The 144,179-nt window shown below is 38.2% G+C and overlaps 5 protein-coding genes across 6 annotated transcripts in view; 2 read left to right on the top strand and 3 right to left on the bottom strand.

Moving 5' to 3' along the window:
- Nucleotides 1-33,464: 33,464 nt before the first annotated feature.
- LOC110153606 (gap junction delta-2 protein) lies at nucleotides 33,465-96,968 on the bottom strand. The gene is made up of 2 exons (XM_020917516.2): nucleotides 96,898-96,968; nucleotides 33,465-34,311 (listed from the first exon to the last, which is right to left on the bottom strand). Exons 1-2 carry the CDS (start codon nucleotides 96,966-96,968, stop codon nucleotides 33,465-33,467), a joined length of 918 nt encoding a protein of 305 aa, XP_020773175.1.
- A 14,784-nt stretch (nucleotides 96,969-111,752) lies between these two features.
- On the bottom strand, nucleotides 111,753-121,153 carry nop53 (NOP53 ribosome biogenesis factor). Its single transcript, XM_020917497.2, has 12 exons — nucleotides 120,911-121,153; nucleotides 119,491-119,567; nucleotides 119,264-119,366; nucleotides 118,957-119,147; nucleotides 117,618-117,673; nucleotides 117,434-117,529; nucleotides 116,132-116,233; nucleotides 115,866-116,039; nucleotides 114,425-114,600; nucleotides 113,895-113,961; nucleotides 112,965-113,041; nucleotides 111,753-111,980 (listed from the first exon to the last, which is right to left on the bottom strand). Exons 1-12 carry the CDS (start codon nucleotides 121,114-121,116, stop codon nucleotides 111,920-111,922), a joined length of 1,386 nt encoding a protein of 461 aa, XP_020773156.1. The 5' UTR covers nucleotides 121,117-121,153; the 3' UTR covers nucleotides 111,753-111,919.
- Nucleotides 121,154-121,626: 473 nt separating this feature from the next.
- LOC110153601 (histone H3.3A) lies at nucleotides 121,627-124,005 on the top strand. The gene is made up of 4 exons (XM_055147899.1): nucleotides 121,627-121,784; nucleotides 122,792-122,929; nucleotides 123,022-123,175; nucleotides 123,259-124,005. The coding sequence occupies exons 2-4, from the start codon at nucleotides 122,802-122,804 to the stop codon at nucleotides 123,385-123,387; spliced, it is 411 nt and encodes a 136-aa protein (XP_055003874.1). The 5' UTR covers nucleotides 121,627-121,784; nucleotides 122,792-122,801; the 3' UTR covers nucleotides 123,388-124,005.
- A 350-nt stretch (nucleotides 124,006-124,355) lies between these two features.
- On the top strand, nucleotides 124,356-126,400 carry LOC129407277 (histone H3.3A). Of its 2 annotated transcripts, none has more exons than XM_055147900.1 (4): nucleotides 124,356-124,498; nucleotides 125,241-125,378; nucleotides 125,471-125,624; nucleotides 125,708-126,400. In XM_055147900.1, exons 2-4 carry the CDS (start codon nucleotides 125,251-125,253, stop codon nucleotides 125,834-125,836), a joined length of 411 nt encoding a protein of 136 aa, XP_055003875.1. In that variant the 5' UTR covers nucleotides 124,356-124,498; nucleotides 125,241-125,250; the 3' UTR covers nucleotides 125,837-126,400. The 2 variants fall into 2 exon arrangements, with proteins under 2 accessions (XP_055003875.1, XP_055003876.1); XM_055147901.1 differs by lacking the exon at nucleotides 124,356-124,498 and adding an exon at nucleotides 125,010-125,108.
- Nucleotides 126,401-142,648: 16,248 nt separating this feature from the next.
- Nucleotides 142,649-144,179, bottom strand: part of LOC110153592 (homeobox protein otx5-like) — a 2,175-nt gene continuing 644 nt past the window's right edge. The window contains exons 2-3 of the mRNA XM_055147707.1: nucleotides 143,636-143,787; nucleotides 142,649-143,278 (exon numbers count right to left, since the gene is read on the bottom strand). Of these exons, the coding sequence (XP_055003682.1) occupies nucleotides 142,649-143,278; nucleotides 143,636-143,787 (782 nt within the window). The remainder of the gene's footprint in view (nucleotides 143,279-143,635; nucleotides 143,788-144,179) is intronic.

Raw genomic sequence — 144,179 nt, 5'->3', positions numbered from 1 at the left:
ACATAATTGACAGTATCATGAATGGTCTCTGCATCCGAGAGTTCACAGCGAATGCTCTTTGACCCCCATCACTCACCATCTGTCTGGACTCACTCCGGGCTAACTCTGCACAACTGCACAATATTAATGTCCGCATGAGGGGAAATGAGTTGAATGTGGAATATCTCTACTTAAAAGTATTATATTACACAAAATGGATTCTGGTGAGCTTTAAGACATGTTATTATGTGTGTTGTTTCATTCACACATGCTATTATTAGTCTGTCTATATCTCCAAAACTCAAAATGCTCCTTTTACCTTTTGTTTAGAGATTGGCAATTCCAGGGCTGAGATTATCCAAATAATTCTAGTGAAGGTGTAGGATGTTTTAAAACACAGAGGAGCACTTTCTGCATTACCACATGACAAAAGCATGTTTTTCTTTTTATGCAACTTACGCTGGTGCCTTAACTTCTTGGGTTCTTTTGAAAAACAGTACAGTAAAGTATATTTACCTTGCTGACATGTTTCGGCTGCTGCTGCATCTTCAGAACTGTCACCGGTGTTGGTGGTGACGTGTCGCATATCAGCTGTTGTTATTTCCTGTAGGCGTGTTCTTTGGAGGAGGGTGTCCCAGGTGTGTGAAAGGAGGAACGCTCACGGTTAATGTTGTCCGTGCCTCGTTTTCTGATTTCAGTGTCCTCCCTGATCCAGTGTTTGAACTTGTTGTTTTCCAGTCCAGTGACCTGTGTCCCATCCCAATCCATAATGTGCTTATTTCTTTTACAGTGCTCCGATATGGCGGATTTTAGGTTTTCCTGTTCTGCTTTGTCTTTACTGTATTGTCTTTTAAAAAATCCAAGAAGTTAAAGCACATAAGAAGACAAAATGAACATCTTTGGTTTGAGCTGGTGCTGTCTCCTTGTCTTTGTAGGGATAGGTAAGTTTAATGAAACACTGTGGAACATTCCAGGCAAAGCAACAAAATATCTACAGAGACACACAGGTGGTGAGCTTTTCATCAGAAAAAAAAAAAGAAAAAATGCACAGTGTTTTATAAGGACGATTACAGGAAATAATAAGGAAAAATGTTAATAATAGGAAAGTAAAGGTGAGTGCTTTATACTGGGCGTACACTATGCAATTTTTGGCCCTTTTTGAGGCGATTTTTCACTCATGCGACAGTTTTTGGCATCGGACCGAGCATTGGCTTAATCATGTGTCGTGCTTTGTGTAGTATACATGGGGTAACAAGAACTGGTTAATACCTCATGACCAGCTCCTGATCGGCAGTCGCAGGTCGCAAGTATATCAAACCTGTTTGAAATTCAGTCGCCTCTCGTGAGGGTTTCGCTCTTGTTGAAGTAGTTCGTATAGTGTGAGGACTTGAATCTTGAGCTGTGAACGTTTCAACCCTGCGACTTAGTCTTATTTATTATTTCTTATTTTATTAATTTGTAAAGGGACAGCACATAAGAACATTAAAAATATAAATATGTAAAGATTATAGCCAGCGTAGCTAATTTCCATCTTCAGTCCCTCGGCAGGTTGATGTGAAATCATCTACAGGACAGAGAAAAGTACAATCAACAACAATCACACAAAAGTACATAAAACCAGCACACTCTCTATACATACGACACTCTTATTATACATACAAATTAATTTCAAACAGTTCATTTGAAGTTCAAAGTCAAGAGTTTAAGAGTTAAACCAAGTCGTACAGTTTGAGCTGGGGCTGAGTGAAATGATCGAAAATATCGCACAGTGTCTGTCCAGCATTAGTCAGAGGTGCTACAAAGACTCAAGGCTGCAGAGGTCAATGAATTATGACAATGTAGCTTGGAAAAAAGATACAGAAACTATAGTTGGAAATATGAAAATAAAGAATATTAATACATCTCCCATGGTTTATTGTTTTGAATGTAATATTTCTTGCAGTGTGGTTGTGTTTGTGTCTCTGGGCTATGGGGGATAGTGGTGGCAGACTGGCCCAGCTCTGTCCTTGCTCGTGGCTCCTTTGTGTCCTCGGTGATTCAAAGCGCTGGAAGGCTGAGCTAGCATATGCTAACCCAGACAGCAGAGTAAAAGTCAAGTGTGGAGCTGTCCCCCGAAGAGACCGCTCCATGTGGTTACAATGACGAGCTAATTCGCGTCCTTTGGGGTGACATGTTTTAGGGTCTGAGATGCTGGCACGCTATGTGAAAATGACAGGTTTGTTTTTTCTTAACTGCGGGGTTGGTAAGAAAGTGTTTTGTCAATGATGGGCACTGTTGAAATCTTCTCTACATTGATACTGAGATACTTTATTGATCCCAAGGGAAATTTTGCTGCAGCCACATTTCCGCTGTTCTTTCAGTGGCCTTTGTGGCTCAGTCAAAGATCTCAATGCAGTTTAACCGAAGAATTGGTCAGGTAGAGTCAGCAGATCTGTGTCAGGGCAGTTTGAGGAGAGGAAGTGTACCCAGGACAAAAGTGCTCCTGCTCTGTGTCCTGTAGCGTCCAGAGGGAAACAGGTGAACACAAAAAGAAAGGCCTTATTCTTACTTCACTCTGGTGTTTCAGTTGGGGATAAAATGGTCCATTACATCATACTTCAGCTAATGCCTGTAAAAATTAGTGTACTAGTGTGTCCCAGGGTAGTGTGTAATGACTGTCTTGTGATGTCATGTAGTGGTACGTTTCAAGTTAACTCCTACCTTTTGCCTTTTGTTCAGCTGGGTAATTCCAGGGTTGGGGTTATTTATGGAATTTTTCGCCTTTGGTATCGCTCTTTACATACAACTACCGTATTTTTGGACTACAAGGCACACCAGATTATAATATGCAATATCAATAATGTTGAATTCTGTCATCTATTTTCATACATATGACGCATTAAGTGAAACAAACGGATGACACTTGAGACTGATCCTTAGTGCAGACATCCACGATCCATCAGCAGATCATGATGTAATTCGCCCGGTGTTACCTCCCTGAATGTGTATTATGAATGTGAATGTGGATAATTTAAGTTTTTTGTTTTTTTTTCCTATGAGGAGGACTCAAATATACACCTCTAGAAATAGCAAAGAACTCAAATTGAAATACTGTTATGGGTTGATTCTACTTGACATTTTGAGTCTTAACTACTGCTGTAATTTCCCTCCATGTTGCTGTAATTCACTGGAGTATGGGTTTAAATGTATAATGCATATCCCTGGAGCGGCCTGATCCTTCATAAGTAATCTATGTGGACCTATTTAACCTTCTCGTCTGAGCTGAGGTCACCGCTGCATAAATCACATGAACAGCTCCTCCGCTCTGAGTGGAGGGGAACAGCAGCTGACTTACGTCCATCTGTCCACTCCGTCCACCGAGACCGACCCTCGCCTTCCCCTTCCTGCCCTCCTCGGTCCACTTGTACCCTCTTCTACCTTCTTCTACCCTTCTCTGCCCTTTTTAGACCTCTTTAGCCCCTTAAACTGTGTCTGCCAGATTTGTATGCTTCTCTAAATAAGATCTAATTTGGCATGTTGTAAATATAAATTATCGTTTTACACCAATCAAGAAGAAATTTGTGAAGAAAAGTTGGAAATAGGTTGAAGATTAAGGGAAGTTTGGCACAATTTACTCAAGAAACAAATTTTTTTCAGATACTTTAAACATGACTTCCAACAAAATAAACGTGTTTTCTTATATTGCCATTTGTCAAATAATAATTTCTGTGTATATTAGAGGAGTTTTGGCAAGTGAAAATGGTTTCTAGGTAACAGTTCTGAAATTTACTAGTATGATGTCATGATTTCCAACCAAGAAGTCAAATTTTATTACAAATCTTAATCTTGTAAAATCTTAAACATAATGATCTTAGCTGTGTTTAATAAAATGAGTAGGCCAGTCTGTCAGGCTCTTTAACTGCACATGGGGCAGTTTGGGCTTCGAGCTACAGAAAGACGCATGAGTAACAAGGGAGGAGGTCACGATGACAGTAGCTTGATTCTTCATCATCAATTTCCATGCGACCAATTTCCCCAAAAGGCTCGAATTCAAACTGAAGATGCGTCTGAACATTTGCTTGTCAGTTACAGATTTTGAAGCATGATATAAATGATAATATTGAAACTATATGCCACTGACACAAAACAATAGACAGTATAATTAGAAGTGATTTATTCAACCTTCTGCAGCTCATATCTTACATTACTACATTAAAAAAGCAAAATCTTCACACTATTGCAAAGAAAATGTATAGATGATAAATACTGTGCCCAAAAATACTTTATATTGTCAGCTTTCATATACTGAACGATAAGTCTGATCTACTCTCATTAAAAGTGGAAACAAGTGACAAAAGCTGCTCCTAAGAGGTATGGATTCACACAAAGTAGACTGAGCTTTGTTTGGTCTTAAGCCAATATTTGATTTAGGAACGTGTAATAAAGTAAAACATCATCGTCATCTACTTGTCTCCATGGAAATACTAAATAAGTTTAATGGCATACTATGGAGTATTCTCACTGGAATAAAGAAAACTACACTAACAAACCTGGTATAATAATAAGGATACTGAGCCAGGGATAAAGTTTAGGTTATTTATTCAACATGTAAAGTTGAGTGTAAAATCCCTCAGTCGTCCAGGTAGAATCCAAGAAAAAGGAGAAGTTCAATTTGTCAACTGGACAAAAGTTTATTTGGTCGAATACATTTTCACAGCTCATTCAAGCTGTAACAGAACTGAAGAAGCAGCTTGGATGAGCTGAGAAATCTATTGGACCAAATAAACTGTTGTTCAGTTGACAAATTGAACTTCCCCTTTTGCCATGTAAAGTTGAATTAACTTTGGCCAAACGCACAAACACGTGGGTCCAGCAATCTAACAGGCCTCCCAAGGAAAGTGACATGGAAAATGACACCGGCCAACTACACATATAATGATAATAATAATAATAATAATAATAATAATAATAATAATAATAAATAATAATAATAATAAATAATAATAATAATAATAATAATAATAATAATAATAATAATAATAATTCAAACATAAAACCAAATGACAAGTCTAAACCAGGCTTAAACCAGCCCTAAAACCAGATTTAAACCAGGACTAACCCAGACCAAAACCAGGACTAAGCCAGGTCCCACTCTGCAGTAAATCTTATACCACTTCTTGGCCCCATCCCAGTGTTTGAGAAGCGCTGTCACACACAGAGTGGCAGAGGCAGGGGGCTGTTAAAGAGACAAATAGTGTCTTTAAAGCCGTAATGATGCGGATTACATAAGGACAGAAGGAGGAGATGGATGGTCCTCTCAGCTGTGTGTGTGTGTGCGCGCGTGTGTGTGTGTGTACGTGGAACAGGAGGGGGCAGTGAAGGGGGATTTCAATGACTGCACTGTAAAAAAAATAAAATCTAGCATAGTTAAAACAATGCCATGCCTTGATTTGTATGATCTTGCATTACACATCTAACATAACATAACATAACATAATAAATAATCAAGAACATTTCATTTTTCTTGGCATTTAAAATAATATTTTAATTTTTTTTTTTAATTCAAACATGCACTGCAAAAAAATTAAAAAAAAAATAAAAATCTAGCCAAGTTAAGATGACTTGAATTAAGACAATTTTATTATGATTTAAGTAAATTTCACTTGGCAAGTAAAATGATCTGCCAGTGGAACGAGACTTTTTGCACTTAAAATATGAAAATACATCTTACTACACTTAAAATTAGAAAAACAACAACTTTTGGCACTTAAAATAAGAAACAAAATATATCATCATAATCACTGATATCCTGATTGTGATGAATATTTAGGCTGTGGGAATTTCAGAAATTGAGGAATATTGTGGACCTCTAAAAACCATTAAGCCACTGTGTGTTAATAGATTTTGCAGTTAATAGATATTCATTTTTTGGAGTGTGGAGAATCCATAGACCCTGCACGTGTTTATATATGTATTTGTGTGTGTGTTTTACATGTGTGTGTGTGTGTGTGGTAGTCATGTCTGGACAGAGCTCTGAGCAGACATAGTGCAGTCTCCTGTTCAGAGCTGCTGTCTCTCATCCTCCGTCCCTCACGCCGTAACATTATGTAAGAAACCCTGGACCATCTGTAAAACATGCTCCTCACTCCGGCCTGGATCCAGCCAATGTACACACTCACAATTTGATGGGAACATTTGTAAAGAACAAATGGAGTGTGACAGAGGACTAGAGAACTTGGAAAAAAGGAAAAAAAAATCTGTTACAACATATTGAAAATGGTAGTTCGTGTTCTGCATCCCAGTTCTGACAATTAATGTCTCTCCCTACTCTTCATCCCCATTTTACTCTGCTATTCCGTCAAAAATGTAATCTGAGGCTACCATCCCCACCATTGCCCCACCATCGACTGGTTCTCCAGGTCTCGTCCATAACCGTCTGGCTCACCGGTGACAAACTGGAGCATCCAGAATTTGAGAGGTAATTGCAGATCCTTCTCTGTTCACTAATAGTATCTGTGCAGATTCTGTATATTTGTTGGGAAGTCCGAAATGGAAATGATCCGACATGTTTGTTTCTGTGTACTGTATGTATGTGATGTAAATGCGTACATGACGTGAGCAGATCTGACCAAAGTTTTGTGTCTTGAGCAGTGTAGACAGAAACACTACGGCGAAGCATATTCAACTTTTCCACTCTGGAGGCTGGTTTCAGATTTTTGCATTTTTAAGCCCCAAAAACGCCATCACCGTCTAAATGAAAGGCACTTCTGATAAAATATTTTGACGTTTTGACGTCTCCATGGAGATAGTTAAGTTTAATGCCTTATCACCATTGATACAAGCAGGTGACATACGCTCCACCAAAGAAACCTAAAGAAAACAGAAACGAAAGAGTAGAAATGTGTGTGTGAAAATCTAACATTATTTTAGCCAGTCAGAGCAAAACAACTGAGAGGAACTGTACTTCATCACTCACTACAACATTAGTACTTTTTTAATTTGGACAATCTTCACTTTTTTAACTTCATATTTGACTTTTTAAAATGTATTATTTTATTTAAATGGCCGGCAGTTGTAAAAAAGTGAGCCACATTATGGAGTCAGTATCAAGTTCAAGTCATATTTAAAAGTCTCCTGTAAAACCAATGGCGTGATTTTGAATGAGTTTTAATCTATTGTGTGTAACTTTCTAAATATAGAATCAGAGCAGAGTCAAGTCTGAGAAGTTTTGACAAGACAGACCCAACAATACTGTCCCTGAAGCGTCATCAATCATTTAAAATGGAGGAATTTTACGTTGGAAAGAACAAAACGTACCAGTTTTGCGAGATACGCTCCAAAAATCATGTCGTCTCTTATTAAATATAATGGGTCAGTGTTCTTCATTTAAACTGAATGTTAAAGGTGCAGTGTGTAACTTTTTGGTTAAGGGTCTGTCACCTGCTTGTTTCTATAGAAATGTCACTGCTCTGCCTGGAATGTTTCACAGTATGACATTAAACAGCTCTACCTTACATGTATTCAATTACAAGTGGTTTTATAGCTGAAAAATACCTAAAAAAAACAGACATTCTGAGTTCTTTTTAATGCCGTACTGTGAAACATTTCAGACTAAGCACTGACAGCTCCATGGAGAAAAGCTTTTGAAGGACAGTTCACCAGGAAATTTCCACAATGTGTCTTTAAAGCCCCTGTACGTCACTTTTTCCCCAGATATATAGCCTTTTTTTCTTTTCATTTTAAGTATTTTTTTATTGCATCCTGATTGTGTGCGGGCTTGCCTCTCCACAAACCCGACTCTTATTTGGCCTAGAGGAGGGCCTTCTCCTGCACGTATCCATGGAAATGCTGTTCTCTCAGCTATAATATTCCACAGTATGACTTAAAACTTATCTATCATGAAAAATGTTCCAAAGTGTATCCGTGGAATTCTGCAGGTGACGTACCACTTGCAGAAAGTTACATACTATACCTTTAAATTAATATGTACCTTTGTAATAGATTATCAATATAAAATGTAATGGCAAAAAAAGACATAACACGTTTATTTAAAGTCAAGAATTCACAACATTTTACTGTGGATTATAGTGGATTATTGTAGTATTTTTTTCATCTAGTCTTATGAATGAGTGTATTTGGAGGATAATTCTTTAAAGTGGCTGTTCCTGTGCAGCACTCTGTTCACTGGAGACATTTGAATGGGCTGGTTGTAAAGGGCATGTCAGGTTGGATATGCCATGTTTTGCATTGCATCACGTTGTGCCATTTCAGGCCTATGTAACAGCATGAAGGTCACGCAACAGGGTCAATAAGAATGCCAAGTACAATGTGTTTCAGATTAGCAGCAAAAAGAAGTACTTTCACATACAGTTTACAAAGCAAGTAGTATCAATTTAACAGAGCGCTGCTGTGAAATATAGGCTGTACAGAAATAAACGGAACTGATGAAAATTGAATCTATGATAAGAGACACAGTAAATTTGAAAATGAATTATAAAGAGTGGATAAAAATAGCAAAAATGTTTTTTTGTTTTTTTAAATTCTAATTCTTATTTATTTTATTTGTAAAGACACAGCACATTTTAATGAACATTTAAAATGTAAATATGTCAAAATTATATCCAACGTGGCTAATTTCCATTTTCAGTGCTGGGGAAGGAATACAAAAGAATATGTAACACCAACACACTAGTCACAATAGAAACAATTCATTTCAGAGAGTTCATCTGAAGTTCGAAGTTAAAGTTCAACCAACAACCACTCAATATAAAAAACTGAAAATTAAAAAACACAGTGACATATTTGACCATTGAACAAACACAGTTTCAAAGCTTTAGAAAATGCTGCCAGTGTTGAAAGCTCTCGTATGAGCATGTACCATGTTTGACCTGCTCGATAAGCAAAAGAATGTTTTCTAAATGACTCAGAGCAGTCACCTCTAGAGCTTGTTAAAAAAAAGATTTACATTTGTGGTTGATTTTATTCTCTTCACTCCTCAAACAAAACATTTGAAGGCATGTTTTACATTTCTGCTTGCAAGACTATCACTATCAGAATAATCACTCTAAAAATACATATAAAGTAAGTCTTTATTTATATAATGCTTTTCACAGACATATGTCACAAAGACACTTTACAGAGCATTTATAGATTCATTCTTCTTTTTCTCCACACTCGGTGATGGTAAACTACTATTGTAGCCACAGCTGCCCTGGGGCAGACTGACAGAAGCGCGGCTGCCACGCCAGTCGGCGCTATTGGTCCCTCTGACCACCACCATCACTCACACACACACCACTTTCATACTAGGCAAAGTGGGTCAAATGTCTTGCCTAAGGACACAACAACAGTTTTCTGTGACTGGCACCCCACTGTGGCACCTAATTTTCCCAGGGGTGTCCCATCCAAGTCTAACCAGGCCCGGCCTTGCTTAGCTTCTGAGATCTGACGGGATCAGACTTTGACAAGCCGGTATGACCATGGATATGGTATAGTATATTAGAAGTGTAAAAATTAACCAAAATATATTGTATCGTCAAAAGTCTCTCAATAATATCGTGGACCATCACAATATATCGAGACACAAGTTTCTTTCCTTAAATTCATTGTTATGGTGCAGCAATAGACAGACAGAACTACATCGACTATGATCCTTTGCTCCATTTTGGTGCAAACTACATGAAGAAATAACAGTTATAAGCACTTTTAAATCTTAGTTCTTTGGGTTAAGTCTTGTCAAGGCATTTTAAGAGGAGAAAGTAGCATATTCACAATTTTGTTAGCCTCCACAAAATACCGCAATAAATATCGTACCATGAGATGTATATCGTGAAAATATCGTACTGTGAGATTTGGATATTGTTACATCCCTAGTGTGTATATATATATATATATATATATATATATATATATATATATATATATATATATATATATATATATATATATATATATATATATATATATATATAATACTTCTGTAATTACTGCCCTCTCCTTTCAGACTTTTTTGGAAATTTTAGTAGTAGAAGAATAGTAGATGACTCTCTGTATTATGTTACAGTATTATAAAATAATTTAATTTTGTCTCAAGTAATGCCCTATGCTTCTAGTACTTCCTAAATCTGGGAAAAAATATATGTTTAAAAGTATATTGTCAATGTTATTTTATTGTTTGAATGATACAAACACCACCAAGGCGATTCAATTTCACCTTCTTTTTAAACCTGAAATTATTCCAAGTACCCCCTGGTAAGAGCTCAAGTACCCCAGTGGTCCCCGTACCCCTGATTGAGAGACATTTAAAGGACTCATATTATGCTATTTTCTGATCTATTTTAAAATTTCTTGTCAAAAACAGACCTGGAGTTTTGTTTTGTTTCATTCACACCTGTTTAACATGCAAATCCTGCATATTTACTGAGTTCTTCTCTCAAACTGAAAACACTTCGTTCAACCTTGTGATGTTAATGTGGTCACACAGGAAGTCCTCCATTGTGTTTTTAAACTCAGGACAACTTCACTAGAATCATTTGGATGATTTCAGCCCAGGAATTCCCAATCTCTACTGAACAAAAGCTAAAAAATTACCTGGAAAATTACCACTTCATGACATGACAAGGTGGAACAGAGCAGTTTGAGCTTTGGAGATGTAGACAAACTAATAATAAAGGGTTACCCAAAATGCGTGAATGAAACAAAACACAAGTCCTGGTCTGTTTTTGAAGAGGTAACAGCATTCTAACATGATTTAAAGCTCACAGGAGTCAACTGTGTGTAATATAGGAGCTTTGAGGAGCAGCATATATGTGTGGCGAGTGGACATGCATGTATACGACAGCACAGAGGATGCAGTCACGAGGCTTACATGTGAACAGGAGGCATCTCTCAGGGCTCCTCTGTTTAAAGTGTCATAGGCCTGGCACACACTCCTGTTTATATTTAGGTCCAAGTGCTGTGATGAACAGCCTGAGACCAAGAACCAGGACTTCAGAAGGATTATCTGTGGACATGGAGCTCTACGTCTGTCTACTGCTTTACAATATATGTCCCATTAATATGTTCCATGTACATTATTTCTCCTGCCAACTTATAAACCAACGTCTGATGTGTTTTATTAAAGAAAAAATATAGACAGAGTATAGAAGCATGCTGGTTGCCAAATATGAGACTATTTTGGATATGGTACATTCGACACACAGACGTATTATGCTTGTGTCTGCTCTATAGTTATAATCTATGACACATTGTTGTTTTGGACATATATTGACCTAAAATAACTTAATAAAAGAAACATGTCTGTTGAATTCAAGATTGGAAAACTGTGGTGCCCACTGAGGTAGAACAACTCACTGTTATGTAACAGATAACTGTATGTTTCTGTCAATCATCCTACCATCTTTGCACTGTTTTTCCTTATGACCTCTTGTATATAACTATGATATACTGGATTTAAATGACAATATTTCAGTTTTTACTTACTTGTACATACATTTATATAACTATGTCTTATTTAACACCAGTCTCTTGCTATTTTTTTTATTATTAGCAGCTGATTCCAGTCATCCCAGTCCCGATCGTGGTTTGAATAGTCCATAACTTCTTGGTTCTTTTTAAAGACAATATAGTAGGAGATGTTTTTAACTTGTTGACATGTGAAAAATCCCTCAGTCATCCAGGCAGAATCCATGGCAGAAGGAGAAATTCAATTTGTCAGCTGGACAAAAGTGTATTTGGTCGAATATGTTTCGCAGCTCATCCAAGCTGCTTCTTCAGTTCTGGTCAAAATGCTGGTGACAGAAACCAGTCCACCCAAAGGACAAAACACCGAGTGACAAACAAAGCAATGTGGTCTACTCCATTCAGTGCAGTGCAGACTGCAGTGAATGCTACATTGGAGAAATAAAACAACCACTTCACAAGAGGATGTACCAACACAGACGAGAGAGCAACACAGGACCTCATCCTGCTGTACATCTCCATATAAAGGCCTTGGGCCACTCCTTTGAGGACAGTGAGGTACAGGTCTCAGCCAGAGAAAAGAATTGGTTTGAGAGGGGAGTTAAATAGGCTATTTTTGTTAAGAAAGAGAATCCTTCTTTAAACAGAAAAGGAGGACTCAGACACCATCTATCTCCTATTTACAACTCCATCCTCAAACCTAAATCAAAACAAACAAGAGAACAATAGAGATCGCCAGGTCAGGTCCAGAGGTGTGGAAAGCACCCATTATGGCCATGAATGATTATGCTAATGAGACCCCACACTTGCACTGGGTGTGGAGCCCACACTCAGTGCAAGTTCAATAGGCCTAACTAACTAACTAACTAACTAACTAACAGAAACTGTAAACAAGTAGGCGTGTTAGTTTCAGTGTAGTTTCAGTGTAGTTAGCTCCTCCCTTCAGACAGATATAAGGAAGTGTCCAGCAGTGTCTGACCAGAGTGGAAGAAACAGCTTGGATGAGCTGTAAAACATATTCAACAGAAATAAACTTTTGTCCAGTTGACAAACTGAATTTCCCCTTCTGCCAACTTGTTGACATGTTTCAGCTGCTAGCTGCAAGCCATCTGCAGAACTCTCACTGGTGAGAAAAAGAACCCAAGAAATAAAAGTAACGCACAAAAGAAAACAAAATGAACCTGTTTGGATTTGAATAAGTCAGACTAAGTTGATCTATAAGCTTGAAACAATAGGCTGTCATTGTATTTATATTGTTTTATTAATAGCATGGGCCAATCTTGTGTCAGTAATGATATGTTGGAATACTGGGACCTGCTTCTGACCGCTTGCTGGGTATAAACTTACTGCGTTATATCTATGTTAAAATGTTGTTTCTTCATCACAAATATACCCAGAGAAGTGTTTTGTTTCATTCACACATGCTTAACACACAAACCCTGCATATTTAGACTGAATTCTTCTCTCAAACTAAAAACACTTTACCGTATATGTAAAACAGAAAGTGCTGCACTGTGTTTTTAATCTCCATACACCGTCACTACAATCATTTGGATAATTTCAGTCTTGGAACTTCCAATCTCTACTAAACATAAGGTAAAAAGTAGCTGCTAACTTGAAAACTACCGCTTCAACACATCACAAGGTGGAACAGAGTGTTTTGAGATGCACTGTATGTAGATAGAGTAATAATAGAGGATTACTCAAACATGTGTGAATGAAAAAAAAAAACACAACTCCAGACATGTTTTTAAGGCATTAACAACATTCTAACAGGGAGTAAATTTTGCGTAATATAGTAGGACCTTTAAGGAGGTTTGAGCACATACTTTTACACACATTTTAGAGTACAAATATAAGAAGTATTGTCCTCCTGTGTCCCTCTCTGAGCTGTGGTGAGGGGTTCTGTGAGGCTGGTGGTCGATCGGCGCATGCCCCTTGGATCTGCTCCTTCCTGTTAGCGTACGCATCACTTCCTCTCCCAGCCCAGAGCGAACGAGCGCCTCTCTCTCTGACACAGTTACACAGAGACACGTTTTACTGCTTTGTTCTTTGCTCTGCTCCTGCGTTTTTAAGCAAACACGGTCACTTCGCCATCGTCATTGAAGCTGCACTGTGTAACTTTTCAGATGGAGGGTCCGTCACCTGCTTGTCTCCATGGAGATGATGTTGCTTTGTCTGTAATGACTCGGTATTAAACACATTAAACACATCCATCTTGCATTTACACAATAATAATGTTTTTTATTGACCTAAAAATTTGAATTCTTACTGTGAATGTGCTCGTTTCTCCACTGATGTGACATGTAACCAGGCCCTGTGGCGTCGCTGGCTGTCTCCATAGTGATAAATAATTGTAATGCAACACTGTGGAACATTCCAGGTGACATCTCAATGAAAAAAACAGGTACAGACCCTCCACTAGAAAAGTAGAAACATTTGGTTAACTATTGAAGAACAGGTACCATGCATATGTGCTACAGCTGTGCCACTGAGCAGTGCATCAGAACTGAAGTTATTTTTAATGCAGACGTGTTTTCTGAGTTGAAATGTGTAGAATCCTTCAGTCGTCCAGGTAGAATCCACGGCAAAGGAGAAATTCAATTTGTCAACTGGACAAATGTTTATTTAGGAAAACGTTTTGCGGCTCATCCAAACTGCTTCTTCAATTTTTCAGTCCGAAGTTTAGTTGAAAATGTAAATGACTAAATAGAGAAGATTGGACATGGCACTATAATGTACTGAGTTGTATACTGCACTATACTATGGGGAAAAAAGAAACATCAAATTTGGTAAAACAAGATCCCACTTCTACCAACACTCTGTTTTTAATGCACCACAATATAAGCAGTGTTGGGGAGTAACAGATTATATGTACCAGAGTTACGTAATCATGAGTAACTGTATTCAGTTACAGTTACTGTTTCAGTGAGTGGTAAATGGATTACAGTTACTTGGTTGAAATAAATGGATTACATGGCGGTATTTTCCTGTTTTCACATTTTGGGCTATTCCCTTTTTTTTTTTTTTTTTTTTGTTTGGTAATTTTACTCATTGCCGGACACTAAACTAGGCCTAAACTAGGTCTAAACCAGGTCTAAACCAAGACTAAATTAGGACTAAACTAGGTTTAAGCAGGTCTAAATGAGGTCTAAACCAGGTCTAAACCAGGACTAAACCACGACTAAACCACGACTAAAACCAGGTCTAAACGAGGACTAAACCAGGCTGCGCGGACTGTGTTTCCTCCTTTTCTATCAATAATATTTTTAATACGGTTAAGTAAAGTCTGGGCTTTTCATTGTCTTTAGCAGACAAAACTTCTTATGTGAAGATATCCTGGTCTTCTCTACAGCAAATCAAGTAATCCAAAGTATTCAGATTACGTTACTCACTTTAAGTAATTTAATGGATTACACGTTACAAACTACATTTTGGGGTATGTAATCTGTAATCTGTAAGGGAATACATTTTAAAAGTAACCTTCCCAACACTGAATATAAGGCATACATACCGCACACAGCTGCACACTGGAAAGAAAACACACACATTTTACATTGTCATTTACCTTAAGGTATTTTGTGTGCATGAAAAAATGAAATGCTTTAAACACCAATTTGAACAACTCATTAAGATAACGTTTGCCTCTTTCCATTTATATTCATATGTATTATCATCAGTATGAATAATCTGCATTGCTGACGCTGAAACTCCCACACACTTACAGAACACACACGCAATTTGCACACACACACTTCACTCTTTGTCTACTGTGAAGTGTATGCATTGTATTGTATTATACCTATTGTCATTTGTTATGTAACCTTCCCAACACTGTTCATAACTCACCGTACGGGAATTTTCCTGTAGTTATGTCAAACTTAACGCTGTAAATCTTATGCGTTTGAGCAGTGGGATGGTGTTTCCAGACTAGTATACCACAGTATATGAATATAATCAAATAAAAGCCACATGACCGTAACAAATATCGAGCTGTTACACTGAGAGCGCCCCCTGCAGGTTTGGAGCACGTTGCGTTTTTTTGTTTTGCAGGTGTTTTCTTTTTTTAGTTTTCATTGTTTTGTGCCACCCTAGTAGTATGCCCTTTTCAAAGTCACTCGTCTACTTTTCCATTTCAGTCACTCCACCTCTCTCTCATCTGTCTCTCTCAGCCCCCCCCCTCTCTCTGACACTTCTGTTTAACAACTTGAAGGACTGTTCATCATCATTTACATTTCAGAGTCTGGCTCAGTCTCTCAGCACTCCAGCTCTCAATAAAGACATACACAACCCTCACAACAGTTCCCTCTCTCCTCTCTCTCCTCTGCTGTCATCCTCTCCTCCTTCTCAGCTGCTCCCCCTGCTCCCCCCTCCCCCTCCCTTCCCTCTTCTCTCTCTCTCTGTCCTCTCTCTCCTCCCTTCCCCCCGCTCTCTCCTTCTTTCCTCTCGTCTTTCCTCCTCTCCTCTCTCAGCTGTTCTCCCTGCAGACAGAGCAGAGTCAGTCAGGCAGAACATTCCCTCGTGCACACATACATTTAACATCTCAATTTATACCGCATTTTATCTACCAAAAGTATTTCTCTGTAACTTCACACATGAATGTTCAACAGTTGGTCAGATCTGTGGAAAGGCGAGTCCACTCACAGTTAAGAATGCAGATTTTGAAGTCAATAAAAGCTCATGTTACTGAGTAAATGCAACGTAGACATGTTTAAAGCCATATCGGGACATTCCAGACAAAACAACAAGATCTCCGTGGCAACAAGCAGATAGGGGAAGCACCACCGGAAAAGTTACACAGTGCACCTTTAACAAGAAAGTATACAAAAAACCTATTGCTAAAAAGTCTGAGTTAGTCTAAAATCATGATCCATATTTGAACCATCTGATTTTCTTTCTTACATGTGTTGAAAGTTGGCAATAATATCAAAAGCCTGCTATTTTGAACTATTATGTCTTTATGTTACACAAGTGCCATGCCGGGTTGAAAGAAAATTCAAAGAAAAACAATTGCTGTGTTTCTAGTTTAGCCTGAAGCGCTCTTTTGGTCCCTCGGTCTCCTCCTTCGAAGCATTGCCTTAGGACCTGCCTGACAGTGTTTTTTTGAATGCTTTATGCTATTTTAATTTTAAATGATTATGTTTATGGCAAAGTACTGAAGCAGCTCATTTAGGTTTAGAAATACTCGGGCAGTGAGGGCATTCAGTTGAGTAAAAAAAAAAGAAAAATTGAGACATTGTGGTTTTGAAAAGGGAAAAAGACAAAGCAATGGCCCTGTAATATTTGTATGTGGATATGGATAAGATGTAGATTGGAAACTTTAAATCTGATTATCAACTTTTAGCTTTCTACCATGTTATAACATTGATTCCTTATTAAAAACATGCCTGACGTGGTTTTATATGTCATTCATGCATGTTTCAGTAATATAGTGATCTCTTCTGGGCTCTATTCAAACCCTCCTTACAGTGAGCTATAAGATTCTGTCCAATGCTCTGCCCACAAGCCTATGTCACCCACACTCCTACACGAAAATTCTCTTTAAAGATACAAAAGCATGATGCAAAACAATACACTACACAAACTTGATGTGATGTGCAGTAGTTTAAGTTTAGGCACAATGTCTTGAAACACATCAAAAGTCGTGGGCCTGTCCTGGCCACAGCACTGTGTTCTACACTGAGCTCACGCCTGAAGTCATGTCATTTTGACGCAAGAAGCCCCCACACTGTTTAGTTTTGTAGTTCTTTCACTTCTAAGGCAGGATTGCAGAGTTAGTGTAAATCCACAGGTGCTTAAAACACATTTGCACCTATAAAAATTGAAAACACTTTTAACTTTGGTATTGAACTTGATTCCAAATGTATTTTGTACAGGTCCACAAGCCCTACTTGCAGAGCAAAAAATGGCACTGATATCTCTTGTAGTCTTGTAGTTTTCCCACAATTTCACTTTTTAATTAGCGGGATGCATGCTGATTGTAATGTAATAGCGCTCTGAGGGGGGAATGACTTAGCACAGAGAGCAAAGGGAGGGGGGACATCCATCCATCCATTTTCTTCCGTTTATCCGGGGCCGGGTCGAGGGGGCAGCAGCCTGAGCAGGGACTCCCACACATCCGTCTCCACACACACTTCCTCCAGCTCTTCCGGGGGGATCTAAAGGCGTTCCCAGGCCAGCCGAGGGGGGAGACAGGCATTAAAAATGAAGTGAAACTAATTAAAGATGCTAATATGTTGCCTTCAGTGAATATAGCATTTTCAAAACAATAAAAAGTAACATGGTGATCTAAATATGTTACTTGTAGGAGTGTAACAATATCCAAGTCTCATGATATGATATTGTCACGTTATAAACCTCACAGTACAATATTTATTGCGATATGGTGGGGAGGCTTATGATTAGGGGTGTAACAATATCCAAATCTCTCGGTATGATATTTTCACGATCTACATCTCACAGTACGATATTTATTGCGATATTTTGTGAAGGCAAACAAAACTGTTAATATTCTAGTTTTTACTCTTAAAATGCCTTGACAAGACTTAATCCAAAGAATTAAAAGTGCTCAGAACTGTTATTTCTACTTGTAGTCTGCATTGAAATGGAGCAAAGGATCATGGTCTATGTAGTCCCCTCTGTCTTTTTAGCTATTGCTGCACCATAACTCTTAATTTAAGCATGTAATTTGATATATCGTGATGGTCCACGATATTATTGTATTTATTTGTTAGCAGTTAACACCCCATTGAAGTAAAATGCCTTGTTTTTAAAGGTGCATTGTGTAACTTTTCTGCTGGAGGTGTTTTGTTGCACAGAAACACCTTAAAAAGCATCCAGAGAACTGACCTGTAACTTGGCCTGGTGGTGTCATCTACTTGTCTTTATGGAGATGGGTAAGTTTAATGCCATACTATGGAACATCTCTGTGAAGACATGCAGCTGGCGCACTCTCTTTTACTTTTTCAACCAATCATTACAAGTAAATTTTGCACTATTGAAACACATATACACTCTTAATGCCCAAAGACTCATATCGAAAACAGTTAGGTCAAAAGTTTACATTGATCCTTCTCCACTCAACTCTTCATAACTCACCGTACGGGAATTTTCCTGTAGTTATGTAAAAATTAACGTCTTAAATCTTACTCGTTTGAGCAGCTGGATGGCGTGATCGGGCTCTGATCCGTGAAGTATGGTCCAGCTACTACCGGCCTGTGCGTTAGTGATAAATGGGGAGGTATATGGAAAAGGCATATGAGGTGATTTACCAGCGGATTCTTGTATTGATCCAGCGCGATAGGAGCAGTGTTCAGTAATAGCCCGGGTGCTTTAGATGGTAATAGACCTGATGATAAGAAATAAGGGAGGGTGACATTGGCGGGCGCTGGGTGAGAGTATAGCTATGAAGAGGAGGGGGTGCTGTTAAGATGAAGATGAAGGTTTCTGCAGGGGGTAATGGTGATGATATCTGATATGGTGTAAATGGGAGGGGAACCTTAGGGCAAGGCTGAGTGATTAAAATGGTAATGGAGACAGAGTAAGTGAGATATGGACAAATGTTTTTATATCTAATACAGTCTTTATAGGCCAAATTAGCTTGAGTGATGAATAAATCTGAATAAAACATAGCTTAAATGACCATATCAAAGCTTGTACTGACTTGGTGCACTTCAAAAAACAATATAAAAATCAAATCTTACAGAAATCCCTTGCAGACTAAATCCATTGACTTCACAAATAAAGCACAACTATTAATAACTAAATACATGCTTTTCTTTAACATTTTCTTTAACATTATCTTTTATTTTGATATGACTATAAACCATAAACTTCTGAGCGTTCGTGAACATTATTATTAATTTGTATGACCATAAACAAAACAAAAAATCCTCACTTTTTTCATTCTCACTGTGCTTTATTTTGCACGATCATAAACAATAAACTTTTGTGCCTTCGTTAACATTAAAATTAGGTTGTACGACCATAAACGGCAAAACAACAACAACAAAACTGGCATCTTTAAAAAAATAAAATAAAATGACGATAAGAACTAACAGTCAGGGAGTCAAAACTCTCAAAAATGGGTTGAACCTGACATGGTCTGCCATACTTTTTATTTGTGTTTTTTTTTTTTTTTTTGTCAACTTTAGGACCAATGATTGAAAGGTCTGCTCTCCCGGGAATATCGTGAAAAAAAATTTAGTGTATGTACCCTTCATTTTTTTATAGAAAATTTTGAAAAATGAAAAATTTCCTGAAATCCTCAGTGGGTTGGGTAAGTTGCCAATAAATGCATTCCAGATGCAAAGAACACACATGGTCACAAGATTCAGTGAAAAAAATATTCTTAAAACACATTTCTATATGATTTTGGCTTAATTTAATGCAAAAAATAAGGTGTTTTCTCACTTTTCCCCAATATTTTCATTTACAAAAAAAAGTGATTGAATTTCTGTTCGAGTATGGAATAACCTGAATGATGATTTTTTTAAAAGTCTAACACTGCAGAAGCCTTTAAAAAAGCATTATGTTTTGAAAGATATAGAGCTCTAGAATGAATGAATTATGCATTAAATTTAGTTTTAATTTATATTTGTAAATTTGTAAATGCAAACTTTCTGTTGATACATTGCTTTATTTTTTGGAATTCTGTCATTGTTTAATAGGTTTAAGGCATTATAAGTACTTTTTACTTCAGCCTAAATGCTTTCGATCATGATCCACGGGGTTGTAGTGTATATTTCTTGTTTTATTTTGTAGTGCTGCAAAATGACCAAATAAACCACTACTACTAACATACGCTAATTCAAGTCTAAATCATATCTCAACTGGGGTTAAATCCAGGATACTTGTGAATCCAGGATTAATGTTTTTTTATACTTTATGAATGAAATAAATAATAATAATAATAAAAGACACAACTCCAGGTGTGTTTGTGACAAGGAAACATTAGAACACACATAAGAAAATTGCGTAATATAGGCCCTTTAAAAGAAACACGACAATATAGGTGTGTACTATTCTAAAGCCTATGAATCACCCCATTTACTAAATAAAGATCTCCTAACATTTTGCACCTACAGCACCTATTACTGCATTCACACATTAATAAAACTATATGAATGTATGTAAAATTGAACATAATGACAAGTATGATTATGGATGTTGTAGGCTGTGTTTTGGTTTGAGGAAATGACATGGAGCCATAGCCATCTGCTGACACATTAATCCTCACTGTGCTTTAGAGATATTACCGTCCGGCTTATCACCACGGCAACAGGCTCTCAATCCAGGTCTGCATCACATGACCTCAGAGTCCAGCGCTGGGATCATGTGACCTGCTGGGGGGAATGTGGGTGGGGCTTGGGCACATACATTAATGCAGCACTTCAAATGATTTCCAGAGGACAGGCTAAAAATAAAGAAATAAATTCAGGAGGAGAAGCTTTTAGTCATGTTATTATGTTGTTACACCACGAGAAACATACCTGGAGCTGTGTTCTGTTTCATCACACATTTATTATTAGTCTGTCTACATCTCTAAAGCTCAAAATGCTCTGTTCCGCCTTGTGATGTCATGAAGCTGTAGTTTTGAAGTTAACAGCTCCTTTTACCTTTTGTTTAGTAGAAATCAGAGAGCACGGGGGTAGTAAAATATATTAAAACAACTGGGGTAATATTTACACTGAAATAACATAATTCTGTGAGAACTACAACTTATATAGCAATGGACAAAATGAACTTATTTTACTCATGTAGTCAAAGTATTGTGTTTAATGAGTCAGTTCTATTATATAATCACCAACACGTTTTAAGAGTTTTACAGTTGCTGCTCACAAACCCAGAAATACTGTGTAATACCAAAGTCCTTCTGGATACAGCTACATATTTGGGTTGGGGCAGTAGCTCGGTTGGTAGACCGTTTGTCCACTGACTTGAAGGTTGATGGTTTGAATCCCACTCTGGACATAAAACATCATTGTCTGAGCAGTCAGATCCACAGATCCACTTGGCAGTGTGATTCCAGTTCCCACAGATGAATGCTGTTGTTGTTTCCTTGGGCAAGACACTTAACCCACCTCACCCCCAGCGTCTGTATACACTGGTGTGTGTGAATGGGTGAGTGGTTTCTTGTTGTAAAGCTCTCTGAGTGCCTTGAAGGTGGAAAGTGCTGTATAAAAATGTAAATGGTAAAATTATTCTATAGCGCTTTTCCACTGTCAAGACTCAAATTGCTTTACAACAAAGATCCACTCACTATTCACACACACATTCACACACACATTCACACACCAGTGTACACAGACACTGGGGGCAAGGTGGGTTCAGTGTTTTGCCTAAGACCTGCCAACCTTCAGATCAGTGGATGAACACTCTACCAACTGAGCTACTACTGTCCCCTGTGACTATTTATTATGCATCAGTAAATATTAGACATATAAAATTTACTTAATTACTTCATCACAGCATTGCAATTAATTATGACAATATTTTAAATATTTCACTTAATTTATTTACATAAATATGACTTCTAACTTTAAAAAATGAGTAACAATTACTCAGTAAATTCATGTCTGTTAATGGTGGTGGTAAGTGCATTTTACTTCATACTGACAAGTAAATTGTACCTAATATTACAGCAGTAAAATTTAGCTTAAAAAGTGCTAGTGCAAATTGTTTTTTGATAGATTAAAAAAAATATATATATTATTATTTTTTAGTAAATCTTGTTTTTTTGTTTTAGTAAATCTTGTTCTTTTTTTCAGTGCAGGGTTTGTGTATTAAACATGTGCAAATGAAACAAAACACAACTCCAGGTTATATATCTTTTTTGCCTGTTTCATTCTCCTGCTACTGTACAACCGTGGGCTTGCAACACTAGAATTTGCTCACTGTGGGACAAATAAAGGTTCTCTTATCTTAATCTTTAATATTTCCAGAAGACTAGTTGTTTGTGTACACTTCTCTGACATTGTTTATCAGATTGGAAACTCAATCACGCTCCTGGAAATTCGATTTAAGTGGAGCTGTTCCAGGTTCGCTCCAAATAGAAAAATAAAATTAAATAAAGAGAAAATAAAATAAAGGAATTGACAGTTTCCTCCGCACATTCACACAGTTGGGTTTTCATCATAGAGTCTGGAGGAGTGTTTGAAGATAAAGGATTTTCAGTCACAGGTGAATAATACAGTGCAAATGTCAGTACGCCCACTCATTACTGCAGAAGTAACTGTTCTATATAAAACCTATCAAAGTACACGTTAGCTATGGGGTATTTATACATGTTTTGAGTGCACTGGCAGAAACAACACAAATAAAATACAATATGAATAAAGAATGGTAACAAATCTTTGAGATAGCCTAGTCCAGTCATATTTAATACACATGGGAGCTGCTAAAACGGAGTTAAATGCTTATTTCTGTTGTAATACAGTGAGATCTTAGCTCTAGTCACTTAGAGAAATGATCAGGTTCAAAATGTGTGATTCATATTCCATGGCAAAGTACATCGTTATTATTAGGGAAAATGTCTCTTGCCCCATCATCCCATTCTCCAATCTGAAAACCACCTATAGGACAGTGGTTCTCAAATATTACCAATACAGCCCAAGATAATTGGATTCTTGAGTATCCCATCAAATCTAAGTTTGGGCTATATCAGTCCTCAAATTAGGGCTAATCAAGGTCTAAAATGAGACCAAAATGGTAAGGCAGGTCTAAATAAAAATCACCTCAAAGAGGACAAAAACATTAAAGGTCCTATATAACGCAAACTCTTGTGAGTTTTAAGCCATGTTATAATGCTGTTACCTCATCAAAAACAGACCTGGAGTTGTGTTTTGTTTCATTCACACATGTTTGAGTAATCCTTTATTGTTATCTCCAAAGCTCAAAATGCCCTTTGTGAAGTTATGAAGTGATGTTAAACATGTGTGAATGAGACAAAACTCAACTCCATGTATGTGTTTTTATCTAAATAAATCACAAAATTAAGACTGCAGAGGGTTCATCGTACCACAAAGAGCAGCTTGTGTACTATTCCACAGTTTGAGAAACACTCTTCTAATTGACTGAGGTAAAATAAATAAAACACATGAAAAACACATGGTTGAATTTGTAACATTCAAGGTTTAATTCAGTCTTTACATACAGTACACCAGTCATAAATATACAAACCTTCAACAGAAGGCCATAGTTACACCATAGAGTCCTGTTTTACATCGTACAGATGTCACAGATGTGCTGTGGAAGCTAAGCTCACGTCACCAGGTTTCAAAATAAAGTAGTTCCTTTTCCAATCCCTTTAAAACATGAAGCACAAATATGTCGCCAAATATTGGCTAATCTCCACTGCTCCCCACTCTCCACGCACACCAGGGTCATGATCAGGATGGGTTTAAGTGTTTTTATTTGCATCTTTAGTGTATATATTGTAAATTCCAAAGAGTGATTTTTAGTTTTATTCACTTTTAAGCTGCACTTTCCACATCTGTCAAAGAGACTACTTGCTAAAAAAAAATCACTCAAATCAGCTAACAAGCTAAAAAATAAATACTACTACATCCTACATAAGTACTTCCACTCTTTTTACATAATGAGTGTAAAGGCAGCTTAAAATATCAGGACTGAAACGTGTATGACAACAATTGCAATTTAATATTGTCAGGAGCTTTGGCAGTAATAATAAAGCATGTTTAGTGAATTTGGATTTAAAAAGTTTGGTTTAACCTGTTGCTTAGATAATTAGAAAAGGCCATTCACGACTGAGATTGTGTCACAAAACCACAGATGGACCACCGGCGGCAGAGGAGAGGAGGAGCAGAACACTTCAATTCACAACATTTATATTCGGGACACGAGGGGCACATTTAAATACACTTTGCATATTGAATATTTTTTTACTTTGAATGCAAAATCCATCACCCAATTTCATCTGTGGTCAATGTAAGCACAGCAGTGTTTAGTTTCAAGTCATGTTTCTTTTTTAAATGTATATGGCTTTTCATATCGTAGTTTTCATAGTAATTAGACAAAAGCCCTTGGGTGTGCTGTTATACCAAAAGCAATAGGGCTACATGGTGTCTATCTTATTCTAATAATCTTAAAGAACAATAATATAAACAACTATCTGATTGTGATGTCCATTGTATTCAGCTTGATTCGTGTTGTATTCCTGAGGAGTCCAATTTCTCTGCTACGATTTCAGTACAAAATTAGTGAAGAGTTTTGATGAGAATGTGCTACAGTCTTTTCTTGGGGCCGTTTACACAAAAATGCTTGGCAGAAAATATCTTAAGGCCGGAGAACGTTTCTAACAGCATACAGGAATATTTTTTCTTGAAGTAACAGCTCAGTGAACATTTTGGTTCCTTTTCCCACTGTGAGAAATTCTACAAGCGACAAAAGTTCTACGCTGACAATATAAAATGATTTGAAGATTTGCGTTTCTTGCACCGCTCCTAAAACTATACATGACCAAAAACTGTATACAGAACTGGACTAAAGGAGTGCAGTGTTATCCATAGTTTTTGGCTCCAGTCAAATGAAGCTCACTGAAGCTGAAAGTTATATGAGCAAATTTGGTACAGAGTTCCATATCAGGAATTTATTTACAGACAAATCTATGGGAGAAAAAAAACTCTAGGATCACATAGAGCGGGTTAAAACGAGCATTTAAAGAAAAAAGTAATGAGGATCACTGCAGAAAGAGGCTTTTTTAATGTAAAGTCAATTGGAGCGCCGCCATGAACACTTCCTATTGAGAAGCGTGGTTAGTAGGGATGTAACAGTAACCAAAATATCGTATCATCAAAAGTCTCACAATAATATCGTGGACTGTCACAATATGCCGAATTACAAAATCTTTGCTTAAATGCATGGTTTTATAGTAGCAATAGCTAATAAACGTTGGAAACTACATATCCCGGTGCAAACAACATGAAGAAATATGTTTTTGACTTGAATTCTTGAGATTCTGACAGTAATAATTCACACCAAAATCTTGTCAGGGTATTTTAAAAGCAAAAAATTGCCTTATCTACAATATCAGCCTCTCCAAATATTGTATCATGAGATGCTTAATGTGATAATATTGCACCGAGAGATTTGGATATCGTTACATTCCTAGTGGTTAGATATGTCCATTTATAAATACAGTCTATGTGCATGACTTTTTTGTTTAAATTTTGTGTCTATCCTTTTAAAATACCAGATTTTGTACACTATTTAATGTTTTGTCCATTCAGTTATACTAACTTTAAATTGAACCTTTTAATCAGATCGCACGCTCTGACAGTTACTCTTTAAGGTATTCTTACTTGAGTAGTAGTTTTCCCAAATACTTTTAACTCTTATTTGAGTCATTTCTTGGACTGCTTGAGTCATATTATTTTGAAATAACGTATCTCCTGAATTTGTCTACTCTACCCACCTATGTATACTACGAAATCACTACTTTTGCATGTCACTACTTCAATACACCTAATCAGAGTTTAATCAGCAGAGCAGATATACTGTTTTAATTCATCATCAGGAAAATTATTCGGATGCATTTGACCCTTAAACCAACGCTGCTGGGGCCACCTGACAGGAGCAGGGACCTTCTTGCTGTGAGACATAGGTACTAACCACTAACCACTGTGCCGCCAACAGTTTAGGGTGTCATTATTTGTAACAGAGATATCAAATAAAAATACCTTTTTTTTTGTTTTTGTTTTTTTTCTACAATACGTTTAAAAGTAGAAAAGTACTTTTGCTTAAGTCAAATTTTTAGGCATCTATACTTTGCTTAAGTACATTTTAAAGTGGACACATTTAATTTTTTCTTACTAGATTTGAGAGCAGGTGTCTGTACTTTCTTCTCCACTACATTTTTTAACCGGACTGAAAAGTAAAACTATTTTTTTCATTTTCATTGTCTGAGATCTTTGGGTAAACACTAATATACAAATAGAAACATCAAAAAAAAAATTCTGTTGAAGAAAATTCAGCACAATTCTGTATCAAAATCAATACTTTAGAAGCCTTATGAGAAGAAATACTATCTGTACTTTTACTTAAGTAACAAAATTGAGTATTTCCTTTACCACTGATGTGAGGACACTACTTAAATATTTTCATTTTCTGCAGTTGTTGTGTAAACGACCCCTTGGTGGAATGCCCGTTACTAACAGTCAAGTGTAGAAGGAGACCTGGGTTGCTACATCGTTAGTTTCGTGTGGACCACTAGGGGCAGTATGGTGTCCTGGGGCAGTTTTACGCTGGAGACATAAGGGAATGTCATTGGACTCTTGGCGTTATCGGGTGGCTCTTCGACGTTGAATGGAAAGAATGCTGATATCTCTTATAAAAGGGTTGATTTTTATGTTAGTGTGACATAAAAATTCAATACAAAAATCAGCAATAATCAAAATTCAGCATTGGTTTCTTTCCTGAGTCTGTTGTTAGTGACTTTTACCCCATAAAAACCTGTTTTTTTATATATATATTTGTGTAGTAGATTTGTAAAATATCGGTCATTGATTGTGCTGGGGACAACCCTGGAATGTTCTGAACTTGTATGGTGCCATCCTTTCTCCTCGGTTTTAGAGTACCCTGTGTTTTGACGTATAGTTAAGTCAGCAATTCTCAAACTATAAAGCCACTGTACTGTGAATATTGAGATTTTTGTGAATGAAATCAAATGGATATCAATTGTAACCACTAAATCGCGTCCAAATTTGACTTTTAAGATTCACTGCGTTACATTTCTCCACCACCTGCTTGTCTCCATGGAAATGTTATTTCTTTGTCTAGAATGTTCCACAGCATTAAACCTATCTATCACAAGGGAACACACATTTACAGCACTACGCTACATTACAAGTCAGATCTGTGGACAGGTACCCCATTCACAGATGTAATTGTTGTATTTTTGAGCAATAAAATCACAGATTATGAAAAAATTCTCAATGAAAATGTCAATAACATGTCCGTAGAAACAAGCAGGTGCCAGAAAAAGTCGCGCAGTGCACCTTTAAATAAATAAATGTATTTATATAAAAAAATAAGACCAATTCAGGACTAAGTAATTTAAAAAAGTAAAACCAGAAATGTGCCAGAAGTAACCCAGGACGAAACTGGCCTTGCAAGACAATTTCTGGACAAAAATAAGAGTTCACATAACAAAACTTAAACATTTATAAACAGATTGTGAAAATTTAACACAATAATAATCGGAAATTTTGAAAAATACTTAAAATTAAATTAACGTTTTCTTTTATGTGAAACACTTTGGTCGTCTTAAGTTGTTTTAAATATGCTTTTTAAATAGACTTGAATTGAAAACCAAGCTATTTCCAGTGCAGATATATTGGCCCATTCACTATCAGAGATACTTGGACCCCAGTTTGAGAACCACTGACCGTCTGACTGTTTGGCTTTATAGACTCTTAAGCATCTTTTACAAGACATTATAAAGGTATAATACATATATGAATGTGCAAATCTCTGAGTATAATATCTGGACTTTGACAGAGAGACTTGAGTAGGTAGTTTACATAGAAATAGAAATGACTCTTATAGAATCCTGGCTCTTGGTAAGTTAACACACACTTGGCATAAAGACGCATTAGCTTTGCTCCAACGTTGGACTTGAAAACATGTTATATTAAGAAAAACATAGAAACATGCTTTGTCTAGCCATTACACATGCAGTTCTTAAAAATGCTCTCAAATCAATATAAAATTTGCATATCACTTTGGCAAGGGAAGAGATATACTTTTCTGTAATATTTTCTATACATTAAAAAACATTTGTTCTTTTACATAAAACAAAAAAAAAATCTTTCTTTTTTTGATATGTCACTGCACAAAGAGCAACAGACAAGAAAATGAACCCACAAGTCAAAAAAGAGAAGCAAATGAGAAAAGAAGTTGCATAATTTCACATCAACAAACAGAAAAGTTAAGACCTCGGGGAGTGGTGGACTGCAGGAAAACATCTGACTTCGTTCAGTGATTAATATGAAAATGTATTTTAATGCGGTGTAGATTATTGTGTGTGTATTCTGAATATTTTGACACAATATTTGAATAAACTAAGGGCCCGTGTTAAAAAATGGAAATCGAAAACAAATCAATTTCACAAAATATGGTTAGACCTCCCTCATTCCAGACAAGGGATCTTCAACTTGGAGCTCTCCACGCCCTTTCAAGTAGCTCGCCAAGGAATTTCTGAATTATACATATTGTGCTGAACTTTGCGCACTAATAAATGGATAAAGGTTTATGTTTTATAGTTATCAAGCTGTTTCCCATCTAAGGCTTTCCTATGCCCAATTTCTTGTAACCACTAAAAAAGTAGCTCTTTGGCATTTTCTTTTTGTAAAGGTAGCTCACCAGAAGCAAAAGGTTGGAGACCCCTGCCCCAGACACTTCCTCCAGCCCAGGGTGTAACAGTGATTTCTATGTAAGCTATGGGAAACAAGAAAAGTTAAACATGTCCCAGTCTCTGATAGTTTAGAAACTCAAATCTCAGTTTAGTGAGTAATTACCTTGAAGATAACTAAGTTCAAATTTTGTGGAACATTCCAGGCAAAACAACAGCATCTCCATGGAAAAAAGCTGGTTTAGGACCCTAAAAATTATTATAAGATTATCCAATACCTAACCAGTGTCCTAACATTTTTAAATATTTGCTTTGTGCACATAACCATGCATCCTAAAAGATAATGCTATACACATTTTAAAGGTGCATTGTGTAACTTTTCTGGTGAAGGGTCTGTCAATGTTTCACAGTTTAGTACTTAATCATTCTATCATCTTGGAGACCAAATTAGACCAAATTAAAGGTCAGATCAGTGGAGAGGCGACCCAGGCAACAGTCAGAATGCCTTTTTCTTGGTATTTTTGAGCTATAAAACCACCTGTAATTTAATAAATGTAAGGCAGAACTATTCATTGTCATATTGTGGAACATTCCAGGCAGAGCAATGACATATCCATAGAAACAAGCAGTTGACGGACCCCCTACCACAAAGTTACTCAGTGCATCTCTAAATTGCATCTTCTATCTTACATCTTCTATCTCACCATCTTTTCATGACAGTTCTCCTTTACTTGCAGGTGCTCTGGAGGTTGGAGACTCCCATTGCCTTAAATAGAGTGCTGTTGGAGTACCGTGTGCAGATTACATCAGGACAGGACATTGGCTTGGCCTTAAGTCTGAAGGTCACTCCTTAAGCCCTGGGTTAATAATGGGACTAGCTTCTATTATTAGTCTCTCTGTGGCGTGCGCTGGTCTCCTACTTTTTGTCCTTCCAAGCGCAGACAATTAAGACTATAATGCAATCTAAGTGTTTGTTTAAGCAACTGTGCATGTCATGGAGATGATAGTTCGAGGCAGTTAACTAATCTATAGTGCTTGATATATGGTTTTGAACACACTTTTGACTACTTAAAGGTGAATTATGTAACTTTTCTAGTGGAGGGTCCATCAAATGCATTTCTGCGTTGTCTGGAATGTTTCACAGTATGGTATTTAGCTTTTCTATCTTTACGGATCAAACCAGATCGAGTTACAGGTCAGATCTGTGGAGAGGCGACCCCACTCACAGTCAGAATGTGTTTTCCTTGGTGTTTTTCACCAATAAAACCACCAGTAATTGAGTAAATGTTTAATGTCATACTGTGGAACATTCCAGGCCAAGCATTGACCTAGAAACAAGCGAAAAGTTACACAGTGCACCTTTAAATATATGATGTCACATTTTTCTATTTAAATAATTGATGTTAACATATATATTTAAATTAGATCACCTTAAAATCTGAATTATTTAGTTTGGATCATCATAAAAAATGAAATGCGGGAAAAAGCGTATTAAATTTGGACAAATTTGGCCTTACATCAAATCCAGTGATACGGTTTACATTTCCCTGGTCCTATAACATATTTTTGGTCAACTTTGGGTAACAATAATAAAAAGAAACACTGAGCGGAGGTTGTGGGTTCATTTCTGTCAAACCTTGGTATGTTCATTTGCATCTCTTCTTATGTTTACAGTGCTCTAACGTCCTTACATTTCCTCCTACACTGTGTAACCAACCCAAGGCTGATAGTAGCAGTGATAAACCCGAGAAAAAGAATACATTATTGGAAAGTGTGTCATTCTGAACATATATTTGTAGAGCTGTATATTCCTACAGTCTACCACTCTCCCACTCATCTTTTGTAATCAAGGTGCAACGCTTTTCAACGCCATTTTTTCTTCCCGTCTCTTTGAGTTATCATTCCTTAACATTTCTCTTACAAGGCATGCATGTTGAAATCCAGTCTGGAGAAAGAAATATGCAAACTGTAGAAGCCATTGAAATTCAGAAGCATGACTGTCCATAGAGAGCTACTACTCACAATGTACACAGCTCGATCATCCAGCAATGTCTCTTCAAGTAAACATGCCTTATCACATGGGCTCACAGGCCGAAACCAGCTGGGGCTACGCAACAGAAGCCGCCGTTTTCTCAATAAACATCCAGGTTTTTGCCCATAAAGTTGGAATATGTCGTTTTCTTCTTGATCAAATGTCACACCTCTGCTCACCCACTGTACCAGATTATAGAGTGACAGAGGAGCTCATTCTCCAACAGGCTCAAACGGTGAGAGATAAAGGACTACATTCATACTATAATACTCCCTACGACTGTGCAACAACTCACCCTTATGTAACAGATAACGCTATGTCCGGTCAATCATTAGTTCATCTTTGCACCGTTTCTCCTTTCTATATATATTTTTTATTTTTCCTTATCAATATAGGCTACATTTATATAATTATCTCTTTTTTGACACCTTTCACTGGTTATTATATTGTGGTGTGTGAGCTACTGTGTGCAAATAATGCGTCATGCCCTTATGCATCAATAAAGTTAGTCTAAGGTTACATTCAGACTGCAGCCTGAAGGGACGTAAATCGGATTTTTTTTTGCCCCAATGCGACCTGTATCTGATCTTTTAATGACAGTCTGAACGACACAGACCTGATTTTTTCAAATGCGACCCAGGCCACTTGAAAACTGATACATATCCGATCTTTTGACATGCGACTTCAGGCTCGGAGTCTATTCAGTGGAGGGAAAGCGAGGTTAGCGGAACCGGGCGTTTTTTGAAATGATTCCCAAAGAAATGACTGAGTGCAGCTACAGGTGGTTCTGGCTCCAATGTCAATAAAAAATAAGGAGCCTGTGAGCCAAATACAAGGAGGCTAAAGACTCAAACAAACGAAGCAGTCCTGGACGTGTAACCTGTCCATTTTATGAAGAACTGGACAGTATTTTGGGAGACAAGCCCAGCGTTTAGGTGACTTCCGTAAACACTGAGCATGCTTGCTGCGTGTGACGTCATCGTGTCCTCCAGTGTGCATGCGGAACACTTTTGGGGTGTTTAAAGTCCACACTGGAGATCACATAGAAGTCACATTTAATTGGAAATGTGAATGATCTTGCAAAAAAATTTGATTTCACAAAAAAAATCTGAATTGCACATTAAGTCCTGCAGTCTGAACATAACCTCAGTCTAATAATGGTTTTCAACTGGGTAACAGTGCAAATGAGAAATAGTAAGGTCAGTTTTAAGATAGATTCCCTCTTGTTGGTGGGCAAATTCTCAACCCACTACTCCACTGTCATCCAACTATAAATAAAACAAAAAATGTGTTCAAATATTGCAACTTTAGGGGCAAGTAATATGCATTTTTAACATATATAGTATCTAGTCATATCTGTTGCATAGCTCCAGCTTTTATACACTATATAACATATCTGACAATCGTCCGCTTTCTGCTTTTTATATTCTGTGAAAAAAATCAATATAATATAATAAGAAAAACTTTAAAAAAGACAAAAATCATGTTTATACATTTAAAAAACAGCAATATGATTCCTCCATCACCCTTATGATAAATAATTTGATATATTCTAATGGATAAATAATATTACCATGATAGACCTATACCTTATTTCTTTAAACTATACTTAAATATCTCAAGGATGGCACCATTGTTTTCTCAAAATAAAAACTAAAATTATAATAAATTTTGATATATTTCTATAAAATTTGAGTAGATGTAATAAAGTGATGTGATTCCTTCTATAATTTTTTTCTTCTCGTGACTGTCTCTTTATTTCTGAGTTTGGCTTGTGCTTTAGAAGACGCCATTTTGTTCATCAGTTCCTCTCCGAGATTTACAGAATCATTAGCGTAGCCCAGGCTAGTTAGCATCGGCCGGGCTAGTTAGCATCACCAAGCGTCGCCCAAGTCCGTCAGCAAAGCCTGGAGGTGTAAATAGCTGCCAACCACATAGGGGACAGAGCAAGGCGTGAGAAACGAACGGCAGATGTTTATGGTATTCCTCATTTTGCTTGTGTTAACGTCGCCTTTTGCCAGGACACCAAGCATAAACAAGATCCGTTCCCACTATTTTGGCTTGGGCCCTGGACAGTGTTCCAGTACACGATGACACTACTCAGATCTGTCTCTTTTAATTTCTTTCTTTTTTTTTTTTTTTTTTTGTACATTTTTGACTTTGGTCTTTATTTTTGTCAACGAGGGGAAGCAAACGACAAACAAAGCAAGTCTTCTCTACATCCTGTGCGGTTCGTTGCTACTCAGTCCCCCTTTCGAAAAAAAAAGAAAAACAATTTGTGATCCTTCCTGGTGCTGACAACTCTTCCGTTGCGTTGTAATAATGCTGTAACTCTCTATGTCTTCTGGGACGCGTCAACCCCAACTGTCATGTCTTCCCAAAGCAACGAAAAACAGGATATACTTTTTATGTCTTTCGATCTTTATCACCCCGTTGAAAAAATACAGGGCTGATTCTTTTAAATGAATATGGCAGTGTCTTCGCCTGTTCACAAGTCTGTAATGTCTCTTGCTTTATGGCTTGGGTCACTCTTAAAAGTTCATTTTTCTCCGATAACAAAAAGACATCCTGATCGCGACCCTTTTTACTTGTAGTTTTAGAAAATCTCTCTCTCACATTCACTCAAATACATAATAAATTTGGTCAGACATAAGCTGATTCGCTTGATTGCGTACGACCTAAATTGGGTGGTTGGGATAAGTGAGCCATATCTTTCTTCCTGATTTCGCAAATGGACTTCCTCCTCGCCTGGACGCCCCGAATCGCCGCCTTAATCTTCCTCCATCCCAAATGGTTCAGCTCGGCCAAGTTGAGCACCACGCAAATCCCGCTCACCGCAAACATGAACACCAGGAATACCGTTTTTTCCGTCGGTCTGGAAACGTAGCACTCCACCTCTTTGAGACAGGGGTAACGGTCGCATTCGAAGATCCCGGGTACGCTGAAGCCGTACAGGAAGTACTGCCCGGCCAAAAATCCGATTTCGAGCGCGTTCCTGAACACAACTTGGATAATGTAGAAACGTGATATCCCTTCTTGTCGCCTGACTTTGGAGCTCTTCCCGTGGGTGAGGCCTCTTGGTGCGTTGGGAATTTCTTTCACCTCCAAGCAATCTGGTTCCTCTTTTCCACCTCCGCCATCTCCACCGTGCTGAACCAAAATTCCATTAATGTTGCGCAGCTTCCTCGGCCCGTCTCTGCCGTAGTCTCTCTCCATGATTGGATAGAGGAAGGAGTAGCGCCGATCCTTTTGTTTGGCCGACTGGTGAACCGAATACGTAATGAAGCATAAACTAGGGGTGCATACGAGGATGATTTGAAAGACCCAGTAACGGATGTGAGAGATGGGGAAGGCTTTGTCATAGCAGGCCTGGTTGCATCCGGGCTGGAGGGTGTTGCAAATGAACATGGTCTGCTCGTCCTCGTAAACGGTCTCTCCGACGATGGCCACGATAAGGATTCGGAAGATCACCACCACCGTCAACAGGATCCTGGAAGACAAACAAAAGAAAGGGCACGTGGAGGTTAATATAAGAATGAGAGCGCACGTAGAGATGTCCTAAGATATCCTTCGAAGCACGGGAGATAACAAACCCAATGCAAACCTGGTTAAAGAGTAATACAATTGCTTTAGCATAAGGATGGTTTAATATATTTTGTTGAGCAGATACAATATCTGAAATTCTTCTCCTCTCCATCTCCCTTCCTCTCATCTCCTCTCTTTCCTTTTCCTCCTCTACCTCCCCCAAATTGGGTGTTGTTGTAGCCAATTACCAATATCTGAATAGTTTAAAATCCATACTAAGGACCACAAATCTATGTTAAGTTATATTACAATTCACATATGAAATAGGTTTTGTAAAAACAATGACAACATGTTTTTATCTGACATATAAAACCAACTAACCATAACCAATAAAGGACTTTTTATAATATATTATAATATTTTTTTCCACTTTTTTACTCTATCACAGTAGTTTTTATACAAGCATGATCATTTGCAAAAATATTGAACTATCGATATATAGTATCGTTTAATGTGATGATACAGTATCGATATCGTGGGCTACTGTACCAATATATTGCCAAGAGTAGTTTTTGGTATATTTTACAAAATTATTTTGTTACAGCTACAGTTTTGCTGCTTGTTCAGAGGAAGGAAACTCGTTTATGCAACACATTTGACATTTTCACTGTTTTGATGATTAAAATGTTAGTGTTTCATATGAACTTTGCACAAAAAGTGGTTTAACAAAGACTTTTCATATCACAGCTATGATTTAGACTTTATTTTTTATTGAACCATATCAAATGGATTTGAAATATTTCATACTGAATTGAAAGTGCACTGTATCAAGATGTGTACCGTATCTTCAACTTCTTAATGATACCCTGCCCTAATCTTCTGTTAGCTTTTGAGCTTTATCCTTGAGGAGCACCTGTTTTGGACTTTAACTAAAAAAAAAATCCACTGAAGCTCTCACTCCTTCCATTTTTTAATATAATTTCATTTGTTGCTTGATTGTGTAAACGCTCTTCTAATTCTGTTTTCATTGGTGTGTTCAAAAAGACAAATCTGTTGCTTCGAGGACAAACTGGGAATGAAATATGGGCACACAGACTGGGTCATTGTAGAAAAACATATTGTTGTGAAATATCGGCTCTATTTTGTATATGTATATCGAACTGATACTGATATCTGGGGAAATTCTCCAATTTCCCATATGGCCAATAACCGATAACTTGGAGCAAAACAGGGGCACACAGCCTGATTCATTGAAGAAAAACATATTGGTGTGAAATTTTGACTCAGTTTTGCATATGTGTACGGAACTGATACTAATATCTGGAGAAATGACCGATAACCCATTCTTAGATATTCCCAAGTAGGTTTACTGGCAAAATGACGCAGCTTTGCAAACACAATCTGGTAAATCTTAGCCCAAATGGATGCTAAACCTCTTCTTTTAAACAAAGCATGTAATCTTAGCCATACTGCGGTGTTTGAGTAAGAATTGAAAAGATTAGTGACAGATTGAACAATTCACCATATTATGCGTCAATGAAATGATGACTATATAAGATGTCCTTCTCAACAACAACAAGTTAAAAGATTCCATTAACTGGGTTTTTACTTTATTCAGACAGCTGCATTGATTTCTTCAAGAATGTGTTTCACAAGTCTGGTAAGGTTAGAAAAAATATGTTTCATTATTCATCGTCTACTTATTATAGGATTCAAGGTTTTCAGAGCCATTATGAGCAGCTATTAAATGAGGTAGACTGGTATTCTGAAAAATGTGCAATTTATTCACAGTTTTTATGGGGTTATGGAAGAAAAAAAAAAAGCATTCACACTTTTAATCACTAAAACACCTAGTCTGTCCTCACATTTAGCATTAAGATCTGAAAATATAATTTAAGCAACATTGTAATAAACCTAAATAAAATAAAATTTGGGGAGGAGGGTTTGCAACTTGTTTGTCTCCATGGAGATTATATTACTTTTCTAGTATGACATTCAACTTAAACCTTACATTTATTACAGTTACAGGTGTTTTTATTGTGCATAAGTTCAACAAAAGCATGCTTTCAAACTGTAAGCAATGTAACATCTCCACAGATCTGACCTCTAACTTGGCCCAGACAAGCACTTAATCACAAAATTCTTGCAAAAACTGTAAAATATATTCTGGTAAAACTCAGCGAAAACCTTTGAGTTCTTTATATCCATGACAACCGTGTAGAGTAGCTTAGACAGTGAGCGACAGCGCACGAATAAAGGGATTACTGATGCTGACTGACACTGCTTCTGGCCTCTATGAAGAAAATGAAAAAAAGATGATTCATTTTTGTGTGGATCAAGACAACTATATAAACAGAGGAGCTTTAAAGAACACTGGGAAATGTTAAAAGTGCACCGTGTACTTTTTCTGATGGAAGGGCCTGTCACCTACTTGTCACCATGGAGATGTTACAGAATGTTCCACAGCATGAAATTAAATCTTTTATTACCACATTTTTTCGCATGGTTTGGGTGGTCCTGCGACTTATACTCCAGTGTGACTTATATATTAAAATTTTCAGACTGACAGTCGCGAGAGGCTCTAGGCTTGTGTGTCAGTATCTAGTACGACTATTACTCCTGTACCACTGTCACTTCGCACTCTACTGTGCATGTCTCCTGTAGAAATAGCCACTGTCTTGCTGCAAATAGTGAAATATTCAGCCAAAAACGGTAATTGAGAAGTAGAAAGAAAGTTTGGAGCGAGAAACTTATGAGGGACTTGACGGAAAGCGGGGATGGAGAACACAGCTTTACAGCAACCGGGCAGGTGCACCATGTAACTTTCCTGGAAGTCACTGAATGAACTGACAAAACCTGAACTTCAATGACAATCGAAACCATCCTGTCAGGATTCAGAAAGGCCGGAATAATTCTAACTGTGTTACATTACGTATGTTACGTTAACATATTAACGCCTATTCAGTCTGTTGTTCTGTGTTCTATTGCTATTACTATAACTTGCCTTTCAAGATGAAATGTCGGTTCCTGGTCTCTGATTTTACAAAATACATTTCCCCAAAAAGTGCGACTTATAGTCCGGTGTGACTTATACATGTTTTTTTCTTCTTCATTGTGCATTTTTTGGCTGGTGCGATTTATACTCTGGAGCGACTTATAATCAGAAAAATACGGTAAGAGCAAATGTTCATATTGTGAGTGAGGTCGCCTATCCACAGATCTGAGATGTGACTTGGCTTGTTGGTGTCATCTGGTTGCTGCTAAGTTCGGCAGACAATGCAACAACCCAGAGTGAAACAAAAATCAAACATTTCCCTGGAGACAAGCAGATGGCAAACCTTGCACTGGGAAACTTATGCCATGCACCTTTAAAATATTAAGAATTAAAAACCTCACACATAAAGTTTTAAGTACAGGTCAAGTCAGATTGTGAGATAGGGTCAATAGCTTGATCAAGGACTACTTTTTGTGTTCCTGGTTTGAAATTTTCTACTAATTTTAAGAACTTGAGTCATCAGGTTCATACTATTTTTGTTTTTGCAGAGTAGTGTTCTGACAGGCCTGTATTTCTTTGATATTACAAACACCATAACCGGAGCACAGCTTTGTTTACGTCTCCTGCTTCCTGCTTTCAAACACATTCTTGCCTTTGTTCATTTCTTGTTCTCTTCAAAACTCATATATTTTTTACAGCGAGAACTTCAGAAGGCAGTTTTTTGTAGCTGTTTTTGCTTTATCTCCAACCTAAGTGACAAGATAACACGTCTGAAAAGGCTTGAAGCACAAATTTGGTCCTATAAATTGCAAATGGACTCTTGTGAGCTTTAAGCCATGTTAGAATGTTGTTACCTCATCAAAAACATACCAGGACTTGTGTTTTGTTTCATTTGAATTTCACATTTCATTTGAGTAATCCTGCTTTATTAGTTGGCCAACATCTCCAAAGCTCAAAATGCTCTGTTCTGTTTTAACTTTAGTTCAGTAGAGATTGGCAATTCCCAGGCTGAAATGATCCAAATGATTCTAGTGAAGGTGTATGGACTTCAAGAACACACTGGTGTGCAGAATTTTTGTGTTAAACATGTGTCAGTGAAACAAGGTAAGGTATGTTTTTCATGTGGAAACAACATTATAACATAGGTCAGAACTAGCATAATATAGGCTCTTTAACTATTCACGGTATGATATTATCACAATATGCATCTCACGGTACAATATTTATTACGATATTTTGAAGAGGCTAATATAATTGTAGATGGGACACCGTTTTGTTTTTAAAATACCTTGACAAGATTTTGGTGTGAATTATTACCATTATAATCCCAAGAATTCAAGTAAAAAACATATCTCTTCATTGTCTGGAAATCCAGAAGGATATTTCTCTGTATTTGTTATACAGCTCCATATCCACTGGTACAGCGATGAGTCTGGATTCATCCAGGCAATTCTCTTCATGTTGTTTGCACTGAAATGAATCATGGGATATGTATCTTCCATTTTCCATCAACAAAACAATAACACACAGCATAGCACAGCACCTGCTATTCCCCGTTGGACCATTTGACAACCACACTCACATCTCCACGGATCTCCCACAATCCACCTCTCTCTAATCACCCTCATTAATTCTCATGATAATCTTATAAATAAGTTTGATTTATCGCCGCTATCTCCGTGTGAAGGACCCCGGCTGGCTGCTATTACACTGCCTGTCTAAAACTGACCTCATTACATTTCTCATGGATTTATGGATTTTGCCTTCATACAAGTCAATAGACAGTGACATATAAAAATGACGTTGGACGTAGTGATGACTGCACAACATAGAAGAGAGCATTCATTTTAACACAAAGGCCGAATGTAGATGGAAAATATCCACATGTAGGAGAATATATATTGGTATAATGAACACAATCCAGTTTGTTACTAAAGGGCAGTTGCCTTGAACTTGAGCAATAATGTATGCAGATATTAACCTATTTACATACAACAGCAATGATTCATTTAATGAGCTATAGACTGAATTTATGATCCAACAATCCAACAAAAAAGTCACGTGATACTTCCTTATAGTTCCTTATAAATGGTCATTGTATTATATATGATTATCTGGAGCAGCATTCTGAGGACCTTTTCCGTTCAAAGCTACACTATTTTATGTTCAATTGCTAATCACCATGGCAACAGTCCTTATTTTTTATCATCCTCAAACCCACGGATAGATTTAGCGTTAGCATTAGATTGCAAATAATGAAAAAATGGAGGTAGTTGACATGTTCCAGAGCATTAACCACTAAGCTCTGAAGGTTTAGCCAATTATTACTAATGATCTACAATCTATATTTAGTGTGACATTTACTATGGAATATGCAGTTCTTAATAATACTACATTATCTGGTCTAGAAATGACAGAAGTGTGGTGAACCTTACAGTTTGTCAATATGCTCATTCATCAGTCACCATAAAGATTAAGAGGTGAAGTCATATATTTAACCGACGCCGCAATAAGGATCATTTAATCTACATGAATTACTGGAAAGGAAAATGATTTAAAAATAGGTTATTAAGCAAATTGGACTTTTTGCGCTATAGGAACCCACCTTATGGTTAGAAGTAGGTCCGGGTATCATTAAGAAATTGCCGATACGATACATAGGCTACGATACAATACATATCTCGATACAGTGCACTTTCGATTCAGTATATTTCAAATCAATTTGATATGGTTCAATAAAAATAAAGGCTAAATCATGTCTGTGATAGCCCACGATATTGATACTGTAACATCGCATTAAACAATACGATATATTGATATTTCGATACATTTGCACACCCCTAGTTAGCAGTGTGCACCCACTTTTGATCTATACAAGAGCAGGATACGAAACAATACACTATAACTTCACAAATTTCAAGGATCTATATTACATAAAATTGACTCTTACGAGCTTTAAGATATGTTATAATGATGTTGTTACCTCCTGAAAAACATGCCAAGACTTGTGTTTCGTTTCTTTCATATATGTACAAGTAATTCTTTATTATGAGTCTGTCTACATCTCCAAAGCTCACAATGCTCTGTTCCACTGTGTGATGTCATGAAGCCTTAGTTATCAAGTTAACAGCTACATTTTCATTTCATATAGAGATTGGCAATTCCAAAGGCGTATGGAGTGTATTAACACCTAGAAGCACATTCTGTATTACCACATGGCTTCACAAGGTGGAACAGAGTGTTTTCTTTTTAAGGCTACATTTATATGATGACAGTCTGAACAGAAAACGTAAAAGTGATGTCGTGTCTTCACTTTTTATTTCGAATTACATGAGCATTTTCGGGAGGAAATCTGCGTGCATATGGTGCAAAAGTGTGTCAGATTTCCTCATGTCCCGTACATGTTTATGTCACATACATGTACGGGACGTGAGGAGATCTGACCGAAGTGTTGCATCTTAGACAGTGTAGACTGAAACACTACGAAGGAGCGTATTCAACTTGGTTTCAAATTTTTGTGTTTTTAAGCCCCCAAAAGGTAAAGCTGTTTAATGTCACACCGTGGAACACTCCAGATTAGAGTAATGACATATCCAAAGAAACAAGTCATAGAAGTGTAATGTAATACCCTCTCTTTAACAGTATTCATACATGCACAGCATTTTGCTCTATTTCAAACCCCCTTGCCTCCTAATATTTCGATATTGAGATTTGGCTGCAGTGTGTGAGGGGTAATCCACCAATCACAGCGAAGCATCGGGTGGCGTGCGGCACAGATGTGGAGTCAGAGGCCAGCCTTAATCCTTTTCTGTGTCTGCTGTACCTCTCATCAAAACCACAGAGCCACCACCGTAATGAAAAGTCCTGCCGCCTGAAGCGCCACCTACGATTGGACTGGGCTGCGCGGTATAGAAGGGAGGGAGGGGGGGCTTGAGGAGAGGGTAAAATAAAAGCAAAAATATGAAAATTGAAAATGCTTTTGCCCTTGTAGTGACTCTATTAAGGAGCTTAGCGGGGAGAGAATTCACAATGCCAGAGCGAGGCTGTATGAGCACGTGCATGGAAATCACATAGGGCCAATACAATTCTGTGCATGGTATCTAAGCAAAAGGAATAGTGGAGACTTGTGGGAGTTAGTTAACATTGTGCACTGAATGACATTATTGTAAAGGACTATTTAGAGTGTAAGTTAAAGATATGGACTGTCCAGACTCAAAAATAATATAATTCTCAATGGAAAATGGTAAATATTACAGTACCAATACCAGTTTTTACAGTATCAATTTGTAACTTCTCTGAGATGCTATTGCTTTGTCTGGAATGTCCCACAGTATGGCATTAACCTCCTCCTTGGAGACAACCAGGTAAAGCCAGAGGTGGCACTACCATTAGGTAAAAGTCGGCAGATGCGTAAGGCCCCAAAACTTGGAGGGGCCCCAACCAAGTGCTACTAATCGATGAGGCCTCAAAGTAATTTGATTTTTGCTCAGTATGACATTAAATGAGAGTAGTTTACTTTTAAACAATAATCATAAGAAAAATAATCATAATCATCATAATGTAATGTATGTGTAATGTGCAAAAAAATAAAACTACTTTCAGTTATGTTATCTAGTAGGTGACTGAATCCAATCCATCATAATTCAAATAAATAGACATGTGCATGTCTCAAGAACAATGGGGGAAACAGACAATAAATATTTTAAAGTAAACAAAACAAAACTGAAAAACAGTGCATTGTAGTGAGGTCCCCAAACTCAAGTTTGCCTTGGGCCCCCAAATTGCTCACTCCGCCACTGAGTAAAGCTACCAGGCCAAGTTACAATTCGAATATTGGCTCAAGCATCCTCCAGCTCCAGTCCTCCCCTTCTCTTGGGCTACACACGATTGACCGCTGTGCCCGAGAGAGGGGGGACGTTCTCACCGCGTCACGCACTGTCATGTGTTGAGGTAGAAAATCAGCATTCTATATCATACTAAAATGAAATGTGAATGTGGCGAGGCCAAATGTGAGGGCTTGTTAATGTGTGAAGGGGCACACATTTTTTTCAGTGTGTAATATGAATATAATCCTCATTTGCTTGCAGCAGCTTACTATGAAATCATATTCATTTTTTTCCCCTGTTCCTCATGTCCTATTGCATTTGTAACTGTTGATCTGGGAAGAAATGTTAATTATTTAGTGCCTGCTTGCCATGAACATAATCAAATCAGAATACTTGCTTATGCTCAATATGAACAAATGTGTTGAGATATACTGTAACTTGTAATTAATACAATATAATGAAAACAAATGTGTGTGTGTGCGTGTGTGTTTTTTTTAATTCATATGTACTTAAATTAACTAACTTAGTTTCATAAAGGGTACAATACAGTTCACATCTGTGGAAAGTGGTGATTCTGCTCAAGGAAATAATGTGAGCAGGATGTTTTCCAATGTAATTTTTGAAAAAGAAAACATGTAATTCAAAAAATGCAAACTAGAAAAGACTAATGTTATACTGCGGAGCACTTCTAGTAAAAGACATCACATAGTATTTAAGGCTGAGCTGGTTCCAGGAAGGAAAAGATTAAAAAGACGAGAAACCCAAATGCCTCGAATCTGTAGTGCAGTTCTAAATGAAAAGTGGTGAGCCCATAGCGATAAGGACAGAGGCCATAACGGGAACACCATCAAAATCTCATCACAGAGAAAGAATTATATAATGCTATCTAAAATCTTTCACATGTGCTGTTCTAATCTGACAACGCAGGATTTCTACATTTTTTTGGTGTAGTTTTAGTAATTCCATCAAATAGATTAAGATTATCACATATACAATATCCATGTCCCCACACGTGTTTGCTATTTGAATTCTATTGTTCAATGTATTTAGAGGTTCAGGTGCTACCTACTTGTCTCCATGGAGATTTAGTGCTTGGCCTGGAATGTTCCATGGTACGACTTGAAACATTTCCATAGCATTTAGCTCAAAAATACAATAATTCTTTCTGTGAATAGTGACGATTCTTCACAGATCTGAATTGTAATGTAGCGTAGTGCTGTAGGTGGCAGACCCTCCACTACAAATGTTACATGGTGCTGCTTTAACAACTGAACGTGTTTTTGGTGCTAAAAATGACTTGGAAAAAAACACATTCTTACTGTGTGTGGCTTCTGACCTGTGACTTGGCCTAGTGTCATCAAATGCTTGTTTCTGTTGAGATATACTGTATGTTTAATGCCATACTGTGGAATATTCTATAGGCAATGCAATAACATCTCCATGGAGACAAGCAGATGGTGGATCCAATACCAGAAAAGTTGCATATTACACCTTAAAATGTCTGGTTAAGGCAGTCAAAATCAAAGCATGTCAACAAGTTAAAATGTCTTTTAAAAGAACTCAAGAAGTGAAAGGTCCTATATTGCGCAACATTAACTCTTGTGAGTGTTGTTTGAGTAATCCTTTATTATTGGACGATCTACATCTCCAAAGCTCAAAATGCTCTGTTCCACCTTGTGATGTCATGAAACAGTTATTAAGTTAATAGCTCCTTTTTAACTTTAGTTCAGAAGAGGGGTGAAATTATTAATGATTCTTGCAGAGGTCCAAGGACCAAGTCGCTGTTTTGCAAGTCTCAAGTAAGTCTCACGTCTTTGACCTCAAGTCCGAGTCAAGTCCCAAGTCAAATACAGGCAAGTCCAAGCTGAGTCTCAAGTCACTGGCCCATAAGTCCAAGTCAAGTCCAAGTCATCTGCTTTGAGCTTCAGGTCATTTCAACTCTTTAAACCAAAGTACCAAATATAGCTTAGAATTTAGCAATTTATATGCATTTTAAACTAAATTGTACTTAAAAAGTCATGGTATATTTATGTATGAGTATTTATATAAAAGTTGTAAATGTTTTGACAAAATCTTAGTGTGAATCATGACGGTCAGAACAAAAATAATTCAGATTTAAAAGTGCTAAATGAGTTTGTTCCTGTGAAATTAATCACTGCATTTATCAACTGTAAGAGAAAAGTATTTTATAAAAACATATGTATTTAGGAGAAGCATCAAGTCTTCTCAAGTCACAGGCCTCAAGTCTGAATCAAGTTCCAAGTCGAGTCCCAAGTCGTAGTCCATTTTATCAAGTCAAGTCCTGCAAGTCCCCACCTGCAAGACCTGCAAGTCTCCACCTCTGGATTGTAGTTAAGGTGTATGGAATTGAAAAACACCGTGGAGCACTTCCTGTATTACCACATGACATCACAAGGTGGAATAGAGTGTTTTCTGTTTGAGAGGGTCTGTGTGTTAAATATGTAATGAAACAAAACACAACTCCATGTCTGTTTGTGATGAGGAAACAACATTAGAACATAGATTAGAGAACAGTGTAATATGAGCTCTTTAATAAACAATATTTTCGTGAAAGTCTGAGCAGTATTGGAGCACATTGTCTTGATCTGTTCCTTCTCCTCATTCGGATTCATCGTTTAGCTAACCTTTGTTCACACTAAAACAGAACACTGATGCAGAAGACAGTTCTATGCAAATCCTTCTCGTCACTGAGCCTAGATATAATTTCCTCGCCACTGTGCATGTTTAATTTTGGCCAATTAATTGCGAGCCTTAATGAGAGCTTAGTGTGTGTCAAAGCCCAGTGCAAGAGACCCACTGTCAACTCAAAGAGAGAAAGAGGGCAGGAGGAGAGGAGAGAAAAGAGAAAAGGAGAGAAGAGGAGAAGAGAAGAGCAGAACAGAGTAGAGAAGAAGAGAGGAGAGGAGAGGAGAGAGGAGAGAAGAGAGAGGAGGAGAGGAGAAGAGAGAAGATAAGATGAGAGGAGAGAGAAGGAGAGGAGAGGAGAAGGAAGGGGAGAAGAGAGAAGAAGAGAGGAGAGAAGAGGAGAGGGAAGAAGAGTTGAATAGCGACGAAAAGAGGAGAGGAGAAGAGAGGGGAGGAGAGGGAAGAAGAAGAGAGAAGAGGAGAGGAGACAAGAGGAGCGAAGAAAAGAGGAGAGACAATAAACAAAGAGAAGAGGAGAAAAGAGGGGAGGAGGAGAGAAGTAGAAAGATGAGGAGAGAAGTAGAAAGAAGAGAAAAGGAGAGGAGAGAAGGGGAGAAGAGGAAAGGAGAAGAGAGGAGAGGGAAGAAGGTGGCAGGAGAGAGAGGAGAGACAATAAAGAAAGAGAAGAGAAAAGAAGATAGGAGGAGAGGAGAAAGAAGAGAAGAGGAGAGGAGAGAAGAGGAGAGAAGAAGAGAGGAGAGACAATAAAGAAAGAGAAGAGGATAAAAGAAGGTAGGAGGAGAGGAGAGGAGAAAGAAGAGAAGAGGAGAGGAGAAAAGAGGAGAGACAGTGAAGAAAGAGAAGAGGAGAAAAGAGGGGAGGAGAAGAGGAGAGAAGTAGAAAGAGGAGAAGAAAGGAGAGAATAGAAGAGACAATAAAAGAAGAGAACAGGAGAAAAGAGGGGAAGAGGAGAGGATAGAAGTAGAAAGAAGAGGAGAGAAGAAGAGAGGACAGTAGCGAAGAGGTGAGGAGAAGAGGGGAGAGACAAAGGAAGAGAAGATGAGAAAAGGGGAGGAGGAGAGGAGAGAAGAAGAGAGGAGAGGAAAGACAATAAAGAAAGAGAAGAGGAGAAAAGAGGGAAGGAGGAGAGAAGAGAAGCGAAGTAGAAAGAAGAGAAGCGGTGAGCATGGAGACCAGCATGGGAGGAGGCATCGTATGGAGCTGTTTGCATAGAGTTTTTGCATAATTACACAGAAAGAAAGAAACAGCAGTCTGAATCAGAATCTTGTACCTGGTTTTTACATTTTTTTTTATAATAAATTCATTTTTAGGTCATTAAACTATAAGGAACAAGTAAAACAGCAAGAAAAGCAAATAGATTTAGCTGAAGATTGGTGATTTGACTTCTGACTGACTTCCATGTTTTTTCAATTCCTATTTAAAGATGCACTGTACAACTTTTCAATTTTACTGCGAGACCACTTCACAGTAAAATTGCATGTTTTCAAGGATTTCAAGGATTTTTTATTCCACGAGAAAGGGGCAAAGATGTGTGTAAGCAGTGAGGCAGTGCTGATATGTGTGCTAATGTGTCAGCCATCTGTAGATCCGAACATATGGAAATGACTGGCTGCTTCCACTGCGCCTGAATAATTGGTCTAATCAGAGCAGAAAAATAAAGAGTGAAAGCGAGTTTGTTATTATCTTGCCATATTTTAAAGGGCCCATATTCTGCTATATTCTGATAATGATGTCATGTGGTATTAGAGGAAGTCCTCCATTGTGTTTTGAACTCCATAAACCTTCACTAGAATCATTTGGATGATTTCAGTCTTGGAACTGCCAGTCTCTTCTGGGAATCATTCAGACGTTGCCGATACGATACATATCTCGATACAGTGAGCTTACGATTTGATACAATTCAATAGGATATATTTCAAAACGATTTGATAAGGTTCAATAAAAAATAAAGACTTAATCGTGGTTGTGATACTAAAAGTCTTTGTTAATCCACTTCTTGTGCAAAGGGAATATGAAACACAAACATTTTAATCATCAAAAAATGTCAAATGTGTTTCATAAATGAGTTACCTTCCTCTAAACAATCAACAAAACTGTAGCACTGTAAATCATTTTGTAAAATGTACCAAAAAATACTCTTAGCCATATATTGATAGAGCAGCCCACGATATCTATACTGTATCATCACATTAAAAGATACATTATATTGATATTTCAATATTTTTACACACCCCTAATGAACAAGACATCAAATGTAGCTGTTAACGTGAAAACCATTGCTTCATGACATCACAAGGTGGAACAGAGCATTTTGAGCTTTGGGGATGTAAAAAGACTAATAATAAACGATTACTCAAACATGTGGGAATGAAGAAAAACAGGACTCCAGGTCTGTTTTTGAGGAGGAAATGGCATTCTAACATGGCTTCAAGCTCACAAGCATATATTTAGCATAATATAGAACCTTTCATTTAAAAATATGCATGTATGCATGCATATAAATCCATGCTTCATGCTACAGTACAAGAGATTCTGAAGTGTAAGCAAAAGAAAATAGCATTCAGACCTTTGCCAAGGCACTGGTCATATCTCACAATGGTACAGACAGCATGCACTATATACCTGCATACATTCACGATATGTTGGTAACTTTTATAGGCCGTAGTAGTAGTAGTAGTAGTAGTAGTAGTAGTAGTAGTAGTAGTATAAAAATGCTTAATTAGCCTGAAAAAAGGGTTTAACCACTTAAGTTTATTACCCTCAATCATAAAATATTAATTATTAAACACGTTGTTCATTATAATTTAGGTCTTTTGTCATGTTTTATCAAGGCTAACCTGGTGTTGTCATTAAAAAGCAATAAAATATACTTAAAATAAATACATGCATACATTTAAAGATGCACTATGTAACTTTTAAGTTGGGGGTCTGTCACCTGCTTGTTTCTGTGGCGATGTCATTGCTCTGCCTGGAATGTTCCACAGTATGACATTAACCTTAACGCCGACCATCACAAATATGCAACAAACTGTTTGGATCAAGATGGCGGCTGCATTCCCCCAATACAGTACCTGAACCTTTGGCAAGCACTTGTTTGTAGTTGTCACAAATTTGCAACATATTCAAATTTCTATTTATTTGTTTTTTTGCTATAGTCAAATGAATAATCTCAACTTAATTTACTATCTACTTACAGGCAAAAACACACACAAAACATGTTTTTATATACATCTACACTGCAAAAACTAAAATCTTGTTAAGTTAAGATGACTTGAAATAAGAAAGTTTTATCAAGATTTGAGTAAATTTCACTTGACAAGAAAAATTATCTGCCAGTGGAATAAGACATTTTGTACTTAAAATATGTAAATGCATCTTGCTGCACTTACAAAAAGAAAAAAACAACAAATATTTGCACTTAAAATAAGAAAAATAATCTAATGGTGCTTGAATTAAGAAAAACACACTTAGTCCATTGGCATATCTGCTCAAATAAAGTAAAATGTTCTTAATTTAAGCCATTATACCTTACCTAGATATTACTTTTTGAAGTGTATATAAATTCTACTATACATTTATTCAATCACAAGTGGTTTTACAGCTCAAAAATACCTTGAAAAACATGCATTCTGACTGTGAGCGCGGTTGTCTCTCCACAGATCTGGCCTGTAACTTAGTCTGGTTTGGTCTCCATGAAGATAGAAAGGTTTATTATTACACTGTGAAACATTCCAGACAAAGGAACAACATCTCCACGGAGAAAAGCGTTTGACAATTAACAGTAAAGCGAGGAAATACATTTGACCATTTACATCTTAAGACGTTCAACTTACATAACACCGCTTTGCTGATGCTAACCCGGGAATTGGATAATGACTGGCCTTTTGAATTGGATTAGCGGTTTCCTTTTACAACTAGTTTTCTGTTTACTCCCACCGCTGTTGCAAACGATCCCTGAACATCCTCTGAGCTCATACCCGGAGCTATCCTCAGTGTCAACTTTTCAGCTAATTTTACACTTTCTCCACAAACTCTTGGACATCTGTTCCGCCTCCCACTAAATTTATTATCTTGCGCGCAGCGGGACGGGAGCTCGGTGCACGTAATTAGCTGTGCATTTGACTTAAGGCTTTTAACATGCAAACAAGAACACAGTGTTTTTTATTTTCTTCTGGTGGACTCCTGGTTTCTCCGTGGCACGCGTCTCTCTCTCTCTCTTTTTCTCTCTCTCTTTGCTGTGATTTTCTGCCCCTCGCCTGTTGCCGTGGTAACTGGCAGCAGGAAGTGGAGAGGAGGAATAGAGGAGGGGGTTGTGTGGGGTTTCTGGGGGAAGAAACCTCAGCTTGATTTTACACAACAACATCTCATTATTACTGTATTATCTGGGAAAGTGTCTTCAAAAATTTATGAGAATTTATCCAGAATCAAAAAAATAAGTTCAACAGATCAGAATATGTGAGAGAAGAAGAAAAAAATACTATGAACATGAACAGAAACCATCCAAATTGTGGTACATGCAGAATAAAGGAAAAATGCTATGGTATTATACAGGGTGTCCCAAAAAACTGACTTCATTTTGTATCAGTTCTAGTTGAAATAACCTCAAATTTTCATAGAATGTATAGAAACAGATCAAGATTTTATATGTAAAGTTTTGTTTTTGTTCTATTTGCAGGTTGAGCCATTTCATTCACTTCCAAAGAGAAGTCATTTTGCATCTTGGAACATGCTCGAACACAATCCTTTAACCCGACATAAGTCTTCTCTTGACATAATTTCTCAGGTCAGTAATGTTGGCAATTCTTATTGAAATAACCTCAGATTTTCACAGAATGTATAGAAACAGATCAAGATGTTATATGTAATGTTTTGTTTTTGTTCAGCTTGTAGGCTAAGCCATTGTGTTCACTCCCAAAAATATGTAATTTTGCATCTTGGAATATACTCACACACATATGTAATCCTTTAGCACGACATAAACAGCCTTCCTCTTTAAATTGTTGGTACCAAGTCCAAATTTGTTGCCAGTTGGTGAAGTTTTTTCCAAATTTTTTAATTTCTTGGGTGACTGTGTGCGAGCAGATTCCAGACACAAAAGACTCAAAATGTCTTCTCTTGACATCATTTCTCAGGTCAATGATTTTCGAAATTCTTGTTGAAATAATCTAAAATTTTTCATTCACACAGAATGTATAGAAACAGATCAAGACTTTATATGTAATGTTTGCAGGTTGAGCCATTTCATTCACTTCCAAAAAGAAGTCATTTTGCGTCTTGGAACATGCTCGCACACCATCCCTTAGCCCAACATAAGCAGCCTTCCTCTTTAAATTGTCAGTACCAAGTCCAAATTTGTTGTCAGTTGGTGAAGTTTTTTCCAAATTTTGCACTGAAGACATGATGGGTGACTGTGTGTGAGCAGATTCCAGACACAAAAATCACAAAATGACTTCTCTTTGGGAGTGAACGTCATGGCTCAACCTGAAAACAGAATAAAATAAAACATTAAATATAAAATCTGTACAGAAGAAACAAAAATGTGGCTGTTTGCTGCAGGTGTTCCAATTAGTGAGAGCAGGTAGAGGGTGCTCTTGGAAAAAGGATCATAACATAATAGAAATAACGAAATCCATGCACTCCAAAGAATTAAAACTCACACAAGGAAAAGTATAGTTAAAAGGCCTTTATTTCGACCACTTAAACTAAAATCTTGATCTGTTTCTATATATTCTGTGAAAATTTGAGGTTATTTCAACAAGAACTGTGAAAATTATTGGCCGGCGAAACGATGTCACATTTTTTGGAACACCCTGTACATATATTACACATGCCGGTGACATCACAGGGTCAAGTCATACATTTGACTATAAAAAAAACACCTGTAACTGAATAACTGCAAGATAGCTAACTATACTGTGGAATATTTCAGGCAACGCAAGATAAAAACACCCAAGAATGGCTAAGAACAAAACACTGGACTGTTCTGGAGTGGCCTTCTTCTCCCAGATCTCAGTTCTCTTGAACATCTGTGAAATGAGCTGGAAGTTCCAGCCTGGAACATGCTGTCTGGAAAAGGCACCCTTCAAACCTGAGACAACAAGAACAGTTTGCTCACGAGAAGTGGGTCAGAATACCTGTTGACCAGTGCAGAAGTGTCATTGACAGTTACAGAAATCATTTGTTTGCAGAGTTTGCCTCAGAAGGTTGTGCAACAAAATATGAGATTAAGGGTACCACCATTTTTATCCAGGCCAGTTTCATTATTTTGATTTTCTAACGATTCTGTTGAACCACAGGTGAAAAGCAATAGGACAATTTTCAGTACATTTTTATTAATTATTGCTTTTATTAGTTTCAAGTTATTTCAGTGACCATTGTTGATTTTTTTTTCATTGCCAGAGGGGTACCAACAATTTTGTCCATGTATGTATATATGCTTCTTTATAGACTGTATAAAGGGGGTAGGGGAGTGTGACGTAACCCATAGCTCTAGCTCCAGTCAAATGAAGCTCATGAGGATAGCAGTTACAGATGAGAATTTAGAGACATAAGAATTTATGGACAAAATAGAAAAATAAAAACCATGATCATGTAGAGCTGGGCACTACGGACATTTTAAAACCAGCATCTAGAGAGAGATTCATTCATTAGAACAGTCAATCCCCACACACTGGTACATGCATGGACATTTGGACATTTGTAACACAGGGAGGACACACAGTCACATCCTAGACATCATCTGTAGGCTATAGTGCGATGCTTGAACTCTTTGAAACCTTTGAGGGAAGCCATTGCACCAGTTTTGAAAATAATGTGAGCTATGATTCTTTTCTTGTTTCATGTTTAAAATATACAGATCAGTCAAAGATGGCATAGCAGTATGTACTTCTGCCAACGCACTAAGTCTGTGACCCAACTTGGACTCATATTCCAAGAAGAGAAGCTGGGAATAAATAACTACAAAGCGACCGTGGTAATGTCATAACAAAATGTATAATCAAACCAAACAGTCTGAATAACATCGTCTCATACTCTGATATTGTGTTTACGAAATTCTCAAACATGAAGTCATCATTTACCCAACGGAAACCTTGATTATTTACATGATTTGGGCTAATGAACTAATTCCATTTCTTAAAGGTGAATGTGCACGTTTCTGGTGGAGGGTCTGCTACCTACTTACACTGCAAAAACTAAATCTAGTCAAGTTAAGATGACTTGAATTAAGGCTACGTCCACACATTTGTTTTCTTGCGGGCTGAAAAAAATTCGCCTCCGCACACGTGTCGGATCAATAAATATTCACGTCCAGACGACAATGGAGCACTGAGTGAAAACAATGTAATACATCTGCCACACCCTGGCGACACCCTGGGTCGCAACGTCATCGTTTTCCAAAAGCTGCAGTTTGCTTGTCCACACGACAATGCAATGCCAGCATGCTCAGATTTCTCCACTCTGGAACCTGTTCTCAAAAAACACCGTTTTCACCCACCCAAAACGCTGGCTCTGTGTGGATGAAATGCCAAAACAAATACAAACTTCACCGTTTCAACCAAAAAACAAGATTGATCACGATTTAAGTAAATTTCACTTGACAAGTAAAATGATCTGCCAGTGGAACAAGACTTTGTGCACTTAAAATATGAAAATACATCTGGCTACGTTTAAAATAAGAAAAACAACAACTTTTTGCACTTAAAATAAGAAACAACATCTAATGTTGCTTGAACTAAGAAAAACACTTATTCCACTGGCAGATAATTTGACTTGCCAAGATGAATCTACTCAAATAAAGAAAAATCTTCTTAGTTTAGGTCTACATATTGTTTTTGTTTTTTTTCTTCAGTGTGTCTCCATGGAGATGTTATTGCTTTGCGTGGAATTTTCCCTAGTAGCATTAATTCATTACTACGGGGGTTTCTATTGCATAAAAATACAATAATTCCTTCTGTGAATGGGGCGACTCTCCACAGATCTGACTTGTAACATAGTGTAGTGCTGTAACCTGCTTGTCTCTCTTGTGATAAATTTCTTAATGTATTTTAATCTAGTTCACTCTCTACTGTGGAACATTTTAGACAAAGAGACAAGCAGGTGACAGACCCTCCACTAGAAATGTTACACCGTGCACCAGATTTTAAATATTTTTCAAAGTAAACTACTCAATACTAACTAATGGTATTTACCTTATCCAGACTTCACTTCGTTTATTTTACACACCTAATGTCCCGTCTCCTCCTCGTTCTCTCTGTCCTTCTGTCTTATGGGTGTCAGTGGGTGATCTGAGTACAACACCCCAGTGGCTTTGACAGATCTGGCCCTGTCACCTAAGATGTGGACCGACACTTGTCATTCTCTCTCTCTCCTCCCTCTCTCCTTCCCTCCCTCCCTCTTCCTCTCCTCTCCTCTCTCCTCCTCCTTCCCTCTCTTTCTCTTCCAGCTCTGATTCCTTTGGCTGAGTTCATCGATCGCTCGCGGGTCACGATGGGTCACTTGGCAACAAAATGTATTTAATCTGACAGTGCGGTCCTTGGAGATGCTAGACACACACGCACACACACACACACACACACACACACACACACACACACACACACACACACACACACAACTCCTTCAGTGTTTTTTCAGACATACATTTCCTTGAGAATAACCCGGTCAGACTTCTGTCAAATACTTAAAGGTGCACTGTGTACTGTTTCTGGTGGAGGGTTCACCACTTTAACTGCATGTTGTTGTTTTTTTTTTAAAATGTTTTACAGTATGATATTTAATTTAACTATCTCCTTTGAGACGAGCCGGCCACATTACCAGGCCAAGTTACAGGTCAGATCTGTGGAGAAGTGGACCTGCTCATAATAATGTTCCTTGTTTTGCGGTAGTGTTGAGAAATAAAAACACTTGTGGTTAAAAAAATACAAGTCATATTTGTTTAAAGCCATACTTGCCATGTTTACATGAGAGCTTTAATTCAGAACAAAAATGAATTCGGCTTGAAAAAGACGATATAAACACTTAATTCCAAATGAAAAGGATTGTTCGAAATTAAACTTAATTCCGAGGTAAGTGGGTGGTTTATTCTGATTTTAAAGCCAAAATAATTCTTCCTCAATCATGTAAACGTTTATTCTTCTTAAAAATAATTCCGGTCATTCAGTGCCTGCTCTTTGCGCCACCCTTCCTACACGATCTGAACGATCCAGCTTCACCGGTCCTCACTTCAGACTTTCATCCACCGCTCTTTGGATTTGTGAGCGGGATGTGGGAGTGGGTTGAGGTAGAGCAGCGCTTCCCTTCTCCTCCTCAGCTCATATACGTAAAGTGTGATGAGAGAATTCTCCAGTTGCTGCATAATTATCATTGGAACAACTGCAAAAACGTAACAACAAACCGAGATGACAAAAAGCCGGTAGCAGCCAAGCCCCGTGGTCTCAAAATGGCCGCCTATTCAAGTCAATGGGCCGAGCTCAATGGCGTATGATTCGAAATTCGCCTTTTAGCCCGGTGAGGTACTTCCGGTGGCTGTGGACCGATTGAGCATGTGCAGTGGTGCTCTTTTCTCCCGCGGGCACACATTAATGCACGTGAACACACGCATAGAGCGCAGACTAATGTATCACGTGATCGCTTTGACTAATCAGAGCGAGAGGAGCTAGAGCGGAGCATTATGATTATAAAGCGTTTTTTTAAGACAAATGAAGGATTTTGAGCTGAGAAAAACTTTATGATCTAAAAATAGGTAAAAATTCCCAAAAATCCGATATTTTTGAAAGTTGTAGGTGCCCTGTCAGACGAACACGAGCAGTTTGTGATTACATTGCGCTCTATGAGAAAAATCCTTTCTCGGCCCATGGGATTTTTTCAGCTGAAGTACCAGTGAGTGACCGCTACATCAACTGGAGGCAACTACAAGCAGAAATACTCTATCCAGTTATTTTAATAGATCCACGGTAGCAGCTGAAGTGTGTGTTTTCTTCCAGTAGGCGTAATTGTGTTTCTGTTCCTGTCCAATCAGAACCTATCCCAGCCCCGCGGCGTTGAGCGGAATTAAATAAAGGTGATTTAATGTGTTTTTCATGTAACCCTCACTTTGGAATTCATTATTTCCATGTAAACTCAAAGGAGAATGTTTTAATTCCGAACTAAATGTAAACGTGGTCACTGTGGAACATCCCAGGCTAAGCAAAAACATCACCATGGAAACTAACAGATGCCTGACCCTCCATCAGAAAAGTTACTCTCTATAGACTCTAAATACTTAAATAACTACATTGTTCTTTTTGTTGTTATAGTATGTACAAAAATAGCAGTACAACTTCTCGTATCCCTCTAGTGTCCCAAAGCATACTGACCTCCTTGCTTTCTCAGCATGTTCTATTTTTAGTCATTTCTATTATTAAAACTAAGCGATTCTGTCCGCGTAGTACTTTTGATCTGTCTTTTCTTATATAACAGTGTCCCTTGAAGCTGCCGGTGCGGGCAAGGTGGCCGTGCCCGATAAAGGTCTAAGCAGTGGGGTAGAGAACAGCCCACTCACTCCTTCTGTCACTGGCCCCGAGCACCACATCCACCTAATGTAATACAAGAGTGTCTATGTGAGGATATGTGAAGGTTTGGCAAGGCACGTGGGGACTCAAATCTGTTCACAGAGACAGTTATAGGAAGTTGTTTTCCTGTAGTTAAATATGGGTTCAGTTAAGGCTGGTCAAGGAAGACTCCATAAAATAAATATACAGTAAGTCTATGCAATTTCTTCACAAGATACATGTTTATTATGGCACGTGAGGGCTCAGTTATTCAACCTGTTATTCTTGTGCGGACCATAAATTGCATAAAGAAGTGGACTAAGCAAGTGTGATGTCACCAGTAGCATTTGGCTCCACTAAAAGGAAGATTGTGATGCTAACAGTTATGCCGGCCATATACTGTGCAATATTTTTGATAATTTCACTCAGCCCCAGCTTAAACTGTACGACCAAATCACAGGGTTTAAAAGTTCCCAGCTCACGATTTATATTCTCACACTATACGAACTACTTCAACAGTGCAAAACCCTCACGAGAAGCAACTGGATTTCAAACAGGTTTGATATTCTTGCGACCTACGAAAACCAATCGAGAGCTGGTCGTGAGGTATTTGTGATGGAAATTTATATTGTGGAAAGATTTCTCTCAGTCTGTCTTTGTGTAAATGAATGTGATTTCTAATTGAGACCCATACCAGTCATTAGTAGGTGTAACGGCTCAGCAGACACAACTGTCCACACCCTGAGAAAGCCCTTTGTTGTCTTAGCTGTCCTCAAATGCATGTTAAGTTTATTAGCACAAGTCTGTGAAAGTCACTCTGCTTTGATATGTATGTAACTTGTATTTCTGTATAAATACTCAGATGCTGATGCTCTGGAAGATACTTGGTGGAGATTCTCTGGCCTAGGCCCTGTCCATATCTGCTGTAACAAGAATAAAACTCTAGTCTGTATTCCAAAAACTCATCGGGCTTCACAAATGGATTAATTATTTATCATCAAGAGATACATAATTTTTTGCACAACATATTCATCGGTTCTCGTTACCCCATGTATACTTCACAAAGCACAACACATGATTAAGCCAAAACTCGGCCTGATCCCAAAAACTGTCGACTGCATGAGTGAAAAATCGTCTCAAAAAGAGCCAAAAATCTCACAATGTACGCCTGGCTTTACAGGAGAGAAATTGGAGCCAGGCTCTATATTATGAATATATTAAAAAAAACACTAGGATCATGTAGAGCCAGTTAATGCAAGACCAAAATGAAAAGGCTCACCGCAGCAGAGAGAGGAGTGACAATATTCCAATGCAAGTCAATGGGAGCCAGGAACAGTAGGAGCCGGAAGAGCCGGCAGAGGATTGCGAACTTCCTATTCTGAGTCTACGGTGGGGAACTACTGCAGGTTAAATATGGGTTTCAAGAAAGACTCCATAAAATAAATGTACAGTAAGTCTAGGCAATTTCCTCAGAAGACACATACACTTGATACACCTGTGAGTGTTTGTGTTCAGAAAGACAGTTATAGAAACCCGCTATCCTTGTGAGGACCTACTCCAGGTTAAATATAGGTTCAGTTAAGAAAGACACCATAGAATAAATGTGCAGTAAGACTATGCAATTTCCTCACACGACACATAAAACTGATGAACCTGTTTGTGTTTGTTTGTTTATCAAGGGACGTGAGGCTTTAAATCTGTTCACACAGACAGTCATGGGGACCTGTTATACTTGTAGGGACCTTCTGTAGGTTAAATATGGGTTTGGGGCTGGGCTTAGTTAACTCAGAGTAGTATAAATCCTAGCGCCTCAAGCCAGTTCCATCAAATTGAAAATGGTTTCTGGATAAGAGCTAGCATTAGGTTCCTGAAAGTAAATGTAAGTCTGTGTAGTTTCATGGTATAACACATTCTGAAAGGTTTAATCATGGACAGTGTTTTTGAAATCGAAATGTTTCAACAAAGCATAATGGTCGCTTCATAATTGCTTGGGGGATTACACTGACAAAAAATGGATGAAATGTCTGAGTATTTATGTGTAACAAATGATGTGAGGACTCAAATGTGTTCATATTCAGGAACCTGTCTTATTTGTGGGGACCAAAGACTTAAAAACAATCATACAGTCATTTTAGAAGTTGTTCTTTTAATCAAGTAGTCTGGATACGGTTAAATCAAAGGAGATTTTAAAGGTTCTATATTACACAAAATTGACTCTTGTGAGCTTTAAGTCATGTTATAATGTTACCTCATCAAAAACATACCTAGAGTTGTGTTTTGTTTCATTCACACATGTTTGAGTAAGCTTTTATTATTAGTCTGTCTACTTCTCCAAAGCTCAAAATGCTCTGTCTCACGGTGTAATGTCATTTAGTGGTAGTTTTCAACTTAACACCTACCTTTGAGCTTTTAATTCAGCAGAGATTGACAATTCCAGAGCTAAAATGATCCAAATGATTCTAGTGAAGTGTATGGAGTTTAAAAGTACAATTAATTACTTGTTGTATTACCACATGACATCATAAGGAAGAGTGTTTCTGTTTGAGAGAAGAACTCAGAGAAGAGAAGAGCTAAATGAAACAAAACACAACTCCAGGTATGATTGTGATGAGGAAACAACATTATAACATAGATCAGAAAACAGTAGGGGTGTAATGATATCCAAGTCTCACGATACAATATTGGAGTGTAACAATATCCAAATCTCTTATGATATTTACGCAATATTTTCACAATATACATCTCACGGATACAATATTTATTGCAATATTTTGTGGAGGCGAACAAAACTGTTAATTTGCTACTTTTTCTTCTTAAAATGCCTTGACAAGACTTAATCCAAATAATTAAGACTTAAAAATGCTTAGAACTGTTATTTCTTCTTGTAGTCTTCACTCAAATGGAGCAAAGGATCATGGTCTTTGTAGTTCCCTCTGCTATTGCTGCACCATAACTCTTAGTTTAAGCAAAGAGACTTGTAATTCGATATACTGTGATGGTCCACGATATTATTGTGAGAACTTTGACGATATGATATCACAATATTTCGGTTATTGTTACATGCCTAGAAAATAGTGTAATATGGGCCTTTTAAAATGCTAAATACTAAACTTAGCATTCATTCAACTATATTCTAATGTTTTTGATTATGTTTTATAGTGTTTTTTCAATGTATGTTTGCATATGTTGCCAGTAATATAAAGTTTATATGATGGATACCGAGCTGTATATATATAACCAACATGCAATTCATTCAAAAAGCAAGATTACAACATGCAGTATTTTCCTTGCCATGGAATACAGCATTAAACTTGAATAAAACATGGTAAATGCAAAATGATAAAACAAATCAGTACACCTATGAAGGCACAAGGTCTGTTTTCTGTTACTTCCTGTTATATGGCACCATTTTGAAGATTTTCCATCAATCAAAAAGTATAATATTTTGTTTTAAATCGTTAACTGCTATGGCAATGATCCTGGAACTTCATCATAGGGTAAAATAAGAACCACTCACATATTAACAGACTGATTAAAAAATTGCTTAAGGACCCCACCTACAGTATATATGTTCTCGAAAACCGTTTAATACTATTCCCATACAGTTTGTGAGTAGCTTTAATCCTTGAATTGGAGTGTTACACCTTTTAAAAGTTGCAGTCGAGCTGGTGCTTGTCTGTTCTCTCGTGATAAACACACCTCTGCACATGTGCACCAGTTTTAATCAGACTCTGCTCCAGATGTTACACACAAAGCCGATTGTGTCTGACATTGGCCAACATCTCGTTTACTATCTCTCTCTCTCTCTCTGTCGCTCTCTTTATCTACCTCTCTATCTGTCTCTGTCTTTATCTATCTCTTTATCTGTCTCTATCTGTCTCTATATCTGTCTTTCCATCATTTTTACTTTCTCTTTCTCTCTTTGTTTCCCCACTCTTTCTCTCTTTCTCTAAGTCTCACTCTGTCTGTCTCTTGCTGTTTCTCTCCCTCTCTATCTGCCTTTGTCTCTCTCTATATATATCTTTTTGTCTCTCTATTTGTCTCTATCTCTCTTTACCTATTTACATCTCTCTCTCTCTCCCCCCTCTTCATCAAGCTGACTCTCTATATATCTGTCTCTTTATCTGTCTTTCCATCATTTTTTTTACTTTCTCTCTCTCTTGATCAATTTTTTCTGTTTTTCCTTCATTTCTCTCTCTATCCTCCTGCATCTTCCCCCCCCCACTGTCTCCCCCTCTCTTTCTCTAAGTCTCACTCTGTCGTCTCTCTCTTGCTCTCTGACCCTTGACCTCTCCCTGTATATCCCCTCCCTCTCTCTCCTTCTTTTCTGTCTCCATCGCTGTTTCTCTCACTCTTTCTCTCGCTGTTTTTCTCTTTATCTATTTCTTTATCTGTCTATGTCTGTCTCTCTCTATCTATCTCTATCCCTCTGTATCTATCAATATCTCTCTCTCTATCTATCAATCTGTCTCTATATATCTGTTTCTTTATCTGTCTTTCGATCATTTTTACTTTCTCTCTCTCTTTGTTTCTCTATTTCTCTCTGTTTCTCCTTCTTTTCCCTCCCTGTCCTCCTCCATCTTTTCCCTCCCTCTGTCAACCTTCTCTTTCTCTCTTTCTCTAAGTCTGTCTCTCGCTCTCTGACCCTTATTGCCCTCTCCCTCTTTATCCCCCCTCTCTTTTTCTCTTTTCTATCTCCATCGCTGTTTCTCTTCATCTCCCTGTCTCTCTCTTTATTTAGCTCTCTCTCTATCTGACTGTCTGTCTCTCACTATCTATTTCTCTCTCTCTCTCAGTCTGACTATATATCTGTCTCTTTATCTAGCTTTCCCTCATTTTTACTTTATATGTCTCTCTCTTTGTTCATCTATTTTTCTCAGTTTCTCCTTCTTTTCTCTCCCTATCCTCCTCCATTTTCCCTCCCACTGCCTCCCTTCTCTTTCTCTCTCTCTCTAAGTCTCACTCTGTCTATCTCTTGCTCTCTGACCCTTATTACCCTCTTTCTGTATATCCCCTCTCTCTCCCTCTCTCTTTCTTTTCTATCTCCATCGCTCTCTCTCTCTTTATCTGTCTCTCTCTCTATCTATCTGTCTGTCTGTCTATCTATCTCTCTTTCTCTTTATCTATCTACATCAATTTCTCTATCAATCTCTATATATCTGTCCCTTTATCTGTCTTTCCATCATTTTTTCTTTCTTTCTCTCTTTCTTTCTTTCTCAATTTTTCTGTTTCTCCTTCTTTTCTCTCCCTATCCGCCTCCATATTTCCCATCCCTCTGTCTCCCCTCACTCTCTCTTTCTTTTGTCTATCTCCATTGCTGTTTCTCTCCCTCTCTTTCTATTTCTCTCTCTCTCTCTCTCTCTCTCTCTCTCTCTCTATATATATATATATATATATATATATATATATATATATATATATATATATATATATATATATATATATATATATATATATATATATATATATATATGACTCTCTATCTGTCTTTCCATCATTTTTACTTTCTCTCTCTCTCTTTTCTCTCTCGTTGTTTATCTATTTCTCTTTATTTCTCCTTCTTTTCTCGCTCTATCCTCCTTCATATTTTTCCTGCCTCCCTTTCTCTCTTACTCTGTCTCTGTCTCTCCCTCTCTGATCCTTGCCCCTCTCCCTCTCTATCCCCTCCCTCTCTCTTTTTTTTCTATCTCCATCGGTGTTTCTCTCCCTCTCTCTCTCTCTCTCTCTACCTTCTCTCTGTATGTCTCCCTCACTCCCTCTCTGTCCCCTACTTAAGCGTAATGTTTTTTTTTTGTTTTTTTTATGTGCTGGAGCCTGGTCGAATCAGGTAACTTTAAACACACCCGGGTTTGTTTAAGTTCATTCGCGTGAACCCGTTCCCTTACAGATGTGTTCTAATCGGATGAGCACAATTTGGGACACACTGTCTGATGTGGGAATTTACAGGGCACCGACGCTCACCCTAGGAATCTTATTTGGTCAAGTCGCAACAACATTTAAAACTTACCGGCTTCAAATCCTCTATTACCACACAAACAAATGGATATTGCTGATAAAACACTTAGAATAACACTCATTCTTACAGTGAGTGGGGTTGCCTCTCCACAGATCTGACCTGTAAGAAAGATAAAAACTCCAACAGAAACTTAAATTACACACTTTTAATGAACCAGATGCAATTAACTTTAGTTCACGTGTTAGACTATTTAATAAAACATCGTAAATCAACGTAAACTATATAAAATAAATGTAATAAATATCTTTTTCCAAGCATATATACAGGTATTATGTGACAATAACATGTATAATGGTTGAGTCTTTGTATAATCCTGCATCTGTAAGCTGCTAAAATGGATTTCTAATAATAGTTTTTTTTTTTCCAATATGACCGTCTCCCTGTATTTCAAGCTCAGAGGTATTTAAGTGCAGTACAGAGGAATGTTTATATCTGTACTCACGCGACAACGGGAATTACCTCCGCCATGCGATGTAAAACAATGCAATACACACAATAACGAAGAGTATAAATTCTGTCAAAATAAATGAAATAAATGCAATTGGTCATATAGAATAGCAAGAAATGTACAGTATTTGAGCAAAAATTGTCCTGTCCTAGTATCAGACTGTATATATAAATGGACATAGTTAACCCAGTAGCCGCGATGTTCCAAATAGGAAGTGGGCATGGGGGCACTTCGGGTTATGTCAACTTTTCAATTGACTTTACATTCATGAGTTTCGTTATTGTGGTCTTAAAATGTTCGTATTAATCCACTCTAAATGATCTCTGTGTTTTATTTTTGCTGTTTTGTCCGTAAATCAGCGTTGTAGTCATGACCGCACTGATTGAGACCAAGACCTGTCCGAGACCAAAGGGTCCAAAGACCAGGACAAGACCAAGACCTCTGAGGGTCGAGACGAAGACAAGACCAAGACTTTTAAAGGTCAAGACCGAGACAAGACCAAGACCACGGCCCACTGAGACCAAATCAAAACCATCTTTGGCATTTCCTACATGTATTTGTATTTTACGGTTATTTCGGCACATATGTATTAATGTTTTTATGAATCAGTTTGATCTGGTTAATGTTCATTTAGGCTTAAAATAAGCCCTCTCACCCACAGTTTGAGAACCGCTTCTTTAATCCCACTTCCAGTGGCACTTTATGGAAAACTGCTTCAAAGTGAATCAAGTGAGTTTTTTCAAGTTCATAACAGTTACAGTTACATTATTTTACTGGTTTTGCAGTGGTATTTAACAGCCTCTGCACATTTACCTTGTCGAGTGTCAGACCTCGAGTCCAAGACAAGACCGAGCCCAAGCGCCAGCAAGACCAAGTCCAAATGTGCTTAAGTCCGAGACAAGACCGCAAAAAAGACCGGTCTTGGTCTCGAGTACTACAACACTACTGTAAATACATTCCAATTCCTTATGGAACTTAACTCCCAATTTGTCCGTAGAGCTGCAAGTCTCAATGAGCTTCATTTGACTGAAGCTGAACGCTGCAGGTGACATCACACTCCCTTAGTTCTTTATACAGTCTATGCCCAGTAGGTCATAATATGAGGTCCCTTGTGTGCTGCCAGCATCTAATTACAAAGTGTGTTATTGTCTGATAATCAGGAAAGGCACATTAGCATGCTAGTTGTTGCTACTATTTTTGTGACTCTGAAACGCTCATCGTGGTGAATAACTAAGATGTTCGTAATAGGCTATGAAATAAAAGAATAAAATGTAACTTTGAACCACTGAAAACCAATAAAAATACTAGTTCTGTTTTTCCTTTTTTGAAGACAGTAAAAATCTAGTACAGTGCCCTATTATTGATTAAAGATTGAAAACGTCATCCCAGAGGTGTCGCCCGTTTCGTTTGTGCCACAATTGTCTCCGTGACGATGTGGATATGTGACAGTTACCCTGGCAACACTGCTAAACCTCTATTTTTGTATATAAATAATAAAATAAAAATACTAACATATAAAAATAGACTTCTTAAAACCGGATCCTGCTCAATTGCAGGGACTGAAATGTGACAGAAATAGTTGCTATGGAAACTCAATTGAATGCAGTGGTTTTGAGGCGCTTAAAAAAACGTGCAAGAGAGAGGCGAAGACAGAGACAGTGTGAAAAGCGATGTGAATGTTCAAAGCAAAGTAAACTTTAGTCCCCATACTATATTATTCTACATATATGTAGAGCTGCTGAACAGTCTGTTTTGCAAATGTATAATTTATTGAGATAATGCAATAGATTGTAATTCCACAAATTCCATAAAATCTACATGTTATTAAAAAAGAATGTGTATAAAAGAAGCAAAATATAAGACAATAATGTCATAATGGCCTACTCAAAGGTGCACTATGGAGGGTCTGCTACTTGCTTGTCTGCATGGAGATGTTATTTCTTTGTTATTTCTTCGCCCTGCATTTGTTCAATCACAGGTGTTTTACAGTTAAGAAAACATGAACTCTTCCCACGTGCATGCTTGCTTCTCCATAGATCTGACCATTAACCTGTCTCCATTGTGATTACTGAGTTTATTTCCGTACTGTGGAATAATCAAGGCAAAACAGGAATATCTCCATGGAGACAAGCATAAAAGTTACACAGTGCACCTTCAGTGGATTGGGTTGGATAGTTATAAAACAGTTAGTGTGCATTGTGCTAGGATTTTTTTGACATATAATTTAATAATTAATCATTTTAATTAAGTTTAGGGTTAGGGCTAGGAACAGGTCATTTGGTTGAGTGGCTTTGGAACAGGTTTATATAATAAAATAATATGTCCAATAGTCTTTCACCTGCTTGTTTCTATGGATATGTCATTGCTCTGCCTGGAATGTTCCACAGTATGACATTAAACAGCTCTACTTTACATTTATTCAATCACAGGTGGTCAAAAATACCTAAAAAACAGGTATTCTGACTGTGAGTAGGAGGCTTCTCCACAGATCTGGCCTGTAACTTGGACTGCTTTGGTCTCCATAAGAGCTGGGTATCATTAAGAAGTTGCCGATACAATACATACCTCCATACATAGGCCGCGATACGATACGCTTTTCGATACAGTGAGCTTTTGATTCAATACCATATATTTCACATCGATTCGATACGGTTCACTTAAAAAAAAAAAAAATCATGACTGTGATACTAAAAGTTTACTAAGGCTATGCTTATATGATGACGGTCTGAATAGAAGACGCAAAAATGGCATCACGTCTTCACGTTTATTCCGCGTTTAGACAAGCGTTTTCGGGGGGGAATCTGCATGTATACGGTGATGCAAAAGTGTGTGGAATTCGATTAGGTATGCATGCCAGGCAGCTTGGTGGTGCTGTGACACATTAGCACACAACACTGCTATGTTTATACGGCGTAGGCATGTGTAGAATCTTCCTTCTTCTCATCTGTATAGTATAATAGTATCTCTGCATATTCTGTACATTTGTTGGGATGCCTCCTGTAAATTTATTGGAGGTCCAACGCATGGAAATTAGCCTTTGTTTGTTTCTGTGTACTGTATGTATGTGATGTAAACACGTATATGATGTGAGCAGATCTGACCACAGTTTTGCGTTTTGGTCAGTGTAGATGGAAACACTATTCCACTTTTCCACTCTGGAGGGTGGTTTCAGATTTTTGTGTTTTTGAGCCCCAAAATGCCATCACCATCTAAACGAAAGGCACTTCTGATAAAATATTTTGTCATTTTTACCCGCAAGTGTCAACAGGCCCTAAGTCTATTAAGTTTGTGTGAAGTTAATTTGAAAAACACCAATTTTACTCATTAAAATAGAGAAAATGTCAACACTTTTGCAACTCTTACGCAAAATAATGTAGTAGAATATACCAAAAATTACTCTGATATCAATACTGTATCATCATATTAAACAATACGAAATATCGATATTTCAATATTTTTGCACACGTCTAGTCTCCATAAAGATAGCAAGATTTAATACCATACTGTGAAACATTTCAGATAAAGTAACAACATCTCCATGGAGAAAAACCACCAGAAAATTTACACAATGCACCTTTAAGTGATTGACAACATAATAATCAATATATGGAGAATTTTTAGGAGATCGACGAAGCCATGGTTGGGATAATTTGGATGTTTACACAGAAGGAATATTGAATATAAGTACAAAGATGCTACGTTTAGTTCTTCCAGCAAAGGTAGGCCTAGGGGAGGACCAAAAGCAGATTTGTGGATGTAGTGGATGCTGGGAGAGGGTGTGGGTCAAAGCGGGGAAATACAGAGAGAGAAGGGGAAATGATGGCCGTAATCCGGATTAAATGAGCGGGTTTGGGACAATCCCGAGTTATAGGGCTGTGGAGTGTGCCAGACCCCACCCGCTGTGAGCTCTTCCTCTGCTCCGGGCCAAGAGCACCAGACCGGATCAGCTCCATCAGCACATGCACAAAAGCTCCACCACACCAAGGCAAGGAGAGGATGGTGAAAAGACCAGACAAAGGAGATTGTAGTGTATCACATCGTGCCAGAAAATAGAAATGTGTTGGGTAGATGGAAAAAAATAGATAGATACTTAAGGAGATATAAGATAGATACATAAAGCAGGGGGTGTGGCAGAGATTGGCAAAAAATATGATGAGTAAAGATACACACATACTAGTAAACAAAAAATGCATTTGGAGATGACTAAAATATTAATTGCTTTGGCTCTGTTTTGATAGTATTGGTATTGACTTGGTATGAAATCATGCTGGGGGTGTTCCACATGTTTGTGTATGGCGGAATGTTCACAATGCACACAAACACTGCTCAGATATAAACGCTCAGATTTAATCATACCTAGGCTCAAAACAATAAAACCAGTCAAATAAAATAAGAGCAATACCACAGAATAGCAATAAATAAGTAAACAAAACCAATAAAATAAATTTAAAATATGTGTAAAATTCTTCAGTCGTCCAGGTAGAATCCATGGCAAAAGGAGAAATTCATATGTTTCGCAGCTCATCCAAGCTGCTTCTTCAGTTCTGGTCAAAATGCTGATGAAAACTTTCTTATATCTGGTTGAAATGAGGAGCTAACTACAATGAAGGGTTAGTTTCAGTGTAGTTTCATTGTAGTTAGCTCCTTTCTTCAGGAGGATATAAGGCAGTGTCCATTACTTTACTGGATTTTATTGTTTTAAGACTAGTATGATTAAATCTGAGCGTTTATATCTGGCTAACTACAATGAAGTGTTAGTTTCAGAGTAGTTTCAGGGTAGTTAGATCCTCCCTTCAGGCAGATGTCCACTAACATTACGATCAGAACTGAAGAAGCAGCTTGGATTAGCTGTGAAACATATTTGACCAAATAAACTTTTTATTCAGTTGACAAACTGAATTTCTCCTTTTGCCATCAATTAAAAATAAATCAAAGACACAGAGGAGCACACAACTCACACAGTGTTAAGAGCCAGAGAATAAAAGTGGGTCTGAAGATGAGACTTAAAACACTCCACTGTGGGGGCTGTTGGGACGTGGGGGGAGCAGAGCGTTCCAGAGTTTGGACAGACCACAGAGAAAGCCCTGTCCCCTCTGGTTTTAAGTCTGGTATTAGGCACCATGAGCTGGACCTGGCCCTCGAATGTAAATCTGGATGAAGTCCAAGACGTACTGTGGGGCCAGTCTATTCAAAGCTTTAAAAACAAACACTAAAATCTTAAAGTCATTTGTAAAATTAATAGGAAGCCAGTGCAAAGATGCAAGAATTGGGGTAATGTGTTTTCTTCTTTTGGTTTCTGTTAAAAGTCGCACCGCAGAGTTTTGGACTCACTGTAGTTGGTAAAGCTCGTTTTGTGAGATGCCAGAATAAAGTCTGCTACAGTAGTCGAGGTGTGATGAAATAAAAGCATGCACGAAGGATAAAAAAAAAGGTTTGATTTTGGTCAGATTGTGTTAAAATAAAGCCCAAATTAAAGTCTAACAAAGCCTCAGACAGAGCAGAGCCTCGAGTTAACATCACACCTTCAGGGTATGTTGATAACACCAGCCGCAGAGTATCAATAGTTTACCTTTAATGTTACATATACAGGACATAATGTTATTCTATATGAAAGAACAACAAATAGCAAAGTAGTTCAATTGCCCGCAGGTTTTTTTCTTTCATAATCTCAGAATAAAGCGTTTATTCATTCATCTCTGTCTGAAAGGTGATGATAAAGATGTTTTTGTGCAGTGGGGACTTGGTTAAAAACAGAAGCCCCCAGCGCTCTGACTGCAACCTGCTCAAGTCTCATGAAAACTGCAGGCATATTCACTGTTAACAATAGATTTCAATTTGAGACACATTTGCATAAAACAGCTCCGCAATTTCAATTATAGCGTGCGTTTTCTATTCTTAGACTCACTCACTGTCTTGTGCATTGTCTGTAATGTTAGAGCTGAGGAAGCTGTAAGCAACATGGTGCCTATGAAATATTGAACCCCTTACATATGTTGACTACGTGGAGACTGGGCGCTATGGTATATTCATCAGAAACTGTCTCTAATATTAATGAATGCGGTTTCATATTCTCACGGTACAGTTTGCACCTTTGGTTTCATCTCAGCAGAAGTAGAAGACATCCTGACAATGCACGCTGATGTCAGACTTGAAAAATATGATGCAAGTTGAAGTTAGAATATGCAAAATTATTATAACATTCTGGAAAAATGATTGTAAATGTAATTATCATTGATTGTGAGAGTAGAATGCTATCACTTTCAACAATGGGATAAGGTGTACAATATTAATACAGCAACAGTTGTGTGTACATTAATAATGCAGTAGTGCTGTCAATTTCTAAAAATATTTAATCGCATTTCATCTCAGGAATGTCATACTTAACTTGCAATTAATCACAAATTAATCTAAAATTTTTGTCCCTTGAATAATCATTTTAATACTCTTATCAGCATAGAAAAGTGGATAGGCTTGCTTAATGGAAATGTTTTTATTGCAACTGTGTTTGCGACCGTGTTTGTCTGTCCCAACACTGCTGTACTAAGAGCAATGACATCATCACACTGCACTGTCTGTTTGTTTACATGTCAAGCAGTAGAGGTAATGCTTTTAGTGGAGAAAATAAGTCCAGTGGGAGAAGTATCTATTAAATTGTGAGACAGATATGAGTCCTACTGCAATATACACTCGCCCATGTGTTTATGGATATAACAACAGCTCGGAGGAGTGAGACAGAGAGAGCCTCTAAAACTTCTATCACTGTCACAGTCCTTATTGAAGGTAAGCGCAGATTCGCTATATGTTCTGGAGTGAAGTTTATTTTGTGTTTTCCACGTATGAAGAACATCAGCGCACCTGATCAGGCTTCTCAGTCTCATACTCATTGTTTTGCTTCCTGTTTAGATCCAGATCCTGTAGTTTTTTTTAACATTACTAGCAGTGGTCGTTAAAAAATAATGCTGTTAATTGTTTTTAGTCAACTTGTTAATAATGCAATAGTTTTGACAGCACTATAATTGTGGTGTTGTTTGTAACCAATCACCCACAGACCAGATGACAGACAGTTTTTAGTTTATTGTGTGCCTTTATTGTGCACACTCTTACCAGTCACACTAATAGCACCACAAAGAAATACAGCATAAAAAATTTCAGATGTAACAATATAAAAATCCCTCTATATGATACGCATCTCACGCTTCGATATGTATTGCGATGTTTTGTGCTCACAATAAGGACAGATGTTTTTCAAGGTATTTTTGAGCAATAAAAACACCCATAATTAAATGAAGTGTCGTTTAGTCTATGAATTGTCTGAAATGTTACATAGTAGGGCTTTCAAACTGCAATATAAGTTCCAACTTAAGTGTTTTATGATTACGACCACCAATACAACAACACGTGTATTTAGGAAAGGATAGTGACTAGATAAACCAGATAAATCGTACAATAAGACCAGTTAGTTACTCAAACATGAATATTTGTATTTGTTTACCTGTTTCTGTAGTAATGTCATTGTGATGGCCACAGTGCAATGATATAGAACGTGATTTATCTGTTGCCGAACTACAGCCATTGGAATTTTCACTAACAATGGTATAACTGTGCTTACTTCACAAATGATGTGGTTTAAAGCACTTTTCCTAGTCACTATGCTTTTCTAAGATAATACCTTAAAATATTCCTCAATTATCGTCATTCATTCTCCAGGTTGTTAGCAGAATGTCTAAATTTATCTCTCCATCTCCCGCTAGCTGCTTGTTCATAATTGGAGACGTGATCTATGTGAACGCTTCACTTTGCCAGGAGTCATAGGCACTGCCCGCGGGCTCGGCTTTAATGGCGGAGAATGTGGTTTGTGTGGTGTGAAAGCATTGTCGCACCTCTCAGGGCTGCTCATATGATCGCCTGCAAACATGATGAAGACGCTCGCAGATCTGGCAACACACATGACCAATCTGGCAACATGCGTGAACGTGTGAGACCCCTGATAACAAGTACAGATCTGCCATATTGTAGCACGCTTACATATAGGTGTTTATCCTTCAGCTGTAATGTGAAAGGACGCTATACGCGTCTACAATACGTGAAGAAACTACAATGATGTGTACAATATTATGATTTATGCTTGTAGAAATGGCTAGTGATGTGCATTTTATGGCTCTTTTAAGGGATGTGAATCTTTTATATCTATTCATCTCAAAGAAAAAGACTGGTTCTTTTACTATATATTTTTATGATTGAAGCCAATGTGAAAACTAATATGATCTACAAGGTAATCACAGGTGAAAATTGGATTAAAATGGTTCAAAAAGTGTTCACTTGTGTGCTGGTTTTGTACTGATTCTTGTGTTGGTTCAGCGTTAATCGATATATAAAAATGCATACAAATTAGAATGAAAACTATTGGGTTCCTTTAAGAAATTAGTTCCAGTTCGTAGCATTCACGACATTCAAAAGAGCCATGTTTTAAGCAAATTAGAACTTGCATGGTTGAAGGAATTTGGGTTAGATGTAGACCCTGCGAGCTGGTATTTCTCCCTGATCTGACTGTAATGTGTTTTCAATGAGAGAGTTCCTGTTGTTCATTAAAAACAGTGAAAAAACAGGACTATTTTGGCAACTGACAACCTGACTGTGTGCAGATGTGTTGAGTGCAGTTTATTGACATAGTGATCAGCAGCTAAATTAGAATCAAAGCGAACAACCATGATCACGTTGGTTGCATTTTTATGCAGCGCTTTTCCACCTTCAAGGCACTCAGAGAGTTTTACAACAAGGATCCACTCACACATTCGCACACACACACATGCATACACCAGTATAAGCAGACACTAGGGGTGAGGTGGGTTAAGTGTCTTGCCCAAGGACACCGACTGCATTCATCTGTGGGAGCTGGAATCACACGGCCAGACAGTTTGGTTTTTTTTTGTTTTGTTTTGTTTTGTTTTTTTTATGTTGATAGCGAAATTCGAATTACCAACCTTCAGAACAGTGGACAAACGCTCTTAACTGCTGCTACTAATACTACTGCCGCACCAAGCGATTGATATTTCTTAATGTTTATCGTGGAACAAATTGCATTAAAACATAGCATGCAACAAAGGTTTGGTAAAAAAAATATATATATAAAAAAAAAGAATCACTAAGCAACATGAATCCACTATATATATTAGACCCTGTTTATACGTACACAGGTATTCTTAAAAATTGAGACATTTCCCTTCATTTGTACCCATCTTTTACACGCAAACAGCAAATTCACATTTGAAAATGAATCTTTCTAAAAACTCCGGCCTCTAGTGGAGATTCTGGAAAACTATGGTTTCAGGTAAAGTGAGATAAACAGAGTTTTAGGAGTTGACACGCCGAAAGTGTGACCAATCTTTGCCTTTCGCTATGATGATGATCATGGAGCATTCAGAGCAGCAGTGGCATTTCTTGTGCTGCAAACACTTTTCATGTGTTTGCATTTGCACACACAGCTGATGAATAATATCCATGAACAGAGACCAATGAGGCTCAGAGGTCAGCAATTTTGCTCAGTAATGCACGTTTTTCAAGGTATTTTAGAGTAATAATTAGAACTGTAATGAAATAAATGCTACAGGTTTGAATCTAATCCAGATGTACCCATAGGCTTGGCATAATTATGATGGCACTCAATGACGTATTTATGCAGGCTGATGTAAACGAAAACTCTTTTAAAACCAATGCTACGTGCACAATGTTATTTTGGAAAAGGGAGGTGTCAGGGAATTCTACCCAAAAGACATTAAAAATACATTAAATAAAGACACACCAGAAAGAGACGGTTACAATTATACTTGCGCAAGGAGAGTCGTGAACACTGTCTGTCAGCTCCCTGACCGACTCTGCTCAACAACTCTCCAAGTCACACTTTTATTGAAAATCATTTCACAGATAAGCATACTTGATGACATCACAATACATACATTTCACATGTTATCTTATAACTAACAATCGTCAACTGAACCACCCTCCCATTTCACACTTGATTACATATCCCAAAGATAGACAATTGCGTGGTTCCCCAAGGCCTTCAGTTTTAACATAAGATGGGACAAACCCAGAATCGTTGGCGCCCATAGTAGATTAGCTTAATCGGTCAGTTGACATGTCATTCATATCTGATGCTGTTTTCATGTCACGTACATCCTGAACCAAAACAGACCCAAAGCAATGTTGATTACACCATGATTAATATTTAAATGTTTCACCCTTTAAATGATTAATACTTTAATGAAAGAATTACATATATAAATGAGTAACACTTTAATGAGACTTTGAATCAAAGAAATACATTTATATCATAGAATTCTCTAACAGGAGGGAAATATTCATTTCTCCACATACCTGGATATGTGTAGCCTGAGTGAATTAGTGAAATTTAATAGATAAATGTGTGTGTGTTTTTTTTTAATGACACGTAGATTCACTCTTTCATTGCTTTGCTATATTCTCTCGCTCCACCTGTCCCATAACACATAAACACATTAAACTCTCAACATACCAAAAAACACTGATATGAAAAGTCAGTGTTTCAAATCTGTTTACAACAGAGACAACCATGAATGCTTTTAACTTATCTATTGTTTTGCGGGGAGCAGCTGGTTGTCTTTGTGAATGGAAGTCAGCGCAGACTTCACAGAGTCTATGGGGACATGTGTTTGAGTGAGGAGGAGGTGAGAGGTGCTTGGCTCTCCAACTCTAATTATGTCTTATTCATGTTGAGTCATTCACACAGTGGAGAGGAGACAGTCACCAGAAACATGCGCCAGATATGAGAAAGTTCTGGAAAGACTGAACTGTGAGTAGTGGATAGTCATTTGTATATTAGTTTAGTAAAGGTTTAATGTCAGAAACTAGGGGTGCACTGATACCAGTATTGATTATCAGCACCAATACTGAATCATTGGCTAGATTGGATATTGGTTCTGTGATATCAGTTTCATGATATCAGTTATATCCTGGTTGTGTCTTTAATTGTTTGTAAAAAGACTATTTACAGGCTGATTTCAAACATCTCATAATGTTTGACTTTTACTCATTAAAAGCTGTTCAGTCGTCATTTGGATAAATAACAGTTACATAACACTCTTCTGGAACAAGTTAACTACAAAAAAGAAAATAAGTGTAATTTTCCATCCCTATGCTGGTATCAGTTAATATCGGCAGACACCTAAAAGTGACAGTATCAATATCGGTATCAGAATGTACAAAGCTGGATCAGTGTATCCCAACCAGATGCCCTCCCTGATGCTCATGCCACTCTGTGTTGTATAGGACAGTTCCCTAAATCAACTTAGAAATACCTTTAGTAGACTCTATTTAATATTATAATATATTACTCAATGCCTGAAACTTAAAAAATAATATTGAAATTTAGTGATGTGCAAAACTACAACAATACTTATACCTAAAGACTTGTAAAAATGAACCAAAAATGTACAAAAAGAAAAACTGCTTATAGATCCTATGGTTATGGCATCAGTGCAAAGAGTTAGTACATATCATCCAGTCTGAGTGAAGCTGGCTCTGATCTTGTTATTGTGTCAATGAGCAAGACACATTGCACTGTGAACCCGAATAAGTTACCAGAACTCAAAATATTTGAGGTAATCAATTGTCTCAAATATTTTGAGTTGATGAACTTAAAAGTCACATATTTACAGTTAATATGACTCTGTTAAGTCAGACTCTGTTATTTTCATTTATTATGACTTAAAAATAAAATAAAGGTAAAATAATTATATAAAATAAAATAATACATTTAGACCCATGTGCATTTCAGACCGTTTGCCTTGATCAAATTATTATGTTGTGTGATTGCAGTTTATTTGTTATAGATTTTAGTACTTATTTGGTGAAACACTTTGAAATTGTATTGTATTTCAGCATGTACTATATAAATTAAATGTATTTTTAAATCATCCCTATCTGAAACAACAGAAAATACAGGACTTGCATTCCCAGCATTTAATTACTTAATTCTACTAAGTTGTACCTTATCTATGTTTTTAAGTTACCCACAATAGTTTCCTTTAATAAAAAAAAATTTAAAAAAAGTAAAAATTACTCAAAAAGAAGAACATGTTACAACAACTTGACAAAATTAAGTTAGTAGGACTATTTCTCAAACTTTGAGTATACACAACTTACTCTATTTAATTACTTTGAACGTTCAGGTTTATAGTGTGTTCATATTTGCCAATCTCAGTGTTAGTATCAACCGACGGGGGATGAATTAAAACCTGCCAAATCACCATAACAACGGGGGCAACTCTTGATTAGAAACTGAGGAACCAAGTAGAGAAAGTGGATGTTGTTTTAAACATCGTGCATCTGTGAGCTATTATCAGAACAGAAAGACGTTTTAATCAGTAGAACAAAATAGTGATATGTTTTTAATGCAATGTGCACATAAAGCCATTAACTTTACTTAACATCTCAGGCGGTAATCTTACGCAAAGAGAAAGGCGGCAGAGGAGTTTCAAAGCTGTTTCGCTGCACGATCTGATCTGAAGCGGACTTTTGCTTTTATTTTATGCTCGTAATTTGTATGTTTATCCAAGAACATGAAAGAGAAGGCAGTGTTGGAACAGAGAGAGACCGATGTAAGCAGTGGTTTTGACGGCTACAACCTGGAATGTAAAATTAAAGTTATATATTTCAGTATGACGTTAAAGTTATCTAAATGGACAGATCTGTGGAAAGGCGACCACGCTAATAGACATAATACATGATTTTCAAGGTATTTTTGAGCAATAAATATAGAAGTAATTGTATGATAAATAGTTAAAATGCCATATTGTGGATGCAGATTACTACCTAGTGCCTCCACTCAATTTCATTTCTCTCCAGCGACTAGGTCAGGAATCAGAATACACTTGACGGTTCGGAGACCAGCCAATCAGCGGAGACCCATATATTCTGTGCTGGCAACGATTCCCGAGATCGAGGATTTAAAGCTGGAACAAAGAGAATCTTTGGTGAATTTTATGAAGGGGAAAGACGTTATTCCCTTCTTCCTACGGGATTTGGGAAAAGCTTAATAAATAAAAAAGTACCTGTCTAATGTCGAGTGAACAAATTCTAATGCTTTGAGGTCAGACGGGTTCCATAAAGTGAAACAAATGAATCAGGCTTGCAGATTGCAGATCTTCCAGCAGAAAAATTACAAAATATATATTTAATTGAATGTGCACTACTCTAACACATTCAGTCTTCAAACGTATGTACACAGCTAGTAATAACACAACTGGGTGATACGATTTGAGTTGTATGATGTGGAAAATTCCAGTGGAAATGGGTAAAACAAAATATAAAAATAGTATATATTACAGGTTTCAACTTCTTGTTCGGCTAAATTTTGAGGACTTTTTGCCTATTCAGAATGTATTATGAATATTTTAGTTTGAATTGTTCATTTCTATGACCACAGTTCTAATTCTTCAACATTGTAAAATCCATGGATAGGCCTTCTCCAAGTTCACTTCCACTCTGACTTGTCCAGGTGTGTCTTTGCCTGTATGTTTACAGTATCACCCGTCCTGGCCTGCCTGTCCTTGGGCTCTGCTCACACTAAACCCATAAGCTGCTGAGTCACCCGGGACTGCATCTGACCTCAAGGGCAAATCTGTGACCTTTGAACCCTATCCTAGCTCTAATCCCCCTATCTTTATCCTCCCAGTCTCCTTTCCTCTGCATATGCCCAGGTGAGCTCTTTGATACAGAGAAGGTACTTGGACTACTTGACAAAAGACCAAGAGAAAATGGAGGACAGTCCTGGATTAGTTCAGGAGAGAATCTGGTCTCCTCTTGATTGTGCCTGCTTTGAAATTCTGTCAATGTGTCAGAGAGGCAGGAGGCAGGTTAACCACTCTGCCATCAAACCACAAGGAGGACATGCATACTCCAAGATTAGGAATACAACTCACAACTTCCTTAGTGAGAGATAGGAGACATGATAACCACTCTGCCACAGTAACACTGGCAGGACATGTGCACTCCATGAGACGATAAGACAGGATAACCACTCTGCCACCGTAAATGGTCATATTTTTATATAGTGCTTTTCCACCTTCAAGGCACTTAAAGCACTTTACAAAAAAAAAAAAAGAAACTCATCCACCATACGCCAGTGTAGACAAACACTAAGAGTGAGGTGGGTTAAGGACACAATGACAGTATTAATCTGCAGGAGCTGGAATCAGAGATCTGATCTGATCTGATCTGATTTGATCTGATCTGACCAATGTTGAGAGAAGGATTTGAACCGCCAACCTTTGGCTCAAAGGACAAACACTCTACCAACTGTTATAAAGGGTTTTTTTTTTTTCCGACCAAGAATTTGTTTTCATACCTAATAGTTTCTATTGCTCACTGGCAGTCTTCCTCAGAGTGGTCACAAAAGTGGTTGCTGAAGAGCACTAGTGATCATTCAAAACTGTCAGCTAGGAAAAACAAACTCTTGGTCTGAAAAAAGAACCTAATAACATAAATTATCGGAAGCCCAAATGAACCTCATTGGATTACTCTACAGGTGGATCGGTGCCGCGTCGGTAGTGATGTGATCACTGTATCGGACCATTGTGTTAAAGAGGGAGCTGAGCCGAAAAGATCTCGATTTCCCCTCTCACCTATGGTCATGAGCTCTGGGTAATGACCGAAAGAACAAGATCAGGAATACAAGCGGTTGAAATGAGTTTCCTCCACAGAGTGACTGGGCGCTCCCTTAGAGGTAGGGTGAGAAACTCAGTCACACAGGAGGAGCTCGGAGTAGGGCCGTTGCTCCTCAACATCCAGAGGAGTCAGTTGAGGTGGCTCGGGCATCTGTTCCGGATGCCTCCTGGGCGCCTCTCTTGGGAGGTGTTCCATGTCCCACCAGAAGGATGCCCGAGGAAGACCCAGGACATGCTGGAGGGACTATGTCTCTCAGCTGGCCTGGGAACGCCTTGGGGTTCCTCTAGAGGAGCTGGAGGATGTGTCCGGGGAGAAGGAAGTCTGGGAGTCCCTACTTAGACTGCTGCCCCACTGACCCAGCCCTGGATAAGTGGAAGAAAATGGATGGATGGACTACTCTACCAACTGACCAGTAACAGAGGGAGGACATGCGCGTTCCACTCAATGAGATCAGGAGTATAACCCACAACCTCCTAACTCGAGTGGACAGGGGAACCACTCTGCATGGAGGAGTAACCGAGATCTGGACCCACAACCTCCTCACTGAGAGACAAGAGACAGAATAACCACTCATACACACACTAAGAAATGCACACTCCACTCAGATAAATCAAGAATCAAACCCACAGCCTTTGTACTGAAAGGGCAGGAGACGGGTTAACCACTCTGCCACAGTAACACAACAAGTACATGCCATATTCTCTCCGTTTAAGCAGTTTTTCTAGCCGAGTACATCGATTGCAGACTTAGAAGAAGAAAGGCGTTTAAATTTGAAATGTAAGCAAAAAGAAATGAGAAACATAGGCGCTGTGATCTCATGCATCTTTTACTTGTTTGCTGGTGCTATCCCCTCTGGAGCGTGTGTGTAATCTGGTCATAAAAGGCTACAGAATGAACTGCTGCTGTGGGCTCATTTTGAAATCACTAGCACTTCATGAACCTCCATCTATCTCTATCCAATACCATTACGGCATCTTTAATAGCTACACTGTGTTATTATTGGCGAAGAGACTCAAAAGCTACTGTAAATACTGGCTTTATAGCAGCTTGACAGGGGTAAACGAACTCCAGGGGTTTTCTTGAGTCTTAAAAGTTTCTGTGCATCAAATTTACCCTTCCGAGGAACAGCTTTAATAACCTAAAATGAGAAAATTTATATCTACAAGGTTTAAAGTGTGGAATAAATTAGGATGCGATAGAAAAATGCCTTACTAAATATGGATACGGTGAAATAAACAAAGTGTAAATACTGAAACTAGTAAAACAATCACGGATGGATTTCATGTGGAATTAAGTAGTACAAATATAAAACTAAACCAAAACAAATATGGGCAGACTGTTGTTGTGTCTGTAGGCAAGACACTTCACGCAGCTTGCCTACTTTGAATATGGCGAGTGTTCTTATTATAATATTATTATTACGTGCATGTTTTGAAGACTCCACCCCCCCCAAAAAAAACATTATAGAATAAATGCAGGATAAAAACGTTAAATGCCATTATGTGGAATATTTCAGGCAAGGCGACACGTAGCATCACCATGGAGACAAGCATATAAAGAACCACCCACTGGAAAAGTTACACAGAGTGCATCATATATTCAACAAAATCAAAAGAATTAAACACTTTCAAACCATTGTAATTATTATATTATCTCCCACACTGGAGTTAGAAAATAGAAAAAAAAAAAAAGGATTGCCTAACTTTCTCTATTTAAAGGTCAACTATGTAACATGTATTTATTTATTCCAAAGTATTACATTAAACTTCTGTATCAATACATTTATACAGCTGTTTTTGCTGCTATCAAGACATTGAACCTTCCTACTGCGGGTGGGTTCGCTTCTTCACAGATCTGACCTGTACCTTGGCGTACTGGTGTCTTGTGGCATGTCAATGAAGACAGACAATTATAATGTTATACTGTGGAACATAAAAAGCACAGCAATAGCATCTCCATGGAGACAAACATTTGGAATACCCTCCAACGCTACATAATATGTGGTCCAAAGCAAAAGAAAGGATATGATGAAGGTTTTTAGCCAAAACAGTTTCAGACATAGGCCATCTGAGTTTGGAAAGAATGCAGTAATTAGGGATGTTACAGTAATCGAAATATTTTGATATCGTATCGTCAAGTTTCAGAATAATACCATGAGGTGTTACAATATATCGAATTACAAGTTCCTTTGCTTAAATGCAAAAAGTGTCCTATCCTTCAAAATATCAGAATAAATATTGTACCTTGTGTATATTGTGAGATGCATATCGTGATAATATCGTACCAAGACATTTGGATATGATTACATCCTTAGCAGTAATGCATTATTTCCCCCTTTATGTATATGTGCATTGTGAAACTTTTCTGCTTTTCTTTTTCTCCATGAAGATGTCATTACTTTGGCAGAAATTTTTCACAGTATGGCATTAAACCTTTTTATCATCACGGAGACCAAACCAGACCAAGTTACAGGTCAGATCTGTGGAGATTCAACCCCGCTCATGGTCAGAATGCCTGTTTTTCTAAGCGTTTTTGAGCTATAAATTCTCCTGTAACTGAAAGAATTTAAGACAGACCTGTTTAATGTCACACTGAGGAACATTTCAGGCAAAGAAACGAGAAGGAAACAAGAAGGTGATGAACCCACAACCATAAAGTTAAACAGTGCATCTTTGTATTTAGACTTCTATAAGAATTTTGGTGTGCGTTTTGTGTTTCGTTTGATACACAGTGAGCATGTAACATAAGTCAGTATTAGCCTTTTTCTACTTCTTCTTCTTCTTCTTATGGCCTGATATCCGCTCCTCCCTGGGGTCATCACATATGGATACATGCTCCAGCTGGATGGGGGGGTTGCTCTTCTCACTTGGCCTTGTCTTATAAGAGTCCTTTTTAACAGTGTCACTGGGGGAATGAGCCACGAAACCTCCTCTACTTCTGTGCAACATCACACAAGCAGATAATCTTAATGCACAATCATCCATCATGTGTCTTCTCAGCAGGACGGGAGGGAGCGCCAGGGGTTGAGGAATAAATGCATAATGATCTAAAGGTCATGTGACAAAGAGGCTGCTGTCAAACAAAGCAGGTAAAACTGCCTTCATTAGAAACAATGGCACTTTGTTGGCATAGCAACCAGCCATAACATTATAACATTACGATCGCTTGCTGCTGAATTATGGTACATTATGGTACACGTGCTCATCTTCTCCCGTCTAGACAATTACAACTCCCTCCTCTCTGGCCTTGACTCCAAATCCATCTCCTGCTTCCAACTGGTTCAGAACGCAGCAGCTCGGCTCCTCACTGGGTTTAACACACATCAACACATGACCCCTGTATGTGTTTTTTAAGAGTTTAAGATTTACTGATAATTTTGAAAGCTCGTTTAGATCTCGCACAAAGTTGCATTTCAGAACTTTTAACCCACATTTAATGAGCCCTCCCTCAGTCGCAGATCCTCAGACAGGTCCCTGGTGGTGGCTCTAAAGTTCAGGCTGGAGCCTTTTCAGTCTGGGCGTCTCGACTTTGGCGCAACCTGCCTGAGGAGATAAGGCTCACACCATCATTATCATCTTTTAAATCACTTCTTAAGACTCATTTTTAATGGTTGGCCTTTCTTTAGCTAATTTTAGCTTGATTTTACTCCTTCTTTCATTTTTTTAAAGTAATCATTGCATTTATTTATATAGTGTCAAGACAAGACACCCAATGCACTGTACAGAGCATTATTCATTCACTCCACTCTCAGTGGTGGTAAGCTACTATTGCAGTCACAGCTGCCCTGGTGCAGACTCACAAAAGCGAGCTTGCCAATCTGCTCAATTAGCCCCTCCGACCACCACCAACACTCACTTACACTCCACTTTCATACTAGACAATGTGAGTGAAGTGTCTTGCCTAAGGACACAACGACCCACTGTGGCACCTGGAATTCCCAGTCGTCTCCCATCCAAGTACTAACCAGGCCCGGCCTCTGAGCTTCTGAGATCTGATGAGATCAGGCTTTGACAAGCTGGCCACTTTAAATTGTTTGCATCATTGTCTGTTTTTGTATGCCTTCTGTTTGCTATTTTTATGGGTTTTTTGTTGTTGTTGTTTTTTTGTATTGTTCTTTCCTGCTTGTAAAGCACTTTGTAAACCTTGTTTTTAAAAGTGCTATAAATAAAGATTTATTATTATTACTATTATGTAAGTGGGTAGCGCAATGTTATTGAGTGAATATTTTTGCTGCGTGTTGTCTGCATCTAATTATGAAGCGTTTCACTGTCCAATAATCAAGAAGTGCGCTTATAAACTCATCATAGTGAATAATTGGGATGCTCTGAAGACATTGGGTAAGTGAGTAGTAACTTTGGACCACTGTAAACTGTTTAAAATGAATTATTTCTGTTATTACTATTTTTTTTTATATTTTTTTTTTGCATTTTAAGATGTAAAAAATCAGCTACAGCACCTTCAACAGTCAATCAAAAAAAATCATTTAAGAGATCATTTGATTTAAACAGATGTGAAAACATGTAGTGAAAGCTGGTCTTCCTGCGATGCCCAACCCAAGAGACAAGCCAGAAACCACTGGAGCTCAAATTACAGTCAAATATTGCTGATTTTGTGTTCACAGTATCAGATTACACCATGTATTCCATTTGGCAGCTCGTTATAATGTTTTGCTTGATCAGTACATATATCTGTTGACCACATGCACATTCTCCCATAGGCCTATTTCCCCGGGCACACACATGTTTAGGTTTTGACAGATGAGATTGGGGCCCCTGACTGACAGCTATGATTTGACTTAGGGGCCCCGTGCTGTGGAGCGGTGCTGAGCCAGCTCCCTCTGTCAGGATTAAGGTGTTCACACTGCGTACAGTAAACCAGCTACAAAAATACATTCAATCACAAGTGCATCTCGAGCCCGTACTCATAGGAGGCGATATGACGAGAGATTGGGCTCATTTCCGAGGGATTATTATCTTAAAGGTGCATTGCGTAACTTTTCTGGTGGAGGGTCCGTCAAATGCTTTTCTCCATGGAGATGCTATTGCTTTCAAACCTTTCTGTCCAAGACCAAACCAAAACAAGTAACAGGTCAGATCTGTGGAGAGGCAACCCCTGCTCAGTTAGAATGCCTGTTTTTCTAGGTATTTTTGAGCTATTAAACCACTTGTAATTGAATAAATGTAAAGTAGAGCTGTTTGAATCACTGTTTAATCACAGTGTTTCCCATTCATAGACCAACCTGTGGCGCAGCAACACAGAAGGAAAACCGAGCACCACAAACTGATTCTGCCTCTTTCCCTTTAGTAGTTTCTTATATCTAATTATAGTATTTTATTTGTATTGTTATATAAAGAACATGTTAGTCCATTGAGGTTCATTTGGTCTTCCAGTCATTTATGTTATTAGGTTCTTTTTTCAGATCTAGAGTTTGTTTTTCATATCTGACAGTTTCGACTGCTTGCACTCTTCTTCAGAGAGCCAAAACCTGTATAAATCAGCTGACCGGACACATGGCAGCAACATCACGTGACCACTCTGAGGAAGAGCGCGAGTGAGCAGTCGAAACTGTCAGGTATGAAAACAAACACTTGGTCTGAAAAAAGAACCTAATAACATATTATAATATTGGTTGAGCTATAGGTCTTGAGTTAAGTATTTGAGATAAAAACCCCAAGATTTACTTGGGGTTTTTTTGTAATTAATTCCTTGAATGTCAAATCATCTAAAGTTCAGGTAAAAACTAAACTTTAACGTCAATTTTAGTAAGTAAATCTCAACTTGAAACTTCAAACACAGGTCTTCCACTAACATAATGAGGACACTAATGAGGAACCTCATGTGTAAATTTATGTGTAGGTTAACTGAATCAAGAAATGGAATTATAACGTGCTTGATTAATATTAAGCACCCAATGTTACGCTGACATCTGGAAATGTTGGGAGAGCCAGCTATATGTATTTTAATTCTACTTCAGTTCACATCATTGTAGGTGTTTTTATGTGTATGTGTGTGTGTGCTGGTGGGTTTATATATGAATAGTGTTTTGTGGGTGTGTGTCCTGTGTACGGTATGGACCCTGAGTCTGTAAATAAAGTTATATATAATTTGTATGAGCAAAGTGTACTGGCGCGCCTTACAGTCACGTCTGATCGGGGGAGGGGGCACAACACAACGCTACTTGTTCTGTGGAAAACACTGTATTTCACTCTTCTCTCCAATGTTAATGCTTCCACACATGTTAAAGATGCACCATGGGACTTTTCTGGAGGAAGGTCCATCACTTGCTTGTGTACATGTTTTTGTCAAGAATGTTTCAGAGTAAGGCATAAAATGTAACTATTACCATAGAAACAAGCAGCAAACGCTACCAGGCCCAAGTTTGCAGTTCAGATTTGTGGAAAGGCAACCCTCCTCACACACTACAACAGTAATTGAATAATAAAGCGAGACTATGGTGACCAGACATCCCTATTTCCCCGGGATCGTCCCAGTTGTGAGTCCCAGCAGATTTATCCAAAACCATTGATTTGTCCCAGTTTTGTACACGAAATGTCCCTGGTGTCCCTATTTTTGACCAATTTGATCCCTGCCAACAGTAAAAAGAGGCATACACTGACATTTGTTTAGGTAAAATATTAAAACTACTAATAAAACTACTTAGAAACGACCAATACACAAAGAAAATGTGACTATATTGACTCACATGTTAGTCACGAATGGTTTCTGCAGAACAATTTTCCTTCATTACGCACTGGATTCACAATTCTTTTATTACCAACCACCAAAAAATGAAGATGTCCCAGTTTTTTATTTTGAAATTCTGGTCAACCTCGTTTTAGTTATTGTTTGTCAAGATAACTGTAATTTCTCTTTGTAAATGTGTGTTTAAAGGCTGGAATTTTGCACAGTACAACATTGAACAGTTCTATTCGATTACAGCTCATTTATAGCTCAAAAATACCTTGAAAAAAGGCATTCTGACTGTGAGCAGGGTCGCCGCTCCACAAATCTGACCTGTAACTTGGCCTGGTTTGGTCTTCATGAAGATCGAAAAGTTTAATACCAAACTGTGAAACATTCCAGACAAAGGAGTAACATGTCCAAGGAGATAAGCATTTAATTTAATGGACCCTCCACCAGAAAAGTTACACAACGCACCTTTAAGATAGAGATATTAAACTGTTCTTTGTAAGGGCGCTGTACTAAGTAATTACCAATCAATCGTGTTCACACTTGATGTACTTCTACTGCGGTCCTTATTGATCAAGTATTACTACAAGTTGCGGCAATAATCTCCTTAATTGGCTTTACCATTGTCCTATCCGAGGTGTGTAACCAGGTACATATCAGAAACTACATTTAAAGCCCCAGTGTGTACTTTTCCAATCAGTCCCCAGCTTTGTTTGGACCGGACATAAAGTCAATGCGCTGGTTAGAGCTTTAATCACTGCGTTACCATTGGAGTCAGCGCTGGTTCATTTGTGTTGCAAATGGGCCCCGTCTAAAGACTGTTTTATTAAGAGCCCGCTGTCTTATGTCAAGCTCCACTTCCTCTTCCATTACTGAAGATCAATAGGAGGCACAGGGGAGTGGACCGGCATGAGTAACAGACCGGCGGAGACGAGGATGAGGCGTGTGAGGAGGTAATACTGACACCAAAGAGGCTTGACTGATGCGTTTGATCAGAGGGGGTTTGCAAAGACACAAATCATTAGAGAAACAGATAAATGGTACTGGTCACGTTTTTTTTTTTTTTTATATTGCGCTTTTCCACGTTCAAGGCACATTAAGAAACCATTCATACACAGACATTGGAGGCAAGGTGGGTTACGTGTTTTGCTCGAGGACACACCGACAGCTCAACCAATCACGTTTTCTGTTGAGAGCAAGATTTGAACAGCCAATCTTCGGAACAGCGGACAAACGCTCCTCGCCTCAGATATGTTGTATAAGTAGCTCATCAGGTCTGCGTCTAATTTTATAGCGTTTTTGTTCTCTCGTTATCAGGAAGTGCGTGTTGCATGCTAGTTGTTGCGAGCTTTAACGTCACCACAAAACTCATAAGATAAGTTAAGTGTGGAATAACTTTAGACCACTGCAGACAGTTTAAACTAAAGGAACAGTCCAGAATTTTGGATATAGGATCTAATTCCCTAGTGAGCCAGAGTGCTGGAGATGTGCGGAGACACTTTTTTAAATATTCCATCCAGTCCTTGTATTTGCAGAGGTCACCTATCTTACCGGCAAAGTAAAATTCCGCTGCTGCCAAAAAAATAGATCCTCAACTTGCGCCGACTTATGCGATGCAAGATTAGTTTTATTTCAAACTTTATTCTAGTAACACAGACATTCACATCGACAGTTTGGCGTAATAATAGATTTGCTTCGGGTGCTTTGTGGAGTGGTAAGTGGTAAGTTTTTAGTGGCACCAGCGATCTCTGCAAATACAAGGACTGGATGGAAGATTTTAAAAAGTGTCTCCACACGTCTCCAACGCTCTGACTCACTAGGAAATGAGGTCCTATGTCTAAAATTCCAGACTGTCACTGCCTCCCTGTACCTGATTTTGTTTGGTCCTGTTAAAGTACTGGTCTTGTCCGGGCTTAGTCCTAAATTTGAAATGGCGGGTGTGTATTTATCACATTATAGGGTCAAAAATCTCAATACACTTATACTCACTCAATTTATGGGATTCTGTCTTCCTGGTTGAATGAGTTAAAGTTCAGATATGGCATCATTTAGATTAAGGTTTTGATTGATCATGGAAAACCAAAATTTGTGTGGCTGCGTGTGTGTGAATGAACAACTTAAAGGGCTTATATTGTGCTATATTCTGATCTGTCCTCATCACAAATATATCTGTTGTGTTTCGTTTCATTCACACATGTTTAACACACAAATCCTGCATATTTAGTTCTTATCTCAAACAGAAAACAACAAGAGGTGCTCCATAAGTGCACTTTTATAATCTATACACCTTCACTAGAATCATTTGGATGATTTCAACCCAGGAATTGCCCATATTTACTGAACAAAAGGTTAAATGTAGCTTTTAACTTGAACTTAACGTTTAAAGTTTTGAGCTTCGGAGATGTAGACAGACTAATAATGAAGGATTACTCAACTGCGTGAATGAACAAAACACAACTCCAGGTCTGTTTTTGATGAGGGAACAAGATTATAACGTAACCAAAAGCTCACAAGAATCAGTTCCGTGTAATATAAGACCTTTAAAGCGCAACGTAAATAATGTAAGAATAATAAAATATAGAATAGACAAAAAAAAAAAAAAAGACAGACTTACTCGAGTACTATGAATGCAATATTATAAATGCAACTTCCTTTCCCCACCCCTGGAAATAGGAACACAGCTCAGGTACTTGGGAATTGCACAAAGCGATCAGGCCCCATTGAATATGCAGGCTTTGTGTGTTTGAGCATTGTACACTGTGAATATTCATACATGCCCATATACGCACTTATCTGAACAGGCCCATCTCCAGAGCCTGCTGCATAAACACACACTTGTCTATCTGCTCATATACTGTGTGTGAGTCAGACGAGAGGAATGGGGCAACGGTGCCGTCATGGTGGGCTCATACACAAAGGAGTCGGGAGGGGGGTATAGATAGGAACCAGAGATGCACTGTCTATAAGGGGAGAGTCGCTTCAGAATGATATTTGTAAAGAAAGTACAGCAATCCAAACATACGTACTAGTTTGTGCCATGTTTGATTTGTGTTATAGAGATTTAAAGGCACTGTGTAACTTCTGGTAAAGGGTCTGCCACCTGCTTATGTCGTGAAATTGTTACTGCTGTGCCTGGAATTTTCACTGTGTGGTTTTCAACTGCCTCTGTCTCTACAAGCGTTTAATAGAGCTTTTTCACAACGGTCGGAAGTGCCGTGATGTCAGGTAAACGTCACTTGCATCAGTGCTTTTCTGTCGCAAAATATGTGTGGAAATGTGTCACGTATTTCCCACCAGCTTCATAAATTTACCCCATCACCAAATCTTCAACCAACAAGGTCGATAAAGAACATATTCTGTCCATGAAGAATTTATCCACAACTATCAAGGTAAGAAAGACAAAAACGTAAAGGTGAACAATGACTGGCATTAACAAACTAATGTTATGGTCATGATCAAAACATTCTTGGCTGAAGATTTGGTGATGGGCCAGATTTATGAAGCTGGTGGAAAATATGTGAGACATTTCCACAGATATTTTGCCATGGAAAAGTATTAACGTAACTGACGTTTATTCTACATCGCGGCACTTCTGGCTGTTCCGAAAAAGGACTATAAAACACTTCTGGTAGCATTATCGGCTTGTCTATAGAGATAAGAATGTTTAAAGCCTGTGGTACATGCCAAGCAAAACAAGAATATCTCCATGGAAACAAAAAGGTTTTAAACACTCCGTCAGAAAATGTACACGTAAACTAGTGCGCCTTTACTGAAAACAAATGATGTAGAAAGAATGCCAAAAAATTTGTCATATTAAACAAAAAAACACTATTTGTAATCTCTCATCAAAACGTCAGCAGTTACAGATGCTGAGAAAATATCGCTGTTGTGTCCTTGGGCAAAACATTTCATTCTGAGTCCATGCCAAGTTGGTCACAGTGGAATTTCTAAATAAAAAAGATATAAATGTTGACAGATAGATACACACATGGCATGCATTAAATCTAGAACAATAACATTAAAGGTTGTATGGAGGATTTTTTGTTTTGTTTTGTTTTAAATTGTCAGTGAAAGTTTAAAATACCATTACAGAGACGCAGCAGCCTTGTAATTATGATGACCAAAAAAAAAAGAATGAAAATTTATCAACTGTGGATGTAGTGAGGCCAGATAAACATCAGCCAATAGATAACGAGGCTACCTCATTATCTATTGGCTGTTAGGTTGTCAATCAAACTCCCTAGTGTAACTGACTTGCCTGCGCGCGGGGATTACGTAGTTTATGCAGCGGTTCTTAGAGGCTTTTTCAAACTGTAGCTTCCTTGCAATTCACACATAGTTTGTTGCGATGGCAGACGAGAATCCATGACCAGCTGACCGCAAAAGAAAGTCAGTTTTTGAGGTCGATGAAAGAAGAAGAGAAGAGGAAAAGGAGCGAAGCCAAACTGAGTGACTGTGACTGAAGCAGACGAAGGGGCTAAAAACTGATGTGTCGCTAAATTACATGTAGACGGGTCACTTCAACAGTAATTCTGAACGCGCACTGGCTGTAAACAAGCGTGGTTTCTAGAGTAAGGAGGCGGGAGGAGGTGTTTCTACTGAGGGAGCTGTGGAGGAGGAAGGTGGTGTCACGCATGCACACCATTTGAAAAAGGAGTGTCGCTGTATTTCGCTTCCCTTAAAAAATCCTCTATGCAACCTTTAATTGAAATTGAATGCCCTCTTAAAGGTTCTATTAAAGGTTCTATCATTAAAACAGGCTTTAATGAGCTTTTATAATGTTGTTACCTCATTGTTGTTTTATATCATTCACACATGTTTGAGTAACCCTTTATTATTAGTCTGTTCATATTTCCAAAACTCAAAATGCTCTGTTCCACCTTGCGATGTCACAAAGGTTTCAAGTTAATGCCTAAATATGCAGGATTTGTGTGTTAAACATGTGAATGAAACAAAACGCAACTCCAGGTCTGTTTAATTCATACTGAAATAACTGTAACCTGTACGAACCACCTCTTCTCTTTCGACAATCTCCTGGCAGTGCCCCGGGATCATGCAGGCACCACTAACCTGTCCGGGTCTCCTGCTGTTTCCACCAATCAGACGTGAGAGTTCGGCGCCCGGGGACCAATCGGTTTTGGGATTGGGAGCGCATTAGAATGAGTTTAAATTCATGTCAGCGGTGATGCCCCAGATTACAGGCTGCGGTTAAAGACTGATGCACCGGAGCCCTTCCACAGTCAGGTACAGTGTGTTCCACAGAAATCTAATCAAACATTCATGTATTTAGGAACAAGGCAGAGGTACGTGAAAGCCAGGGAGCAGTCACTAGTTTCAAGGGGTTTCAAGGTTATTTTGTTCTTGTTTTTTGTTTTGTTTTGTGTATAAAATAATAAACATTTGAATGATATGTAAAAATGCTGAGAATATAGATGCAGCTAAAAAAAATGTATACTATTTTCCATTTGATATGTCTGAAATGTTCCACAGTATGACATTAAACAGCTCTACCTTACATTTATTCAATTACAGGTGGTTTTATAGCTCAAAAATACCTGGAAAATCGGGAATTCTGGCTGTGATCGGGGTCGCCTCTCCGCAGATCTAACTTGGTCTGGTTTGGTCTCTGTGATTGTGAAACATTCCAGAAAAAGTAATTACGTCTCCATGGAAAAAAGCATTTGATGGACCCTCCATGAGTTGCATAATGCACGTTTAAGACAAAAAAAATTATATAAGACTTAAAATATGTTGGGGGTTTTTAATAGCTGAAACGCATCTCAATACAAAATACAATACAAAAGTCATTTGGGCTCCATTTTCTAAGTTTTTATTTATTTATTTATTTATTTATTTATTTATTTATTTATTATACCAACAGCCTTTTACTGTTGATATGTCTGATGAAAAAGGAAAATCAAAAATCTATTTTTCTTATTTATTTCTTATTGGTGAAAAAAAAAAAAAAAAAAAAAAAAAAAGGAACACTTCAAAAATGGAGCCCAAATTACATGTTTCTTTTGTCTTCTTTTTTTTTTTTTTTTTTTTTTGCCGCTCAGGGCTTCCCTAAAATTCTCCATGGGACCCTGCACGAACAAACTTCTATAATAATAATGCACCTTTAATGCTGCTATTAGTATAACACTTTAGTTACATTTTTTGTAATAACATAAATCTAGTTTGTCCCCAATATTTCTCTCTATATATGAAGAAATAGATATCTCCATTTTTAAACATTGTCAAAAAGTATGTTTCTTTTTACCATCTTCTACAGATATTATCGATGACAATAATGTATAGCAGCTTTTATCAAGGAAGAATGGAATAATATAAGAGTTGACTGCAAGCCTCCAATCACTTATCTGTTTTTGCAAATTAACTCCTTGTATATGTCTTGTCTGATGGGTTTGGCAACACCCACACCACATTATGTATAAGTAAAAAGCTGAGTGGTGGTTTCCTTTAACCAGAGGAAGTCCTTTGGGTGCTGTTCAGGTCGTGACTTCCATGTCCATCTGTGTGTGGCCTCCTCCCAGTGTCACAAACCTGTCCCTGTGTGGGTGTGGACCTCTGCCATATCTGCTGCTCCAAATATCAATAATTACTCATGCGAAAAGATCTAGTAGTCCGAATTTATGGGATGTCCTAAAAAGATAGTGTAGAGACTAACCAAGGACCAAATCAGTAAACCAAACTAAAGATTACCAAATGGAGACATGTCAAAGATAAACAAGATAACCATAAAACATAAAAATAGAACGAACTGGATTTAAACCAGACTTAAATGGAACTAAACTAGGACTTTGTATCCATAACAAAGAAACCAAGGCTGCAGTGGATTCATAATTGTTTCTGTTGTTTCTGTTCCTGGTGATAACGAAATCCTGGTTTAGTTCTGATGTTGACCTGGTTTGGTCTAGTTCCTTGTTTAGGCATGTTCTCATCCAGGTTAATCCCAGGTCCAGGGCCAGACCGGAACCATACCGGGACTGAGACCGGGACCAGATGAGAATTGAGACCAGGACTGAGACCGGGAACAGGATCAGGACTGAGACTGGGACTGAGACCGGGACCAGACCGGGACTGAGACTAGGATCAGACCAGGACTGAGACTGGGAACAGACTGGGACCAGACCAGGACCAGACCAGGACCAGACCGGGACTGAGACCAGGACTGAGACTGGGACTGAGACCGGGACCAGACCAGGACTGAGACTGGGAACAGACTGGGACCACACCAGGACTGAGACCGGGACCAGACCGGGACTGAGACCAGGACTGAGACTGGGATCAGACCAGGATTGAAAAGGATTTAGTCCTGTTTTAGTCATGTTTTAGTCCAGGTTTAGTCCTGGTTCAGTCCGTATGCGGCTCAAAAGTCCAGCATCACAGTTTAAGTCACGTAAACGGGAAACAGCCGTTATCCGTTTTTTTTTTTTTTTCATTATTCATTTAAACTCAAAATCGAAAACTGAAAAAAAATAAATAAATAAATAATCGTTATCTTTTTTTTTTTTTTCATTTTTGTTTTGGAGACAAATAATGAAGAAAACAGCTGTTTGTTTGTTTTTTTTTTTGTTTGTTTGTTTTGTTTTCTTATTTTTGGTTTTATTTTGAAAAAACAAATGAACAAATGATACACAGATTCAGGTTTAGTACCAGTTTAGTCCCACAAGTGGACTAAGTGAGTGTGACATCGCCCACGATGTTCGGCTCCAGTCAAATAAAGCTCACCGAGACTAGCGTTTACAGGGGTGAATTTGGAGCTGTGTTCCATAATTAAAATTCCAACCACAAGGATCATAGCAACAAAAGAGCCAATCTGCAGCGAGCGAGTTTAGCAGGGAGCGGGCGCTTAGCAACGCTGTCAATCAAACCTGTTGCTAACGCTGATGTTGATGATGTTGTTAAAGTTCATGTCTTGATTTACAGAGAAAATAGCGAAATAAAAACACCAGGATCATGCAGAGCGGGTTATTACATCAGGGTCTGGAATGCTTGTGCGCACACCACACTTTGAGAAGCCCTGTCTCTTCACCTCAGCCTCTTGTTTCCTCCTCATGTGTCTCCTTGCCCACAGACTTCTTCTAATGTGTCTGTGGTGTTTTGGCTCCGGGTCCAGTCTGACTCTCACTGCTCCTCCAGAGTCTCAGTGACCCATCATTCATCACATCACCACCGGACATCACACTCTCCTCTCTCACTCGCGCCTCTCTCTCTTCTCTCTCTATCGCTCTTTCTGCTTCCTCGCTCTATTATCTCTTCTCTATCGCTGTCCCTTTCTTTCTCTTTATTCGCTCTCTCTTTCTCTCATCTCTCTCTCTCTCTCACTATTCTCGCTTCTCTCTCTCTTCTCTCTCCCTCTTTCTCCTCGCCCCCTCTCTCTCCCTATCCCCTCTCTCTCTCTCTCTTCTCTCTCTCTGTCCTTTTCTCTCTCTCAAGCTCTCTCTCCGTCCCTCCTCTCTATCCCCCTTTCTCTTTCTCTCATCTCTTTTCTCTCTCTCCCTCCTCTATTTTCTTTTCTCTCTCTGTCCCTCTCTCTCTCTCTCTCTCTCTATTTTCTCTCATATCTCTCTTCTCTCTCCCTCTCTCTATTCACTCTCTCTTTCTCTTCTCTCTCTCCCTCCTCTCTCTATTCTATCTTCTCTTTCTCTATCCCTTTCTCTCTCTGTTTCTCTCTGTCCGTCTCTCTCTCTCTCTCTCTATTTTCTCTCATATCTCTCTTCTCTCTCACTCTCTCTACCCCCTCTTTCTATCCACTCTCTCTTTCTCTTCTCTCTCCCTCCTCTCTCTATTCTCTCTTCTCTCTCTGTCCCTTTCTCTCTCTGTTTCTTTCTGTCCATCTCTTTCTCTCTCTATTTTCTCTCATATCTCTCTTCTCTCTCCCTCTCTCTACCCCCTCTTTCTATTCACTCTCTCTTTCTCTTCTCTCTCTCCCTCCTCTCTCTATTCTCTCTTCTCTCTCCCTGTCTCTTTCTCTCTCCCTCTTTCTCCTCCCCTCTCTCTCCCACTTCTCTCTCCACCCCCTCTCTCTCTCCTCTCTCTCTACCTCCCTCACTCTCCTCTCTCTGTTCTGTTTTCTCTCTCCCGCTTTCTCCTTCCCCCATTCTCCCCCCTCTCTCTCCCTCCCCCTCCTCTGTCTCCTCGCCCCCCCCACTCTCTCTATTTGCTCTCTCTTATTCTCTCTCTCTCTCCCTCTCTCTCCTTTCCCAAGTTCCATCATTCTCTCTATTCCAGCTCTCTTCTAGTCTCTTTCACTTTCTCTCTTATCTCACTACCTTTCCCCCCACCCTCTCTCCTTTTCCCTCTCTCTCCCTCTCTTGCTCCTTTTCATTCCTCTCCTCTTTCCTGTCTTCCCCTCTCTACACCACTCCTCCCTTGCTCCCCCTTTCTATTTTTTATCTTTTCTATCACCCTTTTCCTTTAATACCTCTCACCGCCGTTCCTCTTCCCTCCCTGTACCTCTCTCTCTCTCTCTCCCTTCCTTCCTCTCTCTTCATATCTTTATTCTTCCATTCTATAGCTTCCGTCTCCTCAAACCAAACATAAAGTCCTTTCCACGTGTTTCCCTTTTGGAGATATTAATACACTTCGAGCTTCGTGCTTGCTGGATTTGCTGTACAAACTCAAACTCCAAATCAGTTCATTGTTTAGAGCAATAAAACCACATTGCATATTTTACCAGCGCTGCTCTATTGTTTTATTTGTCATGGCTTAGTCCAGGCTACCAAATAAAGCAAGTGACTCAAATATCAATCGTTGCCTCATGTATATGAAATGTAACCTGACATTAGGGATTTAACGATACCCAAATCTCACGGTACGATATTATCACGATATTCTGTACGATATTATTATTATTATTGTAGACAGGATACTTTTCGTTTTAACATACTTTGACAAGACTTTGGTGTGAATTATTACTGTCATCGAGCCAAGAATGAAGGTAAAAAAAAAACATATCTCTTCATGTTGTCTGCACTGAAATGAATCATGGGATATGTAGTTCCCTATATGTATTAAATGTTGCTACTATAAAACAAAGCATTTAAGAAAAGGAACTTGTTATTCGATACTTGTAATTCGATGACGTACTTGTAATACTTGTCATTTGATACTTGTAATTCATTGACATATTTGTAACACTTGTAATCTGATGATGTACTTGTAATATTTGTAATTCGGAACTTGTAATTCGATGATGCCCACGATATTATTTTGAGAATTTTGACTATACGATATTGATGATGTACTTGTAATACTTGTAATTCGATATTTGTTATTTGGAACTTGTAATTCGATGACGTACTTGTAATACTTGTAATCCGATGATGCCAACGATATTATTTTGAGACTTTTGACTATTTGATATACGATGACGTACTAGTAATACTTATGATTCAATACCTGTAGTTTGATGAAGTAATACTTGTAATTTGGAACTTGTAATTCGAAGACTCCCATAATATTATTTTGAGACTTCTGACTATAGGACATACTTGTAATACTTCTAATTCGAAACTTGTAATTCGGAACTTGTAATTTGATGAAGTACTTTTAATTTGATACTTGTAATTCAATGAGGTACTTGTAATGCTTGTAATTTGGAACTTGTAATTCAATGACGCCCATGATATTATTTTGAGAATTTTGAATATACAATATCGATGATATACTTGTAATACTTGTAATTCGATATTTGTTATTTGGAACTTGTAATTCGATGATGTACTTGTAATACTTGTAATTCGATACTTATAATTCAGAACTTATAATTGGATGAAGCCCACGATATTATTTTGAGACTTTTGACTATATTATATCGATGACATACTAGTAATACTTGTAATTTGATGTAATTCAGAACTTGTAATTCAATGACGCTCATTGTATTATTTTGAGACTATATTATATCGAAGATGTACTTGTAACACTTGTAATTTGATGACGCCCACGATATTATTTTGAGATTTTTGACTAGACGATATCGATTACGTACATGTAATACTTGTAATTTGATACTTGTAATGTGGAACTTGTAATTCGATGACGCCCACGATATTATTTTGAGACTTTTGACGATACGATACCAATATATTTCTGTTACTGTTACATCCCTAAATGTCCTAAATATGAAGTCAAAATCATTATCTCCATTTCTCTTCTCTCCAAAAACAAGTCTCAAACTCTCTCTTCCTTCCTATTCCCTCCTTGACATAAAAATTTCAGCGACACACAAAATTGGACCATCCATTTCTCCTCATTATTTTCCTCGTGAACCCTCTGACATTCACATACTCTATTATTAAGCAGCACTACTAACCAGCATTACTCAGTCCCTCCAGGCCATGGGCAAAGATTTGAACTTTGAATTCATATGTTATCCGATGAACTACCTGCATGCGGTCTGTTCATGTGCCCGGCTAAACCACCGCTCTGCAGTCAAATGCCCACAAATGCCCACTGCCGGCTGAGAAATCCAGTCTGTCTCTCCGCTCGGCTGATGGGGCCTCTGTGGCTAAACCAGTCATAAATTATTTCTCCTCTCGCGGCCTACAAGAATAAGTGATTCAAACTAAAATACAAGACATCTGTGTGTGGAGGAAAATACATAAGTTATACTTTGCTGTAGTGACAGAATTGTTGAAGAACGGGTCTCCATTGTGATGTTTATTTAAAGGTCCTGAATGACGCAAAATGGACTCTTGTGATCTGTTGTTACCTCCTCAAAAACAAACCTGGAGTTGTGTTTTGTTTCAATCACACATGTTTGACTAATCCTTGATATTTAATTTGTTTGTCGGTCTACATCTCCAAATCTTTAAATGCTCTGTTCCACCTTGTGATGTCATGAAAGAGTAGTTTTCACATTTACCTTTACCTTTTGTTTAGTAGAAACTAGGGCTGAGTATCATTAAGAAGTTGCAGATACAATACATACCTCGATACAAAGGCCACGATACGATACATATCTCAATACAGTGAGCTTTTGATTCAATATGCTATATTTTAAAATTATTCGATACCATTCAGTAAAAAATGACGGCTAAATAATGACTGTGATGATTAAAATGCACATTTTAATCATTAAAACAGTGAAAATGTCAAATATGTCACGTAAAAAGGTTTCCTTGCCCTGAACAAGCAACAAAACTGTAGCTCTATAACAAAATAATTCAGTGAAATATACCAAAAATACTCAATAATGGCAATATATCAATATAGCAGCCCACGATATCGAAACTGTATCATCACATTAAACGATACGATATATTTATATATCGATATTTCAATATTTTTGCACACCCCTACTAGAGACAGTACTGATTTGATGATTCTAGTGAAGGTGTATGGAGTTTAAAAACACAATGAAGGTACCTTCTGTATTACCACATGACATCACAAGGTGGAACAGAGTGTTTTCTATTTAAGAGAAGATTATTATTCATCATGAGTTATAACATAGATCAGAAAATAACGTAATGTGAGTCCTTTAAATGTGCGCTACACTGAATTTTTCTGTTGCTATCAGCCAATCCTAGTTGTCTCCATGGAGATATTCTTGCTGTCTCTGAAATGTCCCACAAAATGGCATTAAATGTATTTATATCCATGGAGACAAGCAGGTGGCATCACTTGTAACTTAATTAAATAATAGATGAAGATGTATAATGCCCCACAGCAGAACCTTCTATAACATCTTTATAAAGACAAGCAGGTGTCAGACCCTCCACCTAAAAAGTTGCATAGTGCATCTTTAAATCACTATTGAAACCCTTTTTGAGTTGTATTTTATTTTTATGTTGACAGTCTGTTCCCCAAAATGGTAGTTACAAGAGCTAAATAACAATATGTGAATACAAAATAAGAATTAGAGGATTATCTGGCTATTACAAGTGCACAGGCCTGGACTCTTCATATACAAATATTAGAGAAAAAGCTCCAGTTTTCCTCAATGATCCCTTCTCCTCTTGTGTCTAAATGTCAGAATGACTACAGTGGATACAGGGACACTACGTCCAAACTAAAGCCTCACGCGCAAGCTAACCCTCCATCATGTCAGTCCCAGCAGGATTACAGCTAAAGCCCCTCACTCGCTTTAGCCACTTTGGACAGCCCAGCCCTGACAGAGCCACAGAGCTGCTCTTTGAACATACAGCAACAACACACCGTGAAATCTGCTGTCAATCATCACGCCTGTTTAATGTTTAAGATGTAATCATGTAAATTCATTAATGTGCCAATCATGTATGTTAATCTAAACATGCCAGGCTATGACGCTAAAAAGAGGAAAAACTGGATCCAAAGGAAAAGAAATTATAATCCTTTGATTTGGTAAATTTAGATTTTCAGCAGTTTTACAGTGGATATTCTAAAAAGAACACTGTGCACTATGAGCCCATTCACAATCTCCCACATGCATTCATCAGTGTACACACACACGGGAGCAAAGATTGAGTGCCTTGCCCAAGGACACGACAGCCGATTGAACTGTGCAGTTATAGATGTTTTAACTGCACAATTAACAACAGGCATACATTATTGTAAATCTATATATTTTCAGTAAAATAATGACCATGCCAAGTTTTCACATTTTGGATATTTATATAATATAACAAAGCACTCATCATATACTCTCTCATCTTTCAGCTCCACCCTGTCACCAGAGGCACTCACCTTCCGATCATAGTAGAGTGCTGTTGCACGGCGGCCTCCAGGAGGCGCTCTAAAATGGTCCATTCTCCCATGGCTGTAGATCTGAGGCAGCCGGCGGGCGCAAAGAACCGGGGTGCTGTGCTGAGTTTGGGTGCTGTGTCCTCTCCGCTCGGCTCTGAGGGCTCCTGGACCCACAGCTCCTGTTTACTCTGCTCAGGCTCTGCTCGCTCCTGTTCACTCTTCAACTGTCCACACGTCACCTGTCCACACGTCACCTGTCCACTCTTCACCTGTCTCTTCTCCTGTCCCCTCTGCTCCTGTCGCGACTGTCTGCGAGCCGCACTCAGCACCCGGGCAGCGTCAGGTGGGACCCTGGCGAGGAGGCGGTTCAAACAGAGTCCAAATCTGCTCAAAGCCTGGATTCTCTTGTGCTCGTCTCTGGTGTGGTCCTTTCTGTTCCTCAGACGCTCAGACATATAAAAGAGCTGTGGAGGATCACTGCTGCATGTGCCTGGTTCAAAAGTCCTCTCCTCTCTCTTTGTGTTTCTCTGCTTCACGTGAGGGGTCTGTACACCTCTGCTCTCTGTCCAATCCCTCTGCACGTGAGTGTGTTTACCTCCGAACAGCTGCTGCTCACTCCTCACACCTGGACTAACACACACCAACCACCTCCAACACCAAACTCACTGCTCCTGAAAAACCATCAACAGTTTGTGCAAATCCATACTCCTCTATCTTCTCTCCTCTTCTCACAATCTCTTCTTTTCACAGCATTCGGGTCCATAATTTCACATGAGCACCAGCGTTTAATAACACACGCTTTTCCTTCTTAATCTCCATTTTGTTCAAAAGTCCTTGTTGAATCTCTCTCTCCGATGCACTGTTGCTTCTGGCTCGCTTCAGTCTTCCTCCTCCTCCAACACGAGAGCCGCTCGCTACTCAACCGCAAACCAATTATTCCAATGGTGACAGGTCTTGCTTGGACAATCTCACGTGTGGTAGGATCCGTCTCTCCTCCTCTCCTCTCCTTCCTTCATTCTGTTCTTTCTTTTCTTTCCTTCCTTGTGCGTTTCAGCCACCTGCCCGTGTTGAGTCCCTGTGCACGGCAGTGAAGGCAGTGGCCAGTCCGAGCGTGAGCCTCCAGGATTAGAGAAAGGAATCATCTCCCCATGCAATGCTCCTCCCCCTCCCTCTCTCTCCTCTCTCCATTCGTGTTTATCCCTCGCTTCCTCCTCCGCTTCTACAACCACACACTCCATTTTTCATCATCATGTATATAACACTAGCTTTGTGATTTGTGCTTTTATACCGTGTTCTACCAGTATTATGGGGCATTAGGAACGTCGTCGTGGCGATTAACAATTTAAAACTACACACTATATCTTTTTTAATGTCCTCAAAACAATGCTTAAAGACGAAATCCATAAAAGAGAGGTTCATTCATTTGCGGCTATTGTAAGCAGTGGGTACATTTGCATGGCCAGTAGAAATCAGATAACTAGAATAATCAGATTACCCAATAATTAGATCTGGTTTTTGGTGTGTGTTTACAAATCTGATCACTGAAAACACCTAGTGACGCGTGTGGGTTAAGCAATTGATTTTAGATGAACTGCTGTATTTGGAAGACAAAGTACGATGCATTTAAAATCGCTCTTTCAATCTTTAATTTAAAATGTTCTCATTGGTTTTTGTCTTACAGTTACAGATTTAAGCCTTTTTTGCATAAATTCTCTTGTCACAATCTGCACAGAATGAAATCAGATTACTCAAATCTAGGGATGTAACAGTAACAAAAATATCGTGATATCGTGTCGTCAAAGTTCTCACAATAATATCGTGGACCATCACAATATATCGAATTACAAGTCTCTTTGCTTAAATGAAGAGTTAAGGTGCAGCAATAGGCAAGTTTCATTGTTGAAAAAAGCGAGCGTTGCATGCTGGGAATTATTTTGGTCGGCGGCAAGAAACACTAATTCAACATGACGGACGGAGCGAGAAAGCAAGTAAAGGGTATTGATCCCGGATATTTATCCACTCTAACGGCAGAGGATCGAAGATGATTTGACCAGAAATTGGTCATAAGCATCGATGGACGCCAAATCACCCTTTATAACCCCTACAAAGCCTGGATGAAACCAAATTTCTGGTCTGAAATACCAACTACCTGGCCAAATATTCACTTCGGTGATATCCACAATGACTTGGTGGAAACTCCTGGGCCATTCACAGGAGAAAAGATGAAAACCTCCAAGAGTCTAGATGCATTGTTGAACTTGTTGGAGTCCACAGTTTGCTAGGATCTTCTACGTTTGCTCTGTGAATGTTTGAAAGACATTTAATTCAACGTTAGCAGTTCTTTTCACTCGGAATACGAAAAAGACATTTTCCTTCTTCCGTGCTTCTATTTGTGCATCTGATAATGCAGCAGGAATTTACCATTATTGGAGATAAATACGCGAGGTTACGCACTGTGTTTGACCGCTATCCTGTTTATTGCCTCCGACCAAAATATTTACCAGAATGCAACGAGGGCTTTTAATAACAATGACGTCAGCTGAAACTCACATATAGCTAAAAAAAACAGAGGGAACTACATAGACCATGATCCTTTGCTCCATTTCAGCGCAGACTACAAGAAGAAATAACTGTTATAAGCACTTTCAAATCTTATTAAGTCTTGTCAAGGCATTTTAAGAGGAAAATGTAGCATATTCACAGTTTTGTTAGTCTCTACAAAATATCGCAATAAATATCGTACAGTGAGATGTATATCGTGAAAATATCGTACCGATAGATTTGGATATCGTTACGTCCCTACTTGAATCAGATGTAGACATTAACATTACATCTCAATAATCAATAAAAACAGAATTCGGTGTCAGATTATCTTGGTGTTTTAGTATCCAGGCTGGTGCCACCTAGTGCCTCCGCTCAATTTCATTTCTCTCCAGCGACTAGGTCAGGAATCAGAATACACTAGTCGGCTCACAAAAACCCCGGAAGTGCGAGTTCGGGCACCAGCCAATCAGCGAAGAGTCATACATTCTGTGTTGGTAACGATTCCCGAGATCGAGGATTTAAAGCCGGAACAAAGAGAATGTTTGGTGAATTTTATCAAGGGGAAAGACGTTATTGCCCTTCTTCCTATGGCATTTGGGAAAAGCTTAATATACTAGTTAGTCCCGTTAGCAGTGCTTTACATACGTCATGACCGAATAGAAGCGATTGGTTAAATGAAAAAAATGAATTATAATGCTGTGAGGTCAGACAGTTTCTATTAAGTGAAACCAGCTGATGAATCAGGCTAGTGTTTTTGTATCATGATGGTCAAAAATAACTCGAAGAAAAACCTAGCACTTTAGAAATTATAATTTACTATATTAGTCCACAACCAAAGCTATTGCTGGTAGTACTACTTTTAATCATTCACTACCTCATTATTTCTATGTCAAATGTAATTCAAATTCAAATGAAATAATAGCTTTGCAAATTAAATACAATTCTTTGCTTGCTATGAAGTCTTATTTCTAATGAACATTCTCTGTTGCGTCACATTCATCCAGGTCTTGTCATTGACTCATCCAGTGAAGCGTATGACTCAAATATCAATATATCAATATATTGAGTTGAAGTTTCTGGTTTAAATCTCTTTGCTCCTTATTATCATATAGACGACAGCTAAAAGGATTCTCACTTTAAGTCTAATGCCACGCTGTGTAATTTAATAGGTAAACCGATAATAGCATCTCCTTGGAGACAAGCTGCTGTCAGACATCATTAGGTCGAGTTCATGTATCGCATTTTGCTATAAGCCTCATTACTATGCAACTTCTCTGCCGCCCGCTTGTTTCCATGGAGTTGTTATTGCGTCATCTGAAATGTCCCAGAGTATGGCATTAATCTGATCTATAGCATTTACTCCACTATTGCTCAGAAATACCGTGGAATACACATGAATTGATTCTGTGAGGAAAAAGTGACCTGCAGCTTGGTCTAGGAAGGACCTTGGAAGCCTTGTTTCCATGGATATAGCTAAGTTTAATGCCACACTGTGTAATTTAATAGGTAAACTAATAACATCTCCGTGGAGACAAGCTGCTGTCAGACCTTCCACCAGACAATTTGCATCACAGAGCCCCATCACTACTGTAAATTCTCTGCCGCACACTTGTTTCCATGGACTGTGTTATCTGAAATGTCCCAGAGTATGGCATTAATCTGAACTGTCACATTTACTTCAATACATGTGTTTTTATTGCTCAGAATACCTGAAATACACTTGCATCCTGTGAAGAAGTGACCTGCAACTTGGTCCTAGGAAAGGACCCCCTTAGAAGTGAACATTTAATGCCACACTGTGTAATTTAATAGGTAAACCAATAACATCTCCATGGAGACAAGCTGCTGTCAGACCTTCCTCCAGAAAAGTAACATCACAGAGTCCACGTATCACATTTTGCTATAAGCCTCATCACTATGTAACTTCTCTGCTGTCCGCTTCTTTCCATGGAGTTGTTACTGCGTTGTCTGAAATGTCCCAGAGTATGGCATTAATCTGATCTGTCACATTTACTTCAATACAGGTGCTTTTATTGCTAAAAATATCGGAAATACACGTGCATTCTCTAAAAAAGTGACCTGCAACTTGGCCTAGGAAGGATCTTGGAAGGCTTGTTTCCATGGACATAGCTAAGTTTAATGCCACACTGTGTAATTTAATAGGTAAACTAATAACATCTCCGTGGAGACAAGCTGCTGTCAGACCTTCCACCAGAAAAGTTACATCACTGAGCCTATGTACCACATTTTGCTATAAGCCCCATCACTTCGAAATTTCTCTGCCACCGCCTTGTTTCCATGGAGCTGTTATTGCCTTGTCTAAAATGTCCCAGCGTATGGCATTAATGTGATCTATCGCATTTACTTCAATACATGTGTTTTTATTGCTCAAAAAAACAGAAATACATGTGAAAAAATCTGAACATTTACATCAGAGACTCCATATATCACAGAGCCCCATCACTGCTGTATGTAAATTCTCTGCTGCCCGTTTGTTTACATGGATTTACTGCGTTATCTGAAATGTCCCATAGTATGGCATTAATCTGATCTATACTATTGACTTCAATAAATATGTTTTTATTGCTCAAAATACCTAAAATACACATGCATTATGTGAAAAAGTGACCTGTAACTTGGTCTAGGAAGGACCTTAAAAGGCTTGTTTCCGTGGATATAGTATAGCGAACGTTTAATGCCACACTGTGTAATCTAATAGGTAAACCAGTAACATCTCCATGGAGACAAGCTGCTGTCAGACCTTCCGCCAGAAAAGTCACATAACTGAGTTCACATAACACATTTTGTTATAAGTCCCATCACTGTGTAACTTCTCTGCTCTCTGCTTGTTTCCATGGACTTACTGCATTATCGGAAATGTCCCAGAGTAAAGCATTAATCTGATTTATAGCATTTACTTCACTACTTGAGTTTTTATTGCTCAGAAATACCTGGAAATACATGTGCTTGTTTCTGTGGAGATAGTTAAGTTTAATGCCACACTGTCACTTAACAAGTAAACCAATAACATCTCCATAGAGACGAGCCGCTGTCAGACCTTCCACCAGAAAACTTACATCATTGAGCTGTATTTGTACAAGCAGCCCTGACTGTAGTGAAGCTAAACATAAGCACAGAGCGGTGACAGTGAGCAGGCCCAGGGGAAGTGTTCAGAGGCAGGAGAGATGTGTGAGCGCTGTGAGAATTATATCAACAACACCAACAATCACTGTCAGTTAACCACATGGAGCCGATCTGGTTTCACAGGGACAGAAACCTACAAGATTTGCATATTCAGTCACATTTGTTAAAACCCTGAATACGTAAAGGTGCACAGTGTAACTTTTCTGAGGGAAGATCTGTCACATTCTTTTCTCCGTGAACATGTTATTGCTTTGTGTGGAATGATTCACAGTATGGTATTAGGGATGTAAAGATATCCAAATCTCACGGTTCGATATTATCACGATATGTATCTCACGGTACGATATTTACTGCGATATTTTAAAAAGGCTAATATAATTGTAGATAGGACACTTTTTTTGCTTTTAAAATACCTTGATAAGATTTTGGTGTGAACTATTTCCGTCATAATCCCAAGAATTCAAGTAAAAAACATATCTCTTCATGTTTGCACTGAAATGAATCATGGGATATGTAGTTTCTGTTACTACTATAAAACCATGCACAAAAGACAGGGGGTGGGATTAAATACGTTTTCTTCTTCCCACTTTCGGTTACTGTTAGATCCCTATATGGTATTAAACCTTTTGATCTTCATGGAGACCAAACCAGACCAAGATCTGTGGAGAGGCAACTCCGCTCACAGTCAGTTTTTGGTTTTTTTTGTAAATGTAAAGTAGAGGTATTAAATGTCATACTGTGGAACTTTCCAGGCAAAGCAATGACATATCCATAGAAACAAACAGGTGAGGGTCGGACCCCCAAACCAAAACGTTACACAGTGCACCTTTAAGTAGATGATTCATTTGTATAACTAAAGGAAGGGAAACCACGAGGGGATTCGAGTCACTGGTCCTGCACATATCATTTACAAATGAATCAAAAAGCCTATTTACAGACTGTGCAGTGCCTTGAAATAATTAATTCAAGTATCATTAGCATACTGGCTTCAATCCTATAGGGAAAAAAGGATTAAAAGAGATGGACAGGTTAAAAAAAATATGTATGTACAGCATCTTATAATTAGCCTAATTCATCAGCCAGTTTCACTTTGTGGAAACCGTCTGACCTCGCAGCATTAGGATTCGTTCACTCGACGGTAGACAGGTACTTTTTTTCATTTAACCAATTTCTGGTATTTGGTCGTGACGTATGTAATGCGCCGCTAATGGAGCTAACTGGTATATTACGCTTTTCCCAAATCCCGTAGGAAGAAGGGCAATAATAAAATTCACCAAACATTCTCTTTGTTCCAACTTTAAATTCTTGATCTCGGGAATCATTGCCAACACAGAATGTGTGACTCTTCACTGCTTGGCTGGTGCCCGAACTCACACTTCTGGTCTGGGGGTTTTGCGAGCCATCTAGTGTATTCCAATTCCTGACCTAGTCGCTGGAGAGAAATTAAATTGAGCAGACGCACTAGCTTATAATAGTACATTATGGTCATTGTTTAAAGTATGTTGTGTGGATCTTAAATCAGTAATACAATGAGTTGTTTCTCAATTTATGAATGTTTGTAATATTATCAGTAAAGGAAAGGAAGGTATTTACTGAAAAGTTGCCTCTCATTCCTATACCACAAAATTAGATCATTTATTTATAGGTGCACTGTATAACTTTTTGGTTGGGGGTCTGTCACCTGCTTGTTTCTAGAAATATGTCAGTGCTCTACCTGGAATGTTCCAAAGTATGACATTAAACAGCTCTACTTTACATTTACTCAATTACAGGTGGTTTTGTAGCTCAAAAATACCTACAAAAACAGGCATTCTGACTGAGCCGGGTCGCCTCTCCACAGATCTGACCTGTAACTTGGTCACGTTTGGTCTCTGTGAAGATAGAAAGGTTTAGTACCATACTGTGAAAGATTCCAGACAAGCAAGCAATAACATCATGGAGAAAAGTATTTGACGGATCCTCCACCAGAAAAGTTAAACAATGCACCTTTTAGTAATTGAAATTATTATTTTTTTTATATTTAAACACTTATCAGAGATAAAGTGTTTGCACAGTCCTAAACAGTAAGATTATTTCAGGCTGATAAAAAAGGCAACATTTAGGGATTTTTTTTTTTTTTTTCCCCCTCCAGAGGATTCTTGTAATTAAGTTAAAACCACAAATGTGCCTTGCTGCTAAAAGCCATGTGCATTATTCACACACTTTCACTGTTGTACATTTGATCTCATTTCTGGGTCTGAGTATTTGTGATTCAGTTTGTGTGACCTGACAGGAACTGCACATGGGCCCCACGTGCCAAAGGTCTCCCAGTGAGAGGAGAGACGCTCTGAGACAGGAGTGTACGGGACTATAGAGCGTGATTCAGGTCTACACAGGCAAAGAACTGTCACTGTCACTGAATTTAGAGAATATATACATATACTCCCTCTGAGTCAGTGTGTGAGACTGTGAGCAAAAGAGAACTTGTGTTAGGCCCCACAGTATGAGCATAAAACGTAATATTCAAAAATAATGTTGAAAAATAATAATTGGAAGATAATAATTAAATGATCCTCTTTAAAGGTTGTGTAACTTTTCTGGTGAAGCGTCTGTCAGAGTCTTTCAAATGTTATTGCTTTATTTGGAATGCTTCACAGTATAGTATTAAACCTTTCTACCTTCATGGAGACCAAAAAAAGATCAAATTACAGGTCAGATCTGTGAAGAGGCGACCCCGCTCACAGTCAGAATGCCTGTTTTTCTATGTACTTTTGAGCTATAAAACCACCCGCAATTGAATAAATGTAAGGTAGAGCTGTTTAATGTCATACTGTGGAACATTCATAGCATTCCAGAGTAATGACATACCCATAGAAACAAGTAGGTGATGGACCCCAACCAAAAAGTTACACAATACATCTTCGAATATATACACTTTCGTAATACAAATGTAATGAACCATAATGAAATGTTAGACCTGTACCTTTGTACCTTCTCATAATATTCTGTTATATGCACATTTTTATCTGATTGCTAGCCTGATTCATCAGCCGGTTTTACTTCGTGGAAACCGTCTGACCTCGCAGCATTAGAATTCATTCACTCGACGGTAGGAGGTACTTTTTTAAATTTAACCAATCGCTGCTATTTGGTCGTGACATATGTAAAGTGCCAAAACTGGTAAAAAGAAGAGTAATAACGCCTTTCCCCTTGATAAAATTCACAAAACATTCTCTTTGTTCCAGCTTTAAATCCTCGATCTCGGGAATCGTTGCCAACACAGAATGTATGGCTTCATCTACATCCATCTCGACCACTTCGTTTACTGTTGTGCTGTACCACAAAAGGGACTCAGACAGGCACTTGAGTTTGACTTTTGGCTTCACAGCTCTTCTCTGATTGGCCGGTGGGTGGTCTACAACTTCCGGGGTTCTCGCAAACCGTCTAGTGTAGACAGGTCAAACTCTAATTCACAGAGGGCCAAAATTAAAAACTAAATCATGGGCTAAACTAAATATTTATTGAAAATTTTCAACAACATCTGCATGTTTTCTCTTCTTTCGAGAAATGCAATGTTAAACCTTTTCTTATTAAAATAAATGTTTAGTAATAGTTTTGCTTAAACATTGAATCCAGAACAAGCATAATATAAAATAATAATAACAACATTTTAAATAAATAATGTCTCTATAGCCTAACTGTAGCCAGCGGGCCAGCTTTAATACATATTTGATAAGATCTTGCGGGCCAAATATAATTAAATCACGGACCAAATTTGGCTCCCGGGCCTGAGTTTGACATGTTCGATCTAATGTATTCTGATTCCTGACCTAGTCGCTGGTGAGAAATGAAATTCAGCGGAAGCACTAGGTGGTGCCAGCCTGGCTAATTGATTGCTATACAGTGACAATAAAATTGAATCTGGATTTAAAGGTGCGCTATGTAACATTTCTGGTGGAGTCTGCCCGCTGCCATTGTTTTGTTCGGAATGTCCCAGTATGGCATTAAACTTCTATAAATCTATGGTAACGAGGAGGAGATGCAGACCTTGTTACAGGTTAGATGTAAATGTTAAAGATAGATAAATTAAGAGCATTCCAGGTAAAGCAGATCACCCTTAGAAGATCACCCCAGAAAAGTTACGTAGTGCACCTTTAGTGTACTGGATAGTTCAGTTATTTTAAAGTAGAATATGTGTTTAAACCCACATTTACCTAAGATTAAACTACTCGATGTTTGAGCTTTTACCCTTGAGGTTAGTGGTGCGATCCCAGCTCTGAATAGTGTATGTCATTGTGTCCTTAGGCAAGACACTTCACTCAACGTGCCTATGTATGAATGTACTCTTTGAGTGCTGTGGCTGCGTACAGAAGTAGAGCAAGCGAATAAATAATGCATGAAATTGTAAAGCGACTTTGTGGGTATGGAAAAGTGACATAGACAATTCAACTAATGCATTATTACCCTACATTTGAACAAATCTCCTACAGTGCTAAAAATCAGGACTACAAGAGATCTGACCAGGGACTTAACTGAGGTCTAGAACAAGACTGAATCAGCACTTATGCTTAACTAACCCAACTAAAACTATAGGCTATCAGGGTTAAAGGGCCCATATTATGCTGTTTTCTGATCTATGTTATAATGTTTTCTCATCACAAACATCCCTAGAGTTGTGTTTTTTTTCATTCACACGTTTAACACTCAAATCTTGCATATTTAGGCAGATTTCTCCTCTCAAACTGGTGATCTGTTCCACCTTGTGATGTCATGTGGTAATACAGGAAGTGGCCCATTGTGTTTTACACTCTATACATCTTCAGCAGAATCATTTGAACTAAATCTCTACTTAACTAAAGGTAAAACTAGGTAGCCTGATTCATCAGCCGGTTTCACTTCATGGAAACCGTCTGACCTTGCAGCATTAGGTTTAGTTCACTCGATGGTAGGCAGGTACTTTTTTATTTAACCAATCGCTGCTATTTGGTCGTGATGTATGGAATGCATCGCTAACGGGGCTAACTGGTATATTATACTTTTCTCAAATCCCGTAGGAAGAAGGGCAATAAAGTCTTTCTCCTTGATAAAATTCACCAAACATTCTCTTTGTTCCGGCTTTAAATCCTCGATCTCGGGAATCGTTGCCAACACAGAATGTATGGCTCTTTGCTGATTGGCTGGTGCCCGGAATCGCACTTCCGAGGTTCTTGCGAACCGTCTAGTGTATTCTGATTCCTGACCTAGTCGCTGGAGAGAAATTAAATTGAGCAGAGGCACTAGGTGGCGCCAGATTGGCTAGTAAAACATAGCTGTTAACTTGAAAACCATTACACTACATGAAATCACAAGGTAGAACAGAGCATTTGGAGCTTTGAAGATGTAGACAAACTTATAATAAAAGGTTACTCAAATGTGAATCAAACAAAATATGACTCTGGGTATCGTTTAGATGAGGTGTCAACATTATAACAAGGTTTAAATGCTCACAAGAGTAAATTTTGTGGAATATAGGACTTTTAAAAGCAGGAATAAAACAATACACATTTTGTCAAACCAGGACAAAACCATGTCCAACTCAGATTCAATGAAAATTAATTGTGTGAAGATTAACCCAGAAATCAACCAGCTCCATTCAAACCCAAAAATATACTCTTCATGACCCCTAACACACACCCCACCAGTGCCCCAATAGTGCCCCCTATGCCCCACTTTGAGAAGCGCTGCTCTATTCTCGTGACAGTAATGAGCGATTGTACATAATCACAAATACACACACGGTAATCCTCTCCCGGCCTGTGCCAACACAATCTGGCAGCTCCGAGTGGCACACGTGAAGAGAGAAAGGCAAAATGAGGAGAAAAGCAAAAAATAAAAAAGGACTTGGCCTCAATCCTCCGCCCGCTGGCACTTCCCCATGAGACCAATTTAACAGAGCTGCTCCCTAAAGCCTTTGGAGAGATACCAGTCCAAAGAATCAATGATATGAACTCAAAGTATTACAATTGTTGAGTGGAGTCTGTTTAATATGGGTACCTTTTTGCAAGTTGGGGCTGTCAGAAGTATAAAAAAATCTGATACTAATCAATACTAAAACTAATATCGAAACTAAACATTCATTTGAGCGTGTATACAGCCAAAAATCACATTAAAAAGACAACATTTGAGCTTTTCTAAACAGTTTTACTATGATTTAGAGCTTTATCATAATGAATAGAAGACCTAATGCTAAGATAAAGAAGGTATTATTCTGTGTATGAAAATTACATCCTATTACGTTAAAAACTATTAACTTATAAATGGACTAAAATAGGACCAAACCAAGTCTACATCAGGACTAAACTATACTGAGGACTAGGGCTGAACGCTCTATCATTTTGGACCGAAACTCGCGATCTCCAACAACACGATTTTGGGCCCAATTTTAAGGGCGAAGTATAGTTCTGTGTCGACTCAACGCACACTGCCACCATCGCCTTCTCACCGTTGTTTTTGATTTATGGGTCTACATCAAGATCTATACGCCACAAAGTAATTTACCACCACAACACTAAAAGGCGAAGATTTAAACCTGGCGTTCGTGTAAAATTTAACATGAACCATCTCCAATGCAACAGAAGCACAGAACAGACTCATCATCATCAGCACATCCTGTGTCACAAAAAGAACTCTCATATTCCATTAAGTCGTGTCCTTTAGTCCGACAAGGAACAAACTATCTTTTCAGTGCTTATAGTTTATGCAAATTAACTGTCCAGCATCAAATCATCGGTGCAGGACTCTGGTTTGATGTAAGTTTCTGTGATGTTTGCAAATGTTCATGTGCACTAAAACTTGATTTGAAAAAAATCGTGGATGAAATTGAAATTGCAATATCTGCCAGAAAAATCACAATTCATTTTTTTTTTCTTAAAATCGTTCAGCTCTACTGGGGACACATCCTACTATAGACGTAGAATCCGAAATCCAAAATTCCATTCTTTATCAGAAAGACCAGTATTTGAGTTTGAAGTTGATGTTGATTTCTGGGACAAAGATAGATGTGGCCTAATGGTCAAGAAATTTAGGTTATGTTAAAAATATCCACTACATCAACATCACGAGCTGTCCCTTTGATGTGATTTTTTTGCAGTGAGTACACACTGGGGGTGTTCTGCATGTATCTCTATGGTGGAATGTTACCATGGAGACACAATGAACACATTAGCAAACACTGTCAAAACATTTTAGGATTGTCTGAAAACTCAAGAAAAGTACAAAATGGCAAGTTAGTATTGCAGTTCCAGTGAAATCAGTTCTTCATGGTCCGATTGTGTAAAAATAAAGATCAAATCGAAGTCTAACTTGAGTACGAGCTTCAGACAGAGCAGAGTTAGTCTCACATTGTAAGTCATTGTATAGGCTACTTTCCTTTATTTTTTCTTTATATTTCCAATGTGTGTAGTTATTTGCATATTGATGAAGCTTTTGTTTTGATGCCCTTCATGACAAAGCCCATTTCTTTTATCCAAACTTGCTGTAATCACAACATTCACTGACCGGAGGCCTCTTACGGCAAGGTTCAATTTGTCAGAAACAAATTGTAAAGAAAGTGAATTTATTTTTGACTACCTATAGGTGAAATGATCATGAAGTCATTGGAGAGAAAATGTTAATAAGCTGCTGAAGTGTTGGTGCGCCGCAGAGAGCGAGGTGAGGTGAATGGGCGATTAGCTCATTTAAAGTCTGGCCGGCGAGGAGGGGTCGAGACAGTCGAGAGGTAAAAGATTACATTTTCACTGTGATTACCATAAGAAGATTTGGTTGGGCAAAAGGCCAGGAAACCCCAGCACAGCGAATGTGTGTACAAGTGTGCGTGTATGTGTGTGTGTGTGTCCCTGTTCACACCAGGGCACCCAAGGCAATTATGGTTTTAAGTCAGCGGGTTGGAATCAATTATCACATGCCAACTTCCACTAGTCCATCTGTCCTCTTTGTGCAGGCTTTTCATTCATCTCTCAAACAACTGCTGATTCAATTATGGAAAAATTGTACTTTTTTGGCTCACGACTGTACTCTATTTTTAGACTTTTATTCTCTGAGGAGCACCTGATACAGTTGCCTGGCAGTCCAGAATATCTCTCTGTATTCTGGATCAGCACAAGCAGCTCATTGGTTATTGTTCTTGTGTTTTTTGTGTTTTTTTTGGTTTGGTTTGTTTTTGTTTTCTGACAAAACGATTGCATTTTTGACCCCTGAACGTTGACAAAAAGTCTCACATGGGGGTATCAAATCAGCTGGCCTGGAAAAAATGTGCATCGCGACAATCCCTGAAGCGACCCGACCCGACAGTTCCGCGAAGTGGTTTGGTGCAGGCAAAAAAATAATAATTCGAAGCAGTGATATAGAACAATGAGACAAGCCAAAAGTTGAAGTGTTGCACTGCATTATCATGAACAGGGAGTCGGCCATATTGGATCAAAAATTCAGAGCTGATTCAACTGCAGTATTTATAAAACAAATCAAGTTTGTAATTGGTCCAAATGAGTTTAGCTTTGGCATGCCACATCTAGACACATTTAGGTTCACAAGTTATCCCCTTTATATCTATAGAATGTACAATATAATTAAACACTTTTATTGTTATCTCATTTAATATTGCTGCACATATCACATTTTGGAACTTCTTTGGAACTTCTGTGCCACCTGCTTGTTTTCTGAAATGTCCCAGATTATGGCATTCATTTGACTTCGTGTTAATTTCACTACAGGTGTTTTTATTGCTCAAAAATACCTGGGAAAACACATGCATTCTTACTCTTAAATAGGGTCACCTTTTCACAAAACTGACCGGCAACTTGGCCTAGGAAGAACTTCTGTCTTATCTCCATGGAGATAGCAAGGTTTAATGCCACAGTGTGTAATTTAATAGGTAAATATATTTGGTCAGAGTGAACATGTAGATCGGAAAGATTAAGGACCAGCTGGTCTTGAGACTTGAATCCTCAACGTGCTGGATCAGAGGAAGGACTGAGGAACTACAGCCAGAGTGCAGTAGCTTTTGTTAAGAAATGTCCGACTTATTTAATCCTGATCAATTCAATACTATTATTTTAGTGTGAATTCTCTCATCATAGTGCCGACCCTAAGCCCCAACTGTGTAAGACATGACATAGTGACCTTTAGCACAGAAAACCCACAAATACAAGAAATGAACGGACCATGTTTAATTATTTATCACCTACAATTAACATGTTTTTTCCAGCGCCATCTTTGTGTTAACTTGAAGGCAGTTGTGGTTTCCAAGGGTCAAAAGGTCTTCAGTACATATATACACAGCTCCATTGGGTTGCATTTGATGGTTAAAAGCTGTCCATCTTTAGCTGATTTCTCTAAAAGCCCTCTTCTCCACATACTTGACTTTATGTCTCCTCTTGAACCTACAAAACAGGAAAAGAAGTGGTAAGTACTAAGTAGAAGTAAACTAAACTGGTCAGCCCTATTTAGATACAACTGAATAGTGCTGTGACAAAAATCGAAAGATTGATAGATCGTGATCTAATCTTAGATCGATCTCGATAAGGCAAGTGCATTTTAGTTGTCAGATCTAGAGCCAGTGTTGTGGCAGTAGAAGAGTGTTGTGCACCACTCTCTTGTTTAGGTGAAAGCTCTGAGTCAGAGCCACAGCGTGTTCGTTTATCTGCTCACGTGTCTTCGCCTTTCAGGTTTTGACTTAAGAGTGCAAATAAATAAATAAATAAAATAAATACAAATACAATACAATAAAATACAATAAAATAATGGTACTGAAGAAAAATAATAGTTTAAAGCAATATAAAAAGTTCAGTTTAGAAGGCAGCTTCCCCACAAACAAATTATTGTAATTGTATTTCACGTTCAAGATATAGCATAATAAAGATTTATGGTGACTGATCTAAAATTATATTATTAATACAGTAGGTACTGAAACAAGACTATGACAACATGACATTGCAGACTATTGTGTGCATCATCGATCAAGAAAAAAACATAGCATTTTAAAGCTAAGTACAGAGCAGCGGGTGTATGCCAGTAGTGGTGAACTGGGGATTAATTAGCAATATGGCATCTTGAAAATAAATTAATGACTGCTCAAACATACAAAAATCACTCCAAATACAACTTCTGATGAGTAAATAGGGAGAAGAAACAACTACAACATGATTAAAAGTTTTAAAAAGGTGGACTTGGCATAGTGGGTCTGCTTTAAATCTTAACCTTTGCGCATTTGTTTTGGTTTGTCTGTGAGAACAGGCTGAACACTAGCCGCCTAATCTGTGCCATTGATTGACTTCACCTGTCACTGGTCATAATGCTACGCCTGATCGGTGTGCTCACTGTTAAGCCTTGGTGACAGGTTACATAATAGTGACTGGGGTCCTTACTTGGCTCTTTCTCTTGGTTCAATCAGGTTTCTCTTCTGGAGACTCTTGAAGCGGTCCTTGAGCACGCTGCCCTCTGGCTGCAAAAAGGTGCAATTGCGTTTTAAAAAAGACATGTCCAGACAATGTCACTCAGCGTTAATTCAATGCACAATTCCCACCTAAATTACAAAATCCTATTCTTATTACAAAGGGTGGTTAAGGTATTAGGCGTAATTGCAGAAGATAAGCTCTTTAAAAGGAGAATTTTCCACGGCCAATTAGATAAAGTACAACTATGAGGATTCTTTTGGGAAAGTGGGTCGCAGAAGCATTAGAGGGATAGAGCTTAGAGTAAGACAATGCAGCCGGCACAAGATTAAACAAAAGATCCAAACTCATTATAGATATAGTCAATGCCCTCAGTCCTCAGAGGTCAAATGAAACAATAGACTTTGTTTTAAACATTTTGACATGTTACTACTTATTTCACCAATCGTTCACTGTCATCCTATTTAAGATTTTACTAAAAATAGTGTCTAGTTTTGGTTTAGTTAATAATTTAACTTCCAGGCTGGACACAGGCAATCAATATTTTACGTAGAGGTAATTCAATAACTTTTACCTAACAGCTATAATATAAACAAGGTCCAAAACATGCCTAAATTACACAATACTTGATTACAATGCCTTTATTTTGTTAAATAAAGAAACAAACAGCCATCAGAATGCTTGAGTAAACTGTTCCTGCATTTTGGATAGATTTTTGGGTGTTGAGGACATAGGTAGAGATATTCCACTACTTCCTGTATTTTTGTTCTTTTCTTTTAAACGTTTTGCCGCTTAACTATAAAAACTGTGATAAATATTTACCAAAGGAACTATCCCACCAAACCAATAATAATTAATAAGAAAAACAAGAAAACCCATCATAATTATGTGCTTTAAACTTACCTTGAGTCGTCGAAGGGAATCGGCCAACTCATCACTCAACTGGACCTCCATGTCCTGTGGCTGGAATCTGTGTAATGAAAGAATAATAGCATAATAATTTAAAAGACACAATGATTTACAGCTAAAATAAGCAACTGTCTTAGAAAACATTTTAACTCAACATAAATCAGATAACTTCAATAAGACTATCACATCAGTGTATTTAGTTAAATCTATGGGCTGGCTGTCACTTTTTAACATTAAAACACTTTGATATACTCGGATATAAAAAAAATAAGATGAAAAGTGAAGTGAAAAAAATATGGAAAAAAATCATATTGCCCAGCTCTACTCCCTAAACACAATGGTGGTTTTTGAGAAGGTAACAGCATTCTAACACAGTTTAAAGCTCCCAAGAATCAATTCTGTTAATTCTATGCCCATTATTAGACTAAAGAGGACTACTGTAGCCGCTTCTATAATATTAAATGTGAAATATTGGTGATAGTGATAGTGTAACACGTACACTGGCAGATCTTGTGTGTACTTACTTGAGTCGCCCGAGGCGTCTAGGCTGTGCTTTCTGGGCCTCTTGTTTTGCTTTGCGTTTGGTCTGTTTTTCCTTTGTTTTCTGGTCTTGTTTTTTGATGGAGGTTTTTATCGTTCGGAGTTGGAAGAGCTGCTGCTTCTTCTCCACTTCCTGTTTCTCAGCTAACCGCCGCTGCTCCTGTGATGAGACAGTGAGAAGAGAGGCAAAGATGAAGACTGCAACCTTAACTTTCGCTTGAATGTGGTGTTAAAATATTAAGTGACAGCAAAAAAGGAAAAATCTTAGAATTTATTAAATAAAGGAACATGAACTTTGAACACTGAAATGCCTGCCATTTTTCAACTGTATTTTGCATTTCTAGAGTTGACCAAAGTTGTGGATTAGGGATACGATACCTACCTCGATACATAGGCCACGATACGATACATATCTCGATACAGTGCACTTTCGGTTCAATACGTTATACTTCAAATAGATTCGATATGGTTCAATAAAGAATAATGGCTAAATGATGGATGTGATACTAAAAGTCTTTGTTAAACCACTTCTTGTGCAAAGTTAATACATACAATATACATTTTAATCACTGAAAACTGTGAAAATGTCAAATGTGTTGCATAAACGAGTTTCCTCATCCAAACAAGCAACAAAACTGTAGCTCTGTAACAAAATAATTTTGTAAAATATACCAAAAAATAATCTTGGCGATGTATCGATAGAGCAGTCCCCGATATCGATACTGTATCATCACATTAAACGATACAATATATCGATATTTCAATATTTTTGCACGCCCCTATTGTGAACATTGTCACATTTTATCATATTACAAATAAGTTTCACAAAACTTGCCAAAACTCATTTAAAGAGCTATTTTAAGCTTGGCAGGTATGTAAGGAAAATGTTGGTTGTTTAGTCCATATATTCACAGCCATAGCAACGAAGCATGTTAATCTGTAAAGCAAAAATCCCATTATGTTTAATATAATAAATCATTTACATCAATAAGAGAAATTAGCGGTGAAGGTTGAAGAACTAAATGTTGTTCTTTCTAGTATTATGCATTTTATATTGATTCATTCTGAACCAACACAACAATCAGCACAGTAACAGAGTAGGCAACAATAGAGAGCTCTGTGCACAAAAAAAGAAAAACAAATTACATTATTATTGTAGCACAGCGTTTCATTTCGATAGTGCATTATTTCAAAGGGTCAACACACTCCCACTCTCACTTTGAATCATTTTAAACAAATCAAAGCCTTGGTTATTTTTCTCTGTGATCAGTTTGTAGATGACATGAGTTCTCACATTGCCTTCTGCTCTTTGACATGAACTAACCCAACATATTCAGATCCCATAAAGAAGCCGAAAGTCCCAGCACTACAGTTAAGGTGGTCTTCAGGATCATCGCCATCAGCATCAGTAAATTAAAACTGTACCTTGACTTTCTCCGCCCTCTCTCTCTTCCTCTGCCTCTCAGTTTTCTTCTGAGCGACCGCAATGGCTCCGACCGCCCCCTCGTCCTCCTCCTCTTCATCGACGTCTGAGGCCAAATCTTCATCATCGTCCTCATCCTCCACCAGGCCCTGCACCTGCTCATGAAACGTCGTCTCCTGTGGGGTCCAAATAAAGTTAAACCAATATGATCATCCTTTTAAAGAGTAGATTGGCAGAAGGAATCAAAGGGTTAACTGGCGTCACAAACCTCAGTAGCAGCGTCTTCTTTGTTGTACGCCAGTTGCCGTTCAATTTTCTGCTCTTCCTTCTGTTTTACAACTTCTATTTCATGGGCCTCTTGTAGTAATGACTGGATTTAGAGAAAAACATGTATGTCAAAATAAAGTCAAACATAATGCATGGTTACATTTTTGGAACAGAACACTTGCACACACACACAGACTCATTCTCATAAAAAGTCAACCAGAAAAAGGCACCAGTGACTATAAAATAAATATTTAATTTAAAATTATTGATTTAAGTGCTGTGGCTCAGTGCTATTAGGATGTTGGACTGCAGTAATAGTTTTTGTCCACAAGGGATATGACAATAATACAGGCAGGTCCCACTGTAGTACTAAAAAGGCAAAATACTTCACTTAAATTGTATGAGTGGCATTATAAGCAGGTCACAGGTGGTCATATACTGTAATGCCTGCTCTATAGTAGTTAGTTTATTATTGCAGGAGATTTTAATTTATAATCTGTAGCAGTGTAGAACTTGTAAATGAGTATTTGGAAACGTTCGGTTTGATTTGCGTAGTAGGTTATGGGATGCCTTTTAGCTCCTTACAGCTAGTTCGGAACCTCTTGAGCTTCTTGGAGCTATGAAAGGAAGCATAATGTCTCCTTTCCTTACTCCTTTCTAACTTTTCTGATCAATCTGAATGGTCCTAGTCATAGATAATGATGACACACATCCGGGTCAATAACAAGGTATCCATAGGTGTGACTACGCCAAATGTAAGACTTTTTAAAGACCCTTTTAAGACCACTTGCATGAAAATTAAGACTAACATCGTACTCATTATGCAGGCGAAAAACACCAGATCCGATTCTAACCATTCTGACCAACCAACTATGGTACTATATCTAGAATCTAAGAGCCACTGTGGATTAAACCTACACTTCCCCATGATCCATCCAACGTCTTCCTGCACTCTACTGATTGTTTACTCATTGCCGCCGGCGCCAGAAACCAAAGTATTGTTTGTGCATACTACAAATTACACGTTCATTCACGTTGCTGTTTTTTTTTTTTTTACATCCCTCCGTTTAACATTGTACTGCAGTCAGGTTGAGTATACTAAAAAATAGGCTATTGAAATTTAAGACCTTTGTGGAAAAAAAATAAGACTTGGATAACATAATTTAAAACTTTTTAAGGCCTTAATTTAGAAACATGAAATGTAAGACCTTTTTAAGACATTTAAGACCCCGCAGCTACCCTGAATAAGGAAAGGAGCTTCCTAGGTGCATTTAAACCATTTCAGATGGACTATCAGACTCACCTGATGTGCAAAGAAGTCAGGGTTATAAGATCCTCCAGGAGCAATGACCTCCACAGCAGGAAGCACAGAGGGCTTTGCATTCAGCTTCTCCGGACGCTAACAAAATAAAAGCGTTGATAACATTAACTCATCAAAAAATTACCTTTAGAAAATAATGTATAACATAAGTCATTCAAATACTTACCTTTACTCGCATCTTTTTAGTTTGTTGGAGATACCACGGGTCTGCAGTATCTTTGGCTGGATTCAAATTAAATGGCGCATTAAACAGTGATTTGACAAAAAAGGCAATAAGAAAAAGCAGATGCCAAATAGATTAAAGATTAGAAACATAAAAAGTCAGGGCTAATTCTGGATCCTCTGTTCTTTTTGATAACACACAAATAGCTCTGTATTGACCAATTTAGAAAAGAAAACTCATGGGGCTTTGATGCATCCACGTCAGGCTGCTTTGAAGTTATTTTAAACTATGAATCTCCTCAGAATACGTCAATAACCTGGACTGCAGCCCTCCTATATTTCACAGAATTGTGGTCTCACATAGGAGTGAGAGAAATGTCAGAGAAAACGCATCACTAATTTTTAAATTTCATGTCCTTTTTCATATTGTACTATTTACTGATCTAGATTATAATGTTTCCTCATCAAACCATACCTGGAGTTGGGTGTTATTTCATTCCCAAATGTTTAACACACAAACCTTGCATATTCAGTCATCGTTTGGATAATTACAAACATGGAATTACCAATCTCTACTGAACTATAGGTAAAAAAGTAGCTGTAAACCCACAAAGTACCCCTCCAGGACATCACAAGGTGGAACAGAACATTCTGTGCTTTGGAGATGTAAACAGACTAATAATGAAGGGTTATTCAAGCATGTGTGAATGAAACAAAACACAACTCCAGGTATTTTGTAGGTAGGTATTGGTATTGTAACATGGTTTAAAGCTCAGTCACCATAGGGGTGGTTATATGAAAGTTTTGACAGCAAGACAGTGGTTTGGACAAGTACAAGTGAGATAGAAAGATCTTGAAAGCAGAGATGCTAGACACCATGGCTGGAACTAACAATTATTTTAGTAATCAACAAGTCAGTGATTCATTTTGTGATTCGTCAACTAGTGAAATGATTATTTCTATTGCACATTAAGAATTTTTAAATAAATTATTAAGATTTTTAAGGTTAGAATATGGTGAATGAAGGCTTTTAGATACAGATATAGATTCTAGAAAATGAGAAGCTGTTTATTATTATTATTTTTGTTTTAATAATTACACCATCTCTGTTATAAAAAACAGGTATTTTCTATGCATTGTAGAATCTGTATAGTCCAGAAAAAGATTCTGATTATCAACATTTAACTACAATTTTATTATTGACTAGTCTCGATTCATTAATTAATACTTGCAGCCCTATCAGGCACCAAGAGGCCCATAGATAACCAAATAGGAAATTTAATAAGTGATACAATAAGATATTTTGACCTCAAATTGAAAACTGAAATCAGAATTGAACATACTCTCTTGCTCCCATAGGTCGTAGTAGTCTCTGTTGGGGTTGTTGTTGGCCTCTGTTACTGCCTTTTTGCTCGTTGGCGCTGCACTTCGTCTGTTCAGGAGCAGCTTCTGTCTTCGTGGAGCCACTCCTTTGGCTGCTAACTGGGCACTGCGCCGGAGCTTTTTAGCATTGGGTTGTTGGTAGGCCAAGACACTATCGTTAACAAAAAAAAATCTGTGGTCAACATTGTGCTTATATTGCTTACTGTAATGTTGATCAGCACATAAAAGTGTAATGAAGTTGGTAGAATGTATTTAAAAGCCACTTACTCTTTTGGTGGTGGGACGAGGGAGTCATGTTGCAGGATTAGATCTATTCTCAGTGGACGTGAAGATTTGCCTTTCCTTTTCTTTCCTACTTCAGGCTCTGGTGCTTCACAAATTAAAAGGAAAAATATATATAACATTCCTTGATATGCTTAAACAAAGGATCTTAGATAATAGTGAGTAGCCACTGTTAAACAATATATATTTCAGATGATCATTCACATATTTACCTTTCTCTTCTGTTTTCTTTGGTTGTCCGAGGTCCACAAAAAACAAGGTGTCATCTGACTTCTCAGCGAGCAGACCACTGTGAAAATAGTCAGATCAAAACTTCTTAATGACGTTTCATTATACCAGTATGGCAGAAAATCACTACAGTGCAACACACATGGGGTTGGAGTGCTCAATATACAGAAAAAAATTGTAATCACCCTAATTTCTCTCATAGTATGTACTTTCAACATCTACCGGAAGAGAAAGTATAAACCGAAAATACTTTATCAGTTAATGTTTAGTGACACTTTTATTAAAATGTAGATTAAAATAGCGGTTTTACTTCAGGATTTGAGTGGCAGAATGAAAACATATCACTCTGAACAAATTGAATGTTCTTTCGATTCTAATTTTTTTGTAACTGAATAAGTATTAATTGAAATTACACGGCCCTAACAGATGTGATTATTGCAGTAATATTATTGTATCCTCAGATCCCAGGATGCCGTTCACACAACAGCCTCCTGAGCTCCTCTTGTTGATCTTCACATTCCCGTAATGGAAATACTGGGAGCGCAAGGATGGGATCATCACTGGACACTTTATTTGAGTCCTGCCCTGTGTGGGAATCGAACCCTGAATCTTTATATTATGAGGCGACAGAGCAATCCATTTGGCCACTGTTGCACCCATTGGGCTGGTAATCAGCATTGGATTTAATTGAAATCTTAATATGCTTCAGCAATGATGCCAAGGACATATTATAACAAGTGATGGACTACTTGGATAGACTTTATTTTGGCTTGTTTTGCGTTTCAGATCTAAAATTGGCATTAAACAGTGCATATGGAACTAGTCTAGGCATGACTAGGGTGACCAGACGTCCCCATTTACTCAGACAATCCCAGTTTTGAGCCCTGTGTCCCCTGTCCCAGCAGATTTATCCAAAACCATTGACTTGTCCCGATTTTATACAAGAAATGTCCCAGGTGTCCCTATTTTTGACCAATTTGATCTCTGCCAACACTAAAGAGAGGCATAAATTGCAATTTGTTAAGGTAAAATACAAAAAAATCTGCTTAAAAACTACCAAAACACAAATAAAACGTGACTATACTGACTCGCATGTGAGTCATGAATGGTTTCTGCAAAACTATTTTCCTTAATTACGATTCTCAATTTTATTATAACCAACCACCAAAAAACCGGAGATATCCCAGTTTTTTATTTTGAAATTCTGGTCATCCTAGACATGATCACGTTGGTTGACATGGAAAATAGGCCTTTATGATAAAATTATGCCGTAATAATGCCGTTACAATCTAATGAAAATCCAACGTAGTCAGAATATCTTAAAACAGTATGATAATGTAATTGTAAATATAAGAAATGTCCCTTTATTTCAATCTGGAGCACACAATCTTCACGCTCACTCACCCGGTGGTCCTCTCCTGGTGCCTTATGTCTTCCAAAAAGTCCTCTACATCGTTAATATCACTGTGCTTGTTCCAGTTCTTTTTCTTATTTTTGTTAACGCGTTTTCTCTTGCTGCTGTACAAGCCTGTGGGGTTTGTCGATGATTTTAAAGTGAGAAATCCAGGTTGTGAAGCAGCCACACGTTTTGGTTTTCTGGCCGCCGCCATCGTGGATCCGAGAGAAAAACACGCTTCTTCCTCTTCAAACTACTGCCGCATGTGTTCGTCTGGCGTCACCTACTGGTCACAGCGGGTAAATGCACAAACAATGTATTTATAATTAAATAAAAAAATAGCATGGTTTTATTATAGGATTGCATTTTCAAAGCATTGCCGGTTTGAATTGATGATCTCTTTATACGTCCAACTATATATAAATGTTCTTCAAAAAAACAAAAGGCACATACTTTCACTTCATTTGTATTTTATTCATATTTTAATATAAACAGAAAAAAAAATCAATTTGTATTTCTGGGATGTAGTGTCTTTTTGACGTTCTAATTTGAGCATTTCATGGGGGTGATTTAGTGTATTTTGCATTGCTTTGATAAAGCCTGATTTAAAATTGTCAAAAAGATCAAATAAAATGACAAACTATGACCAAATGTATTCGTGATGTGTTTTACAAATGTGTGGGTTGATAAAGTTGTTTATCTCGTTTGTCCATGTGTGTACTGTGTTGGACCCAAATGCATCATGGGAAGTGTGTCTCCTATCCTACTCCTATGTTCTTTTTCTTTTTTCCCCTCCCTTCGTTTTAAAGCGAGAACAACGCTTTGGACACTCAAGAATAAATTGTTATTTTGTCATATTTTTCGACTTTAAATTTGTCAAAGGTAAGTAACAACACTTTGATAAAACTTTGCTTCACCAAATGATAAAAAGTAGGTTCGTGGATGGTGAGTGTTTAAAGTGTATTTTTGGTGTAAAAGAAAACGCAGAACGAGCTGTTTAGCGCTGCTGTGGGAGTCAGGGACCGAAAAGCGCTCGAGAAATGTCCAAATTGGACTCGAAATTGTGCGTATAGCGAAAGGTCATCTGCCAAAACATGATTAATCAAATGATCCCTTGACATGTCTAGTTCCATTATCCAAAAGTAGTTCCCGCTTTGGTTAAGTAGTTTTTGAAATCTTCGATGGTTTTTATCATGAGTTCCTCGCTCTGCTTTGGCAGTTTTTTCCTTCCCGTTTACATTCTTCAACCAGCGGCCAGCCATCATCTTTACGCGCGATGGTTTCTCTGAACGAGGCAGTCGAGCCGGGCGGTGTCGTCTGTTTTCCTTCAAGATAGCTCATTCTGTATTAAAAATGAGGATTTGTGCACCTCCGGACTAGACCTGTGTGTGAAACGAGCGTACCCAGGCAGGTTGCGCAGAGGGCGGGTCTAGAACTGCGAGTGTCGGTCTGCGGTTGGTGTTTGGCGCACAGCCGCCCGCCTCCAGGACGTTTTGGACGGGATATTATTGGACAAAAAAAAAAGAAAGGTCTTTATAGCGACTGGGAGTTTCGGGTGTCTGCTATGACACAGTTATTACATAAGCTGCATTGAGTGTTTCACCTAAAAATAAACCAATTCAATTCAGCTTTTCACCTCTCTTCACCTCTCTTCATCTTTTTTTGGAAAATGTATCCACTTCCTTAATGGATGTAATTTTAGCTACAAAGTTATTGAGTTACTGAAGAGTTTAATTAAGATTAAACAGTTGTTAGTGGATTATTAAATTAATGAATATATTAATTTATTTCTATTTGAAATTGTCACAACAGTCTTGAGCATCCAAAGCATATCAAAATATGCATTTAATTTTATGTATAGGTTCTAACAGGTCTTTCTGTCCACTCAGGTGAATCGCCATGGCCCGTACAAAGCAGACTGCCCGTAAGTCCACTGGAGGAAAAGCTCCTCGTAAGCAGCTGGCCACAAAGGCCGCTCGTAAGAGCGCTCCCTCCACTGGAGGAGTCAAGAAGCCCCATCGCTACAGGTGAGAACAAACACACAGGTTACATCCAAAATAGATCACACTTTTATAACATAATATAACACGTGTTTAACCTCCCTCTCCTCTGTCCTCAGGCCTGGCACTGTGGCTCTCCGTGAGATCCGTCGTTATCAGAAGTCCACTGAGCTGCTGATCCGGAAATTGCCGTTCCAACGTCTGGTCAGAGAAATCGCCCAGGACTTCAAGACCGACCTGCGCTTCCAGAGCGCTGCCATTGGGGCTCTGCAGGTGAGTCACATGTTTGAGCTATTTAGCTGTTTAATACTTCTGTTTAATGTTATAGGACACTAATAATGTGGTTGTTCTTGTAGGAGGCCAGCGAGGCTTACCTGGTGGGTCTTTTTGAGGACACCAACCTGTGTGCGATCCACGCCAAGCGTGTGACCATCATGCCCAAAGACATCCAGCTGGCCCGTCGTATCCGTGGAGAGCGCGCTTAAACGCTCCTCATTTATTATATGCTGTTTTTTCCCTCTGTCCCTCACTCTGAGTAGTATGGTTTAGGGTTATATATAAAATGTGTGATCATGTCTCCTTTGGTGCTACACGTAGCCTTTATCTTAAATATATCCTATGTTTGCATTATTAATTAGGTCACTCGTGGAAAAAAAAAAAAAAGACTCACAATAATGCTTTATGTCTAATAGGGTGTTTTTGTAAGTTTTGTGATTTAATTTACAAGTTATTGCTAGGATAAAATATCTGCAGACACATGTACTTTGATTGTCGTAGAAGTAGCTCTTATTAATTTTTACAATTAAGGTGTATTTCTACTGTTCAGTGTATCAAAAAACAGATGTTTGGTTCTGATCATCTAAACATGTCATTGTTCTGTGATGACACTGCATGATTTGACAGCGGCATATATGTAGCAAATTTATGTTGATGGTATTTTAATTTTCAACCTCACTTTGTCCAGGTGACATTACTTTTTGTTCTACTCTCAGGTTAATATAACCTTTTTTCTACAGTGTTTTGATTTGTTTTTATTTTGAAGCTAAATATTTGTACTCTGAAATTCATATACCAACATAATAAACACGTGGAAAACTACAGAACTACTGTTTCATTGCAGCTGTCAAGTGTTACAGCTTGCTGTCCTTATGAAAAAAGAACTGCAGTCCATAATCCAAGTTTGCAGATATTACATAAACTGAATAAGATTAACAAACATTTTGCATAATTTTAAGTAGATTGCACATACTCAAAATAAGATTTCTTTTGCGATACAACTTAGTTTCTATTATATTTTTAAACAACTATTTTTGAAATGTCTGGACACTCCAGATGTTTATTGTTAACTTTTTCAATTCACTTTTGGTTAATTTTTGCCACTTTGTTATCCATGCATAACTTGACAATGAACTGCACTAGAAAATATGAGCCTATCTGCAAAAATGTCAAGAAAACCAAACTACTGTTGTGACGACTGTTGCTTTGTGAACACATGATTGACGCGGCCGCCATTTTCCCGTTGGACTGCTTCCCATTGTGGATAAAAATACAGACAAGCTAAACCTTTCTCACGACTTCTACCTACTTTTCCTCAAGGTAAGCCTTCTAAACTGTTTCCTAGTAATTTTAGATAAACTTTTAATGTTTTAGTAACAATACTGCATTTTAGTGAAAAGTGGGAAGCAAAATATGTGTGTTTTGAAGTGAGAAAATAGCAAAGACGAAGAGACAGTAAAATGAAACGTTTTCTGAGACGGTTCATGAGTGGAAATGCACTTTCGAAAAACGCACATGTTCTCTTCGATCCTACGCGGCCGTTAGTGAATAAGAATTGATCCTTTTTAGACATATTGGTTCATTAAAATGTTGTCTTTGCAGTGTGATGGTTAACCACAATGCTTGAAGTGCAGATTTTTGTGAAACATTAATTGTTTTTGTGCAAGGACTCGTCAGCCTGCGTCCTTATCCACCCCGCTCATCATCAATCCGCCATCGTCAGAGCGCGTAGGCGGGGCCAAAACTCTGACAGACAGCACTAAAGCCCGCCCACTGCCATGTCTCTGAGAGATGATTGGTTCAAAAACTGTTTATTAAAATGTATTTATAAGCCAGCCAATCACATCTTACAACACTTGGATATTTTTATGCGTAGTGTTTACTTACAGTTTCTCTGAAAGGGAGGCCAAGAAATCGTAAGATAGATCTGGTAATATTATGTAACTGTAATTGTACAACTTTCTTGTCTTAACTTCTTTGCTTCTTAACTGTCTTTGTGGCCTCAAAACAACCATCATAATATTTGAGTTCTGACTAACTCGTGAACTTTCTGTCCACACAGGTGAATCGCCATGGCCCGTACAAAGCAGACTGCCCGTAAGTCCACTGGAGGAAAAGCTCCTCGTAAGCAGCTGGCCACAAAGGCCGCTCGTAAAAGCGCTCCCTCTACTGGAGGAGTCAAGAAGCCCCATCGCTACAGGTGAGATCGAACGCACAGGTTACATCAAAAATAGATCACACTTTTATAACATAACCTAACATGTGTTTAACCTCCCTCTCCTCTGTCCTCAGGCCTGGCACTGTGGCTCTCCGTGAGATCCGTCGTTATCAGAAGTCCACTGAGCTGCTGATCCGGAAATTGCCGTTCCAACGTCTGGTCAGAGAAATCGCCCAGGACTTCAAGACCGACCTGCGCTTCCAGAGCGCTGCCATCGGGGCTCTGCAGGTGAGTCACATGTTTGAGTTATTTAGCTGTTTAATACTTCTGTTTAATGTTATAGGACACTAATAATGTGGTTGTTCTTGTAGGAGGCCAGCGAGGCTTACCTGGTGGGTCTTTTTGAGGACACCAACCTGTGTGCGATCCACGCCAAGCGTGTGACCATCATGCCCAAAGACATCCAGCTGGCCCGTCGTATCCGTGGAGAGCGCGCTTAAATTTTCCTCCCCCTGACCTCCCCCCCTCCCTTTACCTGTTTTAGAAGTGTTTCAAAAAGATGATTAAAATTATGAGGAAAGCAAAGAGACCTCATGTATCTCGTTTGCGTTGTGCTGATGTTTTAGGGGAGTTTTAGAGCTTTAGAGTAGATATGAAGAGGAGCAGAGGTAATGGTGCTACTCAAACTTACCTCCATGACTTTTACACAGTGTCCAGACTGGATTCTGTGCATTCTGTTGTGGTTCAGTGTGTGCTTTTGTTTTGCTATTACCATGCATGTAAAGCCATATTTTAAATTTGACTAAATATTATAAGCAAAATAAAAAGGAATCAAATGAGAAGTAGTTTAATTTGGTTTTAAGTACATTTGTCTCCTTTTATTAAACCAAACTCCATGAGGCATGCATGTTTTGATTTTGCCCTTTTTGGCCTTCCCTTTTTAAACTGTCATTGTCAGACCTTTCTCAGGTTGATTAAGTTTATTTTTACTTAATTTGACGATGTGTGAATTAGCAGTGTCTGTACATTTTAACTGTGTCTGAAATAAATGAGTGAACACTTCATGTGTATTGTCCCAAACTTCAAAATGAATAGGAACTTATTACCTTACTAAGGTTATTTTTAAGATTACATACTTGTGTGCATTGACAGGGCTTTGCACAAAAATAATAGACTAATACTTTGAAACGGGTGTACTAAATAATCACAGTCTACTTCAGCTGTTACACCACTAGATGGCAGTCAAAAGCCACACAAAGCTACATTGTATTGGTCAGTAATTATGAGCATAGTCTAGTGGTCAAATTCAGAAGTGCGACGTTCATTATTGAGAATAATTAGAAATACATCTAATTTTTAATAATAATAATAATGTCACTTTTATACTTTTGTATTTTAGCTTGAGGCACCAGCATTACCTTGCCAGAGTTTATTTTTATTTTCAAGCATTGTCAGCCTAAACTCATGCTTATAACTTTCCTTATTCAACAATATAAATGGACAAAGCCACACCTTTAGATAGGCTGCACTAAAATACACATGTTGACCTCATGTACCAAACATGTAATGAAACAGTATCTTTAATCCCGTTGTTTTGAATGAGCCTTTGCCAAACACAGTAATCATCTCACTGTGTTGAAGTGCCTCACAGATCACTCAGTGGATCAGATGTTTTCACCACATTATCTCTATCCATTCATACAAAGACAATTTGGTAAAAGGTGGGGCATTGTGTGAAAATGTAAACAAAAACAATGAAGTATAAAGGGTATACATAAAAAGGAAATATACAGAGGTCTATAGAAAGTTTAACATTTGATAATCACTCTTATTGTGATCTTGTATGTTGGCATTCATTTATGTATTTCTTTTAAATTCTGTTATTGAACTTTATGGGGAAGTGGCAGTAATGGGAAGAATACTTTGACAATGTATTTACTTACAGAATACTGAATATCTGCATTAAAATATATTTTGTATCGTATTTTGATACATGGTCTAATCAGAGTATTGTATTCTGAATATTTGGAATACTTTTACATCAAACCCATTATTTGTTCAACTACAAGTGTTGAAATTGCATGATATTGTTGACACAAGTCTCCTCAAAGTCATGTATAAAGCAAAGTGCAATGTATTACCTGTAAATATTCAAAGTCTGTTTGAGATGAGAACAAGCCACTACAACTTAAAAGGAACCTACATGTTCAAAAAAACCCAGATTCAGAACCAAGGTTATGGAGAGAAGTATTACTGTGAAAGGAGTTCATTTATGGAATAGTCTTGACAAAGAAATAAAAGAATCAAGTACCATGATGGCATTTAAAAACATATAAATGAATGCAAAAAGGAAACTAAGTTGTTGTGCATAATAGTGAAGATTTCTGTTTGCAATTGATTAATAATTGTGCCTGAACTGAAATGTGTTAATTTGAAATGTTTTAAAGTAACCATCGGTGTTGATGTATTGTCTGGAAAAGGGAAAAGGGAGTCCGATAACATAAGATGACTCTTCTTTCTGCTCCTTTTCATTCATTTCTTGTATGTTTGATGTTGTGACACTTTATGAATGAAATAAATGAAAAAAAAAAAAAAAACATTTCAATTATAATGTAAAAACACAATATGGTGTTAATAACAGCTTCATATTTGTTTGTGGAGGAGGATAAATAACACATGCCTCACCAAAAGATTAGTGTTGTTTATTTTTCTCACTGATTCTGTGAATTTTGAAGCCTAAATGATCAATAACATAATGTATTACTTTGATTTTAGAAAATGAACTGTATTTTGAGTAGCACCAAATGAAAAAGTAACTGTACCATTATAAAAGTACTCAAAATAGTGCTGTGAATATGTATTCTGGGTACACGTATTCAGTTCCTAACACTGCCCACTGATGTGTAGCCTGTTGTAGAGCATGGTTAAAAATGTTGCTTCCCAAGTAGCAGATCTAAACTCAGACTATATCATGTCTCAGTTAGGGCTTGGTCTAAAATGAGAATAAACCATGGATATAGTTAACCCAATAGATGACAAAACTGTAGGCCAGTTTGAGAAGCACTGTTGTAGAGTGTAATTCGCTTTTACGAGGTGATATGATTTACTTTTCTATATATTTATTAATGTTATTTAAAGGTGCACTGCGCAACTTTTCTGGTGGAGCGTCCACCACCTATTTGTCTCCATGGAGATGTTATTGCTTTACCTGGAATGTTTCATGGATATGCTTCAGTTTGAAGATTTAACACTGCTGACATTGCCCATTTAACCACTACAAATGAACAGTACATAGTTAGTTTTTTAGTTAACATTATACAGTTATTATAAAGGTGTTTAAGATGAAATTTAACTCTTATTTTGTCTAACCCTCTTAACATATAGAATAGGATACAATAGAAAACAGCAGAAAATCTATGTGCTTAAATGCCTACATGTGTCTAAAGCTACACAGCAATGGACAGTGTTAAGAAGTAACTGAATACCCAGAATACATACAACTCTAATTTGAGTACTTGTATTGCGGTACAGTTACTTTTTCCTTTGGTGGTACTCAGAGTCAATCACACAAGAGGGTATGGCATATGTGATAGTGAAGTCTATATTGTTTCTTCTTGTCAGAGGTTTGTGGTGGTGTGCTCCATCTGTGCCAGAGGGATTACAGCCGATCTGTCTGTCTGCTGCTCAAAGTGCTGACCAGACCTGCTCCAGATTAACAGGAGGAGCGCAGGACGGGGCCGCTGGTGCATTGTGGGTAAGAAAGAGGGGGTGGGGGTGAATAAGAGAGAGGAAATGTACAATTTCTGTTATAATGAAAACTATTGTATTTGTCTCTCTGCTTTCACTCTCTGGAAATTATAGGACAGTGTTTTTCAAATATCTCCTTCATAACACAGCATATAGATTAAGTATCCAGAAAAGTTCTATAATCAGAATTGAATACTTTTTGACATATAATATGCCCTTATTTGCTGCTTTTGTGTCCATTGGCAAGACACCTCACCTATTACCCACTGCTCTAAAGCGCCTCCTAATGACCACTTGGGGAATTACACAGATCTATCTGTTACTATCATTATAGGAATAAGTTAATGGGCAAATCATTCCATCCTGTTTAAAATTATTTTGTGAAGCCTTTTACCCATAATAGTTTGATTTGGATTTCTTAATTAACTAAAAAAAGAACATGAATACAACTAGACAAGGTTTTGCAAAGGGCATTAAAAGCACAATACAAAAAAGGTAAATAACATATATTTATATGTTATATTTAAATAATTATCTAACGTATTTACATTTGCCGCAAAATTTTCATCACATGACAAGCTCAAGATCAAACAGTGACAGTCCACATACACACAGAGTTCAGTAGTGCAGTTAAGGACAGCAATATGGCAAGTGTTAAAGCAAGAAAAATTGACAGAGAGTGCAGAGTTTTCAAAGAGCAGTAGCTGACTGATTATTTTTTTGTTCAGTGTAAGGACCGTGCAGTTTGTCTGATATGTAAAGATACTGTAGCGGTTTTCAAAGAATATAATCTGCGTCGTTGGGTCATGCAATTCTGTTATACGGCCTAATCGATCCTGGCCCCCCATCACAGTCAGGAGTGATAATGTGGTCCCCAGAGCAAAAAGTTTGGTAACCCCTGTTATAGTTGCTTCCTCTTACCAAGATTTTAGAGTGAGAGAGTATCTTTAATCACTTATTTTCAAGATGCCATTTTGCCAGTTAGTATCTTTTTTTCACCCCACTGCTCTGTACTTACTTTGTACTTCAGTTTTATTTTCTTAAACTGTGCTACGTGTAGGATTCAGCAGCATCGCGCAGTCATTTTGCTACAACTGAAAATGCAGCTTTCCTTCGGAGGTGCTGACAGCTACTAAGCGATCTGTTGTGATGACAGAGACATCATCTCCAGTTGGGCACCGCATTTTTCTAATGTAGAAGTCAGCGGGCTTATTTCTTTTTTGATTAATATTGTGATTTAAAATATGCAAATGATAACACAATGATCCACATGCATCATAGATTATAACTGTATAGCAGACACAAGCATGAGAGCTTTTTTTATTTTAAGCCAGTTGGTTATTTTATGGAAACTACAATCACGTGTTTGAAAATTGTTATATCAGGGTAGCCATGGGGTCTTAAAAGTCTTAAATTATGTTGTCCAAGTCTTATTTTTTTCACAAAGGTCTTAAATTTCATTAGCCTATATTTTTTTGTATTCTCAACCTGACTGTAGTGCAATGTTCAATGGAGGGAGGGTGAAAAAAAAACAACAACATGAATGAACGTCTAATTTGGAGTATGCACAGACAATTATTTGTTTTCTGGTGCCAGTGGCAATGAGTAAACAATCAGTAGAGTGGAGGAAGATGCTAGATGGATCATGGGGAAGTGTAGGTTTAATCCGCAGTGGCTTTTAGATTCTAGATATAATAGTTGGTTGGTCTTTATTAGAATTGGATCTGGTGTTTTTCTCCGGCATAATGGGTGCGATTCTGGTCTTAATTTTCATTTAAGAGGTCTTAAAAAGGTCTTTAAAAAGTCTTAAATTTGTCATAGTCAAACCTGGAGACATCCTGCATATTGAATAGAAAATAACTTACTAGCGAATAATTTTTTAAATTTTTTTTAATTGTTTGTGAACTAGAAAGTACCGTGTTAGTTGTTAGCAGTGATATGACCCTTCTGAAAGTGCCTTTAAACTCATTGTGGTGAATAACTAATGCTAGAAATGTGAGGAATAATTTTGTTTTTCATGTTTTAAAGGCTGTAAAAACTTTATATTTAATGTATTCTCAATATGCATTTTACGATACTATTAAAATACCATAAGATCTTGACCCTTACCCCTCATTTGTAACTATGATGTCACCCCTAACTGAAAACACCCACAATGCAATGCAATTAATGTCCGTATAACTCTGATAAAACAACCCAACACACTAATGGAGAGGATTTTGGCCCCATGTAAATAGTCTGTGTGCACGTAGACAAACATGTTGACTTCTGGATCCGTGTGTTTGTGTGTTTTTGATATTTAGTGACTTAATGGCGTACCCCCTGACCTCTCCCTGCCTCAGCCTCCGATTGGTCCACAGCTCCAGCGCCGAGGATTAGACCCTGTTTCCCCACTTTGCCGCACTCTCCTCTGGCCCCTCTCCCTTTACCCACGTCACATGATCCCTTACATCACAGGATTGAGGTCAGACCTGGATTAGGGCGAGCGAGCACCCACCAGAAACAAGTAAAGAGTGAGAGAGAGGAAAAGAGGAGAGGAAAAGTGTTTATGAGGAGAGATGGAGGGAGAGAGACAAAGGAAGCGGAGGACAGGATGAGAAAGGCCAAAGGTTTACACTAAAAGGGGATTGGACAAGAGAAAGGTCCTGCGTGTTACCGTGTCAAAGCTGGTGAATGCACTCAAGTGGAGCTCTGAATAGATTTTAGCTTCATTTCAGTATGAACAAAGTATAACAAAAGTATAAAAGTATAACAATTCTGGATATCCATCTTTTATTATTAAGAACATAAGTGGACATTGCAGTTGGTGGATTTAAGCCTTGTTGTACGATAGATAAAAATAAATAAATAAATATATAAATGGAAACTCTGACCCAATAAGACTCTTAACCACTCTGCCACTGTTCCTTGCTTCACATGGATAGTTTGATTCCTGACAGATATTACTTACATGAACAGTTGAAATCTAAAGGTCCTATATAGTCTTACAGATCACAGTGATAGTTTTGACGCAGCGTGCCTAAACCTTACGTGACTTGTCTGGACTTAAACAGTGAGATCCTGAACTTCCTGTTCTGCTGTGAGCAACAGTAACACAAAGGGGGAATAAGTGGAGGCAGTTATTTACAATTGTGTGAGCATTTCTGCCTCATTCAAATACATAATGGGAGTTGGAGAGTTTAAGCAGTATATTTTGGTCTAACGCATAGATCTAAATTAAAACACTTTTTAGATTTTATTTTTTATATTGTAATATACCGTATTTTTTGGGCTATTAGGCGCTCTGGATTATAAGGTGCACTATCATTGAATGGTCTATTTTCAAACTTTTTTCACAAATAAACTGCACTGGACTTTAAAGGAAACACAATAGTTGGATGGGTCAGTGGGATTTTGTTTGTCGCGTTCACGGTGACTCTGGGCTTTGTTCAGTTGTGGCGTGTAGGGAGGGTGCTGTCTGGGACCAACGGATTGTTGGCGTGTTCGCAGTGACTCAGTTGTTCAGGTGTGGTTAGAAGTGGTACATTGCACTGGCTTCTTCCATTCGTTCCTCCAATAAATTCCTCTTCCACATAGAGTGATGAGTGTGGCTGTAGGTGTTTTTTTTCTCGCTTTTGTCACTGTTTGCTCCGTGCCTGTTTGCATGTGCTGCGGGTGGTGCAGCTCTGTAGTTTACTGAAGTCGTGCTGGGACACCCGAGTGGATTCATGTATAGGGCGCTCTGGATTGTGGGGCACACAGTTGTTTTTTTGATGGGGTTGGAGGCTTATGAGTGCGCCCTATAGTGCAGAAAATACAGTACTTCTATGGTCTACTGCCATTGTTAATCAGTTGATACTCACCTCACTGTGGAATTAGATAGTAGTCGCTCTGTACACTTACAAGTTTAACATAATACTGACCAAAAACTAATCTATCATCAAATAGAAGATCTGATCATATTTGTGATGCACTGAATTTATACAGCACCTTTCAAGACACCCAAAGCATTTTACACTGCCTTTTCCATTCATGTTCCACCTGGTAAGATGTCAGTTTCCGCCATCGATCCTTTGGGTCACAACCAACAATGCACAAACCACATTCATACTAGGCAAATTGTGTTGCTTAATAACACAACATCCAAATACTTACCAGGCCCGGCCTTTCCTCTGAGATCTGTCGAGATCAGGCATTGACACACAGGTATGACCATGCAGTGATAATACAGGTACAGTAAAGTAACAGAATTAGAAAGAGAGTAAAAAAAGTAAAATAACTGTTTGCAGTAATAGCAGTAATAATGGACAGAATGTTCTGCTTTGCTTTAGAGAATGGAGATACATATATTGCAGGAGATATTATAGAAAAAGAATCTTGAGTATACAGTATTTAATAGAAGAGATTAAAAACACTGGTAATAACCATTTCTGTGGGAGTCCAAATTGATTCAACAATATAGTCTCCCATAATTCACTACATTCACTTCTGTGTCTGTCACTGGCTTTAAGAACCGGAACCAATTTGTCACGTTTAATCCTGACTCTGATAAAACTCCAAAAGGCCCTGAGAAAGATGGACATAAAAGTGAGGGAGATAAGGGAAGAGTGACAGTTCGAGGAGGAGGAGGAAGATGGAGACGTAAGCTGGTCTAATTCACTTAGCGTAGCGCTGAAGGGGCAGGACGCTAAGAGGATTGAGGACATACTCTAAATTAGATCAACAAGAATAACAAACCCAGAGGTGAGGTTCAGCTTGGTACCAGAGCAAGGGGGCGCCGTGGAGTGGTGGCGCTGGACGGGACGGAGCACGGAGGGTGAAGGTGGTGACAAAATGAGTGGACATAAGCAGCAGTCTGGTCAAACGGGAAGACTACCTGCCCAAAACTGAGTCCTATAGATGTGATGCAATGTGCTTTTCTTGAATATTTCACTCCAAATGCAAGATCCCATCAGAACTAAATCAGAACTTAAGCAGAAACCTGGAACACATCAAGACTCATTATGTGTAAACCAAGAAAATAAACTGTGTAACTTTAGAGGTGGCTTTTTATGTTAATATTTCTACACTTTTCTCCACAAATCTGACCTGTTACTTACCCTCACACTTTGTCGCTTACTTGTCTCCATGGAAATAGAAAATTGTAATGCCATATGCTGTAAATTCCAGGAAAACCAATAACATCTCCATGGAAACAAGCAGGTGACAGACCCTTGACCAGGAAAGTCACACATTGCACCTTTAAAAACAAAATAAGAAAGCCCTGAAAAAAATCACACCACTTCGTTCCTTGGTCTAGTCGATAATTTAACAAACAACATTTATTTTACTTGTTAGTGGTCATAGCATAATACAAAAAAGATGGAAAAAATATGAGCAGCATCTGTCAAAAAGCTCAAATTTCCGTATTTGAGAAGGAGCCAATTCCATAATCCTTTGTAAACTCTTTTAGTCCCTGCACATATGATTAATCTGCAGCTCTGGAGTCTGACTTTTACTATTAGTGATATTAACTAGGTGTTAAGTTGTAATCTGCGTAAAGACCTTAGTCAAAGTGTGTGCTGAGGTTGACAGAGGCGGCTTGATCCAGGGCTACTGTACCCTGATCCTGTTACTACAATACTGTCCCGGGATCCCATAGACGTTACACTGTACGAGTATAGGCCTTTTTTACAACGGACGGAAGTGCGGTGAGGTAGGGTAAACGTCACTTCCGGTTAATACTTTTCTATGTCAAAATATCTGTGGAAATGTCTCACATATTTCCCACCAGCTTCATAAATCTGCCCGATCACCAAATCTTCAAATAACAAGGTCAACAAAGAACATATTTATGTCCATGAAGAATTTATCCACAACTATCAAGTTAAGAAAGTCAAGTCAAGTCATTTTATTTTATTTATATGGTGCATTTAAAAACAACCATCACAAGTTGCACTAAAGTGAAACACAACACAGTGAAACAATAACACAAATATAAAATATGACATAATAGAGTGACTTGATAGACAAAAATAATAGTCTAAAATAGAGCTCATGAGCTGTTGAACGCCATCTTGAAAAAAAATTGTTTTAAGGAGGGTTTTAAAGTGAGGTAGGGAGGAGTAAGATCTCAGGTGAAGAGGGAGGACATTCCAAAACTTGGGGGCCAAAACAGAGAAACTCGGCCTCCGCTGGTTTTGAGCCTGGATGGTGGGACAGACAGTAAGTTGAGAGAGTTTGACCTGAGAGATCGGGGGTCTGTGTGGGGGGTTAAAAGATCAGTGATGTACTGTGGCGCGAGTGAGTTGAGTGATTTAAAAACAAATCATAACATTTTAAAATCAATTCTGTATTTAACAGGTAACCAGTGGACTTGGGTTAGGATGGGTGTAATATAGTCTCTTTTTTTGGACAAGTTGAGCAGTCTGACAACAGTATTTTGGACTAACAGTAACCTATTTAGGGAGGATTGTGGGAGGCCTGAATATAGTTTGCTGCAGTAGTCCAGTGTATTTGTTACAAAAGCATGTATGTTTATTTCAAAGTTATTGCGTGTTAGGATTGGTTTTAATTCAGTTTTATTTTCATTTAGCTGGACAAAATTAAAGGACATCCAGTTTTTAATTTGTTCAAGGCAGTCATGGAGGGTGGCACAGGATAAGCCATTTTTTGGAGAGACAGGAAGATAAAGCTGGGTGTCGTCATCATAGAGGCGGTACTTAATCTGATGTTTCTCTAGAATTGAATCCAGGGGGAGCATGTATAAAGAAATAAAAGAGGTGCTATGATGGACCCTTGGGGCAAGCCAGACGAAATCTTAAAGGTGAACAACGACTACCATTAGTGGACTATTCCTGAGCACAACTAACCTTATGGTCATGAATATTTGTAACTTGTAAACTCAGACTGATTCGAGAATTTAAATTCAAAATCAATTTCATGATGTAGACATTAGCATAGGCAGAGAGATGTGTGCAGTTTAAATGCTATACAAGTAATCTGTGAATATCTGTAGCATTTGAACTGAGCAAATCTCTCATATCTACATCATGAAATCAGTCTGAGTTCACAAGTTTCCTATTAACGAATTACTTATTACTTGTGTTTTATTCATGACCATAATGTTAGTTTTGCTCAGGAGTAGTTATCGTTTAAGATTTCATCTTTCTTACATTTATAGTTGTGGATAAATTCTTCTTTATCCTTTGTGGACCTTGTTGGATGAAGATTTGGTGATGGGGCAATTTATGAAGCTGGTGGAAAATAACCGAGACATTTCCACAGATATTTTGCCATGGAAAAGCATTAACCGGAAGTGAAGTTTACCCTACATCGCGGCACGTCCTGCCCTTGTGAAAAAGGTTTATTACAGGTATAACATGTGAATTATGGACTGTCATTTGATCACAGTCATTTCAGGCTTTGGGGTTAAGGCGTTGCTTTGTGCAATATAATGTGTTATCAACTATAATGTGCACAAGATTATTTATAAAAATCCACTCAAAATAACAACAGATACATGCAAAACAGATTTATTCAGGGGTTTCAGGCATACTGTATAAATAAATGGACATATCTAACCCAATAGCCGTCCTATACCAAATAGGAAGTGGCATGGGGGCACTTGCAGCTCCATCGACTCTGTTTCCATTTGAATTTACATTGAAAAATGTAATGTAACTGCTGCACTGAGCCTAGACATTTTGGTCTCAAAATGTTTGTATTAACCCGCTGTACATGACAGTACACACAATCTGCACACAATCTGTTCAGCCTCCTGCCATCCGGAAGGAGGTTCAGGAGCCTCTGTTCCCACACCACCAGACTCACTAACAGCTTCATGCTGAACTCTTTCTGCTCTCTAACCAACAGATGGCCAGGAATCTGCATCTCCCCAAAGAACACTTGGATTTTTCCATTGATTATTGTTTATTTATATACTTGGGAGTGAAAACACAATTTAAATTCTTATTATGAATGAAGAATTGACAATAAACCTTTGAATTTGAATTGAGTGTGGCCATACCAGCTTGTCAAAGCCTGATACCGTCAGATCTCAGAAGCCAAGCAGGGCCGGGCCTGGTTAGAACTTGGATGGGAGACCACTGGGAAAATCAGGTGCCACAGTGGGGCACCAGTCACAAAAACTGGCATTGTGTCCTTGGGCAGGACACTTCATCCACATTGCCTAGTGTGAAAGTGATGTGTGCATGAGTGACAGCAGTGGTCAGAGGGACTGATGGCGCCAGTTGGCATGGCGGACATGTTTCAGTCAGTCTGCCCCAGGGCAGCTGTGGCTATAATAGTAGTTTTCCACTACTGAGTATGGAGTGAATGAATAATGCTCTGTAAAGCGTCTTTGTGACAAAATGTCTGTAAAAAGCGCTATAACAAAAAAATAAATAAATAAATAAAAAACTAGTATACTTACTCCCTTCACTCTCCTCATTCTCTCAGCCTCTCATCATTCTCTTCATTTTTCTCATTGTCTCATTGTCCCCCCCTCCTCATCCTCTCATTATCCTCTTCACCAAGCCTCGGGGGGAAGAAGAATCGTTTGCCTGAAACCCTTTAATGTTGACTTAAGATTTCAACCAGCTTTCTTATTTTTATTTATTTGAATTTGCACTCAAGTCAACTGAATAAAAACTGGAAGCAAGGCTGGTCAAAAATCCAAAATTCAAAATCTTCTTTGGGGGACCACTTACGACTGCCTAAAACAACAGCTTTCCATTAGATTATGTAATATTGACTGAACATCAGAAAATCCAAATGGAATCAGATTTGAAATAAACTGCCCTATTCCATTGTTAGTAGATGTAAAAGGATTTTTAAAGCTGCACCATGTAACCTTTCTGGTGTGGGGTCTGACATCTGCTTGTCTTTATAGCTTTGCCTTGAAAGGCCTCATGTCTATCTTGCATTTATTCAATTTCAGTTGTTAAAACATGCATTCTTAAAGTGAGCTATGTTGCCTCTCCATAGATCTGACCTGTAACTTGGCTTGGTGGTGTGTCCTGCATGGAGTAGACACTTTTAACGTGGAGCATTACTGGCAAAACAAAAATCTTCATGGAGGCAAGTAGGTGGCACAAGAAAAGTTAAAATAATGGCCCACATACTGCTGTCAAAATACCTCATAGTTACGACATAATTAATCAGTCTAACGTGAAGAACATGCATTTGTGTGTGTGTGTGTGTGTGTGTGTGTGTGTGTGTTCGATGGGTGACAAAAATGGCTTGGCTTGTGCGTATGTGCTTGTTTTGGGCGCGTGCTTGGCGTGTGCGTTGCTACCAGGATTAGGAATCGATTAAGAGGAAATTGGACAGTGGGGGGCAGAGGAGAAGGGAGGGTCAAAGGAGGAGGAGGAGGAGGGGCAGAAGAGGAGGAGGACGAAGAGAAGCAGGAGGAGGAGGAAGGGGGCAGCGATGGTCAGTGTAGCCTGATTACACAGTGCTTCCGCGGTCCAGCCAGCAGCTTGTTTGTGGCGGATTAGAGCCATGGGTCAAAGAAATGATTCATATTTGTAAGTCCAGAGTGTGCGCCTCAGAGCTCCGGGGCCCATATGCTGCAGCCGGGGATTACACATGGGCCTGGGAGGGACAAGAGGGACAAGTGGAGAGGCCTGTCTGTGTCAGAGGAGACAAGCCAGACTATGGTGTACAAATGTAGCCACCCAGTCTCTTCTTCATTCTGTTCAAATCCACAAGAGACTGGACAATAGAGGGTTACAATCTTTTAAACTTGAGAAGATCCAACCACAGCTGCTAATTTGTATCACGTGTCTCTCAAATGAGGAAGACATCTCCTCTTGAAAATCCTCGTAGCATTCAGAACAAAATATATCACTTCTTTTAATAGCTTGGTGCTTCGATAGTTGATTCTGAGAAAATCCACGCTGTTTCTCAGTTTTTATTGGTTTATTTATTTTATTTTTTCTCATTTTTTACATGTAAGCAGATCATGCATCTCTCTAATATGTTTATGTTCAACTTAAAGTGTTGAAAATGCATGATATTGTTGACTTAAGTCTCCTCAAAGTCATGTATAAGACAAAGTGCAATGTATTACCTGTAAATATTCAAAAACAGTTTGAGATGAGAACAAGCCACTACAATTTGAAACAAACCTACATGTTAAAAAAAAAAAAAAACACAGATTCAAAACCAAGGCTATGAAGCGAAGCATTGCCCTGAAAGGAGTTTATTGGAATAGGTATTGGAATTATTGAATTTATGGAATAGTCTTGGCAAAGATATAAAAGAATCAAGTACAATGATGGCATTTAAAAAACACATACAATCCAGAGCAATGTGTATATATGAAAAAGGAAACTAAATTGTTGTCCATAATAGTGAAGATTTCTGTTTGCAACTGATTAATAATTGTGCCTGAACTGAAATGCACTGGTTTAAAATGTTTTAAAGTGACTCTTGATGTTGATTTATTGTCCGGAAAAGGGAAAAGGAGACAGATAACATAAGATGACTCTTCTTTCTGCTCCTTTTCATTCATTTTTTGTATGTTTGATGTTGTGACACTGTTAATGTCTTTTTATACTTTATGAATGAAATAAATGAACAAATACAAAAACACAAAAATAATCCACTTGTCAATCACGCCCTCTGAAATCAGGGAGACAGGACACAGCTCCAGATCCACTCGTCTTTGTAAAGTTTTGTCAAAGTGTGTGGTTCTGGTTGGTCTGGTAACAAATACGCAGGGTGTCACAAAGTATAAGTCGCATTGGATAAAATAACTGATCTGGGGAAACATATATTACAGTTTTGTTTGTTTTTCTCAGTTTTTGTCTGTTAACCCTCTCCAGGCAGGCGTCGCAGATTTGCAACAGCTAAATGCCAATTACCTACTTACTCCAAATCCATATTTTATGAGCTTTTTTTTACGCAGGAGCCTTTTCTCCCATCAATGTTGATAAATGTGGACGATGCAGACTGTGCAAGAATGCCTACACACAAACGGCCTGCCAGATTCATTTTCAGTCTTCAGTGTTAATGTACCACACTGGACCAATGCTGCAAATCTGAAACATCCCAGAACGCATTGGATGTGAAGGCCTCTCTCAAAAAAAAGTCAGGATTGTATATTAGTACCCCATATGATCATTTTCCCCAAATATCACGTTTTTTCCTGTTACTAAAATTTAATTTGAGCCTGAGAGTGTTAATGACAAATTCAGGAAGACTTATTTTATCCATAGGAATGGCTTGTGTAAGAGAATTTAAGTAATGTATCTTCCATGTACATCTCAGGTTAACAATGACTCACAAAAGCTATATTTACACCATGATCTTCCCTTGGCACACCACTGGCACACCATTATCTAATTCGTGGAATGTTGCTGTCTAACCGGTGTCTAGTGGCCTTCATAGTCTCACCACTTGCTTTTTAAACCTCCTCCTCCAGAAGCAAAGTCAAGGGGCTTGAACACTCAAAGATCACACTATGTTCTCTTTTGAAATCATGCTATGTTGACTTTATTATTGATGGTAAATAAACATCTCCTGCTTTAAGACATCCAGTGTGGTCTCCAGCCTTTTACTTCCACACTTTCTTGGACAAGCTGAAAACTTCTACAACAGCTTGGGTTCTCCTCCTGCAGCCATTAGTACACTAGGTGGATTTCCAGAACAATAGTGAGTGGTAACAAAGAATCATTCCACATTATTTACTGGAACTGGGTAATTACGCTATATCAGCTTTGGAATGACTTGCACAAGGAATTAGGAACCAAGTGAGTCATTTGAGCTCCACACTGACAAACAAAGGTCAGCTCGTCACTTCACTTCACTTCTTTCTCAAACCACTTTTGACCATTTTTGATGAAGATGAAAATGTAATATTGATAATAATAATGATGAAAATGTATTGTGATTTATAGCAGCTTCCAACTCACCCAATGATCTTTGATGATCTTGTTGCATGATTCATTCACTGTCCAATCTGCACGAGAAGGAGGCAAGATGATATTTTGACATAATTTGTAATAAATGATAATAATAATGTAATGCGATCATTTTCACAAGTTTGGTTTCACTGTTTTCATTTATTTTATGTAATACTTTAGAGGTCTTTGTATACTGCTTTTTTGAACTACAGCTTCTTAAACTGTATAACTCACCAGCTCTTAACTCTTTTTCTGTCCAAGCCAAAGGGAAATTCAAAAAATCTCATAACACAGTTTTTCTCATGTGTGCACGCTCTTGTGGCAATTTTGTCTTGCAAGAGTACATGTTTTGGACTAGACCAGGTCTTTGCTTTTATTGTTTAATGGAGAAATTGCAGCACCCACAGGAAAACGGGTTTGGCAGGTACGTAGATGGGTTTGGCGGCCGGGCATTATGAAGTAAATAAAAAGTCTGAACACAAACAGGCTCGTGTGTTATTTTTATGAACATTTTTAATGTCACTTGAACATATAACTAACATTTTGTGATGGACACAGAAAAACAAAGAAGAAGAATATACAAAAAGAAAAATAAGACATCAGAAAAACTGTAATGCAAATGATGAAGAACAGTAAATATTGAGAGCAGTGGACTCTGAACGGCTACTTCCATCAATGAAACCCCTGAGACTGAACAAGGAGCAGAAACCCAAAAAAACAAAAACAAAAAGTTGGCAGTTTTCATGGAAATCTTATAAGAAATATTGTTGATATGATTGCATTTTCAAGTTGGATATTTACAAAAGAAAAACAAAAAATATGTTTAGCAACACCCATGCCATCTCAAGAAAAATAAGAATAAAATAATATAAGAACAGGAATTACAGCAAATTTTACTTTAAGAAATTCACAATTTTATGAAATATTTTAAGTCTAATACAAAAAAGAACTCAGACAATACATTAGTTATACTGGTACCATCACATCTTTACAGGTTGGAGTAGGCACCCAACTGCATAAGGGGGGCGCTAGAGAGCCCGGTCCCTTCCCTTTCTCTGGTTATCAACCATCAAACATCGCACCAAAATAGTAAAAAATATAACACTGCGTCAATTTTCGGTCAATTCAGTGACTAGGTTTAAAGTAAGCGGCCCCAGTCGTCTGGGAATGATTCTGTTAAATTAACAATGTGTGAACTGTCCTGCTAATCATTACAACCAAAGGCAACAGGTTCATAATACTGCGGTGTCCATGGTAACGTCCATCTAACGCTGTCTGCAGGGGATCGCATCGTACAAGGCTTAAACAGAGTCACAAAACTAAATCCATGGCTACTCAAAAGACATCAGAATAAAACATTTGGCTCAAGCTTTTTGAGACAGTTCACTGATGAAAAGCAGCTTCAAACATAAAACATCACAGTAAATAAAAGACAAACCCCCAACCCCCCCCAAAAAACACCATGTTTCATGTGATTAAAAGCACTGTTTTCAAATGAATGAAATGTCTGAATGAAGGTCAGTGTTTCAGTCTAAATCAGCTTGGAATTGTTGGATGAGTAAAAAAAAAAAGATTTCCAGAAATGCAAAAATTATAATAATTAAATATTTTAAGGGTGATACGTTGATTCCTTTGCTTCTTTCTGATCACAAAAGTGATTTTTGATTCCTCATCATACTCTCCCCTTGCTCATTATTACAAGACCTGGAACTTCCAGGAGTTTTGGTCCTTGTAGTCCAAACAGTCAGCTGCATTGAAGTTGAGTTTCCATGCCGACTGGTCCTTGTAGTCCAGACAGTCGACCGCCCCAAAGCCCAGTGAGGCAGCAGTGTACCCCTGTGAGGAGAGAGAGGGGGACTGGCTCAGGCCGCCCATGGACGAGGTGATGGGGCTGAGGGCCCCTCCGGTGCCGGACAGCTGTGGGTGCATGGGCGACAGGTAGGAGCTGCAGTCCAGCCCCGTGAAGTAGGAGGAGGATCCGGCGTAGCTCTGGCTGTAGGCCGGGGCCTGGCTGTAGGTCATGGGGTAGGTGCTGGTGCGCTGCATGCAGGGGGTGGTGGAGGCAGACAGCGGGTCGGGCAGAGGAGAGATGGAGGCCGGACTCCAGATGGACACGGTGGCGCTGGCCGAGCTGGCGCTGGGAGCGATGGCGGTGCCAGGGGGCGGAGGAGGGGGGCTGTAGGGGCCATTGGTCACATTGGCATTGGCCTCAGCACTGGCCTCTCGCGCTGGAGAAGACTTCTTCTTTGGAGGTCGAGGTTTGGCCTGTCCTGTGCTCTGCTGCTGCTGCTGGCGGCATTTGGCACGACGATTCTTAAACCACACCTGTTAGACAAGAGACAGGTTCATATCAACAAAAAAGATTTGAAATAACCTCAACCATAATGAGTTTATATATAAATGTAATTTTACTCCTCCCTTGTTTAAAAAAAATCTTTATACAAATGTATAAAAAAGCTCTATATTCACGAGTATAAAGCACATAACAACAATGCCAGGCATAATCATAAGAACATAAAAACATTGGGGTGCATAAACAACTGTTTGTTTTTCTGATTATTTGTAAAGAACTTTGACTGATCCTATACAGGCTGGTAGTTTTCCTCTAAAAATCATCTTAAAGTCTTCTTGAATGTTCACTAGGCCTTCAGATCTCTCTGAACCTTTGCTTAGACTACATACCTGAACTCTGGACTCCGGCAGGTTGATCTTGAGGGCCACCTCTTCCCTCATGAAAATGTCCGGATATCGCGTTTTGGAAAACAGAGCCTCGAGGATGTCCAGCTGCGCGCGCGTGAAGGTGGTGCGCTCCCGACGCTGTTTACGCGGAGTGTCTGCAATAAGAGAAAAAAAAAAAAAAAAAAAACTGTTAGTTTTTCATTCAAAATAAAAAATAAATTTAAAATAATAATAATAAAAATTAACATGATAAAATAAAATAAACTTTTCAATTCAAATAACTGTCAAAGAAACGACCCACACTATGTTTTGAGGGAAGACAACTGTACGACTGCAGCCTGCCTAAACCGACCGAAAAACATCATTCACAATTCATTTTTAACAAAATAGGCTAAATTAGTTTTATTTCCATTTTTACTTCAATAAAGTGGGTTTATGAGGTGCGCTTCACAAACTCAGTCTTGTTATATTATAGTATATTTTGAAATGGGCTATAGAAGAAAATTAATTACGTGTTGTTGTGCCTATAATTGTGTGAGTAACTGGA

The sequence above is a fragment of the Boleophthalmus pectinirostris genome, unplaced genomic scaffold (assembly GCF_026225935.1).
Source record: "Boleophthalmus pectinirostris isolate CB_2022bp ecotype Guang Dong unplaced genomic scaffold, ASM2622593v1 HiC_scaffold_9, whole genome shotgun sequence".
In the NCBI taxonomy this organism is placed as follows: Eukaryota; Metazoa; Chordata; class Actinopteri; order Gobiiformes; family Gobiidae; genus Boleophthalmus; species Boleophthalmus pectinirostris.
The sequence above is the reverse complement of the archived record's forward strand: the minus strand, read 5'-3'. Positions and strand labels throughout refer to the sequence as shown.

Bases quoted from the DNA above. Each gene is read 5' to 3' on its own strand.
- LOC110153606 (XM_020917516.2), bottom strand. From the start codon at position 96,968: ATGGGAGAATGGACCATTTTAGAGCGCCTCCTGGAGGCCGCCGTGCAA. The intron at 34,312-96,897 runs GTGAGTGCCTCT...TTTGTCTTCCAG, and splicing joins CACTCTACTATGATCGGAAG to GATCCTGTTGACGGTGGTGG.
- nop53 (XM_020917497.2), bottom strand. From the start codon at position 121,116: ATGGCGGCGGCCAGAAAACCAAAACGTGTGGCTGCTTCACAACCTGGA. The intron at 113,042-113,894 runs GTAAGTTTAAAG...ACCTTTTTGCAG, and splicing joins ATTCCCTTCGACGACTCAAG to CCAGAGGGCAGCGTGCTCAA. The intron at 111,981-112,964 runs GTAAGGACCCCA...CCTGTTTTGTAG, and splicing joins GAACCAAGAGAAAGAGCCAA to GTTCAAGAGGAGACATAAAG.
- LOC110153601 (XM_055147899.1), top strand. From the start codon at position 122,802: ATGGCCCGTACAAAGCAGACTGCCCGTAAGTCCACTGGAGGAAAAGCT. The intron at 122,930-123,021 runs GTGAGAACAAAC...CTCTGTCCTCAG, and splicing joins AAGAAGCCCCATCGCTACAG to GCCTGGCACTGTGGCTCTCC. The intron at 123,176-123,258 runs GTGAGTCACATG...TTGTTCTTGTAG, and splicing joins CTGCCATTGGGGCTCTGCAG to GAGGCCAGCGAGGCTTACCT.
- LOC129407277 (XM_055147900.1), top strand. From the start codon at position 125,251: ATGGCCCGTACAAAGCAGACTGCCCGTAAGTCCACTGGAGGAAAAGCT. The intron at 125,379-125,470 runs GTGAGATCGAAC...CTCTGTCCTCAG, and splicing joins AAGAAGCCCCATCGCTACAG to GCCTGGCACTGTGGCTCTCC. The intron at 125,625-125,707 runs GTGAGTCACATG...TTGTTCTTGTAG, and splicing joins CTGCCATCGGGGCTCTGCAG to GAGGCCAGCGAGGCTTACCT.